Raw genomic sequence first — 130,693 nt, 5'->3', positions numbered from 1 at the left:
AGACCCCCCAATTTTCAATTAAAGGGCAATAACTCATAACCGGAAGTGAATTTTAAAAATTTGAAAAAAACGTCCCGAGATATTAACATTGTCTACATACCCTGAAAGTTTCATAACAATCAGACAACAAATGTACGAGAAATGGCCTACACAAAATTTGCGGATAAAAAAAAAAAATAATAATAAGAAACAGTAGAATAACAGAAGGGTTTTCCGTTGAAAAACGGAAAACCCTAATAAGAAACAGTAGAATAACAGAAGGGTTTTCCGTTGAAAAACGGAAAACCCTAATAATAGGGAAAAAGAAACCGAAGAATAACAATAAGGTCTTCCGTTGGAAACGGAAGACCTTAACTAGATTCGATCTCGTTGCGAGCAACGAGTGGGTCTTCCGTCCGATTTTTGAATAAATAAGATTAAACTTATCAATTCAAAGATAAAATCGTAGATCTAAGCGAAAAAAAGAGAAAAAATTTTTGCGGCACTCAAGGCTTGAACCCGGGTCGCCTGGGCCATGTCCACGACTATAACGACTGAGCTACTCGGACTCCGCTTCAGAACTTTGACGCTTAATTTCTCGAGAATGCCTTGATCGATTTTAAAACTAATTACATATTCTTAATCAGTGAAATGGTCACTATAAGGTGTAAAAATTTCAAAGAAAAATATTAAAAAATAAAAAAGTCGAAAAATTCAATTTTTCAAATTTCCTTCCGGTGACGACCGGAAGTGACGGCGGACATTCTCTTGACCGAGGTACATTAGAAAAACGGTAGATCTATCATCTCTGAAAATTTCAGCTCTATATCTTTGCTCGTTTTTGAGAAACCCGACAGACAAAATTGACTTTTTAAAATCGTAAACGGACGATAACTTCCGACCGGAAGTGTATTTTCAAAAAATAAAAATTATATATCAGGTTTAGATAAAAACACGTTTATATTGAAAATTTGAGCGAAATCGACCCTGCCATCTCCGAGAAATCGTCTGCACAAAATCGGTAAGAAAAAAAAAGAATAATAATAATAAGAACTAGATTCGATCTCGTTGCGAGCAACGAGTGGGTCTTCCGTCCAATTTTTGAATAGATAAGATTAAACTTATCAATTCAAAGATAAAATCGTAGATCTAAGCGAAAAAAAGAGAAAAAATTTTTGCGGCACTCGAGGCTTGAACCCGGGTCTCCTGGGCCATGTCCACGACCATAACGACTGAGCTACTCGGACTCCGCTTCAGAACTTTGACGCTTAATATCTCAAGAATGCCTTGATCGATTTTAAAACTTATTACATATTCTTAATCAGTAAAAGGGTCACTATAAGGTGTAAAAATTTCAAAGAAAAATATAAAAAAATAAAAAAGTCGAAAAATTCAATTTTTCAAATTTCCTTCCGGTGACGACCGGAAGTGACGGCGGACATTCTCTTGACCGAGGTACATTAGAAAAACGGTAGATCTATCATCTCTGAAAATTTCAGCCTTTTATCTTTACTCGTTTTTGAGAAACCCGACAGACAAAATTGACTTTTTAAAATCGTAAACGGACGATAACTTCTGACCGGAAGTTTTATTCCAAAAAAAAAAAAATTATGTATCAGCTTTAGATAAAAACACGTTTGTATTGAAAATTTGAGCGAAATCGACCAAGCCATCTCCGAGAAACCGTCTGCACAAAATCGGTAAGAAAAAAAAAGAATAATAATAACTAGATTCGATCTCGTTGCGAGCAACGAGTGGGTCTTCCGTCCAATTTTTGAATAGATAAGATTAAACTTATCAATTCAAAGATAAAATCGTAGATCTAAGCGAAAAAAAGAGAAAAAATTTTTGCGGCACTCGAGGCTTGAACCCGGGTCTCCTGGGCCATGTCCACGACCATAACGACTGAGCTACTCGGAATCCGCTTCAGAACTTTGACGCTTAATATCTCAAGAATGCCTTGATCGATTTTAAAACTTATTACATATTCTTAATCAGTAAAAGGGTCACTATAAGGTGTAAAAATTTCAAAGAAAAATATAAAAAAATAAAAAAGTCGAAAAATTCAATTTTTCAAATTTCCTTCCGGTGACGACCGGAAGTGACGGCGGACATTCTCTTGACCGAGGTACATTAGAAAAACGGTAGATCTATCATCTCTGAAAATTTCAGCCTTTTATCTTTACTCGTTTTTGAGAAACCCGACAGACAAAATTGACTTTTTAAAATCGTAAACGGACGATAACTTCTGACCGGAAGTTTTATTCCAAAAAAAAAAAATTATGTATCAGCTTTAGATAAAAACACGTTTGTATTGAAAATTTGAGCGAAATCGACCAAGCCATCTCCGAGAAACCGTCTGCACAAAATCGGTAAGAAAAAAAAAGAATAATAATAATAACAATAAGAAAAGTGAAAAAGAAACAATAGAATAATAGAAGGGTCTTCCGCTGAAGACGGAAGACCCTAATAACAACTAGATTCGATCTCGTTGCGAGCAACGAGTGGGTCTTCCGTCCAATTTTTGCATGGATAAGATTAAACTTATCAATTCAAAGATAAAATCGTAGATCTGAGCGAAAAAAAAAGAAAAAAATTTTGCGGCACTCGAGGCTTGAACCCGGGTCGCCTGGGCCATGTCCACGACTATAACGACTGAGCTACTCGGACTCCGCTTCAGAACTTTGACGCTTAATTTCTCGAGAATGCCTTGATCGATTTTAAAACTAATTACATATTCTTAATCAGTAAAAGGGTCACTATAAGGTGTAAAAATTTCAAAGAAAAATATTAAAAAATAAAAAAGTCGAAAAATTCAATTTTTCAAATTTCCTTCCGGTGACGACCGGAAGTGACGCCGGACATTCTCTTGACCGAGGTACATTAGAAAAACGGTATATCTATCATCTCTGAAAATTTCAGCTCTATATCTTTGCTCGTTTTTGAGAAACCCGACAGACAAAATTGACTTTTTAAAATCGTAAACGGACGATAACTTCCGACCGGAAGTGTATTTTCAAGAAATAAAAATTATGTATCAGGTTTAGATAAAATCACGTTTATATTGAAAATTTGAGCGAAATCGACCCAGCCATCTCCGAGAAATATTCGATCTCGTTGCGAGCAACGAGTGGGTCTTCCGTCCAATTTTTGAATAGATAAGGTTAAACTTATCAGTTCAAAGATAAAATCGTAGATCTAAGCGAAAAAAAGAGAAAAAAAATTTGCGGCACTCGAGGCTTGAACCCGGGTCGCCTGGGCCATGTCCACGACTATATCGACTGAGCTACTCGGACTCCGCTTCAGAACTTTGACGCTTAATTTCTCGAGAATGCCTTGATCTATTTTAAAACTAATTACATATTCTTGATCAGTAAAAGGGTCACTATAAGGTGTAAAAATTTCAAAGAAAAATATTAAAAAATAAAAAAGTCGAAAAATTCAATTTTTGAAATTTCCTTCCGGTGACGACCGGAAGTGACGGCGGACATTCTCTTGACCGAGGTACATTAGAAAAACGGTAGATCTATCATCTCTGAAAATTTCAGCCTTTTATCTTTACTCGTTTTTGAGAAACCCGACAGACAATATTGACTTTTTAAAATCGTAAACGGACGATTACTTCTGACCGGAAGTGTTTTTTCAAAAATGAAAAAAAATGTATCAGGTTTAGATGTAAACACGTCTATATTGCAAATTTGAGCGAATTCGACCCAGCCATCTCCGAGAAATCGTCTGCACAAAATCGGTAAGAAAAAAAAAGAATAATAATAATAACAACTAGAGCAAAGCTCGTTGCAAAGCAACGAGTGGGTCTTCCGGTAATGTCGGAAGTAAAGCAGGAAGTTCCTGTAAGAAGCAGAGCTCTTAAATCAACAACAAGAGTAACTAAAACAAAAAGATGAAAAAATCGAATTCTTCCTGGTACGACTTAACAAAATCCGAATGATTTTAAGTATGAATTAACAAAAACCTTTCTGATTTCAAGAACGACTTGACAAAAAAAAATCCGAATGTGTTCAAGCACGACTTAACAATTATTTTTGGTACATATTAATTTTACTTTGAACATTACGCTATTTCTTAAACCAAGGACGCGGAATCAAAATTTCCGGAAAAATCAATTTTTAAACCCCGATATCTCTGTAATGCTTTGTTTGATTTTCAAACGGATTTCAGATTTGAATTCACCATGGCAAGTTCTATAAGACTGTAGTATTGTTTTATTTTGTTCAAAAAAATGAAAATTTCCAAAAATTGGAACTGCTTCCGGTTTTGAGCAAAATTGATGAACAAAATTTTAAACCCCCCAGTACATTATAGAATTGATACATCTATCATCAGTAAAAAATTCAAAGCGATATCTTTAAAGTTAACGGAGATCTCTTCCGGACAAAATCACTTTTTTTAAATTAAAAAATGGCCGCCAAATTTGAACGGAAGTGACGTAAATGCTGAAACTTTAACATCTTTGAGGCACGGTAAGTTTACAAAAGCTCTGAAAATTTCATTGAAATCGGATGAAAACTTTTTGAGATATAAAGCCGAGAAGGAGTCAGAAAAAAAATAAAAAATAAAATAATAATAAAAAGAAACCGAAGAAAAACAAGAGGGTCTTCCGTTGGAAACGGAAGACCCTAATAAGAAAAGTGAAAAAGAAACAATAGAATAATAGAAGGGTCTTCCGCTGAAGACGGAAGACCCTAATAAGAAAAGTGAAAAAGAAACAATAGAATAATAGAAGGGTCTTCCGCTGAAGACGGAAGACCCTAATAAGAAAAGTGAAAAAGAAACAATAGAATAATAGAAGGGTCTTCCGCTGAAGACGGAAGACCCTAACTAGACACGATCTCGTTGCGAGCAACGAGGAGGTCTTCCGTCCGATTTTTTAGAGGGTGAAATGACGTCGTCGACTTTAATTTTCGACAACAAAACATGATATGGAAATAGGGGTGAAGTACTAATGCTTTAGTGTAATGCTTTTTATAAGTTCTCTTACGTTGCTTTTTTAAATAGCATTTCTTCTAATTGAAATAGAAAAGATTAAATTATTTTACCTCTGGCCCCTAATATCCCTAGTTAAATAACGCATGAGAAAATCTTTATATTGTTGGGATATATAAACGTATTATACATAAAGTCTGTCCCAAGATATTTTTGCCACACATTTTCTCAAATTATTCGATATTTGTAAATATTTCTTGATTAAGACGAGGTTCATTCGATAGTAGGAAAAAATCCCAAGATTTCCCTTTTGTAACGCCCCCTTCTAGCTTGTCAGGTTTCAATACACGGCTAAAAAAAGAATGTCCACGGGGAATTTGCATTGCATCAGCCATTATAAAGCCCGGATGACATCGTTGAAAAATTGTGCTGGATATTCCGTGAGACTTCCGAATTGAGAAAAGATGTAAACATTCCTCATTATTAATCTCCGTAGGATATCTGTTTTCGATCCTGTGAATGTTTACGAAGGTCTGAATGAAGTTTGACCCCCTAAAAACGTTAGTACCTAATTACGTAACACATGATAAAATCAATAGATTTCTTGGATACATAACAGTTGAGATCGACACAAAATTAAAAATTTTGATTAATTCATGTGATTTTGAATGACCATAGCTGTGAATGGAATTGTAGATCATTTTGGAGAATAAGCGGGTATTGAACATAATTAATGCACATGATCATGCATATGACAAATAAAGTGTCTTACACATGTAAATCTTCATGTTAAAGCTGCTTGGTCCAATTTTCAATAAAATAATTGTACGCTTTAAAACGATGGTTATGCTAAGTATGTGTGCAACAATAAACGTTGCAGTAGTTTTCCCGTTAAAACTCGTTGAATCCGGATGTTGTGTATTACGGCATGCTGCCCAATCTGGCGACATTATTCATCTCCTTGACATTTTCTAATCATTTTTGTTTTAATAAATTGTGCAATCCGGATCCTGTCTATTCTGTAAACCGGCGAAATGAAAAAACATACTGCTTATAATTAGTGAGAGTTATCTCCCGTAGTCCGTCTACTTATCGATCGGTCGGCCTTCTGCGAGATATTTCAAATGCTCAATTATCGACCAATTTTTCTGTCGTTGCTATTGATTTAAATAACTGTAAATATAGATCAAAACTAGCAACTAATTTCAGTTAATACCGTAAAGTCTTGTTATGAATTGCAAAAATTAGATAATTAGATTATAGTTCACCCCATTTTCTCAGGCCGTGATTCAGGATACTGTGAGAGAAAGACTGCCGATATTGTTTGTTATTCCCGTTGTATGGCTACACATACAGAGTTGCATATTATTCTGTCAAAATGCTCAATTTTTTAAAATAAATTTCTCATTATATTAATATTTATCCATTGTTTCCCCGCATCATAACAGTTCTCGCCATCAGGTGTTTCAGCCACCTGTTGACTTGTTAATGTTTTGTTTAACAATTTACGGTTAAGCATGCACTTTTCAGGTAGATTGGATGTTTGAAAAATTATCAATAACACTGATTTGATTCAAAAAGTATTTCAATCGTATGTATTCCGTTATGGATTTATTGTTTCAAAAAAAAAAATTTTCAATGAAAATTGGTACCGTATAAATAAGATCGATGAAATCTAAAATATTTCAGAACAATTTAAATTTTTACAAGAATACACGATCAGGACTTACTTCGTTAAATACTTAAATTAATTTGCAACAATGTCTTCTAAACGGGATGTTGCCTAATCCGGTCATTTTTTTCCAGAACTACCCTCCGCCGGATTAGACAATTTTTGGTGTATATCCACAAAATAATCGACATAAAAGGGTTTTGCGTTATTTCGCCTCGTGTGTAAACTGGCCCCTTACGTCGAAGCTAGCATGATTGTATTACGACTTTGCCATCTGTCTTTTTTTTATATACATTTTGTAATCTATTATAACATATGGAATATCCAGCATGACTATTTAAACAAAAATAAAGCAGTGTACATTTGTTCATTGATACTTTTTATGTTTACGTTGTTTATAATCATTGCAAAACATGCAGGATGAATAAACCCAATCATTCGAAGGATGAAACCCAACGGTTTTCTTTTTTAAAGATTCCAATGATGTATTTTGGGTTTTTGGGTGTCCAAAATTTATTTTTATTTACTTTGAATATTTCTAACGTTGAAGGGAGAGCAATTCCGTGTAAATAATTCTATAACTTTGTAAGATCATTCATTTGGTTTGCAAGGAAAATTATTTGATAATGTAATGGCCGACAAATTGGAACATGCAGCTTAAAGAAATTTCTCAACTGATTATACCTCGAAACGTTATTTCAAATCAGGCACCAAACAATAAAGAGAAATGGAAATATTCGGCGGATATAAATGTTAAAGTATTCTAATGATGTAAATTTGTTTTTTTGGCAAACATAAATTAATCATTTTTTATCTCCTACAAGATATAATCGCACCTGTGTTTTGTATCCATCTCTTTTTAACTCTTTTTAGCCAAACCTGTCAAAATTCGTGGTCGTTTCACCCTCATGTTGTAAACCCCGCTGAAATGTTCACAATCGATTCGCTGTTGAACGAAAGACTCGACTAGAAAAACTTGCTGCATGGGCCGTCTAACATTACTAATTTTAATGATGAATTCAGAAACTTATAGATTTTAAAAAGTGTCTTTTTTTGTTAAGTTACAGGAACATTGTCATTCATGCACATAAAATTTGTACAAAATAAGTTATATGTTATTCAACCGGTGTTTGAAATTTACGACCGTTCTTGAAATATTTGGGAAAGAAATTTTAGGGGTCATCCTTTCATCTTTTTATCGGGCCCGTGTAACAAAATTTGAGCCATTTCCGAATAAATGTTGCACAAAAATCGTTAATAAAAGAAAGCAGGTACCGGGATTTTTTTAACAGGGGAGCAGGGAGTGCTTTAAAATTCATATTTACTTGTAAAATTATCAATCATAGGCATTAGATAACTGCTACTGCCTGATTGGCGAATTTGATTTGCCTCTTGACTCCATGACATCTACAATTTCGCTTAGTTAAACGTAAACATTTTTAAAAACATATAAGCATGTACTCCAATCAGGTGTTGTACTTTACAGAATGTTAAAAAATTACGCGATTGCCGAGCGCTTCTTTTTTGGGAAAAATAGTCCTAATCAGACAGCAAATACATTATAAAGCATAACGACGTTTATATATATATATATATATATATATATATATATATATATATATATATATATATATATATATATATATATATATATATATAATTTATGTATCAACTATTTAAGTGTGCTTCAATATGCTCATTTTAAAGCCAATTCTATAGTAGTATTTTTAACCATGTGTTCTCTACTCGATTTTCAACTGTCCGAATACAATCAAAATATTTACAATGAATGCACATGTACATAAACTTTTTAAAACTCACATATTCTTTCAGAATCACAAACAAAAATAAAATTTGATTAATAAATTAATAAAATCAGCAATTAGTATGCTTTTTAATGAATCTGACAACCATTGAGAAGAGGTTATACCAATATTGTTACCCTTATTATTTTACGGCCTGAATGTAAATAATACTTCAACTTCTTAAAAATGGTTAGTTTTATCGTGCCCGCACCTACCGCAAGCATGTAACATTGTACTTCATAAGCTGCCTTATCTCGAACGCTTTTTAAAATATTTCAACTTTTACTTACTACATCCTGCTGAACTCTCTCTCTCTCTCTCTCATAAATCATAAAAAAATTCTAATACTTTGTTAGACAAATGAAGAATTACATTATCATGGATTACAGATACGTATGTGAATATCGCCTATATTTTGTTGAAATTGGAAGTGTAATGCATTTAATTCTCAGCAGCAAAATGTCACAAATAGACACAGGTGAATTTATTTACATTTCAAATCGTACGACTTTAAAACGTATTATATTCATTGATGGCAGTTTTTTCCTTTATTTTACGAACTATGATTTAAATCAACGGTTTGATGCATCGTTAACCGGTATCATTGGAAATGAAAATAACAACGAATCAATGAGCATTGAAATGTGTGATAACGTATAAACACCAGATGCATGTGTCCTACAGCGAATCGGCTGTCCACTAGCGCGGCTTCTCCTCGGCCCGTGTTATGAAAATGAACACTGACTCAACGTGTTGGGTTTGAAATGTTTGCAGTTTGATAACTAAATATTTTCCAACAATAAAACTATTTCATGACATAGACAAGATCACAAAGAACGCCCTTTTTTCAATGACAGTCATACAATCTATTTTTTTTATTTGATTACGAGAGCAAAACAGAAATACTTCGTAGGTAATGGTATAGTCTTTTCCCATATACTCTTTAATATATCGTTTAAATCTGAATTCTTTGTGTTTGCAGCAAAATAAATAAACCCGTGTGTGCATTACAGCAAGGCGCATATCTTGTGTATTGGATAACGGCTGGTAGACCGCTCGCTAGTCCAGCCGCGACCTATTTCCTCGGCCGCCGGCAAGGATCGGATACGTATAATTCTTTACATACATGAAGCTCGGAATACAGCTAGCTAGATTTTAAATGCGATTCAAATACATTGCATAGAAGTAATTCTCTTACCCATAATGTGTTTCCCTAGAAAAGAATTAAACTGTTTCAACACTTTCCGAATGCAAGCTGGTACACTAGCAGTCTGTGGTACTAGGTAAAGGTATAATCTTCTTTTTATTTACTATTAAAATCACTAAAATCGGAAGTTTACTGTTTGCAGCAACATATAAAAACCCATGTGTGCATTACAGCAAGACGCAAATCTTGTGTATTTGATAACGGCAGACCCGCTCGCTAGTCCAGTCGTGACCTATTTCCTCGGCTGCGGGCAAGGGTGGATACGTACCTGTTCACATACACAGCTCGGAATACAGCTAGATTTTAAATGCGACTCAAATGCATTGCATAGAAACAGTTCTTTTATCCATAATGTGTTTCACTAGAAAATAACTAAAATGTTTCCGTATGTAAACTGGTACCCTTTATGTCAGTTATACGCACAAATACCCCGTTTATTTCCCAAATAAAACACAAATACATGGTAACAAGTCTGGCTTTTTTCACTCATATTACGCAATACCCGAACAAAATATTATTGTTACGACATTAATAAGATCATAATGAACAACTTTTGCAGCAACAGCCATATCGAAATCTTAACCAATTTTGAGTTATAAAGTGAAAACTTTGAAGGGTTCTAGGCCCTTAATTTAAGGGGCCAGCCCCTTTTTTGAAGTGTCAAACAAATGATCTTGTAAATATAATTTCTTTTTCTTCTATATGTCTTAACAAAATATTTTTGAGAAAAAAGATAATCTAAGAAAACCAGGCAAAATCACAACACTTTTTTAATCTCATTTTTCGAGCCCTACCGAGCTTTAGCGCCTTTGGTGCCTGAAAGTGATTAATGCCTTATTACATATCTACAATCTTTTGTCTATCATTCCTGAAATTTTGAACTAAATATCTTTAATAGTTTTTGATAACTCTCTTGGACAAGCCGTTCCTCTGAAAATCAAGAAAACGTCGATATTTCAAAAACGGAAATGACGTCATCAACCAAAAAAATTTCCGATCAAGTTTAAACTAATATCAATAAGATCTGAAAATTTTATCAAAATCAAACAAACAGTTTCCGAGTAATCACTGACACAAAATCGGTAAGAAAAAAAAAGGAGAAGAATGAGAAAAAAAAACCGAAGAAAAACAATAAGGTCTTCCGTTGGAAACGGAAGACCTTAATAAGAATAAGAAAAGTGAAAAAGAAACAATAGAATAATAGAAGGGTCTTCCGCTGAAGACGGAAGACCCTAAAAATAATAATGAAGAATTTCCAACAGAATCAGTACAAGGTCTTCCGTTGGAAACGGAAGACCTTAATTATCAGTACCGATCAAAATGGCTTTGTTCCAGGAAGATATATAGGTGAAAATACTCGTCTTCTTTATGATTTAATGCAATATACTGAGAATAATGACATTCCTGGATTACTGTTAATGATTGATTTTGAAAAGGCATTTGACTCTGTCTCATGGAAATTTATTGATAAAACGCTTCAATTCTTTAACTTTGGTCCATCGCTCAGAAAATGGATATCAGTTTTTCAACAAAACACCTCCTCCTCTGTATCACAAGCAGGTCACTTATCCAACTTTTTTTAAATTAGAGCGTGGTTGTCGTCAGGGTAATCCAATTTCATCATATATCTTTTTACTATGTGCTGAAGTACTAGCTATTAAATTAAAAAATAATAAAGGTATAAATGGTATTAACATAGATAATTCAGAATTTTTGTTATCACAATATGCAGACGATACCCTTATTATATTAGATGGCAGTGAAAGGTCTCTCAGAGAAGCAATTAGAGAGTTAAATAACTTTTATCAAATTTCTGGTCTCAAAATAAATATATCAAAAACTCAACTTGTCTGGATTGGTAGTAAAAAATACTCCTCTAATATGATATGTGAGGAAATGAACTTTCAATGGACAAGCACCTTTAAACTTTTAGGTATATATTTTGATGTGGACTTAACAAATATACCAAAACTTAATTATGACAAGAAATTAGTAAAAATCAAGCATATCATCAATCAATGGAGTAAACGACGACTTACTCCACTTGGCAGAATAACTCTTATAAAATCATTGCTTATTGCACAATTAAATCACCTCTTCATTTCTCTACCCTCCCCATCAAATACTTTCATGAAAAATCTGAATGAAACTCTTTTTAATTTTTTATGGCATTCCAAAGTAGATAAACTTAAAAGAAAGCAAGTAGTGCAAGACTATATAAATGGAGGTTTAAAAATGCTTGATATTAACAATTACAATCTGGGATTAAAATCATCATGGATAAAAAGAATTCTTTATTCCCAAGAAACAAAATGGAAAGTGCTGCTTAGCAAAACTGTATCTATAGAAAAAATATTAAAAACTGGATCAGACTATATTAATGTTGTTAAAAAGGAAATAAAAAATCCTTTCTGGAAAGATACATTTACTGTCTTTCAAATAATTCAAGAAAAATTAGAAGTTCAATCATGGGATGAATTTATTACTCAGCCTATTTGGAACAACCCGAAAATCAAAATTGAAAATAAAACAGTTTTCTATACAAACTGGTTTGATAAGAACATAGTATACATAGCAGATATGCTTGATGAAAATGGAAATTTTTATTCTTTACAAGATTTACAAAAAAAAATTAAGATAAAAACAAATTTTCTGAATTATGCATCACTTAGAAATTCAATTAAAGCAAGTCTCTCAAGCTCAAAAATTCAAATTGGAACAAATAGCCCTAGACCGTTTCTTCCTCATAATATTAAAACATTTTGTAACAACAAAAAAGGAACAAAACATATCTACAATATTCTTACTACAGAAAAAATTACTCCTCTTGGAAAAGTAAAATGGGGAAATTTTTTTGAAATTTTAGACCTTCAGTGGGAAAATATCTTCACATTTCCTTTTTTATACACCAAGAATTCTAAATTGCAATGGTTGCAATTTAGAATAAATCAGTATATTTTGACAACAAACTCATTTTTATTTAAAATAGGTAAAACCGACACAAAATTGTGTTCTTTATGTCAAAGTAATGAAGAAACTATCGTGCATCTGTTTTGGGACTGTTTACATGTCCTAAATCTTTTAAGCCACTTTATATCAATATGTGACGGAAAAGGTTTACATATTACATTAGAAAAAAAATCATTTATATTAGGAACCCCTAATTCAATTTATTTGGGTATAATTTTTCTTATAATCAAATCTTATATATATACAGGAAAAGATGTCTACAGGAAAACTTATCAATCCATGAACTTCTGATTGATCTCAAAACCCATATAACTACACTTAAATACACTGCAACAAAACAAGGCAAATACAATAATTTCTTAAACCAATGGACTGACTGGCTTTTTCTCATGTACATGTAGATCCTGACCATTGACATATTTACATAAGGCACGATTTATATATACCTTGTCTGAATACAACAACTCGGTAGTAAACATTTTGATTACAACTAATTATTAATAAAATATTTCTGACATGATACATGTTTCCTCATAATTCCCCCACTCTCTCCCCCACTCTCCATTTCCTACTGTCCCTCATTTTCTCTCATTAAATTTGATGAAATTGATCTTGTCAACAGACTTTAAAATTGTGCTAAGTATACTTACATGTATATATATATTGTATGATATATTGTATGTGCAAATGAAATTAACATCAATAAAAAAAAAAAAAAAAAAAAAAAAAAAAAAGAAAGACCAATTTTTAAAATGGCCTATGCAAGAAGAAATGGAGAACTTCTATTTGCGTGGTGGGTTCCCGGGTGTCTTTGGGTGTATCGATGGTACACATGTGAGAATACAAGCACCATCAGACAACGAACCAACTTACGTGAACAGGAAAGGATGGCACTCCATAAATGTGCAAGCAATCTGCTCTCATGACGGTGTGTTAATTTGAGTGTACACTGCATGTAATTTATATTCATTTTGTCATAAATAAATTCTTATTTAACGACAATTAAAAACAATAGGGTTTATCATCTCTGGATAAACCAGGTTATTTTAAGCATAGGTGTTATGTTAATGCTTCAAGATCCATAACTCTTGTTAACTGTCATTGTTGCAAGATACATAACTCTTGTTTAATACAACTATATAACTGGGCATGCGCGGTTGTTACTTCCTTTTCCTGCTCAATCCAAAGTTGATAGGTGGCACAAATTCATCTTAGAAAAAATATCCAGTGCATCCAAAGTTGAAGAGGTGTTGAGAGCTAGCAAAGTTAGGACGTCGAAGTCCAAGAGCCCTTATGCCAGACCTCCCACGAGGGGAGCGGTTGTAGCCTCCCGGGCGTCTACACGGATGCCAAATGTGACTTCGTCCTCCAGCGGTCCTTCCACAGTTGCAGTTACCGAGTCTACAGGTAGAATATATGATAGGAGCCAAAGTTTGCCAGTCCCTGTAGTACAACCAACTGTACAACCTGTTCTAGACCGGGCAAGGGCCCCATCGGATCAGACGGTCGAGCCTTCAGTAGCAGGATCTAGCACCAATACAGGTACAGATTGTTTGTTCGACATTGAAAACCCCACACCTTTCCATAGTGTAGAATCGTCACTTGGGGCTCGTGTACCCATAGCATTGAAAGAAAAGATATGGAATAACGATTATATTGCACTTAACAAGTTGTTAATGAAAGAACCTGCATCAGATATTCAGCATCATATTGTATATCATGATGGGGCGATTCAGGTCAAACCAAAATACAAAGATGAAACAATAGTGTCCATTTCACAATGGACAGATGCTTTTCTAATTTTTGCTTCGATTTATTGTGCCAAGCATTCTTCGCAAGCTGTTCATTTATTTCGATACATGGCTACAATTAGGAAAGGCGCAGAGCGTTCACCAAATTCTTGTAACTGGAGGGAATACGATGTTCAATTTAGGTTGAAAAAATCAATTGATTCCAGTTTCTGCTGGGGTTCAGTTGATGCAGAATTATGGCTGTTTTACATGCAGCCGGTAGTCCAAAATAACATTCCAACCCCTACAAAGCAGTTTAAATGCTATTCTTACAATTTTCAGGGAGTATGTGAAAAACAAAACTGTAGGTTCTTGCATATTTGTGTCAAGTGTAATGGTTCACATCCTTCTTTGAATTGTAGATATTCCCAGAATAACAGTACGGGTAAACAATACCCCCCAGTTAAGCCCGCATCACAGCAATTCCGCCCTAGATTCCCACAGAGATCATTCCGCCCAATTACACAATAAATTATGGCAATTGGGATCTACTCCAATAAAAGTTAATAATCTTCACAAGTTAGTTAGAAGTTATCCAGGCAGAAAAGTTGCACACTTGTTAGCACAGGGTTTTGAGGGAGGATTTTTATTAAACTATCATGGCCCTAGAATTAAGGTTGAGTTTAGGAATATGAAGTCTGCGATTCAACACTCTAATGAATTGGCAGAAAAGATTAAGAAGGAAATAGATCTTGGTAGAGTTTTAGGTCCTTTTTCAGCCCCACCAATATCAAATTTAAGATGTAACCCAGTTGGTTTATTACCAAAAAAGCAAGGTGGATGGCGTATGATTACAAACTTGTCCCATCCATTTGGAGAGAGTATTAATGATTACATTGATCAGCAATTTTGTTCCGTCAACTACTCTTCATTTGATGATGCAATTAACATAATTCAAACAAAGGGACAAGGGGCCCTCATGGCAAAAATGGATATTTCTAGTGCTTTTAGGCTTTTACCAATAAGTCCAAGAGAATTTTGTCTGCTTGGTTTCAAGTTTGATAAATCATATTACATAGACAAGTGTTTACCATTGGGATGTTCTGTGTCTTGTTCATTGTTTGAAAATTTTTCCTCTTTTTTACATTGGGAATTGGAGAAGAGGTCACAAAAGGATGGGATCGTACATTACTTAGATGATTTTTTATTTGTGGGATCAGCTGACTCTAGTGATTGCACAGGTTTGATGCATCAATTTCTAGAACTGTGTGAATATTTGGGAGTTCCAATTGCACCAGAAAAAACTCAAGGTCCATCTAACTGCTTAGAATTTTTAGGACTGGGAATTGATTCTGTGCAAGGTACAATTTTTGTTCCAAAAGAAAAAGTGGATGAGTTGTTGGGCAAGATTAAGTATGTCCTTGGCAGTAAAAAAGTAACAAAGAAAGAATTGGAATCATTAGTGGGTTCATTGGCATTTGTAGTAAAAGCGTTGCCTGCGGGTAGAGCATTTTGTAGGAGAATTTATGGGGCACTGCAAGGTATTGCTAGACCTTTCCATTTTATTAGGGTATCAAATGAAATAAAGTTAGATCTTCAAATGTGGGTTGTATTTCTAGAAAATTTTAATGGATTTACAAAATTTTCAACTGTAGACTGGTCTATGGATGATACATTTGAATTTTATACAGACAGTTCAGGAGCTTATGGGTGTGGTGTTGTATTTGGTGATGAATGGAGTTGGTTAGCTTGGCCAGTAGATTGGTCACAGGACATAAAGAAAGATATTACTTTTCTGGAACTTGTCCCAATAGTGTTAGGAATTTTTATCTGGGCAGACAAACTAGCTTGTAATAAATTACTATTGCATGTTGATAATTTAGCACTTGTTCATATAATTAACAACAAAACATCACAAAATAAGAGAGTCATGATTTTGTTGAGAGCCTTAGTTCTGAAAACTTTGCAGAAAAGCATACAAATTAAATCTCAGCATATTCCAGGTGTTAAGAACAATAAAGCAGATGCTATTTCTCGTTTTCAGTTTTGGAAGTTTCATCAGCTGGCTCCTGGGGCGCAGCCTTATCCTTGTCCAGTTCCTACACAATTTTTGCAAATTATTCATCAATTGTAGAGGATCTAGTAGAAGCTAGTATTTCTGAGAATACAAACAAAGTTTATAAGCAAGGCATTCAAGCATTTTTCAAATATAGGGTAGATAAGTCTCTACAACAATTGTGGCCACCTCCTATCGACCATGTTATCAATTTTATTGCATACATGTATGAACGTAATTGTGCATTTTCAACTGTTAAGTGTTATCTGTCAGGTTTGAGTTTTTTTCATAAATGTTCATGGTTGGACAAATCCAGTGGAATCGTTTTTGATTAAGAAATTGCTCAGTGGATACAAAAGGTCTACATTAACTAGCGATATTAGAAGGCCTATAACATTACAAATGCTCCTCAGTATCATAGATACTTTGCCTCAAGTAACATATTCAACATACGAGGCAATGCTATTTCAATGTGCATATTTGTTGGCATTTTTTGCTTTGCTTAGAGTTAGTGAGGTGGTGTCCCTTCAGTCAGATTGTGTACAGCTATTGCAGGACCAGGTTATTATCCTTATCAAAAGCTCCAAGACTGATCAATTGTATCAAGGCTCGTCAGTGAAAGTTCTAAAGCATGCCCAGTCACAAATTTTGTTTTTATTATTGCAGAAATTTCTTGTTGTGAGGCATACTGTAAGATCAAATAAATTTTTCGTGCATTACAACTCCAAACCTTTAACTCAATATCAGTTTTCAAGCATGCTAAACAGGTGTTTATCATTTTTGAACATGCCTACATCTAGTGGTGTTTATAAATCCCATTCCTTCAGAATTGGCGGGGCCACCCATTTATATTTAAGTGGCATGACTGAATCTGAAATTAAAATCATGGGTAGATGGAATTCCTCAGCTTACAAATCATACATCAGACCAATTCTTTAAGTGTAAATTATAATATGTACTGATTACAAATTATTTCAGATGGCATATGGGTTGTCGGATCATCTATAATTCATTGGGCCCAGAAATATGCACAACAAAATATTGATGACAACTTGGGACTAACATCACAAAGAATAATTCGGCAGGGAATTAGGGGCATGGTTTGGTCTCGGTTGTACCAGACTATCAAAGAAATGCTAAGGCAATGTAATAGACATCCAACACTTTTAGTTATACATTGTGGTGGCAACGATATTGGCAACCCTCGTAATACACTAAAGGGCTTACAAAAGTACATGAAGTTGACCGTGTCTAAAATAACAAGGCTATTGCCAAAGACAATAATTGTGTGGTCACATATCTTGCCACGTAGAAATTGGTCATTATGCCTTTCGAACAAAGATGGGGAAAATTGGAGAACTAGATTAAATTCAGCTCTTGCTACATTTGTTGTTAAGAAGGTATGTGGGGCCTCCATAAAATATCCTGATATTTTAAGTACACAGGGTACCATATTTCGAAAAGATGGCATACATTTGTCTGACTTGGGAAATGAACTATTTGTAACTTCTTTGAAAAATGCATTGTTGCAATTCATGTCATCCACTGACAGATTTTATCCACTTATTAAACAGTAAGCTTTGTCATGGCCAGCTGATAATTTGAAGTTGTGAGTTGAGTATTGATGCAATTAATTTTTGTTAACTGTGGTTGTATGTAAAACTGATTATCATTGCAACTTAAGGTCAGACGACACGTTCCTCGAGAATCTTTTTTGTATCTCCTCGTCATAAAGAGTTCCAACAAAAATTTTTAATTTTATAATTGCTTTTAAAATGATCAAAATTTACTTGTATTTGGTTATATGCCTACATGGTCGAGTGGATAGAACCGTGGCCGCTCACTTCCAGTAGCGTATAGGTTCTAGAGGTCGTGAGTTCAAAACCCCGCCCCGGCGGAAATATAGTTCTATTTTAGAGAATTTAGCTTTGCTGTAGATGTATTTATTTTCATATCAGCAATTCAAGTGTATCTTCAAGAAGATTATATAGGAAATTGCATATTCTCGTATTTTGCAGAAATGCCTGGTAAGGTACCCTAATTTTTTGCAAGAAAGCTTGTCAAAGTATTTGTAAACCATTAACAAATTCCTGGAAAAAGTTATCTAAAATTGAGGAACGTGTCGTCTGACCTTAAGTCATTCTGTACTTGTATTGTTTGCAAAATTGACCGCCTAGATTTGTTGGCGGATGTACCACTGTTCGTGGTTCATTTGGCAGAATTTTGCAAAGAATGCCACCTCCATGGGGCACTGTTATTTCCAGGTCCCTTGGGTCAAGGTGGTATTTCTTGTGCTTGGACTCGTTTTTCGTGTATGCTGCCATATCGATTTGATGATCGGCGCATAATTTGTATTTTGATGATTGTGAAAAAATGGCCATGACAAGCACTTCCAACAATAAGTTATAGTTATTGTTTAAGATTCCAAGGTCATGCAAGGTTAGAAAAAGGTCATTTGAATAATGCTGTCAGAATTGGCTACTGTTTACTATGTTAATAAATAATTTTATTAGTGTCTTAAAATAACAAGATGTATGTAGAATAGTAATTTACTTTAAAATTTTAAATTTTGATTATAGTCTAGTATATATTTCCACTAATTACTGAAGCTTAATTCTGAACTGTTTTTATAAGGAAACAATATTATATGGAAAAAGTCAGTATATTATAATATGACATTGTAAGATAATATGTTTTACGGTGCTACCGTTCTGGCGAGCGCAGCAAGAATTACACATACCTTGCATCATTGTCAACTTGTTGTTTTGTTTAGGTATTAACGAACGTCAAACAATTTTTGAGAGAGTATTGCTCTACAATTAGTATGCCAAAGGTACTAATTATAATGGTTATGATACATACAGCGGATAAAACTGGGTATTGTATTACTTAGTGGCTTTAGAATGATATCCGCGACGATATGGACTTTCTAAATCATTTACCAAAAACCGTGGAAAACAACACCACTTTAGTAAGCTTTGATGTCACTAGTCTCTATACGAACATTCCGCACAACTTAGGGCTAGAAGCAATTTCTTTCTGGATGGACAAGCAAGGTCACCAACTTGACCAAAGATTTTCAAAAGAGTTTATATTGGAAGGATTACAACTCATTCTTGAAAACAATCATTTCTTTTTTGACGATAAATACTATTTACAAATCAAAGGAACGGCAATGGGCACTAAAGTTGCACCAACATATGCAACTTTGGTATTAGGCTTTCTTGAGGAAAAAAGTGTATGCTGAAACCCATGAAATATTTGGAGATGAATTTGCAAATTACATAAAAAATCAATGGAAGCGTTACCTGGACGACTGGTTTTTTTTTGGATCAGATCACCCGTCGATTTATTAAAATTTCACAAGTTACTCAATGATCTGCATGAAAACATTCAATTCACAATCGAAACCAATGAGAAAGCGCTCCCCTTTTTGGACGTATTAATAATTAAGGAAAATACAAATATTTCTACCGATTTATTTTACAAGAAAACAAACAGTCACCAGTACCTTCTTTTTAATTCATGTCATCCTGCTCATACGAAACGCAACATTCCATTTAATATGGCCAGAAGGATTTGCACAATAGTTTCAGATGAAGAAAGAAGAAACAAAAGATTGGAGGAACTCAAAACATTTCTTTGTAGACAAAAATACCCCAACGGTCTTGTGGCTGAAGCCATACGAAATGCAAAACAAGTACCAATTTCAGAACTACGAAAATTCAACAGGGACAAAACACCCGGAAATAGTTCCACAGAGATCCCGTTTGTTGTAACCTACAATCCTAGAAATCATAATATTTTCAATACCACTAGGTATTGTTTACCGGTTTTACATCAGTCCAAAATTTTAAAGGATATCATAAAGAAAAAAAAATCTTATCTACAGCAGAAGACAGCCCCCTTACCTTAAAAAACTTCTTACCTGAGCCAAATTTACTTCAACAAAAGAAATTTTTCGGGTTTCTAAATGCGAGGATTCTCGATGTGGGACTTGCGCCTATATTCAGACAGGACAAACAATTTCATTCAAAAACGGTACAATTTTCAAAGTCAACTCCAATATGAACTGCAAATCCAAAAACATCATTTATTGCATGACCTGCGATAGATGCGGAGAAAATTACATTGGCCAAACAGGGACCAAATTAGCCGACCGTGTGAGGGTACATAAGCAGCAGATAGGGGATCCTTCTGTTCGTAACACTCCGTGTAGTGAACATTTTGAAGTGTGCGGGAGAGGCCGGTTTAAAATTTTTCCATTTTACAAAGTACGCGAGGAAAGTGATCAGCTGCGACTTGCAAAAGAACAATATTTCATAAATAAATTTAAACCTAAACATAATAGATAATTGCATTATTTATTCTGCATTGACTTTATTCAGCTTTCATTTTAATAACCTCTTATTTTAAAACAATATCATCTGTACATATTTTTATTACGTTTACATGTGTTTGTAAAAAATATTTGCCGCCATCTCCAAATATTGTTTACACTGTTCGTGACGTTGTCTTCTTTAATACGTCATAATAACGACGTCAACGTTTGTTATTTCTGTTACAAATTGAAATCCACTGAAGAGCCGATCAGGCGAAAGCGCTCTGGATTAAATTTGAGAGAAATGGATTATTGTGTTATCGTATACTGAAAACCTTTTTCTATATCGTTACCTATACCAAGGACTTATTCGTTTATATATATATGCTGCAGCACCCACCCAACGACTCAGCAATTTATTGGATATCATTTTGAAACCACTATGTCAAAATGTAAAAAGTTTCATCCGGGATGACTTAGATTTTTTACGACATCTACCGGAACAAGTGGATCCTGATGCTGAACTAGTAAGCTTGGATGTAGTCAACTTGTACACTAATATAAGCAGTACACCAGGACTTACAGCTTTGAATTTCTGGATTGACAATTGCAGAACGGAAATTGATAACAGATATACAAAGGAGTTTTTATTGGAGGCTACAGACTTGGTTTTAAAGAATAATGTATTTACGTTTAATGGCAAATACTTTCATCGAATCAAAGGTACAGCCATGGGAACTAAAATGGCCCCTACATACGCTACATTATGCTTAGGATTTTTAGAAGAAAGTCTGTAGAAAAAGACAAATGAGGAATTCGGTGAGGAATTCAGCCAGACTCTGAAAAAGAACTGGAAAAGATATCTATAGATGATTGTTTCATCATATGGAATAAAGGAGACTCGGAATTACAAAGGTTGAAAAATATTCTTAATGATCTAGATCCAGATATCAAATTCACATTAGAAAAAAGTCCCACAAAATTCCGTTTTTAGATGTTCTAGTCCAGAAGGAGAACGATAAAATTTCTACCGATATCTTCTACAAGAGTACAGATACTCATCAATATTTGCATTTTGGATCGTCCCATCCACGACATATAAAGAGGGCCATCCCTTACAACCTTGCCAGGAGAATATGTACTATAGTCAGTGATGAGGAAACAAGAAATCAGCGTCTCAACGAATTAAAACAATTTTTAACTGACCAGCATTTAACCCTATCAACCTTATCAATGACGGAATAATGAAGGCCAAAGGAATAGATAGACAGGATCTTATTAATCCAATTTTACAGAACAACAAGGAAACTAAAATATTACCGCTTGTTACTACCCATAACCCTAGAAACCCGAATATAGCTCCAGTGGTCAATCATCTCAACGGAGTTCTCAAAACTGATGAAGATATGGCTCGCGTTTTATCCAAATTCAAGTTTATTAACAGTAAAAGGCAACCAAAGAACCTTAAGAGGATACTCTGTCCATCTACAATTAATACGTCAATAAAAACGGTATCTAATTGTAGAGACATACGATGCGGCACGTGTCCGTTTTTAAAACAAGGCAGCTCGATTGACTTCAGAGGAAAACAATTCCGCATAAATTCGGACATGTCATGTCAATCCAAAAATTTAATATATACCATTTTGTGTGATGGTTGCAACAAATTTTATATTGGCGAAACAGGGACTACATTAAGAACAAGAATCCGGGTGCAGAAACAGCAAATTAAAGAGCCAGAGTACCGGAAAATAAAACTCAGCGAGCACATCGATGTGTGCAGAGGCAGGCAATTTAAAGTGTTTCCTTTTTATAAACTTTTTTACAGAGATTGCAACGGAAAAAAGAAAAAGAAAAACATTTTCTTCAAACTTTAAATCCTTGCCTCAACAGACTGCTATAATTTAACTTTTTTATGTATTGTGTATATATTTTATTGAATTACGCTATAGATTACGCGGCAATATCCCTCTACAACGTTAACTTTAACTTTAACTATGACGTCATTGTATTGTAGACGTCACCAAGTAACGTAATTGTTATTTTAAAAACGTCTGAAGATTGAATGAAAGCGCTAACGTTTTACTCTGTGTTGTCTTTCATTTTTCAAATTTTCTTTTCATATATATATATATATATATATATATATATATATATATATATATATATATATATATATAAAGCATTAAAAATGGCTAACGACACGAACAATAGAAATTGTCAAATTTTCGGGACAACCAGTCCCTTCTTCAGGACCAAAAAATAAATTACATGAGTACAAAACAAAGAAAACAAAATCTAAAGCTACTACTAAACTACTTAAGAAACTATAAAAAGAACAGCTACATTATAAACATTTGTTCACATTCTTAAAGAAGGTGTTGCTACTGTCGCCGATCGCTCTAAAGTAATCAATCGACTGCCAAATTCACGCCTGATTAAGTTAATTAGCTAATTAAAATTGGCGTCCGAGTTATCTAATGAAAATTTGAACCCCCGTAGTTAACTCGTACGGCACTTATGATATAGACTCGAATTTTGATTAAAAAGAGATAAAATTCAATGAAAATAAATAAATAAAATTAAAAAAAATGATTTACAAATAAAAGGTAGTAAATAAACCAAAAAATGAATGGAAGAGGCGCAGTTGACAGATTTCATGAAATTAGTATGTGGGTGCCAGGTGATGTATGGCTATGAGACGTTCATTTTAGTGAAGTCCATTTGTTTGTTCATGCCATCAGGTCTGAATGATTTGAGTCTGTGCATCGAGAACTTTTCCTTGCTCTTCCTCTCCGCGTCTGTCCAATGAGGATTATGGTCAATAACCAATACTGTCATGTCTTCCCATTTGTGGCCACTTGTATTAAAATGTTCTCCGACGGGCTCCTTGACTTTTTTGGTCTTTATGGTAGAGCGGTGGTTGTTGATCCTTCTGCGGAGGTCACCTGTTTCACCGACGTATTGCTTAGAGCAGACTTTGCAACTGATGAGATAGATGCAGTTGTCTGTGCGACAAGAAGTGTTGCCAAATATCTTGTAGGTGCGACCTGTGATGGGGCTTTTAAAAATGTCCGCGTTGGTGCTGTGTTTGCACAACAGGCATCTGGTATCGGAACATGTTTTAAAACCACCATTTGGCAACGGGTTGTCTAATCTTGCCCTCACTACCATGTCCTTTAAGTTCCTCGGGCGTTTAAATGCAGCCATTGGTGGATCCTTGAAAAGATCAGCCATTCTTTCGTTAGTGTAAAGAATGGGCAGATTATTTTTAAGGATGGTGTTGAGGTTCTTAAGGGCGGGGTGATATGTAGTGACAAGTGGAACCCTGCTTTTGTCTGTTTTCTCTTTGTATTGTAAAAGGGTTTTCCTGTCTTTTGTAGTAAGGCCTAAAAAAATGGTTTGTTTCCGCTTTCCCGACCGACCCTAACGTAAACCCCCCGACCCAAAAAGTTTTTTGGACTTTTTTTTCGTAAATTTCCGTTTTTATCCGTTTTCTGTTAAAATTTCGTTTTTATCCGATTTAAAAATTGTGTCCTCTCTAAATTTAAGTCGTAGAAACGCTTAAGGAATTTATTTAGATGTCATCAGTGTTGTGTAGATGTTTGTTATTTACAAATATGGCAGCACATGTCGTGCCGGTCGAGCTGGAGAAATGCTCACACCAGCCGGGGAAAAAGTTCATACGATCTTTTTCCTCCGGACTGTCGTTACATTTACTTTAAAGATGCCTAGTGTTGTTGATTCTATTCAGTGCTTTATATATATATATATATATATATATATATATATATATATATATATATATATATATAAAACAGAATGCGACAGTCCAAATTAAAAAAAAATGTTTACTGTTAGCGCTTTCAGCCATGTCGGCTCTTCAGACAGTTATACAAAATTAAAAACGTTATTTGTAACGTTGTCAATGACGTTTACTGTTAGCGCTTTCAGCCATGTCGGCTCTTCAGACATATACAAAATTAAAAACGTTGTTTGTAACGTTGTCAATGACGTTTTTAATTTTGTATAACTGTCTGAAGAGCCGACATGGCTGAAAGCGCTAACAGTAAACAATTTTTTTAATTTGGACTGTCGCATTCTGTTTTATTTATTTGAGTATTTTTTGCTGTACCAAGGCTTTATTTATCCACACACACACACACACACACACACACACACACACACACACACACACACACACATATATATATATATATATATATATATATATATATATATATATATATATATATATATATATATATATATATATATATATATATATAATCATACGTGTGGTGTATATTACCCGTGTGATAAACTTTTGCTTTATCACACGGGTGATGCTATATCAAATACTTCCAGTCGGAACTACTTTTGACACAGCCCCTCGCTTCAACGCTTCAGTGACCTATTTTCGAAGATTTGTTAGTACTTTCAACTTAACTCTATCAACTACAAAAAGTGATATAAAATGGATTTTGTCAAAGACTTCATTTATTTACAAATATGAAGGAAAACACGTAACTGCGTAGCAATCTGGCAAGTAAATATCAAAATCGTTCAAAAAGCCAGAAAAACGTCAGATATTTCGGACCCCCCCCCCCAAACTCTTTTTACAAAGTTATACATAACTGTAGCCAAAAGACCTTTTTTTCTTGTTTGTCAAGATTTTTGATAAGTTTAGCCCCATTCAAACTTTCAATTTGCTTTGTGTAGTTTATAAAATTGCAAATAACGTTAACTATCAACGAGTTCATCCTGACGACGCGATGAAAACAGAGCGTACTGGTTGTGCTTATATACAAGAACTTACCGAAATAATGTTTCATAAGACTTTTATTCCACCACTAGTAAGCATCCTTATTCACTATTTTCAATCCCTAATCATTAGGCTGGTGTTTGTGTTATAAAACATCAACAACTGTTCCTTGTTCGAGTCAATTCAAACTAACGTGCATTCGCAACTTGTGTATGTCAACACACTTGATAAAATCTTCTGATCAGTATTTCCATTTAATCAAATGAATAAGCTCTAAGAAAAATTATTCAGAGCTAAAATATCATTTCAAGGTTTATTTCAGTGATGCTTTACATTAAAACAGTTAGATTTATCTCAGAAATGACGTACTAAATTGTATTGCGCAAGGTCACAATAACCGGGTAACACAGCGTTGCATCATCGTTTTTAATCTTTGAAAAAAATCAATTCGGGTCATATAAGGGACTGTCTTCAAAGGTTCATAATATAAATCAAATTGTATGAGATAAATAGAACATCTATAATTGTGTGATTTTATATATATAATGAACGTACATATACAACGTCATACAAGGAAATTTTGTTGACGCAGCATGGTCTACATAAAAAATGCAATTGCATTCATATACATGTATGTATTCATATCGATAAAAATTGTACTATCTAATGAAATTTGTCACTGCGTAATGTTCTAACACAATAATTTCAAGGCCATTTAAATTCACACACATTGCTTTATCATGTTTACATGTTTAATACGTGACTTATACTTTATCTGTTAGCTGACGTTTTAACATGGCGGAAGAAAAACCACTGTTGAAAAGGTAGGATGCTATTTTATCAAAAATGATTATGATTATCATGATTTCCATTTCGTTACAATCAACAAATATCAACCCTTAATTGCACCGAATATCCAAAAGTAATTTAATTTGTACTACAGCGTAGTGAATAAACTGTCATTAATATCGTTGGCAACCTTGTTTATGGTCCAAACTCCAAACATATAAATCTAGGTGTTATCTTCTTTCAAATTAAAGTTTTTTCATTGCATAACATTGAATACCCTATAACATGTAAATTGTTTTCAATCCTCGTGTGTAATTTACACTATAAAATGTATGCAAGTCAATGAATGGACTAAGCTTTTTTATTATTAAGGTCTTCCGTTTCCAACGGAAGACCTTATTGTTATTGCTTTGTTTCTTTTTCCCTTTTATTTTTTTATTTCTTACGCTTTTTTGTACAGGCGATTTCTTGAAAACGACTCGACTGATTTACATGAAAATTTCAGATCTTGTAGATATTGATTTAATATATAATTTTTTTTATTTTAATGACGTCATTTCCGTTCGGGAAATATTGACGTTTTAGCGATTTTTAGAGGGTCAGTTTGTCCTGCTATCTCCTCCTAAACGAAAAAAGATATTGAATTTAAATTTTCAGGGATTGTAGAAAAAAGATTGTAGATGTGTTTAAAGGCCTTTATGGTTGTCTGGCTTTAAAGGCGTTGAAGCTCGCGTGGACCCGAAAATCGAGTTTGAAAAAACGACGTGATTTTGAATGGTTTTCGGTCTCTATCTTCTTTCCTGAAAATATATAGAGGAAAAAAATTTGTACTTACAAGAGCTTTCGTTATATATCAAGGAAAAGGGGCTGGCCCCTCAAATTAGGGGCCATAAGGGCTGTGAAGTCTTTCTTCCATAGCACTTTACTGAGAAATTTTTTGCAATATATCTAAGAAGCAAAAATGTTGATCTTTAACTTTTAAAACTATACATTATAAAAATTTTATCATGCGTTACGTAATAAGGGGTTTTAAGGGGCCAGAAGTCTAAAACTTTGATCAATTATATCTCAAAAAGGATAAATATTTTGAAAAGCAATATAGAATAAAAGATGCTTAGAATGACGTTTTAAACAATATTCAATCATAAAAGTTTCGTTATCTGGCCCCAATGAGGAGATAAGGGGTCAGCCCCTAAAACGTCCTATCCCAGATAGCTCAAAAACGGCAACGAATTTCTAAACACTTTTTGAACAAAATATGTTTAATATCAAAAGACCTTTCATATGATGCCAAGAAAAAGGGGCTGGCCCTTCAGTTCAGGAGCCAAAAGGGCTGTAAAGTCTTTCTTCCATAGCACTTTACTGAGAAATATATTGTAATATATTTCTATATGTAATATAAATTTCCAAACAATTGTCCAAATAAAATGTCTTTAAAATCAAATAACTTTTCATTTAAAAGGTTTCCAAGAAAAAGGTACTGGCCCCTATTACTGGATCTTTCAATTTTAACCTTTTATTTCAACCCAGTACCATTCTTGATTTTTGTACCAATGGCCAGACCAATTCGTTCATTTTTAGACGAGTTATGAGTTTTGGGGCATTTGAGTTTCGATTGTCGTGCTTGACATGTACTGTAGAAAAAAATTCTAACTCCCGAGCCCTTCACTCAATCCTAATGAAATTCTGTGTAAATGTACCTCGGAACCCATTCTTATTGTCTGCCAAATATGCAGCGGATTGAACAATTAAAAAGAAATTCCTGAGACCAAGCTGCGGGTATTGCCAGTACGGGGACTTAAAATTTACACAGTTCTAAGGATGTAAGCAGCCGCGTAATATTTCTGTTGCATGTATATTTCTTGTTTCCTGTTTAGTCTGTATCTACGATAGCGTGTGAACTACTTATGGATGTTAGAATTGTGGAAATTACTGTCATCAAATTTTTACCGAATAAATTTACGTGTTACTGATTTCGTTATTTCTACATTTATAATGATTTCATCAATCCTGTTGAAATTAAACAGTCAAACACAATAATAAACGACACGAAAAAAAATCACAACACTGAAATACATGTGCAAAATGCATCAGTCATTGTTTTAGGACTTTACTACCCCTAAATGTCGTTAACCGAATCCGAGATCCACACCTCAAAATTCTACTTTCGATTTATTTACGACGAAAATCAAGATCGGGTCTTTTCACCCCCCTCCAGACACAAACACGCATCAATGTTTCAAATGACCTCGCACTGTTACCAAACCTGTGTAGTCAGACATCTCACACGTTGTTGTTCATCTCATACAAAAATTTAGCTCCTGTCCCGAGCGGAAATGCCCCAAATTCAAAACTAGATGCTGTCATTAGACAGTAATACAATCATTTAGGGTTTTTCGGGCCACTTTTTACATTTCTACTGCAATTAAATAAACAAACGAATATTATTAATGAACCTGGGCATTATTAAGAAGTTTATTGTTTGATTGAAAAGACTTACGAACCAAATTGCGATTATCATTGATAAAACGACCGCAGTGGGAGCTTTATTTAGACCTTCAATTCAAGGAACTGCGGGTCACTTCCGGTTATTTCGGGTCACTTTATAAACGTGTGCAAAACAAAACAAAAATTACATTTAATGTTGTTTTATGACCAAAATTAGTTAGTTTTGCTAATATCCAATTGTTATTTCAACAGAAATGATTTTTTGTGGGGGAAATCGCTCACGGTGAAAGCTGATATCAACACACTATATTGACCGTGTGTAATGTGGGGCGGATCTAGCTTGAAGACCATGGAATTATGTCCTTTGGATTGTTAATTCAGAGGCAAACATTTATCTCATTATTTATTTCAATAAAATGACTTTTTAACAAAGAAAAAAAATAACAATGGAAACACCTGGTTTTAAATAACGGAAAAATGACTAGGAATGTAAACATGGTAAAAGGCTATAAAAAAATTATACAGTAACAAAAAAAAGTAAATTCGTCCTGCTAGGACTCATATAAAATATAAACATATAAAAAGTATATAGATTTACAAAATAAACATAATAGTAATAATATAGCACATTGGTATTACATTGTAAAACACCCCTCACTTTCAGTGGAAATGTGCATATCTCTCTCTCTCATAAGTCTGGCAAATTCATGCTCTCTCTCTCTCTCTCTCTCTCTCTCTCTCTCTCTCTCACATTTTATGACACAGAGACATTAATGACAGACTTTTCAGGCATATTTTCAATATGCTGCTCTATAACAGTCAATGCTGCATGGAAGTTTTTGGGACACACTTTGTATTGGCAGGGTATAACAACACCTCCTCCTTTTTCCAGCATATGGGGCCAGGGTGGAAAACTGGTCAATGGTTCACCAGTAACGATTGCAGTTACTACACCTCCAGCATCCATCACATACCTAAAGGCACTCGCCAAACCTCTCGGAACATGACCACATGGAAGACCTGCTATGTCGCGTAATTTCAGGCCTCTCTTCCCATCACTCACTGAATTCTCCAGGTTCTCTGGAACATTTTCTGGCACCCAGACTACACATGCATCTGTATCATGAATATTTGAATATTCTCTGTCAACCTGAAGTTCCAAATCACTTGTCACAAGTGGCTTTACTTTATACTCATGATAGCCCTTAATTACACAGTTTTTGATATAAATTATCTCCTTGTTTGGTTCCTGTAAAAGAAAAAAATACAGTCATACAGATTTATAAGAAAAAGAATATTCTTAATGCATCTAATAACCCCCCAACCATCTTTTAGATTATATTCTGATTTTGATTTTACATTGTATCATATTTTATATAAAACATACTTTGCATTATAAATAATGTCATGCACTAAGCAGAGAATATTCAAATATACAATTTTATGTGTGGCTTGGAAAAAAATCCAGATTATAAACTTTAAAAAAAATAGATATTCACTAATATTGTTATACAAGAGGAGGTTGGCAACAAGCAGGTAAATATCATATGATATCTATGAAATAGATGTACAGTTGTGGCATATGAACTCAACAGATTCGTCAACAGCTGCATCTTTGTCCCATGGATGCGCAGCTGGAATACACAAGATATGTTCCCATTTGCGGCACAAATCACACTGTATCCAATCTCCTGGTTCTGACTCATCTGCATGACACACAAAACAACGTTCAGTTTCTGAAATCTCCTTTGCTCTGGTATCAGTATGTGAGGTGGACGGACCTTGATTATCAGAACGAGTCGCTTCTAATGTCATCTGTGTTGTAACAACCTTCTTTCTCTGCTTTCCTTTGCCTGTCTTCTGGCCTTTGCTCCTTACATTTTCCTTGGATTTCAGATATCTTTCCCTGGCTTTCCTCTCTTTACTTGCGAAACTCTTAGCTTTTTCGAGTGATTTCAGTCCCATCATTCTTATGCCATTTTCAGAAGTAAGGTTGTCTGGTAGCTCATCTGCAAGTCTTTTCCTTTTAGCCGTCTTTGTTCTTATGGTAGGTAATTTAACTGCAGACACAATTAGTGGTGAAACTTGTTCATGAATGGAGGATGGCAAATTTCCTGATGCTTCATAATCAACAGCTGAAGCAGCTTGTGCAAGGATATCTAAACCTGAATGCTCTTCAGTAGACCCGCAGGAAAATGTGGTTGCTCTTGAAGATGTTGGTGTACAGGCGGTAGAGGTATCCACTGATAATGTGGCCTCTTCATATGTCAAGGAAGGTTTTAATCTCAAGTCGGAGATAGCAGACCTGTCTACAGGGAAGACACCTGATGTAGCAAAGCTCTTTTGGACGGTTACTGGCTTGTAAAAATCCATGAAAGCAACCTGTAAGTGTCTGGCAAAATTTTGCTTCCTCACCATGTCTTCTGGGTGGTGCCTGGTGTGATCTCTCAGGTGCTTGTACCAACTTTTTTTCATGGGACCATATACTCCAACATCAAGTGGTTGCATGAGGTGGGTAGCATTTCTAACCAATCGATATATTTCAATTCCTAATTCTTTGGCTGCAGAAAAGGATTCCATGTCAACATGGCTTCCAACACTGTCTATCAGCAACACTATTGGTCTCTCTTTAACAGCATGTGCATGCAAATGATGAATAAATTTCCTGAAAGTCTCCGCATCCATCCATCCTTTATCTGTGAACTCTGCTCGAGCATTCCTGTGCGAACCTGCTAACAAGTCATATGAAGTTGGTTTTGGTCTTGCAAAAACAAAGAAAGGAGGAAGGATACTGCCCTCTGCATTTGCACAGTACATAACAGTGACTCGTTCCTTACTTCTTCCACCACTTACGTGTGGGACTGGTTCCTTTTGGACTTTTTTGGCAGGACCTATGACCTCACCAGATTTTGAACCCATCGTGAAACCAGTTTCATCTGCATTATATACTCTTTCAGGTTTGTCCATCAAATGGTTGTCTGACATAAACATTCTGTAATTATGGAACCAACCATCCACTTCTTCTGTAGTCACCTTAGCTCTAGAAATTTCAAGAGGCGTTTCTTTTCGCTTTTGAACAATGTGTTTGTTGCGTTTCATAAATGCATAATACCAGTCCCAACTTGGACGACCATCTTTGAAGGTCTTTCTCCTCTTGTCATTTTTCATTATGTTCTCAACAAAATCTAGGAACTCGGTTGGTCGTAAACCCATCCCACGCTGTGCCATTTCAGACAAATACTTTGCCATTGTTTCTTCTTCAGACTTGTTGAAGATGGTCTCTGGGCCTCTTTTTTTCTCTACATCTACAACCCACTTGTTCTACGTTGCAATGATGAGTATGAAATATTATGTTCCCGTGCAGCTTTTCTAATAGATAATTGCTTATTGAATACCTGATACAATGCTTTCCTGGCAACCTTGTGGGGAGACTTGTACTTTCTTGATATTTGTTTTGCCAATTTCTGAGCAGGACTTTTAGATGGTGTCCAAATTTCCTTCCTCTTTCTAGTTCTCCCCATTCTTCTGAAAATAAGCAATGTGTATGTAGGGGCTTAGTATGTTTATTCACCACTTGTCTACATGTACATTGTCATTGAAAAAAAAATTGCAGGTCGCAGCAACTTATTTAATACACACATACAAAAAAATGGATTTTTCTTAATAAAATGATTACTTTTATAATGTTTAATTTAGTATAACAAATTTTCTACATACGAATAAGCTATAATCATGATGATATTGAAAAAGCACAATGTAAACATCGACATGTGACATACGAAAACGCGAGGCTCTAAAAACGCACATGACCCGAAATAACCTAAACCGAAGGGGGCTAGGAATACACCACTACCTCAATAGATTTTATTGCAACCAAAATTTGTTTAGTTGCATTAGAAAGCGTATAAAATTTCCTTTCCAGCAGTATATAACACGTAATGTTTTATCAAACGTAAACTTCACATGATCGAAGAAAAAAAAGATGTCTCCGTTTTTGACATGCAAAATTCTCTGGTCGGGACACATAAGCCAATTAATCAACGTATTAATTAAGACATCTATTTTCAGTATTTTCCTTTGTAACTGTGTGAATGCATATAACATACCTTGATGGACGTGACTGCAATATATTTCGTTTTTCTGTAACGTTTAACGGGAACTGTGTATGGAAAACCCCGATGACTCCCGAAAATCGGGGTGACCCGAAATACCCTAAATGACTGTACCCGCACCATGTGTTTGCCCCTAAATAACACCGTTTTTTACCAGTTTAATTAAAAATGAAGGCTATATGCAAGCTCTGGTAATACAATTAAAATTTATAATTTTCATAACTGAAGGATGAGATCCCTTCCCATATGATAATACACATCGTGGCATGAGCAGCACTTTATGTGCAATTTGGGGGTAGAACTGTTTGCAGTGTATTTTCAGTTAATCAATAATCTTAACATTTTATGTCATAGAAAGTATAATGGTCTATATAAATATTACAAACAAAATTAAAAATTAAATTATGCCCCCTCCCCGTGGCGGTTGCCGGTTTTAGATTTGCTTCTGTGTGCCTACATGAGTTTGCACAGATTTAGAGAAGGGGTGGGAGTGAGGGGTCCAGACCCCCCCCCCCCCCCCTCCATCACATGAAAATTCATTTATATCAATTGTAAAATTACCAAAATACACCTTGGACCCCAATGCTCTTACAGACATGTAAACGCTCTACCCATTGCGCTTCAATGTTAGGTAACATTATTTGGGGGGTAAATATTTAATCAATATTTAATATACTTTATTGTTTATCTCAATAGAAAGTATTCATGTACATCACAATATGCAGGTGTTTTGCACCACCTTAAAGCTGTTATTTACCTAATAAAATAGTGCAAGTGGATTTGAAGAATAGGTCATAAAAATACATGCATGTTACAAATGAATGATCTTTGTCTGAAGTTACGTACACAACACAGGTCTGCATGTCTCATTAGCGGGTACTAGTTTTACCCAGCTCTTCGATTAGATGGGTTCACGTGTATACATACATGGGTGTTGCTAAAACGCGGAACGGAAAACGGAACGGAAAGCGGAACGGAAGGGAAAACGGAAAATCTTATCTACTGTTATTTACCTCATAGATTTGTTAATCATGCTAAAACGATATACTTTATGTACCTTTTCAATTTTTTTTGAAAGATTAGCAATATCAGATTATTTATTCAAGAATATTTATTCCTCAAAATTAACAGTACATGCATTGACCACTATATTCTGTCCCAAAATATCCTCGATTCACTTTTTACTGTATATATATATATATATATATATATATATATATATATATATATATATATATATATATATATATATATATATATATACCTCAGGGTTCACGCGATTCTCTTTTAGAAGCATTAAACATTCTCATTATTCTTTCTTTAAAACGCCCTCTCTAGCTTATCAGCTGGTATAACTACACGGCTAAAAATAAAGAAGTCTACGGGGTTTTGCATTTCAACAGACCCGGATGATAGTGTTGAAAAATTGAAATAGTGTTGACTTCCAAATGGAGAAAAGATGTCAACATTTTCGATTATAAATCGTCCAAATGTGCTGCAGGAATATTTTGGGATCGACAGACTATCGTCTAGAGCTCTCTATTCGGGTCATATGTATATAGCTGCTGGAATAAACAACTGCTTAGTAATGCAAATTTAAACAAAATTGCATTGCTAAAAATACTAGTTTCACAAATTACTAGTTTCACAAATTACCGGGTATTTTAATGTTACCTGTATATTAATTTTTAATGTCGTCAGTCCTACGGTTTTTTTTTTCTTCCAACTCAATGATACTGTATCGTCTGTATGATAAAAGATCGTCTAGAACACCGAAAATTCAATTTTGATGTAAGTATATACATGTACATCATATTTGAAATATAAAAATACTCAAAACACGTATAAAACGCTTTCACTAACTGCGTTCGTTACGCTGATATGCCAGCAATACCATATAAGAAAAATAAGTAAAAAGTTATAGCTAATTTGCTCGTTTAATCATGTTAATGTTTCACAATTCGTATATATACATTTGATTTTTCCGTTTCGTACCCAACTAAAGCCGAATTAATACAATGCTATAATTGATAGACATTCATATGAATATTAATAAGATAACAACATGTTGATAATCATTCATTAGATATAAATAAAAGATACAAAGTAAATCGTTTATGGTCAGTCTATACCCTTTTTAAGCGATAAACGTGATGATATTTTCCATTCCGTTCCGCTTTCCGTTCCGTTTTCCGTGCCGCGTTCAGTGGCGTAGCTACCTTTTAATTTGCTGTATTCAAGAAAAGGTAGGGGGCCTGGATTTAATGTTATTTGAATGACAAAACAGCCTTAAAAATATGACATTTTTTAAGTATTATGATTCCAATAAATATATGAACAAAAGTTGCTGAATTCCGAGACAAACATTATTTACCTGGTACTCTTCGAATATTTTCTTTAAAATTTCAAGACCCCCGATGCTCTTGGATTTTAGCTTTTAGCTTTTAGATTTACAGGCTTTTGATGATGAGATATTGTCTCAAAATGTTACAATTTTACATACTGTAAGTGTAAGGGAAATGTTGAATTTAAAAAGAATGTGTAATTATATATGAAACACTGATAACCCAGCGGAAACCAACTGCATATGACTAAAGATAATAGGCGTTTTAAAACAGGTCTATTATTCAAACCGTAACATACTTACCTAAATGACAAACTTTTGATCAAGTTTATCACAATGTATTGTGACTTTGTCAAAATTTTAATCACCCGACCGCCGACTTTAAATTACATGTAAGTATAGACTGACAGAATACAATTACGGACAAACACTCAAAACTTGATGTGTTTTCAGATTTTAGTATGGATATTTAAACTTGAAAGGAGTTAAAAGTTGTTCATCTCATTTTAATAAGTTTATTGTAGATTATTCTTTAAGCCAATAACATGAATGTCAAAGGTATAGCTCGTCCATATTAATTTATGATTCAAACGAACTTCCAATTAATTTTAATGTAAAGTATGGAATGACGGTATTTTCCGGAATCGTAGTAATTGCATGGTTTACGATGAGAACTGAATACTAAATATGCAGATTATAATTCAATACGATTTAATTGTTTACGTGCAAACAATAGGAAACTCAAATCATAAGACCTATGCTTTGCAAAATTTTGTGTATTCATTTGCGTTTTTGCGTAAAGGGCGCTACGCCACTGGCGTTTTAGCAACACCCATACATACGTGTCTGTGTTTTCCGTATGCAGAAAAGGATTAATATATTAGTTAAGATCAGCTAAAGGAATTCATTATTGTGTTTTAATTGGATAATCATTATGATGCTGACCAATATAGGTAAGCATAATACATGTAGTAGCAGTAGCACAGTATAATGAGATATCAGCATACATAGGTTCTACTTTCACTTTCTAAATGTGATCTCCCTTTGACAGCATACTGTATCATCATCTTTTAATATTTAAATAAGCTTATCATTGTTACCTATCCTATCGCATTTGTAAAGTTTCTGTCATTTTAGTTGCAAAAGTTATTTTTTTTCATTTGTCAGACTGCATGCACTATTGAGTTGACCCCATATTGACCCTGAATAAACAATTTCTTATTAAATTTGTGTATTACATGTAAGTAGGTGTAGACACTTATCATTTTTATATGAGTTATAATAGGAAGGAAGGAGTATTTCTTTCTTAATGTATTATAATGCATCAAATACAATGTAGGTCATGACCTTATGGGACTGTTCTAGCTGACCCAACGAAACAGGATGTCATTATGATGCATCAAATGGTGTAAAGTACATTAATGACCCCCAGGTGTTGTCTTTAACCCCCCCCCCCTCCTCCCCCCCCCCCCCCGCCTTTATGAAATAGGAAATGATATGATACACTTTATATTTTGTTAACTTCTGAGATCCTCATCCCTAAACCATATAAGGCCAAAATAAAAAGATTGTATGTTTGCCCAAACGCGACCGACCCAAAAAAAACCCGCCGACTCAAATTCTTTTTTTGCCGTTTTTTGGAAGAATTTTTTTTTCGGATATTTTTCGTGTCCGCTCCGTTATCGTATGAAACTATATGTTGTCATCTTTGCGTTTGAAAGTGACAAAGTGTTAAAGATTAAAAGAAAGCGTGTAGGAGACGCAGTAAATCGATATTCGATGTTCTCGGTTTTTTTGGTAACGGGACGTTTCGCTCCTATAGACGTTTCGCGCTGAGACGTTTCGCTCCTAAAGACCTTTCGCGCTGAGATGTTTCGCACCTATATTATTTATTATATATTATTATTATATATATTGCGATGTTTTAAAAATAATAATAATTAGATAAATATTTATAAATAGATATATATGCCTGTCATTAATATTGACTTTATTGAAAACATATGATCATGTTTATTGTGACACATTCACTGATAACTTTAATATTGTATAAAACGATTATCCACGTGAAGATTTATAATTATGTTTATTTAGCAATCGTTATTAAGTTCTGAATCGGTCTCCTTATAAAGGTGTGAAAAATAAATTGGAGGCGCTCCATGACAAGCTAAAGAGGAGAAATTAATTATGAGACGGGTGTTAATTATGAGAACTATCGGTTACATATACATATGCGACATGATGAAATACATCGTAATTCATCATATAAAAATTTATAACGATATATACAATATACAACTTGAAAACAATGAAAATTAAAAAAATAAATTGTTAATTTTGCTTATTTTTAGTGTCGTTTTATCCAGGTTATATATATAAATCATCGGAAAACATTTTTTTTTCATTTATACACAGTGTTTTAATTTAAGTAAAGATAATGAGTAAATATTATTATGAAATACATTGCAATAATCATATATATTTTTAGAACGATATATATAATGCGATGTTTTAAAATAAATATTTATACAAAATATTAAAATTGACTGCATTAAAAATCCTTCTTTTTAAATTGTCTTTGAAAAAAACAGAATTTATATAATGCACCAAATCATTATCCGCGTGCATATATAATCATGTTTATAAAGCAATCATGATCAAATGTCTAATCAGCTTTCCCTTTTTTATAACTAATTTGGAGGCCTTCAATGTCCAGCTAGAAGTTAATGGTGTTAATTAGTTTACTGCATAATTAACACATAATTAATAGGCGCGAAACATCTCGGGGCGAAACGTCTCGGAACGAAAGGTCTTTCGGGGCGAACCGTCCCGCATTCGTTTTTATCTACTAATTTGAAGTAAACATGTGAAGATGGCAGACAGTTTTTTTACGCTGTCATCGTCTGTTATTCTTAAAGTAAACAAAAAAAAATAAAGCCCATTGTGTCAAATAGGCTTTATCGGTTCAACAGTAAAAAGACATGGAATGATGTGTTTGACAAGGTTGCCGATCCTGATGAGATCGGCATGCGGAAAACGGACGATGTCGTGGTAAATGTATCAGACAAAAGTGGACTTCAAAAGTTCAGTTTATTGTTGAATGATTTAATTCAGTATAAGAGACTAATACATGTATATATAGGTCTTAAATTCATGGCTTTTGATTGTCTCTACAAAGGTATGATGGTGAAAAAGATATACTCAGTTTTCAATTTCTTCATGCAAATTCTGAAAAAAAGAAGAATTTGCCTACCTACCTACCCACACCCAGTCATTAGGTTCGGGTTTGGGCAAACTGAAATATTATTAATTGTGGCCTAATTTATTTTTGCTCTTTGTGTCATTGTGCGTAAAATTGTATATAGATTATGCCCCCCTTGGAGACACCCTGACATTTTAGAACTAGAAATAATAATGTATTTTATCTTAATTCATATGTTATACAGTAGTGTTTGATCCATGTGGGTAATTCCTAGCCTAATGATGTCACTGCTTTGTTTAGGATCAGACATTACAATTGCCCCAAATAGACGAATACACATGGAAGTGATGCATATAACATTTTGTTTATAAATCTTAAAAATTGAATTAAGCAATTTCCAAAATGTAATATGAATCACGAGAGAAAAAGCAATCAAGAAATGATTTAAAATTTGCTACTGTACACATGTAAGAATGTATTAAGAAAACTGAATCTTTATAACCAGGTTAGATTGAGGGGGGGGGGGGTGGGTGTGAATGTGGAGTATAAACAGTATAAACAGTTATAATTTGAATCATTTATTGTTATTAATTTTAACTTGTCAATGAATACTACTAACGCACTGAATGTGTTTGAATGTTATTGTAAAGAGTGGAAATTAAATGTTAACATAGATAAAACAAAAGTATTAATTTTTTCCAAAGGACGAATGTGTAAAAGAGTTTTTTATTTTAACGATAGAGTTTTAGAAATTGTTAAAGAATTTAAGTACCTTGGCATTATATTCTCAAGAACTGGCTCTTTTTTAAAAGCCAAAAAACATTTATGTGACCAAGCCCAAAAGGCAATGTATGGTGTCATTAGAAAAATTAGACAATTTAATCTACCAGTTACATGTCAGTTAGAACTCTTTGATAAAATGGTTGTACCTGTATTGCTGTATGGTTGCGAAGTATGGGGTTTTGAAAAACTTGATAGTATTGAACGTGTTCATCTAAAGTTTTTAAAGCACATTTTATGTTTAAAAAGTAGTACTCCAAACTATATGGTTTACGGAGAAACAGGTCGTTTTCCTTTATCTGTAATTGTATTTACTAGAATGGTATCATACTGGTGTAAATTAATTTCTAGTACTAATACTAGCATTACAAATATATTATACCGGTACTTGTTGAATCAGACTGAAAATACAACCAGTACTAACCCTTGGATTGATTGTATTCGTCATGTTTTTAACTCATGTGGTTTATCAAATGTTTGGCATAGTCAGTTTTTAAATATTGTTAATCAAAAATGGGTTTCAACGGCAGTTAAACAGAGATTACAAGATCAATTTATTCAAAAGTGGCATGCTGATATAAATGATTCATCAAAAGGAGTAATATATAAAATTTTTAAAACAAATTTTGGATATGAAAAATATTTAGATATTTTACCCCTGAAATTCAGAAAAATTCTAGGTAAATTTCGTACTTCAAATCACCATCTACCAGTTGAACTGGGAAGATGGGAGGGTATCCCATTAAATGAAAGATTTTGTCCTCTCTGTAATACAAAACGTATAGCCGATGAATTTCATTATATTTTAGAATGTGATGCAATATCACAAGTCCGGAACAAGTTTATAGACAAAAAATTTTCAGCTAGACCTAATGTGTTAAAATTTTCGTATCTTATGACAACATGTAACCTGAAATTGCTGAGAAAATTGTGTATTTTCATAACAAAGATATACGAGGTAGTCTGTCCTCCATGAGTTTCACTTTGTTTAACTTTTCCTAACTCTATAACCTTTATATTAATATAATTGTTTACCTCTGATCAATTTATATGTATATTTTAATGTTATTTTTGTCCCCATGTACCATATGTTTGAAATGGTTTTGAGCGAATAAATGAACTGAACTGAACTACTTATTGATCCCATGGTAGAAATATGACCTCTGATCATATCTCAATAGATCATTTGTCAATTATGCAAGGTGAAATCTAATTTTTTTTAAGAATAACATTTTTTACCAGTTTATAAATTTTTTTAGACACCCAAATTATATTTTAATTTTAATAGATCATTCGACAAGGGGGGGGGGGGGGGGTCAGGAGTGATCAGGACGCTATAGTCTGTTTTCACATGTAAATGTATTTGTTATCAATTACCTGAGAATAGTTTGATGGAAAAAAATAAATGATTGCATTTTAAAAAGATAAACTACAATGCAGGAATAATCGGCAATATATGTATTTTTAATATTTATCGAAAATAAGTCTTCTTTAAATGTTTATTCAAAGAGCATTAATTTTGCCTATACATGTAATTACAATAAATAAATAAAAATAACCATAGAGTATTTGTAAAAAACAAAAATGAAAATCATCAATTTTCTGCAAGATAATTTCATATTTTTTTAAAAACTTTTATATGTATAAACTAATAGCGGTACATGCATTATCAAAACATTAAAATAAATGATTATAAAAGGTTTTAATTGGAGGTATAATTACATAAATGAGATTGATCAGCAGTTTTTAAGAATATGGACTAGATAGATAAGCATAATTATGGTCATTAGTTTACAAAATCAAAAGCCTGAAAATTATGAGATCTTAATTGTTTAATGGACTGTTACATGTAGTTGAAAGATATTAAGAAAATCAAATCAAATCAAAATGGCCAATCTTCAGGTGCAAGTCAACTTTTTAGAAAACGGCAGAGGAGGATTCTATCTTCTTCATGCTGGATTTAAGTATTCCGTGAGGACAAGACGCAACAACCGAACATATTGGAGATGTGTAGACCGACAATGCCCTGCTACTGTTGTTACTTTGGACAACATCCTTGTGTCTTTCGGACGGCCCCATAACCATGAAGGAGACTTCATTGTCTTAGCTGCAGACTCCTTCGTCAGTAAAGTGAAGAAGAGATGCAGAGATGAAGCAGCGCCCATACCCTCGCTGTACGATGAAGAACTTGGAGCCCTGCGGAATGCTGACTGTGATGACAGCGTGGAGGAAATGATCAGGCAGATTCCCACATTTCAATCTTGCAAGTCTATTCTGTACCGGAGCCGAGGGAAGATGATGCCAAAATTGCCAACAACACCAGAGGAAATCAACCTCCAAGACCACTGGACACAGACCCTTGCTCACGAGAGATTCGTGTTGTGTGACGACAGAGATGAAGCTGGAAACCGGATTCTTTGTTCGCCACTGATGCCAATCTTCAGAGACTGTGTGCATCCTCGACTGTGTATAGTGATGGGACCTTTTATTCCTGTACATCTCTATTCACCCAGCTTTACACTTTGCACGCAGATGTGGAAGGAACAGTTTTCCCTCTTGTGTTTGCCTTGCTCCCCAACAAAACTGAAGCAACTTACCGCCGTTTGTTTTCACTCTTGAGGACCGCAGTCAACGAACGACAGTCTGCGCTCACGCCTGAAACTTGGATGATTGACTTTGAGGTGGCAGCCAGAAATGCATTAGGAGGGATATTTCCAAATACGACAATTCGAGGATGTTTTTTCCACTACACACAGTGTTTCTGGAGGAAAGTTCAAAACTGCGGTTTGACCACAGAGTTTCGAGAAAATGAGGAGTTCCACCGAATAGTTTGGCGTCCTTCCTCTGGTTCCCGGTCACCGTGTGGAAGATGTATGGTTCCAGGCCTTGGAGGATAGTGATGACCAGACCGCTCCTGTGATGCGATTCAAGGACTATGTGACAGAAACCTGGGTTGAAGGACACCTTGAAATGTGGAACCACTTCGACCATGACGGCCCAAGAACAACAAATGCAGTTGAGGGATGGCACAACAAGTTCAACAGAATGTGTAGACGGGCCCACCCAAACATCTTTGTGTTTCTAGAATTACTTCAAAAGGAACAGGCTGCAAATGAGGCAAAGATCATCCAGATTACAGCAGGTGGAGTTGTCCGTCCCAAAAAAAGGAAGCATCGTCAGTTGGATTCCCGTCTTCAGAGTCTCAAGAACAGGCTTCGTCAATCTGAAATGGACTTAATGGCTTACGCGGATGCTGCATCTCATCTCGTTCACTTCGAGTGAAATGTGAAAATGATTGTGTAATGTTGTGAATATTTCTTTGTGGGAACAATATTTATTTTATATTGTCTATCCTAAGAATGTAATCATCATACTACAGTTGATCTTATTAAATGTGAAAAATGAAATGTTGTGAATATTTCTGTGCGGGAATAGTGTAGATGTTACGTTGTCTATTCTTGATGTATTTATTCATCATCATACAACTGATCTTGGTAAATGTGAATTCGAAGTATACAACATTAAAACATTTAAAGCAATTTACTCAAGCGTTATTATGTTTTGTTATTTTCATTTTGTGTTGATTGGAAATATTTGTAATATAACTATAGAAACTATATAAAATTGAAGGAAATAACATATTTAGCTTATTTAAAGGCAACTATAAATATAAATTCTAAGTAATAAATCTATAACTATAGAAACCAAATAAAATTGAAGGAAGTAAAGCCCCTTTCAAAATTGGCGCACGGGCAGAAGCGACTTAACATTCGTGCGACCGAAAAAAATTAGATATGAATCGTCAACTGTTGCCGAAATAATCGCATATGAAAAAAGTATTCGTACGAATTTCGCACGATCTAAGCGAGCGTTGTACAATGTAAGCGCATTGAATCTTGCGATATATCTTGCGTCTGTATGCGACTGTTGTACAATGAAAACAACTGTTGAAAAATAACACAATAGGAACGCGCGAGAGACTAGGTGATCGGACGATTGAACGTGCGCCAATGTGATTGGACGTGCGATTATGCGTTAAATGGTACGAATGATCGTGCGAGTCAGAGGGGGTATATACACCGCCCATATTCAGTAGACATAGCTGAAAGCGAGAAAAGATGCCGCCCAAGAAGATACAGATAAGCAGCAGCATCTATTATTATACCTCAATATGATTAATCTATTATATCTGATTGGTCTAGAAAGTCACGTGACAGGGCGATGTCATAGGAATGAAAAAGCCGATATGAGCATACGATGTAGACAAATATGGTTAAATCAAAACTATTTAATCATTATGATTCTCTTTATATCTCAGAACCAACTTAACTATCTATGATTTATGAAATAAAAGTGAGACAGTTAAATGGGAAATCAAACAATCACGACGTTAATGTTGCGACTGTTGAAAAGTCAAACATAATTAGAAATCAACGTATTTTGTGTAATCATATGTTGCTTGGTATAATAAAACGTTTATTGCATTAATGTTCAGGGAATATGAAGATTTATTTCCCAGAAAAACATCTTCATACATGTATTTCCCTCACGATCATGCAATAAATGTATATTGTAAATTTTGTTCTGAAACAGAGATACTTATACAGGGTATATACACTAGTAGCAAACCATGGCATATTGAGGCTAATAAGTCGTGCAATGATAGTAAAACGTTGCAAGAATACATGAGACACGTTGAGCAACAGTCTCACGGTCGCAAAACAGACGCATAAACACCAGCGATTTGTCTTACGATCTTTATAAATCGTGCATCACTCTTGCGAGTACACAAAACGTTCGTACTAATGTTCGTGCGTTGCACTGCGATAATTTGGATCGCGTTCAGTCGCGTCTGAATAGTGTGCATGTCCACTATTCAGAGGAGACTTGATGCGACCAGTAAAACGTATGCAACGAATGCGAGAGCTCGTGCAACGTAAGCGAGGGCTCGTGCAACGTATGCGAGAGCTCGTGCGAAGCTAAAAAATATCGATCTCAAAGTGGTGCAAAGTGGTCGTGCGCCAATTGTGAAAGGGGCTTAACAAATGACCCATATTTTTTTTCATATTTCAAGGCTTATTTAAAGTCAACTAATATAAATTTTGAGTCATAAATAAATTTAAATTTAAAATTACATTTTCCTCTTATTTATTTAAATCAAATAAAGTACTGTGTCAAAGCTTAATTCATATCTGTTCTCCCGTATTCGAAAACAGACTATAGCTTACCTGTAATTAAATTCTTTTGTTCTCTACCTGCACCCCATTCCCACTTAGCCAACACAGATCTACCTGTATTTTTTCAAAATGTTGGGTAAGTGGGAAGACATTATGGCATGTAAGTCATGACCCTAAGGGGTCATCCTGACCCTGTTAGAATCAGAAATTGTCAATTAATATCTTTAAATTATTGATTTTTGATGATCCTATCTCTATTTAAACTTTATTATTAAGTCTCCCGAATGAAATTTGAAGACTTATTGTTTTTGTACGGTTCTTAATACATGTATTATTATTCTTCATCTTCTTTTTCTTCTTTCCTGCTCTGAACTTGTTTCTCAGAGATGGCTGAACAGAATTGAACAAACCTCTAGGATATGATAGGCCTGCATAACTTGTTGTGCACCCTGGTTTGATTTTTCTCATTTTGGGTTAGACAACCACTTTTCGGGGGAGGGGGGTAGGGGGTGTCAAAAGGGTGTGGGGTCTAACATTGAACCTTGTAGGAAGAATCGTAGACTCTATTATAAATGGTAACTTGAAAACGGACAAAGATAATAATATAGGGTTTTCATAATCATATATTGGCTGTTACTTGCAATATATAGGGTTTATTAGATCTGACCCCTGGGGTCATCCCCACCCCCCAGGAATTTGAAATTACCATATATCTCAGAAACTGTTATAATCATGACCCCTAAACCATATATATTCATGTTTCTGATGTCAAGGGGCATCAAATGTTATGTAGGTCATGGGCCCTGTGTGTGGTCCTGACCCCCCTCAAACAGCAAGTCCCTTAATATCTTCAAAACAGTTGAGATCCCCACATTTAAACCATATATATTCTTGTGTCAAGGGGCATCAAACGGTATGTAGGTCATGGGCCCCGGGGGTGGTCATGACCCCCCTTGAACAGGAAGTGCACGAATATCTCGAAAACGGTTGAGATCCCCACCCCTTAACCATATATATTCTTGATCCTTAAAGGGCATCAAAAGATATGTACCGGTAGGTAGTGGGACTCAGGGTTAAATTTAATTTTTCAAAAACGTAATGCACATCTATGGAACAGTTCCTACCATATCCCAAGATATGATGTGTCTATCCATTAAATCGTAAAAGGAGTTCTAGGATCTTTGTTTTTTTGAAGTGATAAACGTCAATTTTCTGCTACTTTTTGACTCCCTGGATGAAATTTAAATTTTTAAAACCTTACTGCACATCTATAGAACAGTCCCTATCATATTCCAGGATATGATTGTCTATCCATAAAATCATAAGAAGAGCTCTTGGATCAATGTTTTTTTTAGTGATAAACATCAATTTTCTGCTACTATTTGACTCCCTGGATGAAATTGAAATTTTTAAAACCTTATTGCACATCTATAGGACAGCCACAATTATATCCCAAGAGATGACGTAGCTACTCCAAAGGTTGTAAGAGGAGTTCTGGGAACCATATATTTTTTGCCAAAAAACGTCATTTTTTGTTGCCCACTGATCCCCTCAATAAAAAAAAAATTCTGGAACCTGATCACGCCTCAATATGACACCCCCAATCATATTCTAAAAGATCATTTGGCTACTGCCAAAAAAAATGACGTTTTTGAAACCAGTTTTTTTTGTAAAAAAAACCGTCATTTTTCAGCCATTAAATGACCCCCAGGACAAAATTGAAATTTCCGAAACCTTATTGCGCATCTATAGGATACCCTAAAACATATTCCAAAAGATGATTTGTCTACTGTTGAAAATGTAGGAGGAGTTCGAGGAAGAAGGTTTTTGTGAAAAAACGTCATTTTTTACCAATTATTTGACCCCCCAGGACTAACAGAGAATTTTTGAAACCTTTTTACAAAACAACACGATACCCCAAATCAAACTCCAGGAGTTCAGTTTGCTGGTTTATAAGATGTAAGAGCAGTTTGAGAAAGTAAAACGTGACAGACGGACGGACGGACGGAACAGGGTAACAACAATATACCCGAACTTTCTTTAGAAAGTGCGGGTATAAAGAAATTCGGGAATTAAGTTTAGACGTGAACCTTTTCTGAAATACTGTTATGACACCTGCAAAGGCTGTGTGTTCTAATCTCGTCGGAGCCAACTTCTTTTTTTTTTCTAGCAAAAATTATCAACATAAAGGGGTTGTTGGACTGTAGTACAAGTTGAATATACTCTTCCATTAAGATTTAGACAAATACAGTCTTTAATTATTAGGGTCTTCCGTCTTCAGCGGAAAACCCTTCTATTATTCTATTGTTTCATATTCACTTTTCTTATTGTTAAGGTCTTCCGTTTCCAACGGAAGACCTTATTGTTATTCTTCAGTTTCTCCCCCTATTATAAAGGTCTTCTGTTGATGTACTTAACAACACGCAACCTTCAAGTTGTGGTTCAGCGGCCCAAATAAGGAGAAAAGGGCCCGGCCCGTAAAATGTTTTTCTCAGATATCTCAAAAACGGTAACGACTTTCTGAACAAGTGTTGAGCAAAATGTCTTTAAAATTAAATAACCTTTCATTTGATACCAAAAAAGGGGGCTGGCCCGATATATTTGAAACCTAGAGGGCTCTAAAATCTTATATCTATAGCTCATCGCCGAGGGATATTTTGAAATGGATTATAGAAGCAAATATGATTATATTGCAGTTATGAAGTCCAACAGCAGAACGATTTTCTCATGTGTTACGTAATTAGGGGATTTTTTTGGGTGCAAAATTCAAAACTTTGATTACCTATACCCCCAAAAGGAATAATATTTTTAAATGCAGTATAGAAAAAAAGATGCTCAAAATGATATATTTAACATAATCCAACCTTCAAAATTCGGTTCAGTAGCCTTAAACGGACCGTCCCCTAAAACGTTTTTTCTCAGATATCTAAAAAACAGTAAGGGATTTCCTAACAACTGTTGAGCAAAATGTCATTAAAATTAAATGATCTTTCATTTGATACCACGAAAAAAGGCTTGCTTCATATATTAAGGACCTAGAGGGCTGTAAAATCTTTTATCTTTAGCTCTTTACCGAGGGATATTTTGTAATAAATTATAGAAGCAAATATGTTTATCTTTCAGTTATAAAGACCGACAGCATAGCGATTGTTTCATGTGTTACGTAATTAGTGGTTTTAAGGGAGTCAAAATCCAAAACTTTGATCACCTTTATCTCCAAAAGTAAAAATATTTTTAAATGCAGTATGGAAGAAAAGATGCTCGAAAAAAACCCTAAAATTATGCAACCTTCAAAATTTGGTTTAGTGGCCTTAATAAGAAGATAAGGCCAAGGTGCAAAGTTGGGAAGAAGCGATAGTAGTATCGCTCCTTCGCCTTCACACTTTATGCATCACATCTTCGCGCTTCGTCGTCGCACCTTCGCACATTTGCTTCTTCGCCTTCGCACTATTCTACGTAGAAAAATGACCCCCGGTCATTATTCTACGGGGGTCATTTTTCTTCATTACACCGGTCCCTTATATACTCTACATAAAATGTAATGTCCGCCATAATGTATATATATGCACTTCCAGACTCCTGTCACTTACCAGCCGTCTGATTACCGTGGACCAAACACAATAACATTCTAATTTCATTATGCGACACTCCTTGCTCATGCATGGATCTAGAGGGGGAGAGGGGGTCCGCCCAACCGGAAAATTAAATATTAATAATTTTACGCAGTAGAAGAGAGGGAGTCCGGACCCTATCCCCCTGGATAATTTAATTTTATTAATTTTTTTTTTTTAAAAATCCAAAAATATGCCTTGGAACCCTTTAAACGATGGAGAGCTCCGCAATTATAAAACATGGGTAATCACAGATTACAAAGCTCACCGAGACGAGGCATCACCTTTGTGAGGCATCACCTTTATGAGACCACCTTTATCATATTATTTGAAAAACATCCTTTATGACTTGAATATTCATGGATTCTGTTTTGACACAAAATCGTATATCATCTGTTAAAAAATTGTATGATAATTATATGTCCATATGTTAATCAATACAATAATATACAATTAAAAGTGCATCTAATCATACTTACAATATATATCATATAAAACCATAAAATACCGTAAAAAATTGTGAGATATGATATTGTAACGTATGAAATGACATTGTATTGTGTTATACATTATAATTGTATTTGATCAAATAATAGAATATCATAAAACATTATACAATATAGTATTATATGAAACAAAATAATATTGCAATAATACATCATAACATTGAAACATATGATATTATATTGTATAATTAAGCATTGAATCATTATTTTTTGAAAGATGTGGTCTCACAACTGCAACGGTGTGTGCATACATACATAGCGCGTTATGAAAATTTGTTTGCACTCATCGTTGCAGTTATAACACCTCATGTTTCAAAAAATAATGAATCAATGCTTATATTTACGTTTTTTAAACATGTATTTCCTTCCCAAAAATATGATTTGTTTTTAAAAAGCTCTATCTTATTCAACGAGGTATGCGAAACTAACGGAATGGCCACTGGAACAGCCGAAATATGCTGACAAAAATAGTGCAAAGCGTTTTAAATTCTAATAACACAATTTTATTTTTCTTTCTGTAATTTAATGAATTTGCTCTTGGTAAACTAAGAAATCAATCAATTGAATACATTTAACTGTCAACATATATTTACATCAATGAAATATTTATCAGCGTAAATATAATAACAGGTCGTTATCCGGTTTGAAGTCGCGAGAAGAGTCAGTTCCTGTTCTTCGAAAATACTGAAGAAATACTTAATGTATTCATACGCACCAGATTTGGTGATTGGGTCTTCTGTGTTGTGCTTAAATATCACTCAAATCAACCAATGCAATTTAATAGAGGGAAAGAAAGTGAATGTAAATATTATAGTATGATATTGTATTGTATGATACTGTATCATATATGATACATAATATGATATTGTATTATATAATACATATAATTTGATATCATATTAAATGATACAATATCATGGGATAAAGTAAAATATTATATAATACAATCATATTATACACATTGTATCATATGATACAATAATATATATTAAAGTATCATAAAATACAATTTCATGTGAGATGATAATATATCATATAAACCAATATCATATTATACAATATCGTATGATACGATATTTTATAATATTGTATCATAAAAATCAATACTTTACATAATAATATCACGATACAATATCATATCATTTAATATAAAAAAAATTGATACAATATTTTATCGTAATCATATAACGTTTTACAATATAACATATGGTATTATATTGTATCCTATTAAACAAGGGTGTTTCAAATCATACAATACTATATCATAGGAATAATGTCACATCATTTAACAACAACCACATCTATCTTTCAAGCAGGTTTTAGTGAGGTATGAGATTTCTCTAGCATCCTTGATAATGGAGATCAGGCTCTGCATCTAAAGCAACCTCTACGTTTCATTTATAATATAGTTAAATAAACTATGCAAGCTATCATCTATAAAACATGTGACCTGTTCCAAAAAAACTAAACCTCATCAAGAAACCTATGGCTCTGATTCAAGATTCAAGTCTGTCAGGTGCATCAGTATCATAAGACGCACCATCCATACAAGTTTAATGAAGTTAGGACCAGTAGTAACTAAGATATAACAATTAGAGGGCACCTGCAACAAAAACTTTAACAAGCTCCAAAAACCTAAACCGCCTCCAGCATCTGAAAGTTAGGAACCAGATTCAGTAGGTCCAGATGCATCATTCATGTAATTTTGGTAAAGAGAGGACAAGTAATATCTTAGATACAGAAGCTTCAACTAAAACTTTAACCAGCTCCGCGCCGACGCCGGGGGTATAGCATATGCTCCCATTGACTTCATCTCGGTGAGCTAAAAAGACGAAAGCGCGAAGTTTCGAAGGCGAGAGTGCGAAGTTGCAAAGGCGAAGAAGCAATAGTAGTATCACTTATTCGCCTTCGCAACTTAGCACTTTCGTCTTCGCATCTTCGCGCTTCGCCGTCGCATCTTCTATATTTTTCATATTGTTCATGAATTATACTTGCATTGAGGATTTCCACAATACAAACTGCTGGGTATACAAGCACCCGATATTCCAAAAGAAAATTCTAGGCGATTCATAAGAATAGTGTGGTCTATCACATTAAATGCTGCAGATAAGTCCAGCATCAACAGAACAACACACATTCCTTTGTTTAGAGCAGATGTTATGTTATGATGGACTCTCCAGAGTGCTGTCTCCGTAGAATGATAAGCACGGTATGCTGACTGTTGTCTATCATGCAGATTGTTTGATTGTAAATGATCTTCTAGCCTAGAATTGATAACCTTTTCAAGGACTTTAGAAATAAATGAAAGGTTGGAGACAGGACGGTAGTTCTTTTTTCGTGTTCACGAAGGCGAAATTTTTAAGTGTAAGTGACGGTAATTGGTAGATCCCTGAGATATCTGTATTGAGGTATTGATAGACAATTACATAGATTCATATTTGATGTTGAAATACTGAATGCCTTGATTTCAAACAAAATATTACTGCTTTTATATTGGAATGACGAGAAATTTACGCGGTATCAATTCGTTGTGTTACCTGCTGCCAAATGTGTTGCTAACGCTGAGGGTAATAGAACGGAATATAAACTGCGTCTAAACCAATCAAATTTTAATATTTAACATGAAATTATAATAATATTAGTTGTTTTAAATAAAAAATGAACATGGAAATTTTGATTAACTATACGTTTAACTTTGTACTTTATTAATTTAACTGGATGAATGGAAACCCTTTTTTTTTAATTATTCACCTCTGCCTTCAGAAGTGTTGTTTGTAGCATCAATAGATTCTCAAATTCTAAGTTTTATATAAATCTATAGGAATTTTATTTGGTTTTCATAGTTATATACTTATTCAGAATACTACAACTTCATACATGCAATTATGTAATTTTATCAAAAATTCATGAGGCCACTGGTCAATCTGTAATTGTCCATGTATCCCTGTCTTTAGTAATGTGATATTGCTGCGCGTCAAATCAAATAGCATTGGAATTTCCGTGGCTTTATTTAGATCGATGACAAACATACAATCATCTAGCAATTATTCATATGGCATGTACTTGAATTTTTCTTCACAATTTAAATAACCTCAGAGAAAACTTTTAATATACATGCATTAGCAAGTCACACGGTTTATGTGTCTATTCCTCCTTAACATTTTTTGTGTCAAGGTCACGTAGTTTATATGTTTATTCCTCCTTAACATTTTGTACACTTATCCTTTATAATGAACTTTATGGTCCATTACAGTGACCTAGACCACCATAAGTCATTCACTTAATGCTTTTATTATAAAACATAATAAATGTTTCAAACTTCCGGGTTTTGAAATTTCATTAATTAAGTTTTATAGTTCAGGAAGAAAGCCCAGTATAAACAGATTCGTGATCACCACATGTCATTCTACATTTTGTAGTTATTTTTTTAGCAACTACCACGTTTTTTTTATTTCACAGAATTCAACAACCATGATTCTTTGCATGCGTATGTTTTAAATTTTTAATTATGCTATAAATCGACTTGATACATCTGCCGTCTCTCTCTCTATTTCTCTCTCTCTCTCTCTCTCTCTCTCTCGTGTTTCATTTCAACAATTTAATGCTTTCTTTGGTGGTTCATTCGGGATATGAAGGTAGCGACATTGCAGAAAAAATACATAACCTATGTTAGTGAGTTATGTAATTTTTATCTACAATGATCGCCACCTTCATAACCCGCATGAATCAATAATGAAAGCATTTTATTGTTTATATCAATATCTTTCTTTAAACTTATTGACAAATCGATTATGAAAAGTAAGTAAAATTCACTAAATTACTGTTAATGTACATAAGTACGTTAGCTAAAAGAAACAGCCAAATTATCCCCTGTGAGACTTTGAGTCTGACAATATTATGATTATTTCGTGCAGTCCGTGATTTTTCTTAGTTCGCTGTAGGTCTCCACCATTAGATTAACAGGGCGTGTCAATTTTAGTCCTGTCAGTTTCTTGTCAGTTTCAGCTGACTGTAGATTTTGACCAATCGAAAAACGAGCCGTGTAGATTACAGTATGGCTTTTTCTATAGTTTCCGTAAGAAATGATGGGAATAATACTTGGTAGATGTAAATATAAACTGATTTGTTATTCAAATGTCATTATTTCTTTACGTGTATAAAATGCAATTATATTTTATTCTGTATTTACAGAAACAAGGAAGGGATATTAAAAGAACAAATTTTGGAACTTAAGTGTCATTGCTGTTATAAAAAATTGGTTAACCCTGTGTATCTCCCATGTGGTCATACAATTGATAAACGATGTGTACACAAACAAAAACCGTTTGGAAGATGTCCAATCTGTAAACAGTATTTCAATGGAGAAGCACAATCATTTCCTGAAAATTCATTTCTACAAAGATTAGCGGATGTCGCTCGATGTCGCAAATTCACTGCTAAGCTGCTATCCAATCCTCCTTGTAATTTTGATGAGCACAGAGTTGCTGTTGAAGCATCAGCTATATGTGCTATGTGTAAATTGCAACTTTGTGAAAGATGCAAATCGTTACATGATAAAGTTTCAGGGGCTAAAAAGCATAAACTGTATTTGTCAAATAATGGAGGACAAGAAAAAATTATTATTGATATGGAAAACATTTGTAAATATCATGATGGCAAGAGAATCATATGTTGGTGTTCCGAATGCAAACTTCCAGCGTGTACTGACTGTTGCCCATGTGACCATCGTCTTGTTGACGTTTCAAAAGCTGCAAAGGTTGAAGAAGACAAAATCAGAGGATTGCAAAGAGAGATCGAAAATAGTCTGCCAGATATAGAATTACAACTAAAGATTATAAATGAAAGTGAGAAGAAAATAAATTCTCAGAATGATGACGACCATTTTTCAAGTTTTGCATCTGCAGCACTAAGATTCAACGTCATGAAAGGCTCGGTCGAGGATGTTTATCTCCAATGTATGTACCTTCGTGATGAAATAAAGAAAATACTTGCATTTGGGGGAGATATTGAACTGCTCACGGCTATAAAATTTTTCGTTATTCAACATGAAAACCTTCGAAAAGCGCTGAAAAGTATTGAACCAAGACCACAATCCTCAATTTCCAGCGATCGATCTTCCAGCTCATATCCTCATTCATCGGTTTTGGATGAAAGACAGAGTGTAGCCTCAGACAATTCAATAGATACAGCAGTTGCGCTAGATTATCAAAATGAAATGTTCGATGTTGGATCACAAAAAAAAAGAGAGAGGCTGTAGTGATACCACAAAATGAGGAAAACATATACATGAACGAGGTAGGTGTATTTGTTGGAATATATTAAAAAACAATTTGAGATTAAGATTTAAGTCAAAAACCAATCATTCATGGAATACTAATCAAAAGTAGATAAAACAATTGAAATTCGAAATGGGCAGTTCAAAAAGCTGTACATATACTCCTAAAGTTTTAGGATTTGAAACAATGTTTTCATTAACTACAAAATATTGCAGCTACCGTATGATGAAATAGAAGTACAACTGAGAAAACCACTTAATGACACCTCTATGGAAATAACCGAGAAGTTCCGTGAGTTTGATACGGAAATCCGAATAACAGGTAAAAAGGAAAGTTAATCATGTAAACTAATTCATCATCTTCATTAATACAAATGATGCCTTACCTTAACTGGAATATTTCAGGAATGACTTTGTTGGATGATACAATAATGATAACAAGCCGAAGTGCGGGGTTGTGTGCAGGGTATGAGCTTTCTGGACAACGGAAATGGACAATAACTGATAAATTGAACGGTCCTTTCGATTTGGATTCATATCGATCTGACAATGGGGAACAATTATTATTCATCACAGACCCTGGCAAAACAGGTGAGTTAAAACGTTATCATAAAAAGCTGTTTATCATTTAATCTTAAACAGCTTGCTACTCTTTATGTCATTTGGAGGCTATTTTGGTTAAAAAACCAAATTTATTTCAATTTTCAAATAGATTTAGGTTTGTTTGTTTGGGGTTTTTTTAAAGACATAAAATAGTTTAATTTAAAGAAATTGATTATTTTTAATCAAATTGCAAGATAAAGTGCCGGTGTTACCATGAACAAAGTTGCCAGACATTTCCTTTTTTTATTTTTTTACATATGTTTTTTTTAAAGCTGTATCGTTCAGACCTTTCAAAGTATTGAAATTAAAAGACAATTTAATAATTTTTATACGTTTATGCTAATAATGAACTAACTTACGTGTGGCTATTGTTTTTTTTTTATTTTGGGGTAGATGATTCCAAAAGCACAGTGATGGTTTACTTGCGGAAGAAGACCGACAGATACACACATTTAACCCGGTTTACGAATGAGTGTGTACAACCCCGAGGTGTGTGTGTGTATGCTGGAAAAGTGTACGTATGTGAGCCCCAAAGTCATAGAATGACAGAGTATCAGATATGTAAAGACTTCAAAGGGAAAATAGTCAAAATATACAAAGAACAAAATGTTCTCAAAGAACCTATGTATGTATCAGCTCAAATTCTAAGCGGCAAGATATTTTTGATAATCTCAGACAAAGAGATGGGTTTGAAGCGACTGGAAAAGGGGGAAAGTGGTTCAGACAGTCCTGGTTGGGCAGTCAGCAACGAAAAATCTTTTACACCATCAAAATGTGCCATTACCAAACAGGAAGGGAGTCGTGAGGTATTTGTTGGTAACAGCGCTGGCAGAAAGATCCACCTTGTCAATTTTAAGCCCAGACAAATAAGCCACAGAGAATACAGTATGGAGGATGTCAGCAAACCTGTGGCTATATCTGTTGATAAGCAAGGACGGATTGTAGTGGCTTGTATGGACGGGACTGTCTTGTTATATGAAGTTAAAGAAGCTGTAGAGATGAAAAGACTTTCAAATTCTATAAAGGAAAAAAGTAATTATGATGTGTAACAAACAAAACACTCACTCTACTTGCTTTTTTAAACATGTACATTAAAAGCTCTTCATGTCAAGACGATGTACACACATTTACCTTATGTTCACCTCACCCAACTAAATTGGCAAAACGTTTATACTCATATCATTTATCTGCAAGTTTAAATATTGGTTCCAAGATTATGATTGATCCACTATTCTATAACAACAACAACAACAAAACTCATGAAAATGTTTACCTTGGTAAATAGTATACTAGTAATTCGAAAATAATGACAAAAAATAATGTGAAATTTTCAACATTATATTTAACCAATATGTACGTGATATCTAGCAACGGGCAATGTGTCGGTCGCAACAAGAGGTCAAGGTTGCTACATCGTTCTTAACCTCACAAAATCTAAGTGAAAGTACATTTTCTTTCATTTCTGGCAATGTTTTTATACCTTCCAGACTCAACTGCTAATTAATGAGATTCTAATCTATACTTTGTAATGCATCTTCTAAATTTCTTAGGTATAGGTTTGAGTAAATAAGACTGCATGCAAAAATTATCTATCAAATGTGAAAAAATATAACATTTTGGAGAGTTATTGATAACTGCATCCAATTCCTGACAATGAACATATATTATTCTTTTCTTTATAATTTGAAAATGTTTTTGGAACACAAGGTATTCTTGGTGTTCTCATAATTCACCAAGACCAATACTATACAATTCTGATCTAATAAATGCTGCCCAATTGGAGCATGACCTTTTGGCTTTACAGTCTATGGTAAGATTTACATAACAGGATTTTGATAAACAGTTTGTGGTTCCAAGTAGTTTAAACCAGTACTTAATCGTTCTAATAATTCTCACACACCTTAATGGGAGACATCCCAATTCAATGTAAACCATAGCATTATTACAATTTGATTTCACTCCTAATAAACGCTTACAAAACTTCATAAAAACTTTGTCAATATCGTTTGTCTTGTGTGATCCCCAGACTTCACAACCATAACATAAAATGTTTTTTACGTATGTTTCGAACAATGCCAACATTGTTTCGTTATTCAAATACAAATATTTTGTTCTAGAAAGCATGGTATAAAGACACTTTTGTCCTTGTTCAGCCAACTTTTTTTCAGTTTCTAAGAATTTACAATTATACTTAAATATGACACCAAGGTAAGCAAAGCTATCGACAATATCTAGTTACTGTCCGTTGTATGTCCATTGTTCATTTGTGTTCATTTGTGTGTAGTTTTCCCCCCTTTCTGAAAACAACAATTTTAGTTTTTGCCACATCTACAGTAAGATGCCACTTAGTAGGTATTCATATAAAATATCTAACATGTTTTGTAAACCATCTACAGATTCTGAGAAAATAACCATGTCATCTGCATATAGTAGTACAAACAGGTTTAAATCTTGAATTTCCTCTTGGGATAGTGTCACTACAGAAAAATTCATTTTCAAAATCATTGACATAAAGAGAAAACAAAATAGGTGAAAGAACTTCCGGACCGCCTTGCATCAAACCTACATTTTTTCAAAGTCTTCTGTAATAAAACCATTAACAAGTACTGATGCTCTGACATTAGCATACATAGATTTAATTACTGACAGCAGTTTACCACGTAATCCAAGTTTTGAAAGTTTGTACCACAAATAATACCTATCTACCGAGTCAAACGCTTTCTGATGATAATAAAACAACTATATAACCTTTTTCTTTGGCTTAGGGTAGAATTAATAATTGAGTTTAGACTAAAAATAGCACCTGCTGTCCCTGACATGGGTTTAAAGCCAAGTTGAGCATCAGATATAACATTATTTTCACAAAACCATTTTAATAATCTAGAGTTCAGAATAGACGAGAAAAATTTTCCAAGGTTGCTGATCAGGTTGATACCACGATAATTGTTCGGATCGGAGATGTCGCCCTTTTCATGGATCAGTACGATGAAAGCTCTGGACCACAGAGATGGGGAAGAAAACCATTGTTAAAAATGTTGTTGAATAAAAGATGTAGAGATGGCAACAGCAGATCTATGTAATATTTAAAAGTTTCAGTTAACATCAAGTCAGGGCCACAAGACTTTTCGTTTTTCGTGTTTTGACTGCACTTCGAATTTCCTCGAATACGATTTCATTGCCCAGCTCTTCAAATATTGATTCTTCATCCAGTTCCGGGTACGGGTCTGGTAAAGTGGTTCCCTCTAGGGTATTGAAGTACTCAAGAAAGTTGTTAGCCGTCACAGCGGGTCTCAATGATTTGTGTTTGGGAAACGTTTTGTAAAACAGTTTTGGGTTTGATTTTCTTAGAGCACAAAGCATGTCTCCCTCCTGTTGTAAATATTGACGTTTTGCGCGGGTCTCGTACTTTTTGTAGATATGTTTAACAGCATGGAGGTTAAACCTATTATAATCAGATTTGTTCTTATTGAATTGAGCGCAAATATAATCTTGGTATTTTCGTATACATGTGTTTGTGAACTAGAGTTTCTCTTCTGTATAGATCCTATGGATATCTGATGCTGGAGTGTTACGTCTACGCGGGGGCGGTCTGGTTGGATGTCAGACTTTAAATTCTTGATGTGGAGTCAAAACTTTCTGTAAATCATTAGTAAAGAGTTTAACACATAAGTCAAGATTTTCTGCCGTGTCGTAGGGACAGGAGAAGATGTGGCTGGTAATTTTGCTCAAGTGCTAAACGACCCTCATGAATCTTTTCAATGTTCCACTTAGGGGGTGGTGCGCATAAACTTCCACTTGAGGCATCTTGTCCGAGTTTTTCGCACTGCTGTCCAGGTAAACGTATTTGAAGGTGTAATGGAGCATGGTCTGAGAATTGGTTGAAATTACAAACAATAAATTTTTGGACAAACTTAAACATACCACTTCTAGTTAATAGATAGTCAATACATGTCATTCCTCTTCTATTATGAAACGTAAAACTGTCCGAGTAACCATCTGGATGTCGACCATTGACTATGCGTACTCCATTTGATTTGCACAGGTTGATACGCTTGTAGCCTAAATCATTCACCTCGGTGTCAGGGTTGATTCTGGGTGGGAGAAGTTCGTTTTGATCACTGCTGTAGTCAAGTAAGTTACTAAGTTTTTCATTCAGAGAGTTATGCAAGGTATCATCACTAATGAAATCATTTTTATCCCCGGTGCTGGCATTAGAATCCCCGATGAGGAAAATCCTTCCTAAATCACTGTACTTAGATATCTGTTGTTCGATGTCACTAAATAAATCACAGTCATATAAGTGATAATAAGATGAGCAAGATGGAGGTATATAGAAACGGCATATGTAAGTATCTTCATTGTTTACAGATGAAATTTTCAACCAGAGAACAGTATCTTCACAAACTCTACAGATACTAACAAAATGACATATTTCTTCTCTAATTAACACTGCAATGCCTCCACCTTGAGTGCATCTAGCTTTCTTCCTTGGTAGAAGTCTCACTACATACCCGCTGACCGATAGTTCTGCCTCATTTTGGAGCCAACACTCAGTTAACAATATGATGCCATAGGTTAATAGAAAGGATTTTTCTTGAATTTTTCTTAAAAAGACACCATTAATATTCCAAAATATAATTTTGAGTGTGTTTCCACTAATGTTATTCTCCTCGCGTTCCTATGTGTCAGGGCATGTAGGGGTGGATTGTACAATATTCCATCTATAATTAATTTGTCCTTGACTAGCTTTGCTCGCTTCCCATCTTTTCTTTCTGCTTCTATTATTGGGATAAGTTTCTTTCTTTTTTCCAACACGTCTCTGGGATATTGTTCACCAATACCAAACGGGGTGTTTTGAGCGTATATGCTTTTCGGCGAATGGATTCCCTTGTCTGATAGTTAATAAATTTGACAACAATGGGCCGAACTTTACTTGACCCTTGGTCCCGTTTACCAAGTCTATGTGCTCTGTCAATTTTTTCATCAACATTGCAAATACCAAGCTCATTTTCACAGAACTGTACTATCTTGGAAACGCAATCTTCATTTGTGGTATCACTTGGTTCCTTCAGTCCAAAGAATAACAAGTTGTCCCTCATGTTCCTGAGTTTTAAATCAGACATCTGTTCAACAAGATCTTTATTCATCTTATTCAATCGCTCAACTTCGCTGTTTATCTTTGGAGGATTCACAACAGATGCTGTCTGTTGATCTTCCTTAACAGTTTCAATGGGTTTGACTCGCTTCTCCAGGTCTGCTAAAATTGTGTGCAGATATTTAACGCTTTGTTCTTAATTGTCTATCTTATCAAGTTTCTCGTCTATAATGATGAGGCGATTTGTTATGACAGATAACCACGGTGCAGGGATCTGCATGCCACTGTGTGCCGGTAAAGGTGTTCTGCTGCTGGCCACTGGGTTAAAGTTAATAAATGGAGGTGCCTTCATCCATATTGGGTGTTGTTGAGCTTTGATATTGTGCATTTGAGTTGATTGAAAAGCCTGAGGTGTGAGGTGCGTTGGAGTGGATGGCCATGTTTGAAAGTGTTAGTCTAGTTCATGTAATTTTGGCGATTGGCTTGAGCGCAGCGGAGGAAATTCGGCCTGAGAATCTGTATGGATATGCTTACTTTCAGAAACTGACGGACACATAGCCACCGATGATGTTGAGGAAGTTGGAGTACTTGTTGGGATTGAAGTGGACATGGAACTTGCAGCAACGGGGCTATTTATAGTTTTCTCATCTTTCTTATCTGACTTGACGTCAACATTTAATAAAAAGTAATTTGTGAAATAAAGGCATTGTGTATAATCGTTTTCAAAAATCAATAGGATGGTGAACACAACTATGTCCATACAATTTTCATTTCCTGCAAAAATTCGATCTTTTCAGTTTTAAATATTCTTTTCGCCGTTCTTCTCACGCTTGCTTAATACGAGGGTAAATTACAATGCGGCTTTCCGGCGACGTCAATGTTTTTAGTAAATTTTAAAGAGGACTATCTGTCTTTAATTACTGATATCTGTTTAACAACACTGTATATCCCGTCGTTATTTGGTACATAAAATATTATGACAATTCTTTATTCGAGGTATCAATATCATTTGGATTTTAGCCCAATTTCTAGAGATATTACGTTCAACATAATATGGTTTATTGTTGACATAACACAAAAATTGACCGTGCGACTTGACCTCATTTTAGCAGGAATTCTTCGAAATAAAGGTATATATTAACTTACTTTTGGGATTTCAAATTCTTTGAAACTATTGCTAAATTTAATAAAAATATGACGTTAAGTAACACGGCCTCGGTAAAAGTCTTCGTATTTCTTTTATTGACCCTCGTACAAACGGGAGGACAGCAGAAACTTTACATGAAAAATGTCTTTGTTTAAATGAACTGTGTATTATGATCACATCTTTCCACCATACAATTTGATTGTCTTTTTCTTTTTGTTTTCCTCTGTTCACAACAAACGTAATCAGTCTTGATAAAGCCTTTTATTAGCAAAGAAGATATTTCCTTTCGAAATATCACAAACACAACTACGAAATAACAATTAGTCAACATGAATGTTTCATTCAAAACTTTAAAGCTACATGCCGATCATAAACTGTATAAAGGTGTCAATTATATAAAAGATATCAATAAGCTTCAAATCAAATGAAAATAAATCATATCAAAATGCAATAATGATGATGATGATGATAATGACAGTAATGTGCGGTTATGTCGGTTAAGTAAAGTACGATGTATTTGATCACATGACAACACAACACTTCCGCTTCTCTTAAGTGTCTGTGTTTCCTATGTCCATGGAATCCACAACACTGGGCAGATTAAATCCACCTGTATCATCATTTTATCCCCTCTTTGATTTGACATATAATATCAATCCATATAACATATATAAACAAAAGGAATTCACTAATTTCAGAGAGATTCATAACGTAGTTGAACGCCTGATTGCACAATTATGTATTGAACAGTCTACGATTTTGTATATTGCCGTATAATTTTATGAGTTTTGGTTATAATATATCATAACCCCGACGACCTAAGTCTGACCCCACAAGGGACATAATTCAAATTACATTTAGCAGAGTATAAAATCAACATGTACATGGATTTTACTATGTTTTCATCACGAAGCCGAAAACTGGTACAGTAAATCGTAAAAACGCAGGAAATTCGGGGCGGGCTAAAAAGCACAAAACAAGATGCTTTGGGTTCAAAATAGTGATATAATTTAACAGATAGATAAACAAGGACTTCACCATTTAAAGTGTGTTAAGTTTTATCCAAAACTATCAAGAAATAAGGAAATACAAAAAGAAAACGTTAAATTTTAGCCGATAACTGGTACAGTGCCAGTGTAGTTATTGTTTGATGAGGCATAATTATTGCTTGATGAGACGTATTCCTTGATGAGACTTATAGCTGGATGAGACTTATTGCTTTATGAGACATATTGATTGAGGAGACTTATTGTTGGATGAGACTTATATATTGATGAGACTTATTGTTTGATGAGACTTATTGCATGATTAGACATATAGGACTATCATTTCCAGGTCTCAAATGTGGTCTGTACGGGTACCATCAGGTGGTTCCGAGGGGTTTATATCTCCCTTGATTTAAATCACACGATCTTTACTGCCTCCGAAGTTTTCCATGCACCTACAAACTATTGATGCATTAATAACTTTGGTATTAATTAAAGTATGTCGACGATAATTACGTAAAATATATTTTCTGATCGAGTACTCTCAGTACTTTGACATTTTTTTCTTACTGGCCGTTAGCTTTTACTTGCTTAAAAAAGCTGTAAATTTAGTGAAAGCATCCTAGAAAATTTCAAATCAAAATTCTGAGGAGTAGGGTGCGGCCACATCGGGGATCCACTTTAACAAAGGAAAATATTTTATTTACAAAAACATAAACGTTTTAATATATGGTTTTACTTATATGCAAGCATTTTGATATATTGCTGATTCTTTTAAATTGCTAAGACTTTGGTCCCTGGACGATTTTTTGGCCTCACAAGGGGTTCAGAGTGTGATGTAGGTTTATATTCCATATATAAACAATTGTGCAAAATCTTTATAGAACTGCAAAGCTCAACATGAGATATCACTTTAAAATCATCCAGTTAAAAAAGGACTTTAATAAAATCATAAGAATATTCAGGGGGAAAATGGATTTTTATTTCTACAGGATCTACATGTATTATACTGCATTGTCCAGATAGTTTGCATTATGACTGCATTACGATGATTTTACCATACCTATTGTTCCTCAGTTGAGCGATGTGGCCCATGGGCCTCTTGTTGAAACGATCTGTGTACTATGGTCGTATCTTTCCATCTTATGATTTGATTGTTTTGGGTTTTCTCTTTACTTTTCTTTCCGGGTTTTTGTTTTGTTTTGTTTTTTTAGAATCACAACAAACGTAATCAGTCTTGATAAAGCCTTTTATTAGCAAAGAAGATATTTCCTTTCGAAATATCACAAACACAACTACGAAATAACAATAAGTCAACATGAATGTTTCATTCAAAACTTTAAAGCTACATGTACATGCAGATCATAAACTGTATAATGTAATGATCATCTAAAAACACAACAACAAGCTTCAAATCATATCTATATAATGAAAACAAATTAAATTGGAATGCAAAGATGATGATGTGGATGATGATGACGGTGATAATAATGTTGTTGACGGTAATGGCGGTTATGTCGGTTAAGTAAAGTACGATGTATTTGATCACATAACAACACAACACTTCCGCTTCTCTTCAGTTTCTGTGATTCCTATGTCCATGGAATCCACAACACTGGGCAGATTAAATCCACCTGTATCATCTTTTAGTCCCTTCTGTGAAATCGTCGAGTAAATTTCTGGAAGTAAAATGACATTTATCAGAGCAGATTCAAATAACACAATATACTTCGGCTCACCAACGCTTGTCACATTCTATGTTGCAAACGCTATTATATAATAAGCAATTCATAGAGCTTCAACAATAAAATGTCTCCCTTTATTTTATTATATTTACATTTTCAAGTGCCTTTGCCTGTGATAACACTACGTATCGATTTTGTACTATAAAACCCATAATACAAATGACGCCAAATTGAGGCGCCAGCGGGGTTTGCTTATTTACATTTTTATATTTAATCGTACGATGGCTTAAAATTATATAAATATAAGTAATAAGGAATCATTCTTTGAATATGATGAGGTGATAATTTCGGTCGGGGCGTGATCAAATCTATCATAAAGCCCTTCGGGCTTTATTGGATTTGATCACGCCCCGACCGAAATTATCACCTCATAATACTCAAAGAATGATTCCTTATTCCTTATTTAATCTGATCAATGATAAACAGTATATAGTAGTATAACTGTATGATCATAAGTCACTCTCTACCTTAATATCATTATATCACCAAAAAGTATATAAAAATATGGTTTTATTGGAAAAATAAATTGCCTGTAATGTAAATTGATTGCAAAGTATTTTTTAAAAACGCATATCAATGACAAACAACGTTTTTTAAACTTGGAACGATATTAAGGAGATGTGTCTTTTATTTTACGATGACGTTTCTAGCTTATTTTAAATACATGTAATCAAACACTGACCTTTTAGAATACTCTGAAATGCCAGGTCAACGTGGGTACAGTCCAGTGCCGATGTCTCGATATACGACATGTTGTTTTTCTCTACAAAATTTATAAAACGTTAAAATAACAAGAACAAAGATATATATCTGACTAATAAAGAATGTTACAATTCTACACATATAAATTCAATCTCAACACTCATAAACAATGATATACATGTACCCAAAGTATACCTGCGTAACTCCGGGCTTCCTGTGATGACACGGCTCGCAGGTGACGTAGATCGGTTTTATTTCCGACTAACATCAAAATGACGTCATCGTCCGTAAAGTTGCGGGCCTCTTTCAACCATTTATCTAGGTTGTCGAAAGTTAGTCGTTTTGCAATATCATAGACGAAGACCACACCCACAGCTTTTCTGTAATATCTGTAGGAGTCATAGATGCATACTAGGTTAATTTATTGCACAAAATTATGGTCAAGATCTAGTAAATGACTACTGGGTGTCTTTTGTACCTAGAATCATTACGACGTCATAATTGATTCGAATAATCTTTATCCCGTATACTTTACAACTTTAAAAGAATTGAAAATAAAACAGTTTCTTGATATTCTATATCAAATCACGGGAAAAATAATTCCGATACCTATATTCAATTAGATACCGTCTTAAAGAGGAGGTCAAAAGCTTGTTTCAGGCCGTTTTGGAGAGACTGTAGGCATTCTTATTATATTTCGTTAGTCAAATATTTACTTATTTCCTTCATATTTCATGAAAAATGACAGTTTAAAACATGATTTTTCGTTTTGTTAACCCGCAATTAAAGCCCCAGTACACCATTTAAACAAAGCTGTTGTTATAAAGCATCATCGAAATAATTTCTATCTTGAATTATATAAACTTGTAGGCAATTTCATTATTAGATCTTGACCTTAATAACAATTTTAAACAAGCTCTATATGATAAAGATAATGTGTGTCCGGAGCAGTGGCTCCTTCATACAAGTACAATGTTTGGTTAGACGGATCGGTTGATTAGACTTGCACTTGTTTCATAAAACACTGTATGATCAGTAAGACTTACGCACTGTTGAGTGAGACTTTCGAATTGTTTGGCAAGAACTACGAATTGTTTGGCAAGACTTACGTATTGTTTGGCAAGACTTACGAATTGTTTTGCAAGACTAACGAATAGTTTGGCAAGACTTGCGAATTTTTTAAAGAGGCATGCATTGTTCGATGAGTGTTACAAATTATTGTTTCATGAGACTTATTGTTGGATGAAACTTTTTGCTGGATGAGACTTATTGCTGGATGAGATTTATTGCTGGATGAGACTTATTGCTGGATGAGACATAGTTGGATAAGACATTGTTTGATGAGACTTATTGCTGGATGAGACTTATTGCTGGATGAGACATAGTTGGATGAGACTTATTGCTGGATGAGACTAATTGCTGGATGAGACTTATTATTGATGAGACGTATTGCTGGATGAGACTTATTGCTGGATGAGACTTATTGTTGGATGAGACTTATTGCTGGATGAAACTTATTGTTGGATGAGTCTTATTGTTGGATGAGACTTATTGCTGGATGAGACATACAACACATGTAGTTGGATAAGACATTGTTTGATGAGACTAATTGCTGGATGAGACTTATTGTTTGATGAGACTTATTGCTGGATGAGACTTATTGTTGGATGAGTCTTATTGTTGGATGAGACTTATTGCTGGATGAGACATAGTTGGATAAGACATTGTTTGATGAGACTTATTGCTGGATGAGACTTATTGCCGGATGAGACATAGTTGGATGAGACTTATTGCTGGATGAGACTTATTGCTGGATGAGACTTATTGCTGGATGAGACATATTTGGATAAGACATTGTTTGATGAGACTTATTGCTGGATGAGACTTATAGTTGGATGAGACTTATTGTTGGATGAGACTTATTGCTGGATGAGACTTATTGTTTGATGAGACTTACTGTTTGATGAGTCTTAATTATTGGATGGGACTTACGCATTTGTGATAGCTCTGTACCGGTCTTGACCTGCTGTGTCCCAGATCTGGGCCTTCAATGTCTTTCCGTCTATATGAACGCTTCTGTAAATTAGGAGGAGATATAGTTAAGCAACCGTATGCTTAAAGTTGAATTTCGGACTTCTTTTTTCGCAAAGAACAAAGATTCCACTTAGAACATCTGAGAATCAGGGAAACAATGGCGTGAAATTTTACATGTATATAAATGTCATTGGGTTCTTTGTTTTCCGTGAGCATATTGTGTCACTTTATTTTAGTAAAACATAATCCGTATCTTAACCTTTTATGTTTACATTATCTGCGTCGCTTGACCTTAGCCAGAAAACAAACCAGCATCAGAAACGGCATATTCCGCAGCATTAGATCGATCCATTGTTAATTTTATATCTCAATAGTATTCAGATTTACCTGGTAGCAAATTCCACCCCAATTGTACTTCTGCTCTCCAAGCTAAACTCATTCCGGGTGAACCTGGACAGAAGATTGGTTTTTCCTACACCGCTGTCCCCAGTCAACACAACTGCATAATGATAAAAATTACAAAATTAATCAAACTTATTAACTAATCAATGCCTATTTAAGATAAAATTAATCGATTCGTTGTCATGCTCTTTCTGTAAAGCAGACGTTTAAACAATTGGTCATTATTTTTAATGTTAGTTTGTAAAATAATTATGGTGCAAATTTGAAGAATGTTTCTAATGAATCTGATATCTTTGTACTTTTAACAGAAAGATTAGTAACAAACTGAAAGTCTTGTTTTATGTACAAACTGCACAATATTGTAATGCTGGTTGCATGTAAAAACAAACATATTCTTGCAACCAAATATAATGATAATCTATATTTGAATTTCAATGTGAAACAGAAATTTAATAAAAAGAGACTTTTATTTGCAATAATGAAATTCTCTTTCGCGCATACTTAGCCAATCTTACATTTTATTAACACATGTCAACTTATTCAAAAAAGTAAAAAATTAAAGTAGAAAAAAAATGAAAACAAAAAGATGCACATCTTGAAAAGCAATAAAAGTATTTTAAAGAATTGTATTTTAAAAACAACATAAAATAAACAAATGGAATACAAATATCTTAGAATTTCAATTCATTTGAAGTTTTTTAGTTACACAATTGTTTGAAAACACTTCAAAATATAGCAATAAAAGATTTTATCGCGTTGTATTTACACTGGACACGCGAATAAAAAATATTTTTCATCTACAATTAAACCTACCTTTAGCTAGATAATCGTATTCGTCTTCCGAATAATTTGGAGGATTGGAGAGATTTTTACAGTGATCACAAGTTTTATGAGTGCACTTTGAAGTTTTCATCGCTTTATTGTTCACTCCAAATGTGATGCAATGTCTTTGTTTATATACCGGTGTAAATAACCGACGGACAGGTTGATCTAGCTCACAGAAGGAAATACCGCTGTATTGATAGTACAGGAACCGAATTAGTTGTTCTATGCGTGAAGAAACCTTATGTAGGTAAAACAGCATGAGTCAATGGTAGAACTATTTAAAACCATGATGGACAATATTACAGCCTGGCAGTGTTCACGTTTAAAACCCAATGTTTACAAACAATGACTCATCTAGTCAGGTCTATATTTATAAATTTTATAACCAAATAATAAGTCCCTGATATATTTATATCTATTCACTTTGTGTCTGGTAATGGGAATATTCTAAAATAAGGTAAATAAAAGGAAAAAATACTGGATTTCGTATAGATTATTTACTAATATTTGTAATACTAAATTCGCAAATTAACCATGCCTTTTTCTACATGAAAGGATCACGTGGAAAAATTCATCACCAAAACTTCCCGAAGGATTGTTTTATTGGTTTATTTTTTTTCCTTCTTTTTTTGTGCATTTATTCAAGTGATTAATGGTTAAAACAAATAAAGATCCTGTCTGTATTTTTTAATAAATGAGGTTTTTACTAACGGTGTTTATATATTCGACGTCTATTTAGTAATATAATTAAAGGAGAAACTTAAGGGAATGGTCCATGCTGAACCGTTAACAGCTACTTCAATGTAAAAACGAGTAAATGGCAGCGTTCAATGTCCACAATCATTAATAACACTACATGTATACCACGGTTAAATTACATTGTACCGGTAATATACGTTATAACAGGAAACACATTTCCCGCAAATTAAAGGATAAAAGTAGTATCAAAATATTTTAAACGTATTATATCATGTAGGAAAAAAAAATAAAATTTGATATTGCTTACTTCGTTGGCATACATGTGTGGTTTCTTTACTTTTTACGTAGCAAAATCAAACAATTAAAACATGTACAAGTGTGTTATCAAATAAATTGGATGTTAAACATTTTTCTTTAACGTATTTAATAAACAAAGAGAGAGCGTGTTCAAATTGTTTTAATTCAATAAGATATTTGTTATAAAATGGTTCATGTCAAGCGAGGATCGGATCTTTACACTATTAAAATTATCTTAAATATGCTGTAGACAGAATTCTGGATCCGCGCGTTCATATTGTATTATATAAATATATAATAGTTATTACAAAATGAAAAATATAATATATTTGACGCTCCTTTTAACAGAGAATGAAATTAGCACCCAAAAAAATGGAAAAAGGAATTTTTTTTTCAAAATCACAGTTGAAGACATACATCTAAATGTAAGGACATTCTATATATTTTTCCCCAAATAACACAATTCTTTGACATTGCTAAAAATTTAAAATAAACAAGTTTAAGTGTTAACGTGCACTTATATCACGTTAAAATTTATCGATCTAATGTCACATCACTGGATGTACGCACGTGTAAACTATATATTTTATCTTTAATTCCTTACCAGGGGAGTTGTATATGTATCCTTCTTCAGAATACATCAGAAGATATGAAAGGTTTTTACAGAGATACAAGTCTTATCAACACACACCGAAGTTTTCCTCGTTTAATTAATAATGCTCTGTACTGTACTTGTATATACCGGTTTAATTATTCATATTTGCTCATTGAAAAAATATCGATGCATTGATAGTTTAGGAAATCTTGAAGGATCGTGACCTAAAGAAGACTGGATGAAATAGTAAGAGTTCATCTTCGCAAGCCGAGGGTGTAGAGGAGCAGAGTTGATCGTGAACGCTTGGAAGATGGGAACTCTAATAAAACATGATAGTATGGCTGTGTTCAAGTGAATGTTTACAAACATTGACTCAGATCGTCAGGTCTATTTATAGATTTGTTAACCATATCATAAGTCACTGATGTATTCATACCTACCCATTTAGTGTTTGAGTAATGAGGATAAACAAAGGGGATAATACAGGAATTTTGTATGATAATAAAAACCACTTATCATATGACGCTAATATTTGTAAAATTCGCTAGGATTGTAAGAAGGGTCGTTTCCTGTGCGCATGGCCAACTTCGCGCGTTATCGTTTTTTCTTTTAACTTTAGCTTTCATGCCCTTCCTATTCGCTCAAAAATGATTTAAATGAGATAGACGAGATTTTTTTGTACAATGAGTTGTCATACATGTAAATTCAGCAAAATTGTTTAATATATAACATTTTATTTTTTACATCGTCTCATTTACTGACGAGACAAATGAGAAAACTGTTTCTTGTTAACGCAGATGTGTTTTTTTATTCTGTGGTCGAAATATAAATACAGAAAGTATGAATTATTACCTTATAAAATTTATTTTTGTGTGAAATTTTTTTTTTCGGAGCCTTAAATTTTTTTAAACATGCATTAATTTACAGAATTCTGCATTTAAGCATTTCTTGAGTACATGGCCCCATTGTCCAGGATTTTATTCCAAGCTGAATAATTAAAGCTTTGCCTTTCATTTGACATGTTTTAAAAAAATATTACTTTCCCCTTGAAGCAAGGGGCTATACATCTTCAATTACAAACCTCTCTGGTGTGACGGTTGTGATAAACCGGCAACACTATCAAGATGTGAATTCATTTAAAAGGTATCCAAAATTATTAATATTTAAGTACCTCAGAGAGAGCAGGGCCACAGTTTTCTACAGAAAGAAAAGTACATAATTTATCTTCTTAAAAAATGAAGGAAACAACATTAATTGCAAAATATTGCATTTTATTAATATTGTAGAAAAGTTATGATAACTTACTTTTATACAACCAATCAAATTAAAACAAAAGTAAACCAAAATCTGTTGATCAGATCATTAAGTAGGCAAGTTTATCTAAAAAAGTACAAACTGAACTTTCTTCCTTTTTTCTACTGAGATGTCACATATAAATACCCTTTATATCTTTCATATAGTTCATGCACACGGTGTTACCCTGTCCCTGTACAGTCCAGCAACAAACCCTGCACAGTCTGTTCACAACTCATTTTGTTCAATAAGTTGATTGCAGTACAGTTTTAAATCAGACCTGCAAGTTACGATTAAAAGATTCTTAACAAGATTGTAAACAACAACAAAATAAAATGTAGACATATTGTAAAATATAGTACAGTGAATCTGTATCTGTCTTTACAAACACAATCTTTGGGTTACTTCTCATAATAAACTATTGTACATGTACATTGTACATGTATGTAGAGACACAGAGACAGCAAATAAATACACCGATACATGGTGTACATCAAGTTCTATCCAAGTTATACCCAACTGCCTGACCGACACTGATATATGTTACTCCAGATTATTAGGACACATTTATACATGGTATCGAACACCTCAAAACACATTCATATTCAGGCTAATGATTTATGTACAAATGTGTTACATTTATTTACATTTTACAGGGTAGGTAAAAAATAATGTCTTTTTTAATTTAAAAAAAATACAAAACAAGTCAACAAAAAACCTGCAAGAATTACAATAAAAAATACTAAAACTAGATAAAAACTTATTTGATAAGTAGCAAGATGCATTTGGCTTGATCGATGGGCATTCTTTGAGAGATTCAGTACTGTGTGTGAGATTCTAGTAGTAGTCCGATATGTATGGCCGGAGGTCCTGATTGTCCCAGTACGGCCGACAGTAACTCTTGACTGGACTGTTTGTACTGTAGTTATTGGGAGAGCTACCATCCCTGCAACTAGAGAGAAATGTTCAGAATATTTAACAACTACATTTTACAAACATGAATACTATCAAAAGAATTAAAAGTTTTCATAAATTCAAAAACAGTAGATCTTATGATTTCTTCATATTTGAACCTCCAAACAAACAAAAAATTGGTATGAATTGATTCAATCATTAAGTAAAATTTAGACAAAGAAATTGATTTAACTTTATTTGAGAAAAAATTTTGAGCATAAGATGTGTATAGTACATATAAACTTCAAGTACAAATATCTACATCAAGTACAGATTTGTATAAAATCTACATCAGAACTAGCTGTTAATAATAATTCATATAAGCAGTATCATAATATATAAATATAAAAAATTGATTATAATAATGAATATTCATTACAAAACATCTAGTTAATCCATTCACAAATAACTTGTTAAAAGGGTATGTGCCTGGTCTAATTTCTGATTAATAAATGCTGTGACACGCAATAACAATGGTTTAGATGTCAGAACTTAAAGAGATTTCCAATTGTTAATTAATATCCCATCAATCTTTGACCCCTGGTCCCTTTAAGTCAGAACAATAATTAACAATGGGGTAAAACTCAAATCCTTTATATCTAATGGGCAGTCTGGGATTTTGACACATTACATTGACCTCCCAATGGAAAATTATCAAAATTTCATGTATTAAGCAGCACTTAATGGTATAGATATCCACAAACATTCCAACACTAAGGATATTGAAGTCAAACTCATATCCTTGGCATGCTTTTAGGAAGTTATGAATTTAAAAGGGAAAACGCATTCAAAATCTCATCGAAAAACTAATATGTATCCACATTACAATCTTAGATCACTACATGTTCTATATAATACAGTAGTATACTATAGGTTTCCCCTTAGGTCCCCCAATGAAAGGGTTTAAATTCATTGCTCATACTTTGGAAATCAAGCTGAAAAGATTATTGAAGACTCTTTAAAAGTGTGCAATATATCATTTTTCAAATTTCTAATTATTAATTGGAGAAACGGTGGTTAAGTAATAGTGTCAACTATAAAAATACATTCCAGAGAATTTAAATTTTTACCTCCCTTGATTAGCAAAATATAAGAAAATCAAATCAGCTAATGTACAGCTAGCTCAATGTAAAGGCTCACACTGCTTCATACTCATGTACAGAATAGTAGCATGACTGACAAGGTGAGATTAGATGAAATGAACCCAAACCAAGTCCGATAGATGCTGGATTAATTATACCACTTGCCTAGGGGTGCCTATTGAGTCTGTTACTCTACAAGTTAGCATCTGTAACAGCCAGGAAATACAAATATATCACATCAAGAAATGGTAGTTTTCCTCCAGATAATTTGAAAGTAATTCTTGACATATTTTGATATATAAATTGAATACAATTTATTACAGCAAATACATTTCTAATAGTTATTAGAAGGCAGAAATGCATGCTTTTCCAATGATAATTATTGATCAATTCTGCATCAGTCCTTCAAGGTTATACAATAATTAGGTAATATGATGCACAAACTTACCCAAATGAGTTAGTTGACTTGTTGAGCTGATACTGCTCGGGGTCAGGTACATAGTCCGAGTCCATGGCAGAATGGGAGGGTTCCGGGGGGCTACAGATGTCTATCTGAGAGTTGGAGTAGGTCTCATCATTCAGGTCCATGATCATGTCCCCCTGTTATAAATGTCCTAGATATTACATGGCAATCACCAAATGAGAGAGAAAAAGCAAGGGAGAGAGAATATTGTTACAATAAATAGGATTCAATCAAAAATGCACATAAAATATCAATCAATAATCTAACCGTTAGACAAAACTGTGTGTAGCAACCCAAGATATACTGCTATGAGTACAGTGGTAGCAACGTTATTGTTGACAAACAACACGCACGATTCTGATACACGAACGATCACGCACGGTACACGAACGATCACGCACGATACACGGACGATCACTAACTTACTGAATCTTCACGATACACGAACAAAAACGATTAAACACGCAACCGAACGACTCTACACCATTAAACACGCAAAATCAAAATTAATTTTTAAGATGAGAATTAAGGAAACGTATTACTTTAATTTGTATTGCTTTTTGTTTGTATGTTATTGAAAAGCGGCATGTACTTTAGTCATGCACTGTTTTGTATTTTACGGGTTAACCTTTATAAACATCCATACACATATATAAAGGATTCACACACAAATCATTTTGTTTTGTCTCCATAACGAATATTAACTTCTATCATAAATTAAAGAAAATTACGTGTAATAGAAATAAAGATAATGCATAAATTACACAAAATTATTAACATACGAGATGACTGTTTATGTAATTTAATTCTCTTACGTACTATTAATTATGCGGGATAAAGGTAAATTTGTTACCTTGTTCCATAGAATTTCGATTTTTCACATCCAATATTTTCAACATTTACAGTACATAATTGATTAATTTCTATTTATTCTAAATTTTAAAGCGTCTAAATAAATTTTATTTCAAACAAATGTGTATACAATCTATTACATAATAATGCGTATCGTATTCTCATTTGAAAGAAAAACGTTGGGAATAATTGTTTAGTTTAAAACGGGTAATTGGTAAGCCTGGCCGCTTTCATTTAACGTGTCACTTTTGCTAATATGATTGAAATCATTTGTCAAGACACAATTAATGCTTGATATAGGCTGATTATAAAATTAAGCAAAACTAACTCGATCGAACAAAGGATTGAATGAGCTATGGAAATACAAAAAATTAATGTATTTAACGACGAAAGAGAGAATGAATGTTAACAACTGTCAATGTTCTTATATAAAAAAAGTTTTATTAAATTCACATTGTTTTACAAAAACTACTTGTCTTTGTTTTAAGAATAAATCCTGGCATTCCGTAAAAAAAGTTACAAAACGAAAAAACTGCACGATCACGCACGAACACGCACGATAAAAACGCAAACCAATTTTCCTGATACACGCACGATCCCGCACGTTACACGAACGATCACCCACGTTACACGAACTATTTAACACGATTGGCTTGTCAACAATAACGTTGTTACCACTGTATGATACTTGTGGATGGCACATGTCTGGTTTATCTGAGGATAGGGCTGCTGATTGTGAATCATTACTTAAGAGGTGAGATAGGTCTGATTAACTTTAAAAGTGGGGCTGCTGGTTGTGAGATATGATGGTACAGGAGAGCTAGGTCTGATTTACCTGAGGAGATGGCTGCTTGTTATGAGATATGATGGAATAGGTGTACTTGGTCTGATTTACCTGAGGAGATGGCTGCTGGTTGTGTGATATGACTGTACAAGTGAGCTGGGTTTGCTGGACAAACACGTTAGTTAGCTGGCTGGTAATATACCTTGGCATAGCAGGCTGCACGGGAGGCTGAGGCTGACTGGTCTGAAACACAGCGTTACTCTCCAATCTTAACCAACAACTATTTTTCACAAAAGTAACAACACATCAAGAATCATTTTTTTTATATATAAGATATTCTTTATATTTGATATCTTAAATTAAGGAGTGTTTAGACCACATCAAAACTGCACCCTGAAGAATTAAAAAAAAGCTTGGTACTCTTATGCAGTAAGAGTGATCTGCCCTTCCATAGTCAATTGCTTCAATATGTTCAATGCAAGAGAAAATAAAAATGAAAAAATTGAAAACACTTTTTTTAAATATATCAAATATAAAACCATTCCATTGACTGAACAACATTTCTGTCCTTGTTCTTACCTGCTGATTATGAACATGAAGAGAGTTTCTGTTGGGAGTGTTAGAGTTGTTGTTGTCATTGAAGTTGTTGAGATCATAGGCTTGTTCATCATTGTGGTTGATTTCAAACATGTTGTTCATGTCATGGCTGATGTCAGTGGAAAGAGTGATACAGCGTCTCTTTATAGAAACAGCATCTCCCCCAGCCTGCTAATAATATAATCAAGTTAATGCAAAAGTGAAAACCCAAACAGTCAAAGTCAAGCACTACCAATGTTAGCGTAAGTTGATTCAATGTCCGTTGACTAGAAATACAAAAGATTCACATTTATGTCTTTCTTTCTGATGGACCAAAGAATTCAATATCAAACTTTTTAGATCAAAGCAAAATAAAGATATACAGTCCAATAATACATTAACTTTGTTAAATAAACAATCCTGGAATAGCGGTGCTGATCTAGATTCTACAGCTACAAGTGGTTTTAGAGTATGGAGTAAAGATGACAGCAGTATTTCAGGTGGTGCAATAAGTCTCAAGATATTAACCAGCACTACCTCTTCCTCCATTTCACTCTCAGTGCTCTGCGCAAACACTGATAGCTTCCTCTTGATGCCATGACACAAGGGTTGTCTGTGAGGGGACCAGGAAAAGTCTGAAGCTGGCATTCTCTCTACGAAAAAGAGTCAAAACAATGACATTTAAGTAAACTTTTAGTAAAAAGTAAAATGTATCATGTATTGGAAGATTAGATATAAAAGTCAGTGATGAATGATCAAGAATTTAGACCTAGTTTCTGCTCTGATTTGGTCAGCTGGAATTATCAAGCCAACAGCCTTGTGCATGTTGTGCCATTGGAAAATTCTCACTAATATTAAAGCTGCTTTTTATAAACATATATGAAGTCAAATTTTACAGCAGCTATAAAATATGATATAAATAACCAGACCATGCAGTTTAAACAAACAGTGCACCTAATCTCTGGGAGATTCAATAAGACACAATATTTTGTTCTGACATCTTAAATGTTGCAAAGAGACTTCAGTACAAATATTTGTTTTCAATGAATCTCTTAACCCGAGCAGCAGGCATTTCAAAACATTAGTTACTACACTTACCAATTATTTTGTTACTGAACATTTTACAATAGAATAGCAATTCTTTTCAAAAGTAATTGATCAGTAAACATTACCTGGCATTGATGCCAATTTTGAATTTTAGATCTAAGGTAATAACATGTACTGATCACATCTTAAGTAATGTGCAAAGAGGTCACTGCCTGTGTTCCCCTGCAGGCCAGTATCCAAGATAGAGTAAGCTAGCTCTGATTGTTGCCTACCGTAATCCGGTGAATATAATACGCAGTAGTGTACAATACGCACCCCCCACTTTGGGCCTGAAAATGGTGAAAAAAAGCTTGTTGGGATGTATAATACGCATCAAAAAAATTGACCAAACGGTAATCCTGAGTATCAACAAAGCAGTTTTACTTTGTATGCACGCTCAACTTCATCGCGGGAATATGCTACCGGAAATAAGAAAAACACAATATTTTCTTAGATACGGATTTATTGTAACTAATACATCGTGGTAATATCTTTATTTCGTAATCAATGTTTTAATAGACCTAGTATTAAATATTCTACCGTAAATAAAATCAACTACTTTTAACAAGCGTGATATAATTGTTTAGTCATTACAATCCCTGTGAAGTGAAAAACGGACGATGTACAGGTATGGAGATAACGGACCTACATGTAATTAAATTCTTAAATGACTCCGATCAAAGCGATCAATTAGAGGCCTGGAACATAATAAAATATATGCACAAATAGTTGTGTTGTGTTTAGTACACATAGCCTAAGGGGGTGTCTGAGATACCCAAGGTGTCAAGCGTTAGCGGTGGGGAACCACAACTGTTTCAATGGCTTCAATTAACGGAATAGGTTATAGAATCATTTATATTCATAATTATTTGCAATCAATTAATTAGCATTAAATGAAAATGGTTAAAAATGAGCCAAATGATGTGTAAGCTGTTTTCAAAGATCGGCGTCAAATAGCACGTGGCCATCAGTGTACATTTTCTTTAATTACATGCTATAACAATGATTTCCTAAAGGGGTCACATAGTAATATATATGTGATAATGAAGGAATATTACGATGTATAGCGGGGTATCAGTTCTGTCTGTGAACAGCATAGGTAATACGGCAGTATGATACCCCGTGCTTCAGCTAGGAAAAAATATGCCCAAATCCTATAGGGATGTATAATACGCACCCCTTTCTGAAGGTAAAAAATGCTGGGAAAAAAGTGCGTATTATATTCACCGGATTACGGTATATTCATAGGTGCAGACTTCGCTCACTGCACCTGCACTTATACAGGGACTCTTCAGGTACGTTGCACAGTCAGAGTCTGAGAGATGAGCGAATGTATAACTAGACAGGTCCAACGTTAACGCAAGCTCGAAGAACTGAACACTTGCGTCAACAATGCAAACCTAATGCAAGCTGAGAGTGCCGCACACTTGCGCAAAAGGCCAGAACATCAGTAGAGATTGACCACACAAACACTAATATTAATGCTCTGCCGCAACCACCACCAATATTTGATGAGACACTGAGCAGGGATGCCACTTTTAACATCACGTATGAAAATTTGCCGTTTATGGTTGCCATGTTAATGATAAAATCGAGACATTCCGAGTGCGATTTCCAACAAAATGGCAGGCAAATTCAAATGTGTATTTTAACAAAATGCCTTGGTACGACTCATTAAATGGATATTTTGTGGACGAAACTACATATGCATGTTCAAAAAGGTTTGTAATGTATAAAAATGTGTTTTCCCCCTGCAGATTATTTTTAACAAACTTAAAATCTACCCGAAGCTGATCAACTTAGCGGCTGCTACATTGCAAGTATATGGGACAAATTCTTACTGTGACCTGAGCGTATCCTGGTCACACTAAGATTATTCTCTCTACAAGTCTGTAGCTCTAGGTCTGAAAAAATTCGGATGGACGACCTGGGAGCTACAGTGCCTCCCACAGTAAAAAAAACCTTAAATTATCGACGCAGAAAAAATTGCACTAGTTTTGATTTGATTAATCTTATTTCCGGACAAATTCTGTGAAAAAATCAGCACCATTAAATTCCTCATGCAATCTACTACCATGCTAACAGGGAACTACTGACCTACAGCTCATTTTTAAAGGAGTATTGACATATAAATTCAGGCATCAAATGATAATCCTAAGAGCCGCATTTTGAGAATGTCTTCTTTAAATTATCTTGTTAATCAAATTTACCTTGAAAAATCGGGATGTCAACAAGAATCCAGTGTGCAAATTTCCAATCTACCGGCTGCTTACAAATCTAAGATGGAAAACTAAACACACAGTCCAATTGTCTTCTATGCCAGAAAACATAAATGTGAAGTAATTTGTAAATTCTACCATTTGGATGTATAGACTAACTGGCAAAGGATAACAAAATCGTTACATTCATTACGGTTACCTTGTAGCTTTGTTCAATTTTTCCGCTGGCCCAGAAGTTCAAAGCAAGTGGTTTAAAAAAAAAGTAAGATCGGACATAATTGGAATTCTTGTTATGGTTGAGTTTTATTCGTCTGCATATTTTGTTTTTGTATTGTTTTACAATATCAGATTAAATGTATATAATCAAAAATCAACATTTTTTCATAATTGTAGTCATGTTATGCTTATATCTCCGCACGTAAAAAGTTTCATTTTTCAAAATTTTGATATTGATTCAAATTTATCCGAATAAAAACGTTTTGTACCATTTTTCAATTTTTTTTATATAACAATTAAATTTATAATAAAATAACTATAACACGTTTTTTTATTCAATTTTGTCGCATGTCAATCAAAATTTTTATTTTTCCTTCTTAATTTGTACAAATTCTCATTGCGCATGATTTTGTTTACATCATGGCGGCAAAAGGAAAAATGATTCTTGTAGGAACACGATTTTTTTGTGTTATAATTTTCGTAACGGCATTTACAACTGTAAAAGCATCTACTACTGTTGAGTCAACAACATCAACAGCAAATTTAACAACAGCAGCCGAAACAACAACCACAGAAGCGACAACTACAACTGAACCCACAACAACACAAGCCCCGACAGAGCCTCCAACCACAACGCCGCCTATACTGACGTTTGACCCGTCCTCAGTCGCAGCTAACATAGGTAGACGTCAACTGATTTCATGCTATTTCATCCACGCCCCTTGTGGTTTAATGCGTTTTAACAAATGATTATGATGTTTAGTTGTCAAAACTATGTTAATGCCCCTCTGACTATCACAGATCCTCACAAGACGCTACCATATGTGTAAATGCAGTTATGGTCTGTCCTGACTTTCCAAGTTACATATTTCTTTCATGTAACAATTAAAAATACACCTACCGGCTACCCCTTCTCTTTTTTTTCAGAAATTTCTCTGAAACTTAAAACAAGAAAGGGCATGCAACTCGAATGCATCAGCCGAACCTGTTCATCAACAAAATAATGTTTATATAATAGCGAGCGCAGCTCGCCGCCGCGAAGCGAGCTCTACCGGCAAGGCGTGTGTGAATAGAAAATTCGGACTATTTGCACATTCATTCAACGGATTTTTTTTGCATCAGTAAATCGGACCAGTAATGCCTTGTTTTAATCATCCCAGTAGTTCCCTGTATTTTTGGTTTCCCGTTTCACACTCTCACGAGAACAAGATAAAAGACTATGTACATGCATTGTAAATAACACAACGCCAATTTCAATTACTTTTAAGACTAACGGAGTTATCGTCCTTTCGAGTGACGTCACAATGAATTTCTTGCACATTGATCCGACAGAATTTTTCGGAGTCAGTAAATTTCGACCCACAATGCCATTCCTCAATGTCAGCCGATCTCACTAGACTGGATACCATCTCGCGAGAATCAAAGTAAAACTTTTGAGAAACAGATGAATTGTGTAATTTCCAAAACAGCTTTTTAAATAAACAATCAATATTTTTCGCGTAGTGTTTTCTAGTGTGTTTTCAAAGAGACAGACTACACTTGACCGACGTGAACTTTGACGTCACAATAAGGGGAAACAACTCTAAGTTGTTATTGTAAATCTGCTGAAATATAAATACCAAAATCTTCTCAAAATCTTGCAGAGCTAACGAATCGAGACATTTCTTCAGAGATAGGAAACAGCTGTAACTTGCTCTCATTTGGATGAATTCTCACATTTATTTTATTCACTGTATTTACGGTAATTTCCAGGAACGTTTTTTTTAAATGGGGCGTGGCAACATCATTCAAAAAATCTTCACAAGCAAAAAGAAAAAGAAAATTCTCAAAATCAGGAAAATTCTAATCAGGGTGAGGAATGGGGAGTGCGTGGTATGGCTTTAGTTCTTTAGCTGCTCAAAAGTGTCTTTATTTTCACTACTATTTATGGTATTACATGCTACCGGGGGATCCATTTTCCTTATGTGATCAACAAATTTTTTTATACGTAAATTTGATTTCTTTTTAAACGGGGGAGGGGGGATCCTGTGATAAGTCAATTTTTAATTGTTTAAGAAAAATGTCTGCTGCAAGAAAAGAGGAAATATTATGTTAAAACATTATGTTAAAATCTTTATTATTCAACAACATTTTATCTGAGATAAATTCTATACTGGCTAGCGACCAGTATATAAACAATCTGATCAAAATCAGATTTTTGATCCGCTCCGACAAATTCTGATGTCGCTACACTTTGTTCAGCAACTATCAGAATTTCGGGGCGTTATTAACATCTGATTTTAATCAGATTGGTATATAAATAAATAAACAATCTTATGAATTATGAATAATAAAAATTTACTGGAAAATTGGTATATTTATTTTATTTGGCATTCTTCATTTACGTGTACTTTACGTCACTACTTTTATTTTTATTGATTGATCATAATTCATTTTTGATCACCTGCCGCGCTCGCCCCAACGGTCGCAACGTATAACATATTAGTGTATATCAGTATATTACGTTACAGAATGACGCTTTCAGTGCTGCTGTTCAAAAAGGAAATGTTAAGTATTAAAAAATCACCAGAAGAAAATCATAAAATGCCCCTAAACATATAAGTTTCAAGTTTATTACTGTATCTTTTTACAAATTTATAGTTTTAAGATAAAAAAAAAAAAAATCTTTAAAGACTTATTAAATACAGAGCAAAGATCAAGCACAGGAGTTAGCATTTTTTACTTCTGGGCCAGCTGATGCACTTGAGCAACATTTACAGAGATATTAGTGATTTATTTGATATATTTCCAAATCAGTGTCTTTCAAAAATAAAAACACATTCTATGATTTAATTGTCATGCATTCAACAATCAAAGGAAGTTAAAGCAAAGTAGACAGATGTCAATAAAAGAGTTGCATGCCTTCTCTCTTTTGATATTTAAGTAAAAAAAAAAGCAATGTGATTTTTAAAAATTGCTCAGAAAGTCGAAAAAGTTTAATTTTTCATGAAAATAATATGCAAGTCTGAATTATTTCATCCTAGGAAGAAAGTGAGACTTGGCCCCAGCTTTTTAAAAATTAAAAACAAATTTGAATCGGGGAGGGGGGGGGTGTTCCATGCTTAATTTAACTGCCTATGAGAAAGTAACGAAAACAGATTCCTCAAGTATGTTTATAATGATAAAATCTGACATCTTTTTCTCCATTGAGAATCTCGGATTAGTTGCAGAAAATATTGACAGAATAAATTAATTTTGATAAGCCCAAAAAGGTGCTCAACTATTTGTTTGCAATAGATTTACAGTTTTTTGTATTGAGGGAACTGTAGTGTAGCTCAGCGATCTGTGAAACCAAATTTCCCGTAGAGCTAGGTTTTTTTTCAAATACTCTCAGATCAGATCATGCATCATCTTGACTTTCACATATTTTTGATGTTATCATCTGGGTACTTTAATGTACATGAAGTTTGCATTTAAAATGTCTTTAGACTTTTTATTGTCAGCTAGTGCTGCTTTCTTCAACCTGATAAGCTAGAAGGGGCTTTTCAAAGAAGAAGTAATTTAATTTTTTTATTGTAGAGTTTAAATATTGTTTTTTACCAGAGATTTTTATGATTATCAAATTATTTTAAAAAAGTGTGCTGCATAAATATCGAAAAACAAAGTATAGATATGATAGACTATCATAGTAGACTAAGTGTAGAAAATATACCTAATCTCAGCTGTGCATATAAATGAATATATACAAACTAACTTCAACGTATCAATCATGGTAAAAGTATTGATAGTTTGATACATAAACAGTAAAACACGATCATAACAAACATGCTTGTAATGAATTGATGTTTGCAGCGCAGTGATTTTCCTTGCCTGTGACTTAATTACAAATATATAAGTAATTATGCTCATAGCGAAGCGAAATTGCCCTTCCATGGTACTTCGTTATATGCGTGTTTTACTGTACACTTAAAGTGAATCCACTGGACAGTTTGTAGGCTTTCATAGTATGAAATTATTCACTAAAATGCATTTTGAAATGAATTTTCCCATGGTATTGATCAATACATGAAGAATAAAAAGTTTTTCTATCTTAAACTTGATGGTATTACATTTTCATTTTAGATTTAGGTCGATGTTGGTGTGATGTCACTGGAAATGCATGTGACATTAATTGTTGTTGTGACACTGACTGTGACCAGGCAGACATTACTTCCTTCGACAGGTGTAAAGAGTCACCTATCAGGTATGTCCACTTGATGTGTCTTCTCCTTCAAAATAACTTTAGACCTTATACTATGGTTGAAATATAAGAATGTTCAAATAAACCAGAGATACATGACCTGTTAATGTTTTGTGTCTACAGTGTGGACTCCCAGTATTGTGTACAGGAGGAGGTGATTCTGACAGATAATTCAGTCTACACGTCACAAAAAACACAAGATGGATTGTTTTGTATTTACAGAGATAACAGTAAGTACTCTTACAGTGCCTTCTTTTCAAATGGAATGCAATCAAATTTGAACTTAAGAGTGTTGAAGGTGTTTTCGAGGCCTTCTTGTAAAATTTATACATAATTTCTTTCCTTATGACTAAATTTGATCAGTAAATGCTAATTGCATAAACCCTACATCTACAAAAATTAAATCACACAGTGGATTTATGTTTTTGTATTGCAGACCAAGCCAGAAACTACTATTCCATCCCTGATATGATCAACTCATTGGACACATTCAATTTTTACAGAGACAGATATGCATCCTTTACTTATTCCCCGACAGTATCAGCTGACACAACATACGCACAATTTTATAAGGTAGATGTTAGTCAAATTTTTGTTTTTTGTGTATTCTTCTTATAATGATCTTTTATAATTATCTGGAGCCATAGTCAGGGGACCAGCAATAGTTCTTTTCTATCTAAATAAAAAAAATATATGTATGTTATTAATGTATGAAATTTATTCTTCATGCTCCCACTGAATGTGTATTTATTTAACAATAAAGTAAGATATGCTGTATGTAAACTGTGATTGGATGTTGAAACCAGCATCCCTGAGTATTCTGACTAATATGATTTGCTTCCACTGGCCAATACCTGAATGAAGTAAAGTCATTTTAGAATTTTTCTTTTCTGTTTTTAACGAGGCCGAGTATAGAATGAATACGCAAGCTTTCGCGCAGCGTTTCATTTGTATTGTGACGTCATCTTTTTTGCGTTGTTGTCGCCATGGCGTGATAGTTTCAACTGCAGATATTTAGAGAAAATTTGTTGAAAATAGCTTGTTTGATGCGTAAAATTGATTTTATATTGTGGAATAAACATAAATTTCTTGAAGTATAAGCTATATTTGGGCTCGGGTCGAAAACGTGAAGAGGGTTCAGCAAGCCTAGCCCTCTAACGTTTTCTTAACCCGCCTAAATATAGCTTAATTCATTTATTTCAAGACAGTAACCATGTATTTTATATTAATGACCCTTAATATGTGATGTTATATATTTATTTATTACTTAAATATGTCTGAATGTTTTAATAAGACTATAAAGATCACCATTTCCGATTTTGTCAAGTAAAAAATAGCCATTATCTGACAAACTGGGAAGTTGGGTATACAAAAAAACAACTTTGATAAGATCCCTGGAACAAACCAGGAGGTAAAAGGTTTTTTTATTTGACCATTTGATGCCTTTTAGCAATAACTTTGATATGTTGAACAGAAAAAGAAATCTCTTGGGCAGAAGTTTAAAAAAAAATGTAAAAAATGTGCAAAATTGATACATTTCAAGCAAAATCCCATAAGGTCCTATGTTAAAAATTAACCAACTTTGAGATGACCCCTTTAACAAACGGTGTGGTAAATGTCTTATTTTTTCATCTTAAAATAATCATTATATCAGTAGAAATTCATGTAAAAAATACATTCAAAAATCTAGGGCAGAAAAAATTAGACCCGGCCTCGTTAATTCAATCATTATGACTCACCTGCTCTGTTTCGCTCACTGTTACTGGAATGGGGTGAGAAGACCGTTTTTCTTTCAACAACATGTATGCAGTATTCTATTGCTATCCTTGTACTACCGCCTGTATGTATTTAGGTTGGTGATCCTGTGTTTGTGGTGTATGAGGACTTAACCTCTGGGTACCTGACCATCCCACAGGGAGAACCCAACTGTCAGAGCAACAACCCAGTCTGTAAGTCAATAAGTGTTAGGTACAATCTAATTCAGTTATCTTTATAGCATGAAAAAAGGAATAGTATTGATGTAAAAATGTCAATCTCTTCTGTTCCAGGCTTTATCTTCATGGGTGTATTATTATTGCAGTTGAAGTTTTAATATCCTATATATTCTGATTGCTATATTTATATCCAGTATCATACAAGTTACATGTATTTACAAAAGCATACTTTAGCATACAAATTATTTTCATTTAATGTCTTTAAATTTTTGTCTTTCAAGATATTTTGGTAAAGTCCAATAGACATGCAATGTTTGATATTTTTCAGCATACTTGGTGGACCAAAGTTTTAAGTGTACGCGACAGATGAGGACGCTGGATGCAAACAGCTGTGAGAATACTCCATACCTGAACGCATCCAGTTACCTGACAAGTGTTCGAATAGTGAAGGTATATAAAACATCTCACTTCACAGTCTTTTTGTTCGTAAAGCTTCAGATATAGGTTATCTTTTGTTTCTTTGAAAATACCCTAAATGATCATAGACTCCTGTTAAATTGATTGCTAGATCCATTTTTGACGTCTGTAATAGATGTACCTCATTTTCACTGTTTGTCATTTAGATTTATCTGTTAAAATCTCAGGGGATACCTATATTTAGGTATCAATAATAATATTTTGATGCTCAGTGATAATTGCATATTTTATTTTATTTTGAAGACACCATATCTTTTTACTTGGATAATTAATGGAACAGAGGTAACGACACCGATACCAACGACAACAACAACGACGACAACAACAACTCCAGCACCAACCACAGTTGCCGTAACAACATCCAATGGTATCCAACTTTTATTGCACTATATTTTAGAATGTTTAGATATTTCTCCTAGTAGACTTTGTAATTTCTGATTAATGTACAGGACTGTAGTGGTAGTCTTGTGATTTCTATGTAACTTTAAGTTTGAATATTTTGTTTAAAAAAAATATTTTACTTTCTACAGTAAATCTGATAAATTATGAGGGATTTAGTTTCTGGTAGCTGTTTTTATTTGAAATAGAAAATGTTGAACAAGGTGTATGCATGTTGTGTTATTAACTCAATATATCAGCTATTTCAGTTATGTTGAAATAAACAAATAATTTAAAGCTGTGGCTGAAAAAACTACATAACAAATATATTTATATGCTTGAATTTATTAACATGATTTTTTTATTTATATGCATCTCATTGGCTAGCCATTGTCAATGACTTGACCCTTTTTATTTAAACAATAATGCACTTATTTATGTGTCATCTGTTTTGGGAATTGCAAGAAAAAAAACTAACTGGCTGAGTATTATAATTTTTTTCTGCAACACCCTCAACCCTTATCTGCCTTTCAAGTTTATACATACTGTATAGTTTCATTCAGTGATATGTTCATTATACTGCACGATTTGTAAAAGATGATCTCACTAGGTGCTGTACATTCAGTTGGTACATTTGTTTTGGTTTGTTGTGATTTCAATTATTTTTTTTTCACTCTTATTATCATCTGTTTTTCTTCGATTGCCCTGGTTTTCAGACACTAATTCAACAGCTGAAACAACAACTACAACAACGACAACAACTACGACACCAACGACGACAACTACAGTTCCAATTACCACCACCGTTGTGGTGACAACAGGTATTCCCTCCCCTCTCAGGGATCTGCTAAACACTTGACAGTACCTCAAAAAGTCTAGTCTTAAACAATATAACCATCTTCTTTTCTTTTTATAAATGACATTGTGCTGGTAATGTTCAAACAGCTCATCTTTTATGCAATAAGAACAAGAGAGATGCGGAGAGCATAGAGAATTAAACATACATGCATTTATAAAGCAAGGATTGGTGCAAAACATAATATTAGGAAAAGCATTATTGAAAAAGTTATTCATACCTTTTATGTTCATTTTAGTCATAGAAGATTAACAAGGGCAGCCAAAAATCTGGTTTACAATATTAAATGTTTATTTGACATAGGATATAATGACATATATCATCATTATTGGTGAAAAATGAATGCCTGACAAATCTTACACTACCCTTGGATGTCATTTTTATACGCAATTTATATTGTAAGATTTGTAGAGCTTCATGTAAACTTATATACTGTGGTTTCATCAATATTTGTTGAATACCTATTTTCGTGGATTTTGTTGTTAAGTTGATCCATGAAATTAAATGTTCATTAAAACGCAATTTCTACATTTCATACTGAAAGGGTCATTGGCAACGAATTTACGTATCCTTGAAACTGTGATTTTCACTTTATCCACGAAAATTGATACCCTTGAATATTAATGAAACCACAGTAGAATTATTGGTGGATATGACTGGTTGACATCACATTGTTAACTTAATGAATCTTGAAACAGGTCCTGCTGTTGATAACGTAACACTTGTGGATAATGTTACCATGGTGACAGATGAAAGAGGTTCATATTGATAGAGTGTTCATTTAAGTTTGAAATGGAACAAGCTTTTGTCAATATTTGTGCTGTACATGGAAGACCTATGCATTATTTAAGCTTTAAACATTGTGTATATACATTTAATCAGAAATAGCAAGCAAGAACTGAAATACACAACTTCTCCATTGCACAAACATTTATACATAGCACCAGGGGATGGGTAGCAAGGCTTTCAGAAATCTGTCTTTTTTGTCACCCTAGCCTACATTTGCAGGTTCCTGTGTACATACCAGTGTCTTCATCTGGATCCATTCCATGCTTATTTCTCTGTGTTCACTTTCATTCTCTCAGTTAATTTTTGCCGACAGCTTTTTAGAAATATGTTTTTCTAGATCAGCAATTTGTGTCTGTAATCACCATTCTCCTCACTACATAAACCACTGTGTATTTCATATATTTCATATATTAATGTTAACTTTGATGGCTGTTTTTATCAAATGTGGTAATATATGATTTTATTGCTACTAGTATTTGAAAATTAGTCAGTCTTTCATAAAATCAATAATGGAATGCAATTGCATGAAACCATATAAATTTTTAACCCTAAGATTGCTTAAACAATGCATATATGCATGATCTATTAAAGTATATACTGCATACAAAACCAATAACTTTATAATCTGCATCATAACTATAAACATCCTAGCCTGATTGACTTACTTTGATCAGCGTACTGACTGACTTGTATGATTGACAGAGCAGCGCTCCCTGTACAATAACTCCTACACAATGGAGTTTGAGATGGAGCGAGTGGAGTGTGTGGATGGAAACGGACTGGTGGTGGACTGTTCCTTCAACGCCCCGTCATTCAACGCCTCCCACTGTAATAACGCGGTTCTAGGAGTGAGTGTGCCACACTTGTTTAAAAACAGAGCAAAACAGCTTTAAATAATGAATTCATGTTTACAACCAGGTCAATTTTCTTCCCAAAAGTCTTGAAATGTACAAGTAATTAAATATAAACTTCTCATATTAGGTATAGCAAATAATATATCTAATATATTGAATATTGGTTATCCCTTGCAATTCTCAGTAAATATATTTTCACATTTTTACCCTGTAAATTAAGAAAGAATGAAAACCTGAATTGATTGAACTGTATTTAAAAAGCACTTCTATGCATTTTGACTTCGCTGAATGCACACTTTTTGAAATTTTGTGGAAATTTAGATATATGCTCTTATTAAGTTGAATGGGATTTATTTCAGGTGGAATATCACATTACGCATGACGGATCAAATGGGATCACAAGGGCTGGTGTGAGACTGTTGTTAGGGTCCATACAGGCATCCGATCTACCCCTCACCCAGACCTATGGCTCAAGTTTCACCTCAGTAAGAATGCTGTATTGTTATATTGAGAAAAGAAAGCATTAAACAGTTTTGTAGAAAATCTTGGTTAGACTATGACTTTTATTGTGATAAATGGCTGAACATTGTTAACTCAGTTCATTACCTCAGTTCTGATAGTCTTTTAAAGTATGCTAAGGACCTAGTCATAAAAATAGTCTAGATTTTAACTTTATAATTACATAGCTACATTTAAGCATTGGCTAAACAATGGTACAACCAGATAATCAGTCAGCTCAATGTCTTCTTTTAGGTCAATGAGGTGAATAAGACAATCACCGAGAGGAGTGGTAACCCTGGTTACATCGTCGGGAAACCTGTCCGTGCAGGAGTGTTAGTCCAGAACTCTACGCTGGCATTGTAAGTAAAAATAAAAGATGATGTGTTGGTTCCATTTGATTGTAATTTTCTACTTAGAATATACACAACTCCAATTCTTATTTTATTTTAATTAATATAGTTCATAAATCAGAGTATTATTTGAGTTTGGGATTATCTTGATTCTTGGAATTTTGGGCTTTTAAGAAAATTGCCCTTAGTTAGACTATTCATAAGGAAAATTCATGTTAGTTGACTAAGTTATTAAAAATTAACACATCAAACAATAAAAATTCATGTTACTTGTCTAGTAAGTTAGTCTAAGGGCAATTTTCTTAAAAGCCCTTAATTCCAAGAATAAAAAAAATTCCAAATTCAAGTAATACTCTGTTATATAGTTTACGTCTGTCATAAAGTTTCAATGTCTGTGAAGTGACGTGCCTCAAACAGTTTTAAACCAATCAACATGTTCAGTTAGGAATCTTCAGAACTAAATAAGTAAATAAATGTTTTTGTATCTGACAGAGGGGACCGCTATGCTATCGTGGAGGACATGTATAATCTGACCATCATCAGGGGGTCCGCCACAGGAACCTGTCTCACTGACTCGGCCAACAGGGAGCAGATTAACTTTGGTATCAACATGGTGTCTGGCTGTCTGATCAGGTAGTGTGGTTCAGCTCCTTGCTTTCACAATACAGAAAAAAATCATTACAGTACAACTTGAAATTTATACTGTATACCATCAAAATAAATTAAGCACAAAACATGAAAAAATAACATGTATTATGACTATCAATGGATTGATACACACATGATATGCTTAAATGGGACAGTTTTGGACTTGATTTTGGAAATTTCACCATTTTAAATCTTTCTTGGTTGTAAATCTTCCAGATTTAACTTGTTCAATGTGTCAGCTGACCAGTACTGTAGTGCCATGCAGGACACAGTCATTGATGCTATGGAAGGGGTGGTTGACACACTGACCCGTGATGACCCCACCATACAGAGACGGGTCGCCACCTACGGAAACTCTAACCCACTGGTACCAGGAGATTGGGTCCAGATTCTCAGAAACGCACCCACTCCAACAACTGTAAGTGCAGACAGAAATTCACACAGAAAAGTATTTGGACTGAAGTAGTGCAGTTCTTATCACTTACTCTTAATATTTGTCTTCCATTGTTATTTTGGTAAACTTGACAAAACTAAAACAAATTTTGAATGTTCATTTGCTTCAGGCACAGGACACAACTGTTACACAAGAAGGCCCAAAGTGCACCATTTCTATGGGAATGCACACAGAAATACTGTATGCCAACACTGGGGCACTAGCCAACCCCCAGCCCAAGATAATTGGGGTCTCATTTAAATACGAGCCCAAACAAGATATCATCTACACGGTATGAAGCTATCTGAGTTATTTGTTTATCTAGTAGTATTTATACAGTGTATATACTCTAAAACCTTGAAAATAAGCCACTGGTAGGAAAGTAGGGGCTTATTTTCAAATCGCTGCTTATTATCCAACCAAAAAATACTGGTAGGCATATTCACAGAATTATCAAAACAATAAATTGTGATGGATTGATTGTGAACTACCTGTTTTTAAGATAATAAGATATGCAGATACACATTTGTTAGAGTTAAATGAAAAGTGTTCAAGTTTCTTTAATTCTTGGTGCCCATTTTTAACAGTGAGCTTTTAGCAATGGCAACTACTAGATGCACTCCTACTCCAAGTTAAAGTTTTAACAGAGAATTTAAACTTAAGGTTGTAGAGCATTATAAAGAACTGTCATTTGGCAATGTAAAAAAACATTTATCAAATCTAAAAAGTATTATGGAATTGACATAAGCAATGTGTGCCGTTTCCTAAATAGCATTGTCATGAGTGGATTATCTTTACAGCAGTCTTATTTTCGAGTAACTTTCAATGCCAGAAATAGGTGACTTATTTTCAAAACTGATTAAATTTCAAGTTTTAGGGTATCTGAATTTATATAGAAGAAATGCCTTTGTTTAATGATTTTTTAACACAAATCAGCCTATATTCGAGAAAATGAATACTTATAGAGGAATTAATCTGACGTTAGAGGAATCTGTATGATTTAATTTCAAAGTATATAAAGAATAGACTCAGTAATGATACATTATGTTAATCTATATATCACATCTTAAACTTAGACCTAAAGGGATATCAGGTAAATTGTTTTTCAAAAAATTTCTCAATTGCATTTGAAAATATATTGATGACTAATGAAACCATTCATTTTGTGGAAAAAGGGAGAGAAACCTTACTATACTTTGTGTACGTTGAATAAAGTTTTAAAGCAGAACAATTTTTCACCTGAAAGCCAATTGTATGCACATTTTATGCATATACAAAATGTTTGAAATCATGAAGTACTGTTGTCATAATAGCTATGATCTTGAGCAATTGTCGTAGTCCAAAATGACAACTACAGGAAATGTCCCTTTAACCACAAGTATATGTCAAAATAAATGTTTGCCACAACACATTGATTACAATGATTTGCAGTTTTCATAAACTGTCAGAAATGTCTAAATACCACAGTAAGCACGTGTTTTTTTTTATTTAGTAAACAAATAGAATAAGTTAAACAAGAGAGTATTAACAAAGGATCCCGTTACATTTTAGTGTGCAGGAACGCGCTGTACGGCCGGAAACACTGACGTTGATCAGTCGTATGAAGTCCGACACTCTGTGACCTTTATTGACGCCTCCCAACCTGCCACAGGATATGTAGGGGAGCCACCGGTCTTCCTGGCCAAAGTGCCATATGATTTTTTTTATCCCTTTATCAGCAGCTCTACACGAACAGGACTCTCAAGTTATCTGTACCTGGTTATATTCATCTTCTTGTGTAGCAACGTTTTATCATAGTGGTTGTGATTTATAAACATTTATATACAGTGTATATGCATTCAATGTCGGGATCTACTTGCAGTGTGTGAAAATTAAACATTGATAAATGATACATCTTTTTGTGAAAAATTTCCCAAATTCACTAACACATGTATGAAGCATACCAGTTGTTTTAGTAATAATTGTTTAAATTACAAAGAAGTCCCTCTGTACATTCTACAGTATCTGTATAATTTATACTTGTGCAAAAAAAGGGAAAAAATAGTTTATTTACCAGAATTTATTTCGTTTCGGATGAATTTGCAGATTTGACTCATTGAAATAAATATGAAACAGATTGTTTAGCCCTAATATAGACCATTTGGTCAGTAGTAAATGGGCATGTACACCAACATGTTCATCCATCTCTATATTCACTGACCCATAGAAATGGTTTCCATAGAAATGGTCTGTACCTGTATTTAATTTATTTACACATGGGGTGGAAAATACTGGTTGTATTTTTGTGATACTGATTTATAATTGCAGAATTTTTAATATTTTTACAAGAAACATAGGATATTATGATAATTATTTATAGCCTTGAGTAATCATGTGTGCAAGTTAAGCAGATGGAGGTGAAGTGTGAAAGACATTGGAAGTTAGTGCTAGATTTTGATATTGAAATGAATGTAGATTAAGAGGGTTTAATTGCTTCAGACTACTTCTATTTGTTTCCTGAAATGTTCATATCAAAAATACTTTTACTGTTCAAATTAGTTTCAAAAATACTAGTACAGACAGAATGCTTCCAGAATGTGGATGTTTTACGTTGCAACTTCTGTAGTTTTTGGATAAATTAGTGTGATGATTTGGCCATGTACATATATCTCCAGTTTGAATAATCAAAAACCTTTGAAAATCAGTTTAAATGATATTAAATATAATCTCATTTTATGAATGGAAACAATCTCAGAATGAATGATGTATGCTTTTCAATTTATGTAAGAAACTGTGACTGTCTTCTTCCGTCCATATAAGTAACTGTGTTTAATGTTTTCCTTTTATTCTGTCCAAGAACTACATGTTAGTGTTGAAAGTTGTGTTGCATATAGTTATATATATACTATGCAGAACACTCTTTTGTTATGTGTGCAAGCAAGTTATATATATATTTTTTTTTGTAGTTATAAATGGTATGTGAATGGCAAAACGTGAAAGTTAATTAGTATATCATTATGCTGATTTTTTAAAAAAAAATATTTCAAACTAGAAATAAAAGAACAGGAAAATTTTGTAGGTTTTGTTTTTTTTCTTTTTGATCTTAAGACTCAGCACTTACAATGTGCTTTAATATGTGCTTTAATAAGTTCTTTAAAGGCTTATGGTAACGATTTGAGCTGAACAGAAAATTTTCTTAATATCCCCATACCCAGTTGAATTCTATCAATGTTTCTGGGTTAAATATCAATACTCTTTCATAATATGCTTAAAGAAATATTCAGTTTAAACGAAATGACATTTTCACAACGACTTGCTCTATTATCTTTAATTCACAAAAAGGAGAACGGTCACAGCTTACAAACTATAGACCAATTAGTCTCACTAATACTGATTACAAAATAATTAAGGTCTTCCGTTTCCAACGGAAGACCTTCTTGTTATTCTTCGGTTTCTTTTTCCCTATTATTAGGGTCTTCCGTCTTCAGCGGAAGACCCTTCTATTATTCTATTGTTTCTTTTTCACTTTTCTTATTCTTATTATTAGGGTCTTCCGTCTTCAGCGGAAGACCCTTCTATTATTCTTCGGTTTCTTTTTCAATTCTATTATTATTATTATTCTTTTTTTCCTTACACATTTTGTGCAGGCGATTTCTCGGAAATGGCTGATTCGATTTCCTTCAAATTTTCACTGATGATGCCTCGCCATCTGAAGTTTGTACCCCCGTGACATTTTTTCAAAATTCACTTCCGGTCGGAAGTTATCGCCGTTTTACAATTTTTTAAAGTCAATTTTGTCTCTCAGGTTTCTCAAAAACAAGTAAAGATATAGGGCTGAAACTTTCAGAGATGGTAGATCTATCATTTTTCTGGTGCACCTCGGTCAAGAGAATGTCAGCTGTCACTTCCGGTCGTCACCGGAAGGAAATTTGAAAAATTGAATTTTTCGACTTTTTTATTTTTGAATATTTTTCTTTGAAATTTTTACACCTTATAGTGACCCTTTTACTGATTAAGAATATGTAATTAGTTTTAAAATCGATCAAGGCATTCTCGAGAATTTAAGCGTCAAAGTTCTGAAGCGAGAGTCCGAGTAGCTCAGTCAATAGAGTCGTGGACATAGCCAAGGCGACCCGGGTTCAAGCCTCGAGTGCCGCAAATTTTTTTTTTACTTTTTTTCGCTTAGATCTACGGTTTTATCTTTGAATTGATAAATATGATCTAATCTATTGAAAAATCGTACGGAAGACCCACTCGTTGCTCGCAACGAGATCGAATCTAGTTAGGGTCTTCCGTTTCCAACGGAAGACCCTCTTGTTATTCTATTGTTTCTTTTTATTATTATTATTATTATTCTTTTTCTTTTCTTCTGACTCCTTTTTTGCCTCATAACTCAAAAGGTTTTAAACCGATTTTAATGAAATTTTCAGAGATTTTTGCAAGTTAGCGTCCTTCAAAAATGTAAAAGTTTTAAAGAGAACGTCACTTCCGTTTTGACGTGACGTCATTTTTAAAAATTTCAAAAAGTCATTTTGTCCCGGACTTTTCTCAAAAACGCTTTAAGATAGAGACTTGAAATTTTGAATGGTTATGATTTGATCGATTTACCTCTGTAATAAGGCTCGAAAAGAAAATCGGTCACTTCCGGTCGAAACCGGAAGTGAAACAAATTTTTCGAAAAAATGAATTTTCAGATCAAATCAAAAATGAATATGTGTTTTGTAGAGCTTACTTAGCTGAATCTAACACTGAAAGCCGTTTTAAAATCGGACGATGCATTACAGTGATATTGGGGTTTAAAAATTGATTTTTCCGGAAATTTTGATTCCGCGTCCTTGGTTTAAAAAATAGCGTAATGTTAAAAGTAAAATTAACTCGTACTATAAATAATTGTTAAGTCGTACTGTAACACATTCGGATTTTTTTTGGTTAAGTCGTTCTTAAAATCGGAAAGGTTTTTGTTAAGTCCTACTTAAAATCATTCGTATTTTGTTAAGTCGTACCAGGGATATTCGATTTTTTTCATCTTTTTATTTTAGTTACTTTTGTTATTGGTTTAAGAGCTGTGCTTCTTACAGGAACTTCCAGCTTTACTTCCGACATTAACGGAAGACCCACTCGTTGCTTTGCAACGAGCTTTGCTCTAGTTAGGGTCTTCCGTTTCCAACGGAAGACCCTCTTGTTATTCTTCGGTTTCTTTTTATTATTATTATTATTCTTTTTCTTTTCTTCTGACTCCTTTTTTGCCTCATAACTCAAAAGGTTTTTAACCGATTTTGATGAAATTTTCGGAGATTTTTGCAAATTGGCGTCCCTCAAAAATGTAAAAATTTGAAAGAGAACGTCACCTCTGTTTTGACGTGACGTCATTTTTAAAAATTTCAAAAAGTCATTTTGTCCCGGACTTTTCTCAAAAACGCTTTAAGATAGAGGCTTGAAATTTTGAATGGATATGATCTGATCGATTTACCTCTGTAATAAGGCTGGAAATGAAAATCTATCACTTCCGGTCGAAACCGGAAGGAAAACAAATTTTTCGAAAAAATGAAATTTCTGATTTAATCAAAAATGTATATGTGTTTTGAAGAACTTATTAAGCTGTATCTAACACTGAAAGCCGTTTTAAAATCGGACGATGCATTACAGAGATATCGGGGTTTAAAAATTGATTTTTCCGGAAATTTTGATTCCGCTTATTTGGTTAAAAAAGTAGTATCAAGTTCTTGGTTAAATTAACTTGTACCTAAAAATTAATAGTTAAGTCGCACTGTAACACATTCGGATTTTTTTGATAAGTCGTTCTTGAAATTGGAAAGGTTTTATTAAGTCGTACTTAAAATCATTCGGATTTTGTTAAGTCGTACCAGGAATGATTCGATTTTTTCATCTTTTTATTTTAGTTTCTCTTGTTATTGGTTTAAGAGCTCTGCTTCTTACAGGAACTTCCAGCTTTACTTCCGACATGAACGGAAGACCCACTCGTTGCTTTGCAACGAGCTTTGCTCTAGTTATTATTATTATTCTTTTTTTGTCTTACAAATTTTGTGCAGGCGATTTCTCAGAGATGGGACGATCGATTTCCGTCAAATTTTCAGGACTAAAGCCTCGTTATCTGAAATTTATACCGCTGAAACAAATTTTCAAAATTCACTTCCGGTCGGAAGTTATCGTCCGTTTACGATTTTAAAAAGTCAATTTTGTCTCTCAGGTTTTTCAAAAACGAGTAAAGATAGAAAGCTGAGAATTTCAGAGATGATAGATCTATCGATTTCCTGGTGCACCTCGGTATAGAGAATGTCCGCCGTCACTTCCGGTCGTCGCCGGAAGAAATTTTGAAAAATTGAATTTTTCGACTTTTTTATTTTTTAATATTTTTTTTTGAAATTTTTACTCCTTATAGTGACCCTTTTACTGATTAAGAATATGTAATTAGTTTTGAAATCGATCAAGGCATTCTCGAGAAATTAAGCGTCAAAGTTCTGAAGCGGAGTCCGAGTAGCTCAGTCGTTATAGTCGTGGACATGGCCCAGGCGACCCGGGTTCAAGCCTCGAGTGCCGCAAAATTTTTTCTCTTTTTTTCGCTTAGATCTACGATTTTATCTTTGAATTGATAAGTTTAATCTTATTTATTCAAAAATCGGACGGAAGACCCACTCGTTGCTCGCAACGAGATCGAATCTAGTTATTATTATTATTCTTTTTTTTTCTTACCGATTTTGTGCAGACGATTTCTTGGAGATGGCTCGGTCGATTTCGCTCAAATTTTCAATATAAACGTGTTTTTATCCAAAGCTGATATATAATTTTTTTTTTTTTTGAAAAACACTTCCGGTCAGAAGTTATCGTCCGTTTACGATTTTAAAAAGTCAATTTTGTCTGTCGGGTTTCTCCAAAACGAGTAAAGATAGAGGGCTGAAAATTTCAGAGATGATATATCTACCGTTTTTCTAATGTACCTGGGTCAAGAGAATGTCCGCCGTCACTTCCGGTCGTCACCGGAAGGAAATTTCAAAAATTGAATTTTTCGACTTTTTTATTTTTTAATATTTTTTTTGGAAATTTTTACACCTTATAGAGACCCTTTTACTGATTAAGAATATGTAATTAGTTTTAAAATCGATCAAGGCATTCTCGAGAAATTAAGCGTCAAAGTTCTGAAGCGGAGTCCGAGTAGCTCAGTCGATATAGTCGTGGACATGGCCCAGGCGACCCGGGTTCAAGCCTCGAGTGCCGCAAAATTTTTTTCTCTTTTTTTCACTTAGATCTACGATTTTATCTTTGAATTGATAAGTTTAATCTTATCTATTCAAAAATTGGACGGAAGACCCACTCGTTGCTCGCAACGAGATCGAATCTAGTTATTATTATTTTTTTTCTTCCTTTTTTTGTGCACGCGATTTCTCAGAAACGGCTCGGCCGATCTCAATCAAATTTTGGGATGTGATAGACAGTGGTCTGAACTTGATTGGAAATTTTTTGTATTGATGACGTCACATCCGTTTTTGAGATATTGAGATTTTTCTAATTTTTATAAGGGTATTTTGTCTTCTGTTGTTCTCCTAAACTATAAGAGATATTAGGCTCAAATTTGTACGGCAGGTAAAGGAAAGATTGAAGTTTTGCATGATTGTTGTTTTGTATGTTTAGCACTACTGGCGCCAAAGCTCGCTATGGCTCGAAAATTGACATTAAAAAAGCGTCGTGAATTTTTGTGCTTTTCTCTCTTTATCTCTTTTCTGGAAAATATTTTGTTAAAACATGTAATGTAAAAAAAGTTTATATTTACAAGACCTTACTGCTGATATCAAGAAAAAGGGGCTGGCCCCTCAAAGAAGGGACATAGAGGGCTCTAAAGTCTTTTACCCATAACTCTTTACTGAGGGATATTTTGTAATAAATTATAGAAGCAAATATGTTTATCTGACAGTTATGAAGCCAAGCAGTATAACGATTTTCTCATATGTTACGTAATTAGGGATTTTTAGGGGTCAGAAGTCCAAAACTTTGACCACCTATATCTCAAAACGGAAAAATATTTTGAAATGCAGTATAAAAGAAAAGATGCTCAAAATGATGTCCTTAACACCATGCAACCTAAAAAATTTCGTTCAGCGGCCCCAATAAGGAGATAAGGGACCGGCCCCTAAAACATTCTTTTTCAGATATCTCAAGAATGGTAACGAATTTCTGAACACTTGTTGAACAAAATGTCTTTATAATTAAATGACCTTTCATTTGATACCAAGAAAAAGGGGCTGGCCCCTAATATTAGGGACCTAGAGGGCTCTAAAGTCTTTTTACTATAGTTCTTTACTGAGGGATATTTTGTAATAAATTATAGAAGCAAATATGTTTATCTGACAGTTATGAAGCCAAGCAGTATAACGATTTTCTCATATGTTACGTAATTAGGGATTTTTAGGGGTCAGAAGTCCAAAACTTTGACCACCTATATCTCAAAACGGAAAAATATTTTGAAATGCAGTATAAAAGAAAAGATGCTCAAAATGATATCCTTAACAACATGCAGCCTAAAAAATTTGGTTCAGCGGCCTTAATAAGGAGATAAGGGACCGGCCCCTAAAATATTCTTTCTCAGATATCTCAAGAATGGTAACGGATTTCTAAACACTTGTTGAACAAAAATGTCTTTATAATCTAATGACCTTTCATTTGATACCATGAAAAAGGGGCTGGCCCCTAATATTAGGGACCTAGAGGGCTCTAAAGTCTTTTTCCTATAGTTCTTTACTGAGGGGTATTTCGTAATAGATTATAGAAGCAAATATGTTTATCTAACAGTTGTGTAGCCTAACATTATAATGATTTTTCTCATGTGTTACGTAATTAAGGATTTTTAGGGGTCAAAAGTCCAAAAATGTGATAACCTATATCTCAAAAAGAAAAAATATTTTGAAATGCAGTATAAAAGAAAATATGCTCAAAATAATGTACCTAATAACATGCAACCTTACAATTTTTGTTCAGCGGCCCCAATAAGGAGATAAGGTCCGGCCCCTAAAATATTCTTTCTGAGATATCTCAAGAACGGTGACGAATTTCTAAACACTTGTTGAACAAAACTCTTACACCTGAAACAAAATAGTATCAGGCACTTAAAATGAAGATCCTCTTTTCCTGTTTAAAATCATGTATAGCTGTTAAATAGCAAAATCAAGATCAAACATAAATCTCAATTTCTAAAATCAGACGGAAGACCTCCTCGTTGCTCGCAACGAGATCGTGTCTAGTTGCCTTTATATTTGCTCGCCGTCTGCAAAAAGTTATTGATTACTATATAGGAAATGAACAAACAGCATATATAAAAGGAAGATATATTGGAAGCAACGCAAGGCTTATACTTGATATTTTCGAATATTGTGAAAATAATAATCAAAACGGTATATTACTATTCCTAGACTTTGAAAAAGCTTTCGACTCAGTTGAATGGAATTTTCTTTTTAAAACTTTGAGAAAATTTAATTTTGGACCAGATTTTATAAAATGGATAAAAATCCTTTATAAAAACCCCGTTTTCCGTTTAAAAAATAATGGATGGATTACAAAAACATCCTCAATGAATAGAGGTATAAGACAAGGGTGTCCGATTTCTGCTATATTATATTTATTTGTTGCGGAAATTTTATCAAGTAAAATTAAAGAAAATAATTTAATACATGGATTTACCTCGAAAAATTTACAAGATGAAATAAAAAATGTACAGCACGCGGACGATATTTTTCATTTTCCTAAAAGTAGGTCAATGACCTACTTTTTGAGTTAATGGCCATTGTATATTTTTGGAAAATTAAAGGAAAATCACTTAAAATTTTACACTATGATTGAGATTTTCTTAATTGTGAAAATAATAATAATTGCTCAACACTTTTGAAAATGAAATATAATTTATGAATGGCAGTGACACTAAATACATACAAAGCATTAAGTTTTCCTTCACAATTTTTTTAAATATTTCAGTCCGAATTTCCTCTATCACTTTTCAAATTCCTACCCATTTTTGATCCAATTTTACAAAAAATTGAATGATGATAATAAAAAAACATTTAGAGTATTAAACTACTTATATTGATCTAATTCTGTTGGCATATAATTTATATGAGGTCAATGATCAAAATTTTGAGATATGGTGTCTTTTCTCGTTTTTAAGCATATTTCAATATTTTTTAAATTCATGCCATACGGTTATTATAATGAATAAATGAGGTAAAACTACCAGAAAATATGCGAAATTATATAGACTAAAATATAAAATCTTAACTTTTAATATTAGAGTACTTCCAAAAATGTTTTAGCAGAAAACAAAATCTGCAAAATTTAGTCCGAATTTCCTCTGTTTGGCTAAAAGTCTATTTTTGTTTTGGCATAATTCCTTAATATAGTAGAAATATTGAAAGTTATGTCAATAATAATTCATTTCACAGATACTTTTTGTGTTTAGAACAAATTTTACTCATCACATGGAACTTTATAACAATCCGAATTCGAGAACTCAAAACCTGATATTGAAAATGAATGAGTTGTTTGAATCATGGAAAAAGAGAAAATTAACATTATTCGGCAAAGATGCTGTAGTTAATTCTCTTGCCTTACCTAAACCTATATATGTTTCAAGTATTTTAGAACTTCCCGAAAGAAATTATGTGAATGATATAAATAGATTGATATACAATTTCATATGGAATAAAACAGACAGAATCAAACGAAATACGATGATAGGTGATATTATGGATGGGGGTATAGGCATTACCGACATAGACTCTAAATTAAAGGCTATAAAGGCAACGTGGATTGCCCGCCTACTTACAACAAATCATGTTGTAAAAAAATATATAGATAGTCTCTGTAAAGCGCTGAATATCAATATAAACTATTTAATGAACACAACAGAAATATCGACTGAAAATTATGGTATACTAAAAAACTTTCCAGAATTTTATAAGCAAGTTTTTACCTGTTTTAATCTATGTAAAGACTTTAAGCAAAATTATGACAGATCAATAAATACCGAATCGTTTTTATTACAACCAATTTGGTCGAATACTTCATTTACTTTTAAAGGTAAAACGATATGTTTTGATGAATGGATTAAAAGCGGAATACTGTATGTTAAAGACATCTTTAAAGAAAACGGTAAATTAAAAAGTACAAGAGATATATTTGATAGGTTAAACAAATAAAGCAATTGGATCTGCGAGTATAAAATAATACAAAAAGTGTTTAAGAAATTTGAATTCATGTATGATTTTTCTAAAATCCCCTATATCAAAATGCAACAGAATGACGAAGAATACAAAACTAAGTGTTTTTATTCGAAGCTTGTAAAGCTCAAATTTCAAAGTCCAATTTCACAAGGAAAGCTTGGTAGGGATTTCCAAATCCCAGATAAGGAAGTTTGGAAATCAATATATTCCAACAAAATTAAAAATGTCAAAGATAAAAGTATTGTAAAACATGTTTGGCATATGGCAAGCCAATGCTTAAATTTTACTATTGTTTGGAAAAATATCATTGTTGGTTTTTTCGTTGATGATAACGAAACAACAAAGCTTTATAATATCTTCCTCTCATTTATTGCATTCAGAATTTACAAATATAAAATGTTCTGTAGAGTTGAAAACTTAGAAGAAACAAGTCAATCGTTAAGAATGTATATTAAAGAGAATACTTTATCATATTGTTCAGTTTTATCTTTTTTACATCAAATGAAAGACTTTTTCAAAATTTTGCATTTTTACTATGAATATGCATTTATCTTTTAGATATGTAGTTATGCTTATATTTATTATGTATGTATATTTATGTTTATATATGCCCACCCTCCGAGGGAGACAGTCCCTCTGTTGTATACAAGGGTTTCTAACATAGACACAGACTTTGACTGGTGATAGTGAAACCCTTTGTTATGTGTGGGCCAAAATAATCACATATAAATCATCAATGCAAGGTTTTTTTTCACTTTTTTCTGTTTAACACATACGTGTATAAATTACGTATGGTGTACATGTAGTATCTTTATTTTAAAAAAAACTTGATATATATCGTATACGTTTTTTTTCAACATATGTTGATTCTTTTCCTTTTTTCTGATTAACTCTTATACATATACAGTGTACATTTTTAGTTTATAAAAACCTGTTATATATTCTTAATCTGTTTTCACCATATGCTATTTTCTGATATGATATTATATACTTGTTTATAAGGTATCAATAAATGTTAAAAAAACTAGACACGATCTCGTTGCGAGCAACGAGGAGGTCTTCCGTCCGATTTTTAGAATATGGAATGACCTTGCTCTTGACCTTCATCAACGAAATTTATCCAGAAAAGGAGGCGGGATCTATGAGTAATGGGTGAAATACTATCTATCCCTTTGGTGTCCCTTATTTGAGGGATCAGCTCCTTTTCATTCAGTTTAGTCAAAAGGTATTTTTGTGTACCACTAATAAATATTTAGAAATTGGTTACCTTTTTTGAGATGTCTGGGAAAAATCGTTTTGATATCCGGTCCTAAAACTCCTTTTAGGGTCCAGATAAAAACAATATATTGTTGTACATTGTTAAGCTCAATATTTTGAGCATCTTTTGTTCAATATTGCTTATCCAAATGTTTCCTCATTTTGAGATATTGAGCATCAAAGTTTTGGACTTCTGGCCCCTTAAAATCCCTAATTACGTAACATAGGAGTAAATGATTGCCATGATTAGGTTAATAACCTTAGAATGAACATAATTGCTTATATAACGTATCACAAAATATTTAGCAGTAAAAAGTTATCATTAAAAGATTTTAGAGCCCCCTCAGCCCCTTATTTGAAGGGCCAGCCCCTTTTTCATGATTTCAAATGAAAGCTCTTGTCAATTCAAACATATTTTGTTCAAAAAGTGTTTACAAATTTTGTACCGTTCTCGAGATATCTGGAGAGGGTCGTTTTAGGGGCCGACCCTGGAACTCCTTTTAGGGACCGCATAACAAGGAAATTATGGTTTCAGATTGTTAAACTCAATATTTTGAGCATCTTTTGTTCAATATTGCTTATCCAAATGCTTCTTCATTTTGAGATATTGAGCATCAAAGTTTTGGACTTCTGGCCCCTTAAAATCCCTAATTACGTAACATAGGAGTAAATGATTGCCATGATTAGGTTAATAACCTTAGAATGAACATAATTGCTTATATAACGTATCACAAAATATTTAACAGTAAAAAGTTATCATTAAAAGATTTTAGAGCCCCCTCAGCCCCTTATTTGAAGGGCCAGCCCCTTTTTCATGATTTCAAATGAAAGCTCTTGTCAATTCAAACACATTTTGTTCAAAAAGTGTTTACAAATTTTGTACCGTTCTCGAGATATCTGGAGAGGGTCGTTTTAGGGACCGACCCTGTAACTCCTTTTAGGGACCGCATAACAAGGAAATTATGGTTTCAGATTGTTAAACTCAATATTTTGAGCATCTTTTGTTCAATATTGCTTATCCAAATGCTTCTTCATTTTGAGATATTGAGCATCAAAGTTTTGGACTTCTGGCCCCTTAAAATCCCTAATTACGTAACATAGGAGTAAATGATTGCCATGATTAGGTTAATAACCTTAGAATGAACATAATTGCTTATATAACGTATCACAAAATATTTAACAGTAAAAAGTTATCATTAAAAGATTTTAGAGCCCCCTCAGCCCCTTATTTGAAGGGCCAGCCCCTTTTTCATGATTTCAAATGAAAGCTCTTGTCAATTCAAACACATTTTGTTCAAAAAGTGTTTACAAATTTTGTACCGTTCTCGAGATATCTGGAGAGGGTCGTTTTAGGGACCGACCCTGTAACTCCTTTTAGGGACCGCATAACAAGGAAATTATGGTTTCAGATTGTTAAACTCAATATTTTGAGCATCTTTTGTTCAATATTGCTTATCCAAATGCTTCTTCATTTTGAGATATTGAGCATCAAAGTTTTGGACTTCTGGCCCCTTAAAATCCCTAATTACGTAACATAGGAGTAAATGATTGCCATGATTAGGTTAATAACCTTAGAATGAACATAATTGCTTATATAACGTATCACAAAATATTTAACAGTAAAAAGTTATCATTAAAAGATTTTAGAGCCCCCTCAGCCCCTTATTTGAAGGGCCAGCCCCTTTTTCATGATTTCAAATGAAAGCTCTTGTCAATTCAAACACATTTTGTTCAAAAAGTGTTTACAAATTTTGTACCGTTCTCGAGATATCTGGAGAGGGTCGTTTTAGGGACCGACCCTGTAACTCCTTTTAGGGACCGCATAACAAGGTAATTACGCAACATAGGAGTAAATAATTGCCATGATTAGGTTAATAACCTTAGAATGAACATAATTGCTTCTATAACGCATCACAAAATATTTCACGATAAAAAGTTATCATTAAAAAACTTTAGAGCCCCCTCAGCCCCTTATTTGAAGGGCCAGCCCCTTTTTCATGATCTCAAATGAAAGCTCTTGATTTAATTAAGTTTTTTTGTTATACATATTTTAACAAAATGCTTTCAAGAAAAGAGATATTCAAAGAAAACCAAGAAAAATCACGACGCCTTTTTTATCTTAATTTTCAAGCTCGGGCGAGCTTCGGCGCTCTTTGAGATAAAGATGATTAATGACCATTAGACACTATTTCAGTCTTTCGTCTATCAGCCCTGAAAAGTTCAACATCATATCTTAAATGGTAAAAGAGGAGTTCTCGTGACAAAATATCCCTATAAAAACTGATAAATCCATGATATCTCAAGACAGGAAGTGACGTCATCAACAAAAAAAATTTCCAACAAGGTTCACATCAATACCTATCAGAACTGAAAATGTGACGTAAATTGGTTGAGCCGTTTCCGAGAAATCGCGTGCATAAAATCGGTAAGAAAAAAAAATAAATAATAACTAGAGCAAAGCTCGTTGCAAAGCAACGAGTGGGTCTTCCGGTGGTGTCGAGAGTAAAGATAGGAGTTCCTGTAAGAAGCAGAGTTTGAAAACCAACTGCAAAGAAAATAAAAAAAAAAAAATTTAAAAAATCGAATAATTCTTAGTACGACTTAACATTTCATTGATTTCAAAAACGAATTAACAAAAATCTTCACAATTTCTAGAACGAGTTAATAAAACAAGTCCCGAATGTCTTTAAGTACGAATTAACAATTTCCGAATTATTTTAGGTACGAGATAATTTAACTTTTAACATAACACTATGTTCTTAACCAAGAAAGTGGAATCAAAATTTCCGGAAAACTCAAGTAGCCCTTCTGGCCCCAAATTGGAGGGGTCTGCCCCTTTTTCTTGATATCAAATAAAAGGTCTCGCTAATATAAACATTTTGTTCTACAAATGTTCACGAATGGTTAACCGTTATCGAGATATCTAAACAACTGTATTTTAGGGGCCGACCCTTTAACTCTTTACCAGGGCCACTAACAACAAAATTTATGATATTTATGGTATTATATTGTTCGGAACATTATTTTGAACAACTTTTGTTCTACATTGCTTTTAAAAATATTTCTCCTTTTTCATATATTAATGATCAAAGTTTTCAATTCTGGCCCCTTGAAACCCCTAGTTACGTAATATATGACTTAGGTATGATCTGTATAGATAAACAGCTGTACAATGAACATTTTTGCTTCTATAATTAATAACAAATTATTATTCAGTAAAGAGTTATTGTAAGAAGACTTTACAGCCCTCTTGGCCCCTAATTTAAGGGGCCAGCCCTTTTTTCTTGATATCAAATGAAAGGTCTTGCAAATAAAAACATATTTTGTTCAACAAGTGTTAACGAAATGTTAACCGTTCTTATGATATCTTTACAAATATGTTTTAGGGGCCGGCCCTTAAACTCCTAAATGGGGTCATGAACAAAAAAATAAAGGTGGCATATTGTACAGAACATTATTTTAAGCAACATTTGTTCTATTATGCTTTTCAAAATATTTCTCCTTTTTTATATATTAATGAAAGAAATTTTGAATTTCTGGCCCCTTGAAACCCCTAATTACGTAACATATGACTTAAGTATAGTACTGTATAGATAAACAGCCCAATAATGAACATTTTTGCTTCTATAATTTATAACAAATTATAATTCGGTAAATAGTTATTGTAAGAAGACTTTACAGCCCTTTTGGCCCCTAATTTGAGGGGCCAGCCCCTTTTTCTTGATATCAAACGAAAGCCCGTGTAATTTGAAACAACTTTTGTATTACATGTTTTAACAAAATATTTATACATCAAAAGATATCACAGAAAATGTGCAAAAATTTCATAAAAAAATTTGGTGCCAATTTTCAGGTTCAGGCGAGCTTTGAGGCCTTTACAAATTTTAATCATTGGAAGCATGGGGGTACATCTACATACATTCATCTACAATCCCTGAAAATTTCAAGCTTCTATCTTGATTAGTTTCGGAGGAGATGCGTGGACAAAATGACCCTTAAAAATTTACAAAATCGTCAATATCTGAAACCGGAAGTGACGTCATCATTTTAAAATTTTATAATATGTAGCGCCGATCATGCTTTATTTGTCCTGAAAATTTTGTGCGAATCAGTTGGATAGTTTTTGAGAAACAGCGCTCCAAAAAAGTCAGAAAAAGAAAAAAAAAGAATAATAAAGAAAAAGAAACCGAAGAATAACAAGAGGGTCTTCCGTTGGAAACGGAAGACCCTAACTAGACATGATCTCGTTGCGAGCAACGAGGAGGTCTTCCGTCCGATTTTTAGAAGGTAAAATGACGTCATCGACTTTAATTTTCGACAACAAAACATGATATGGAAATAGGAGTGAAGTACTAATGCTTTCCTGTAATTATTTTTTATAAGTTCTATTACGTTGCCTTTTTATATGCTTCCATTTCTTCCAATTGAAATAGAAAAGATTAAACTTTTTTACCTCTGGCCCCTAATATCCCTATTTAGGTAATGCATGAGAAAATCATTACATTGTAAGGATATATAAACGTATTATACTTAAAGTCTGTCCCAAGATATTTTTGCCTCACATTTTCTTAAATTATTCGATATTTGTAAATATCTCTTGATTCAGACGATGTTCATTCGATAGTATGAAAAAAATCCAAAGATTTCTTTTTTGTAACGCCCCCTCTAGCTTGTCAGGTTTCAATACACGGCTAAAAAATGTCTACGGGCATTTTGCATTTTGCATCAGCCATTATAATGCCCGGATGATAACGTTGAAAAATTGTGCTAGATATTCCGGGAGACTTCCGAATTGAGAAAAGATGTAAACATTCCCCATTATAAATCTCTGTAGGAAATCTGTTTTCGATCCTATGAATGTTTACGAAGGAAAAATGGTAATTTGTGAATGAAGTTTGACCCCTAAAAACGTTATTACCTAATTACGTAACACAGGATAAAATCAATACATTTCTTGGATACATAACAGTTGAGATCTACACAAAATTTAAAATTTTGTTTAATTCGTGTGATTTTGAATGACAGCAGTTGTGAATGGAATTGGAGATCATGACATGATCATGCACATGACAAATAAAGTGTCTTACACATGTAAATCTTAATGTTAAAGTTGCTTGGTCCGAGTTTTAATAAAATAATTTAAACGATGGTTGTGCTAAGTATGTGTGCAATAATATACGTTGCAGTAGTTTTCCCGGTCAGTTAAGCCATATTTCAATGAAAAAATTATGTACATGTTGGAACTCGTTGAATCCGGATGTTGTGTATTACGGCTTGCTGCCCAATCCTGCGACATTATTCAGCCCCTTGACATTTTCCCATCATTATTGTTTTAAAAAATGTGTGCAATCCGGATCCTGTCTATTCTGTAAACCGGCGCAATGAAAAAGCCTACTGCTTATTATTAGTGAGAGTTATCTCCCGTAGTCCGTCCACTTATCGATCGATCGACCTTCTGCGAGATTTTAATGCTCTATTATCGACGAATTTTTCTGTCGTTGCTATTGAGTTAAACAACTGTAAATATAGATCCAAAGTAGCATCTTATTTCAGTTAAGGGTGTATTCTTGTCATCAATTTTTACCCCAAGTGGGTCTCCATATATGAACATGTAAAATTCAAACTGTTACAATTTTCAACAGAACTTCTAAAATAAATAAAATGAGTCAAATTTTACACAATAAACCCTTATTAAATGCATAAGTGACAAAGGAAAAGGTAAAATGATGTCATTTACGACATACCATAGTCGGCGCGAACAACAATATGGAGAGGGAAATCCGAAAGGAGAAAGGGTCGCTTCGTTTCAAAGCGATGTGAACAGCAGTACGAGTCCTCCGAAAATGACAACTGAGAGATGAGGGAAGATGGGGAAAAAATTTGAACAAAGTAATCGCCAACACAATTATTTTAGAACTGCAACTAACCAGCGAAATGAGTCAGAGGAAATTCCAGTAGAGAAAATCGAGATAGTTTACAGCAAAAATGTAAGTCGTCAGTGCTTTTAGACTTGGTATAGTTAAAATGGCAACGTTTATGTTACACTATGCCCATCATATAATTTTTTTTCTAACTCAAGTATCGCATATATGTGATCTTATAGATCAAACCATCACCATTACAACAAGCAGGCGATACATGTGTATATGGCGGCCCATGCGGTTACCGAAATGACAATTTTATGAGAAACACGAAATTTGAATGTTTATATAGTAACTATTTTCATTTTATTTTAATTGTCGGCAAGTCTACAATAGAAATAAACCTTGCTTATAAACAGGAGATCATAGCTGGAAAGTTATATTCTTCAGTTTTATCATTTTAATAGTGTCAAGTCAAATGCAGTTAAAAAAATATGAAAGGGGACAGCTTATCTACAAATCAGTATTGATTTATTGAGGTGTTTTTTTTTAAAGATGATCCTCTAGATATATTCTAGCCAGTCAATAGTTTAAAATTAATCACTGGTCAATATTTTATTTCTAAGAATCTTACATTTAAATTATGATTGACTATTTTCATGTAGAGCTACATTTGTTTTTATATTTATAGTAAGGAGATACAACAGAGTCTAAGAAATTAAAGCATTGTATGTATGCACTATACTTTTCGCAGCACTAATACAATATAAGTCACCATAAATATTAAATGTGACAAATGAATGATTAATTGTTACACAATGGCATGGACATTTAACCTTTAAAATGTAATTTTTTCTGCATATCTAGTCTAAAGCGAAAAACTAGCAAGTTAACCATAATTTTGCTTATTATGTATTAATTTTTGTTTAACAGGTGGTAATTGCCACATTATCCAGATAGCTGCAGCATGATGAGAAGATCCCTGGTACTGTTTTGTCCAAACAAAATTTCCAATTTCTTCCTCTGCATCTGAAGTGACAGTCATAACTGTGAAAGGTGGTCAATGTTCCACAGAGGCAAACCTGTTCAATCCAGCAAATTTCCTCTGCGTTTGAGTTCTTCGTTGACTTCATTGACAAGGAGAATCACGAAATGTATGGATAGAAAAATAGCTGCCAGTGAACTATGCAGTTCTGAAGCTAGCATTTAGTAGAGGAAGAGGGCACACAACAAGTTTTGTCAAAAGAGTGTCGAAGTGGACCAAGAGTAACAAAGTCATCAAAGATGACATTCGCTTGCTGAACATTTTGAATATACTTTTATAAGTGATAGTTAAAGCTCATTATATCAGAAGTACATTCGCTTGCTGAACATTTTGGATATACTTTTATAAGTGATAGTTAAAGCTCATTATATCAGAAGTGATAGTTAAAGTTCATTATATCAGAAGTGTATATACTGCCTTTGATTTTCATTATTCCTGAACTAGTTATTAGGTCCAGTACATGTATGTACTGTATGATGTAGCATAACACAACACCCCCCCCCCCCCCCCCCCCCTCCAAAAAAATAATCCTGATAAAGAAAAATTGATAAATTCTACTGATAGTATTACTATATTTTGAATCACTCATCGCTATGAAGTGTTCAATTTATGTCTATATTCTAGCTACCTGAATAGAATGATTTTGTCATTCAGGGAATTTTCATAAAACAAATGTTTTTCAACTGATCAGATGAAGTAATGTGCAACTTCTTATATCAATAGACAAGACAGTATTTTATTGCAACCATATATTGATGTGTGTTCATTTACAATATAACCTAACAGTTTATTAGAATATATCATACGTATCATACATGTAATTGTATGTATATGAACTATCAATGTATACTCTGACCTAGAGCACATATATACTGGTTAAAACTTATTGATCAGACATCAATCCATTTTGAAGTTGCAGTTTTTTCATTCCATGTCATTGCTTGCATTCATTGAGAAAATACTGTCAATCAAAATCTATGCATCTAGCTGCTTTTTTTTTGTCAAATAAAAATATCAAATGAATTTTTAAATTCATAATTATTACATTATTTTAAAAACTTTGATGAATTCAAACATATAATTAGCAAGAAAAACCTACTCTCATTCCATGTTATTCACACCAAGGTCAAGGTCACACCCAGAAGATGGTTTATAAGCACTATTTTTATGATTATTTTAAAGTTTATTTTGTTGTATGTCTTCCTTATATTCTTGAAATACTTTTCTTTACATAAATACAATTTTTATTGAAAATAAATACACCAATTTTAAAATTTTGGTGAATAAAAGTTTACGTTTTGCTGCAAATATGACTTATTTCGTTACCATAAAATGCTTCAATGGAAATAGGGGGTGGGGATGTAACCAACAATATTTTTTTCTTATATGCACACTAACCCCCACTTTTTATGCCTTCAGTTGGAACCATAATATGTAAAGAAAGTATACAAATACTTTCATAAAAAGTTAAATTCTAGAAACCTGTCTAACTTAAGTTTATTTACCATATTTGCAACGAAAAACATGCTCCAATTTTACTTGGGGAACACACAGTTTTGGGCATAACTTATCAAAAAAGTTATTTCATAGTTTTAGATTTGTCTAAAAATAAACTCCGAGATGTTTTTAAGTAAACAAAACTGAAAATGTCTGAAATCTGCTTTTATTTTCTAAATTAGAGGGAATTTCTGGTCAAATTGCACTTTCTATGAGAATTTCAATGCACTATTTTTGGCCCATGTTCTGGGGGTCGGATCTCTCTTAAATGAAAACGAACATACACTTTTCTTGTTTTCAATTTATTCCTTAGGAATAGTACTTTTAAAAAATCATAAGCATCTAAAAAGTTTAATGTAGGTTTTTTTTCGTGAATGAGCAGAATACACCCTTAATACCGTAAAGTCTTGATATGAATTGCAAAAATTTGATAATTAGATTATAGTTCACCCATTTTTTTTAGGCCGTGATTCAGGATACTGTGAGAGTAAGACTGTCGATATCGCTTGTTATCCCTGTTGTATGGCTAAACGCACAGAGTTGCATATTATTCTGTCATAATGCTTAATTTTCTTTAAAATAAAATTCTCATTTATATTAATATTTATCCATTGTTTCCCTGCATCAAAACAGTTCTCGCCATCAGGTATTTCAGCCACCTGTTGACTTTTTAATGTTTTGTTTAACAATTTACGGTTTAGCATGCACTTTTCAGGTAAATCGGATGTTTGAAAAATTATCAATAACGATGTTTTGATTCAATAAGTATTTCCATCGTATGTATTCCGTTATGGATTTATTGTCTCAAAAAAAAAAATTAAATGAAAATTGGTACCGTAAATAAGATCGATGAAACCTAATATATTTCAGAATAGAAAATTTTGCAAGAATACACGATCAGGACCTACTGCATTAAATACTAAAATTGATTTGCAACAATGTCCCCTAAACTGGATTAGACAAGTTTTGCTGTATATTCACAAAATAATCAACATAAAAGAGTTTGGCGTTATTCAACTGGCCCCTTACGTCGAAGCTAGTATGATTGTATAACGACTTAATTTGACATCTGTCTTTTTTATATGATCTATTATAACACATAAAATATACGGCATGACTTTTTAAACAAAATTAAAGCAGTGTGCATTTGTTCATTAATAGTTTTGATGTCTACCTTGTTAATAATCATTGCAAAACATGCAGGATGAATAAACCCAATCATTCGGAGGATAAAACCCAACGGTTTCCTATTTTAAACATTCCAATGATGTATTTTGTTTTTTTTTGGGGGGGGGGGGGGGTTGTATGCCCAAAATTTATTTTTATTTACTTTGAATATTTCTAACGTTGAAAAGAGAGCAATTCCGTGTAAATACGTATTTATCTTTGTAAGATCATTCATTTGGTTTGCAAGGAGAATTATTTGATACTGTAATGGCTGACAAATCGGAACATGCAGCTTAAAGAAATTTCTCAACTTATTATACCTCGAAACGTTATTTCAAATCAGGCACCAAACAATGAAGGGAAATGGAAAAATTCGGCGGATCCAAAAGTTAAAATATTCTTATGATAAAAATTTGTATTCATGGCAAACATCAATTAATCATTTTTTATCTCCTACAAGATATAATCGCACCTGTGTTTTGTGTCCATCTCTTTTAAATTCTTTGTAGCCAAATCTGTCAAAATTCATGGTCGTTTCACCCTGTAAACCCCGCTGAAAGTTTACAATCGATGCGCTGTTGAACGAAAGACTCGACTAGAAAAACTTGCTGCATGGGCCGTCTAACATTATTTATTTTAATGATGAATTCAGAAACTATTAGATTTCAAAAAGTGTCATTTTTTGTTAAGTTACCGGAACATTGTAATTAATGCACATAAAATTTGTACAAAATAAGTTATATTTTATTTAACCAGTGTTTGTAATATGAGACCGTTCTTGAAATATCTGGGAAAGAAATTTTAGGGGTCATCCTTTCATCTTCTTATCGGGTCCGTGTAACAAAATTTGAGCCATTTCCGAATAAATGTGTGCACAAAAATCGTTAATAAAAGAACTCAGGTGACGGGAGCTTTTAACAGGGGAGCAGGGAATGCTTTAGAATTCATATTTACATGTATTAATTAACCTTGTAAAATTATCAATCATAGGCATTAGATAACTGCTATTGCCTAATTGGTGAATTTGATTTGCCTATTGACTCCATGACATCTACAATTTCGCTTAGTTAAACGTACACATTTTAAAAAAAAAGTATATAAGCATTCAGGTGTTGTACTTTACAGTACGTTTTTTACGCGATCGCAGAGCGCTTCTTTTTGGGGAAGAACAGTCCTAATCAGACAGCAAATACATAATACAGCATACAGACGTATTTATTAATATAATTATATATAATTTATGTATTAACTATTTAAGTGTGCCTGAATATGCAAATTTTAAAGCCAATTCGATTTGTATTAGAGAATTAATCTACTAAGTACATGTAGTATTTTTAACCATGTGTTCGCTACTCGATCTTCACAGCTGTCCGAATACAATCAAAACTTTTACAGTGAATGTACATGTACATAAAATTTTTAAAACTCACATATTCTTTCAGAATCAAAAAAAAATTAATTAGTAAATGAATAAATTCAGCAATGAGTATGCTTTTTAATGAGTCTGACTACAATTGAGAAGAGGTTATACGGGTCATTATCAAAATATGCAGCCTTTTGCGTCAGTGTCAATTTAAAGGGGGAAAAATAATGTTCTGGGGAATATATACAGTACCATTGGATTTTAGAAACTTAAACCCATATTGTTGAACAAATAAATCGACAATTTTACTGCTTAAAGTATAAAAAAAATATTATTTGTTATGAGATTTCAGTGAATTTATGTTGTCATTAAATTTTTCCAACGTCTTTAACCTACAATATCTTCAATAATATTGATGTTTTATTCCAAAAATCGCCGTTAATTTTCAAAACAACATTCATATTTTAATTTCTGCTATGCTCCTTATCAAGTTCTCTTTTAAAAACAATGAATTTGATGAGATATATGCTTGTACAAAAAGTTTTTGTCATTGGTGTTACAAGGCAAATTATATAAAAATATCTTAAAATACATCAAGTAAATAATATTGTACTACAGTTGGAATCCCCCAGATCATAGTGACATCATTCCCTGCTACTAAAAAGATAAATGTATCAGTGATGACATCATTGTAATAAAAAATATGGCAGAAAATGTTAGTATGCTCCGAAAAATACAATGTAAACTGTGTCAGTGGGATAACGTGCTATTTAAGGTTTTCTATTATGAAAGAACAAAAAAGTTTTTCACATAAATGATGAATGTTTATCACATTATAACATAGGCTATGTAGCTTAGTGTAGTATCTGTTCTCTTGGGTCATACTGCTACATTTACTATGGATACATAAGTGGTATAACGGTCAGTGGTGTAACCAAAAATTGTTGTTACACCACTGGAAAAAACTGTTACACCACATGACATTATTTAATTATTTTACTTTTTCTTCCATTTCATTTATATTTTGAGCATTTTGAACAATTGTTATTTATCAATTTTACAAGTTAGACACTGTCACAATAAAGAAAGCTTGACTATTTAATTGCAATTGTGTTTTCTTAATCTGGAAAATGAGACCTGTTACACCATTGACATTATTTGAAACACCATTGACATTTTGTATGCTCTAATTATGTTTTACCCATTTAAATACTTGATTAAAAGATAAAAGTAAAAACAAATTTATTCTAATAAAGAAATGAAATTATCCACATCATATTTTTATTAAAAAATCAAATTTTTTAATGACTTATAGTGTACAATAATATATGTTATTCCACTGACATTTCACATTCCCTATTATGTTATACTAAAATCTTTCAAATACTTAAAGGTAACAAATGCTAGCTGAGCTTCAAAAAACATATATAGACAAAGAGGAAGTGTATAAGCATTGTATGCATAGATTTTGGAGAAAATTGGAGAAATTTCAATTTTATTATCCAAAGTGTATGATTGATATGAGCTGGTATAGTATTGAAGATGTTGTTTGTGAGATTGATGAGCCGAAGAAAGTTCGAACTCGGTACAAGGCATCTTCGCTAGCCAAGGGTTTTCGGTCCACTTTGCTCCCCGTAAACCCTTGGCGGATTTCATTATGAAAACTCTGTGATGTGGTGGCGCTATCTAGCGAGCAACTTGAGTTGCGCCCCTTGCATATTTACATTTTAATCGAATTAAACAACGGGTTATATACACACTACAGTATTAATACAACTTAAAAACATGCTGACTACCGAATGTCGGAACATAATTAACGATGCTATTAAACATGTTAAATATGAATTAAGTAATAACGAAGGGAAAGCACAGATTGTTTTATTCATCGTGTTTTGTAAGGACCAGAGTGAGAAAGTCGCCGATTTACATGTATATGAAAGTTTTCATGCCATAAAAACAGGTATCGCTGTCGTGAATATTGCGGACCAAAGAAATTAAATAAAACAAAGATCATTGAATCTTTAAAAGCAATAACCATAAGCAGGGACGTATATATACTAAAGGGATAGGCAACTTCTACATTTGCCATGTTTACATCCCATGCTGATCACGCGAGCCTTGACAAGTTTGTAGAGCTACATGTTCAATCCCAGTAAAATAGATATATGTAGGTTTTAAAGCGATCTGGTTAGACCATCATTGGAGAAGCACTGTACTCGATTGTTTTCTTTTAAAGTTTATATTTACATGCACTGTGATTGGATCAGCTACTCGCAGCTGCAGCCAATCATAAAGCGGAGCCTGTCACCGAGTTTTCATAATGAAATCCGCCAAGGGTTTATGGGGAGCAAAGCGGACCGAAAACCCTTGGCTAGCGAAGATGGGTACAAGGTGGATAAAAGTGTGTGGATGCCAATAGTAAAAAATATAACATCAAAGAATGAGTGAATTCATGTAAAAAAACATATACATGCCATTTTTGTGTCAGTGGTGTAACACTGATTATAAGTGGTGTAACAGTGTGTCTATCTTCAGATTATGAAAGAAGAGGCACGAAAACTTTTATTTAAGATCAAATTTTTCATGTTTTAAATGCAATCAAAAATAGAAATTAGTTTATTTTACAAAATTTAACACACTTATCTCTTATTTATTATCGCTAGGTCAGTGGTGTAACTTTTAGTCAGTGGTAAAACATAATAATCAGTGGTGTAACGTGTACATTTTTATCCAAATAAAATTAACTGACGATGATTCATGTATATTTGAAAACACCAGTGCATTTACAATAATGTCTTTTTTATGCTCCATTAAATGAAAAATCCAGTTGTGTTCTTTTTAATGCTCAAATTAAAAATTTGTTGAGTAACATCAAGACTTTGTCCCAAATGTTATGTTGGTCACTATGTAAATGTGTCAAATATTTTCTGTTATCTAATTCTAATAACTTTAAATGAAGTTTGTTGATATAAACTTTATGTCCATCATTTTAAAAGAATTATTTTATTTTATTTCAGAATTTTTTCCTATACTATATGCCTGTTACACCACTGACAAAATTTTCACAGTTCATTTAATTTTAGTCTAATTATCCACCAAATGGTAGATTCCAATGTTTGCAAATTTTTAGATGTTATACTTTATTGTTTGTTAAAGGTGTTTTTTGCAATCAAAGTAATTTTTTCACCAATAATTTTCTCATGTTTTACATATTTTAAAAGTCTGCATATTTTGATAATGACCCATACCAATATTGTGACCCTTATTATTCTACGACCTGAATAAATAAAACTTCAACTTGTTTAAAAATGGTTAGTTTTATTGTGCCCGTACCTACCGCAAGCATGTAACTTTGTACTTCTTAAGCTGCCTTATCTCAAACGCTTTTTAAATATATTTCAACTTTTACTTACTACATCCTGCTTAACTAACTCTCTCTCTCTCTCTCTCTCTCTCTCTCTCTCATAACACATTAACAATTCTAATATTTTGTTAGCCAAATGAAGTATCACATTATCATAGATTACAGATATTTATGTGAATATCGCCTATATTTTGTTGAAATTGGTGGTGTAATGCATTTAATTCTCAGCAGCAAAATGTCACAAACGCACACAAGTGAATTTATCTACATTTAAAATCGTACGACTGTAAAACGTATTATATTCATTGGTGGCAGCTTTTTCCTTTATTATACGAACTATGATTTAAATCAATGGTTTGATGCATCGTTAACCAATAAAATTGGAAATGAAAATAACAACGAATCAATGAGCATTGAAATGTGTGATAACGTATAAACACGAGAAGCATGTGTCCTACAGCGAATCGGCTGCCCACTAACGCGGCATCTCCTCGGCCCGTGTTATGAAATTGTACACTCAACGTGGTGGGTTTAAAATGTTTGCAGTTTGATAACTAAATTTTATTTTCCAACAAAAAAACTATTTCATGACATAGACAAGATCACAAAGAACGCATTTTTTCAATGACAGTCATACTATTTTTTTTTTGGGGGGGGGGGGGATTACGAGAGCAAAACAGCAATACTTCGTAGGTAATGGTATAATCCTTTTTCATTTACTCTTTTATATCGTTAAAATCTGATGTCTTTGTGTTTGCAGCTACATAAATAAACCCGTGTATGCATTACAGCAAGGAGCATATCTTGTGTATTGGATAACGGTAGACCGCTCGCTAGTCCAGCCGCGACCCATTTCCTCGGCCGCTGGCAAGGATCGGATACGTATAATTGTTTACATACAGGAAGCTCGGAATACAGCTAGCTAGATTTTAAATGCGACTCAAATACATTGCATAGAAGCAATTTTTTTTACCCATAATGTGTTTCCCTAGAAAAGAATTAAACTGTTTAAACACTTTCCGAGCGCAAGCTAGTACACTTGTCTATGGTAGTAGGTAAAGGTATAATCTTTTTTATTTACTATTAAAATCCTTAAAATAGGAATATTTGAGTTTGCAGCTACATAAATAAAACCCATGTGTGCATTACAGACAGACGCAAATCTTGTGTATTAGATAACGGCAAACCGCTCGCTAGTCCAGCCGCGACCTATTTCCTCGGCCGCGGGCAAGGGATCGGATACGTAATTGTTCACATACACAGCTCGGAATTCAGCTAGATTTTAAATGCGACTCAAATGCATTGCATAGAAGCAGTTCTTTTATCCATAATGTGTTTCACTATAAAATAACTTAAATGTTTATACACTTTCCGTATGTAAACTGGTATCCTTTATGCAAGTTATACGCACAAATACCCCGTTTATTTGCCAAATAAAACACAAATACATGGTAACAAGTTTAGCTTTTTGCACTCACATTACGCAATACACGAACAAAATATTATTGTTACGACATTAATAAGATCATAATGAACATATTTTGCAACGATAGCCATATTGAAATCTTAACCGCTTATGAGTTATAGAGCTAATACTTTCAAGAACTCTAGGTCCCTAATTTGAGGGGCCAGCCCCTTTGTCTTGATGTCAAATGAAAGATCATTAAAATATAATTTTTTTTTGTTCTACATGTCTTAACAAAATATTTCCGGACAAAAAGATAGATTAAGAAAACCATGCAAAATCACAACGCTTTTTTATCTCATTTTTGGAGCCCCACCGAGCTTCGGCGCTTTTTGCGCTGAAAAATTACAAATGCCCTATTGCAAATCTACATTCTTTGGACTATCATTCCTGAAATTTTGAACTCAATATCTTTTTTAGTTTATGAGATCCTTCGTGGACAAGCCGACCCTATATAAATCGTTGAATTGTTAATATCTAAAAACCGGAAGTGACGTCACCATTAAAAAAATTTCCAATAAGGTTCAGAGTAATATCTATCAGATCTGAAAGTTTCATGTTAATCGACCAGGTAGTTTCTGAGAAATCACCTGCACAAAATATGTAAGAAAAAAAAAGAATAGGGAACTAGAGCAAAGCTCGTTGCAAAGCAACGAGTGGGTCTTCCGTTAATGTCGGAAGTAAAGCTGGAAGTTCCTGTAAGAAGCAAAGCTCTTAAACCAATAACAAGAGTACCTTAAATAAAAAGATGAAAAAATCGAATTATTCCTGGTACGACTTAACAAAATCCGAATGAATTTACGTACGACTTAACAAAAACCTTTCCGATTTCAAGAACGACTTAACAAAAAAAAATCCGAATGTGTTACAGTACGACTTAACAATTAATTTTTAGGTACAAGCTAATTTAACCAAGAACTTGATACTAATTTCTTAACCAAAAACGCGGAATCAAAATTTCCGGAAAAATCATTTTTTGAACTCGTATATCTCTGTAATGCATCGTCTGATTTTAAAACGGCTTTCAGTGTTAGATTCAGCTAAATAAGCTCTATAAAACACATATTCATTTTTGATTTGATCAGAAAATTCATTTTTTCGAAAAATTTGTTTCACTTCCGGTTTCGACCGGAAGTAACCGATTTTCATTTCGAGCCTTATTACAAAAGTAAATCGACCAAATCATAAGCATTGAAAATTTCAAGCCTCTATCTTAAAGCGTTTTTGAGAAACGCCGCGGACAAAATGACTTTTTTAAAATTTTAAAAATGACGTAACGTTAAAACGGAAGTGACATTTTCAAAGAAACTTCATAAACTTTGAGGTATTATAATTGCACATAATCTCTGAAAGTTTCATTAAAATCGGTTGTAAACTTTTTGAGTTATAAAGATGAAAAGGAGTCAGAAAAAAAAATAAAAAGAATAATAACTAGAGCAAAGCTCGTTGCAAAGCAACGAGTGGGTCTTCCGTTAATGTCGGAAGTAAAGCTGGAAGTTCCTGTAAGATGCACATCTCTTAAACCAATAACAAGAGTAACTAAAATAAAAAGATGAAAAAAATCGAATTATTCCTGGTACGACTTAACAAAATACGAATGATTTTAAGTACGACTTAACAAAAACCTTTCTGATTTCAAGAACGACTTAACAAAAAAATCCGAATGTGTCCAAGTACGACTTAGCAATTATTTTTGGTACGAGTTAATATTACTTTGAACATTACGCTATTTTTTAAACCAAGGACGCGGAATCAAAATTTCCGGAAAAATCAATTTTTAAACCCCGATATCTCTGTAATGCATCGTCCGATTTTAAAACGGCTTTCAGTGTTAGATTCAGCTTAATAAGCTCTACAAAACACATATACATTTTTGATTAAATCAGAAAATTCATTTTTTCGAAAAATTTGTTTTACTTCCGGTTTCGACCGGAAGTGATAGATTTTCATTTCCAGCCTTATTACAAAGGTAAATCGATCAAATCATAATCATTCAAAATTTCAAGCCTCTATCTTAAAGCGTTTTTGAAAAAAGTCCGGGACAAAATGACTTTTTGAAATTTTTAAAAATGACGTCACGTCAAAACAGAGGTGACGTTCTCTTTAAAACTTTTACATTTTTGAGGGACGCCAACTTTCAAAAATCTCTGAAAATTTCATCAAAATCGGTTAAAAACCTTTTGAGTTATGAGGCAAAAAAGGAGTCAGAAGAAAAGAAAAAGAATAATAACTAGAGCAAAGCTCGTTGCAAAGCAACGAGTGTGTCTTCCGTTAATGTCAGAAGTAAAGCTGGAAGTTCCTGTAAGAAGCAGAGCTCTTAAACCAATAACAAGAGTAATTAAAATAAAAAGATGAAAAAAATCGAATTATTCCTGCTACGCTATTTTTTAAACCAAGGACGCGGAATCAAAATTTCCGGAAAAATCAATTTTTAAACCTCGATATCTCTGTAATGCATCATCCGATTCAAAAACGGATTTCCATTTTGAACTCAGCATGAAAGTTTCTGTAAGATACGTACGTAAAATTTTTAAAATTGAAAAACATGAAAATTCAAAAAAATTGGTTTTGCTTCCGGTTTCGACCGGAAGTGTCCAAATTGAGTTTCCAGCCTTATGTCATAAGTAAAACGATAGTTCTACCTTCTCTGTAAATCTCATAGCTTTATCTTAAATCAAAAATGAGAAAAGCTCCGGACAAAATCACTTTTTAAAACGTGAAAAACGTCAATATCTGACGAAATTGATGACGTCATCAATTAATTTTTTCACAGCATAGAGATCTTTTAGATACACATTAAATCTGTAAATTTCAAAACAATCGATGCAAGCGTTTTTGAAATATTTGAGTTGGAAAAAAAATAAAAAGAACTAGAGCAAAGCTCGTTGCAAAGCAACGAGTGGGTCTTCCGTTAATGTCGGAAGTAAAGCTGGAAGTTCCTGTAAGAAGCAGAGCTCTTAAACCAATAACAAGAGTAACTAAAATGAAAAGATAAAAAAATCGAATTATTCCTGGTACGAGTTAACAAAATACGAATGATTTTAAGTACGACTTAACAAACACCTTTCCGATTTCAAGAACAACTTAACAAAAAAAATCCGAATTGTTCAAGTACGACTTAACAATAATTTTTGGTACGAGTTAATATTACTTTGAACATTACGCTATTTTTTAAACCAAGGACGCGGAATCAAAATTTCCGGAAAAATCAATTTTTAAACCCCGATATCTCTGTAATGCATCGTCCGATTTTAAAACGGCTTTCAGTGTTTGATTCAGCTCTACAAAACACATATTCATTTTTCATTTGATCAGAAAATTCATTTTTTCGAAAAATTTGTTTCACTTCCGGTTTCGACCGGAAGTGACAGATTTTCATTTCCAGCCTTATTACAGAGGTAAATCGACCAAATCATCACCATTGAAATTTTCAAGCCTCTTTCTTAAAGCGTTTTTGAGAAAAGTCCGGGACAAAATGACTTTTTGAAATTTTTAAAAATGACGTCACGTCAAAACGGAGGTGACGTTCTTTATAAAACTTTAACATTTTTGAGGGACGCCAACTTTCAAAAATCTCTGAAAATTTCATCAAAATCGGTTAAAAACTTTTTGAGTTATGAAGCAAAAAAGGAGTCAGAAGAAAAGAAAAAGAATAATAACTAGAGCAAAGCTCGTTGCAAAGCAACGAGTGGGTCTTCCGTTAATGTCGGAAGTAAAGCTGGAAGTTCCTGTAAGAAGCAGAGCTCTTAAAACAACAACAAGAGTAACTAAAATAAAAAGATGAACAAAATCGAATTATTTCAGGTACGACTTAACAAAATACGAATGATTTTAAGTACGACTTAACAAAAACCTTTTCGATTTCAAGAACGACTTAACAATAAAAATCCGAATTTGTTCAAGTACGACTTAACAATTATTTTTGGTACGAGTTAATTTTACTTTGAACATTACGCTATTTTTTAAACCAAGGACGCGGAATCAAAATTTCCGGAAAAGTCAATTTTTAAACCCCGATATCTCTGTAATACATCGTTTGATTTCAAATCGGTTTTCTGTGTTAGATTCAGCTTCGTAAGCTCTACAAAACACATATTCATTTTTGATTTGATCAGAAAATTCATTTTTTCGAAAAATTTGTTTCACTTCCGGTTTCGACCGGAAGTGACATATTTTCATTTCGAGCCTTATTACAGAGGTAAATCGACCAAATCATAAGCATTGAAAATTTCTAGCCTCTATCTCAAAGCATTTTTGAGAAACGCCGCGGACAAAATGACTTTTTAAAAATTTTAAAAATGACGTAACGTAAAAACGGAAGTGACGTTAACAATGAATCTTCACAAACTTCAAGGTATATTAATTGCACATAATCTCTGAAAGTTTCATCAAAATCGGTTGTAAACTTTTTGAGTTATAAAGCCGAAAAGGAGTCAGAAAAAAAAATAAAAAGAATAATAATAACTAGAGCAAAGCTCGTTGCAAAGCAACGAGTGGGTCTTCCGTTAATGTCGGAAGTAAAACTCGAAGTTCCTGTAAGAAGCAAAGCTCTTTAACCAATAACAAGAGTACCTTAAATAAAAAGATGAAAAAATCGAATTATTCCTGGTACGACTTAACAAAATCCGAATGAATTTACGTACGACTTAACAAAAACCTTTCCGATTTCAAGAACGACTTAACAAAAAAAAATTCGAATGTGTTACAGTACGACTTAACAATTAATTTTTAGGTACAAGCTAATTTAACCAAGAACTTGATACTAATTTCTTAACCAAAAACGCGGAATCAAAATTTCCGGAAAAATCATTTTTTGAACTCGTATATCTCTGTAATGCATCGTCTGATTTTGAAACGGCTTTCGGTGTTAGATTCAGCTAAATAAGCTCTATAAAACACATATTCATTTTTGATTTGATCAGAAAATTCATTTTTTCGAAAAATTTGATTCCCTTCCGGTTTCGACCGGAAGTGACAGATTTTCATTTCCAGCCTTATTACAGAGGTAAATCGATTAAATCATAACCATTGAAAATTTCAAGCCTCTATCTTAAAGCAATTTTGAGAAACGCCCTGGACAAAATGACTTTTTGAAAATTTTAAAAATGACGTAACGTAAAAACAGAAGTGACGTTTTCAAAGAAACTTCCCAAACTTTGAGGTATTATAGTTGCACACAACCTCTGAAAATTTCATCAAAATCGGTTGTAAACTTTTTGAGTTATAAAGCCGAAAAGGAGTCAGAAAAAAAAATAAAAAGAATAATAATAATAATAGAAAGAAACCGAAGAATAACAAGAGGGTCTTCCGTTGAAAACGGAAGACCCTAATGATAGAAAGAAACCGAAGAATAACAAGAGGGTCTTCCGTTGGAAACGGAAGACCCTAATAATAATAAAAAGAAACGATAGAATAACAAGAGGGTCTTCCGTTGGAAACGGAAGACCCTAATAATAACTAGAGCAAAGCTCGTTGCAAAGCAACGAGTGGGTCTTCCGTTAATATCGGAAGTAAAGCTCGAAGTTCCGGTAAGAAGCAGAGCTATTAAACCAATAACAAGTGTTACTAAAATAAAAAAATGAAAAAAATCGAATTATTCCTGGTACGACTTAACAAAATACAAATGATTTAAAGTACGAATTAACAAAAAACTTTTTGATTTCAGGAATGACTTAACAAAAAAAATCCGAATGTGTTCGAGTACGACTTATTTATTTTTGGTACGAGTTAATTTTACTATAAACATTACGCTATTTTTTAAACCAAGGACGCGGAAACAATATTTCCGGAAAAATCAATTTTTAAACCCCGATATCTCTGTAACGCATCGTCCGATTTTTAAACGGATTTCAGTTTCGTATTCAGCATGAAAATTACTGTAAGATACGTTCGTATATTTTTTAAAATCGAAAAACATGAAAATTGACAAAAATTGGTTTTGCTTCCGGTTTCGACCGAAAGTGTCCGAATTGAGTTTCCAGCCTTATGTCATAAGTAAACAGGTAGTTCTACCTTCTGGTAAAATCTCACAGCTTTATCTTAAATCAAAAAGGAGAAAAGCTCCGGACAAAATCACTTTTTAAAATGTGAAAAACGTCAATATCTGACGAATTTGATGACGTCATCAAAAAAAATTTTCATATCATAGAGATCTTCCAAACACACATACAACCTGAAAATTTCAAAGCAATCGATGCAAGGGTTTTTGAAATATTCGAGTTGGAAAAAAAATAAAAAGAACTAGAGCAAAGCTCGTTGCAAAGCAACGAGTGGGTCTTCCGTTAATGTCGGAAGTAAAGCTGGAAGTTCATGTAAGAAGCAGAGCTCTTAAACCAATAACAGGAGTAACTAAAATAAAAAGATGAAAAAAATCGAATTATTCCTGGTACGACTTAACAAAATCCGAATGAGTTTAAGTACGACTTAACAAAAACCCTACTTATTTCAAGTACGAGTAAACAATTATTTTTGGTACAAGTTAATTTTACTTTGAACATTACGCTATTTTTTAAACCAAGGACGCGGAATCAAAATTTCTGGAAATATCAATTTTTAAACCCGATATCTCTAATGCATCGTCCGATTTTAAAACGGCTTTCAGTGTTAGATTAAGCTGAATAAGCTCTACAAAACAGATATTCATTTTTGACTTGATCAAAAAATTCAATTTTTCGAAAAATTTGATTCACTTCTGGTTTTGACCGGAAGTGACAGATTTTCATTTCGAGCCTTATAACAGAGGTAAAACGGCTAAATCATAACCATTGAAAATTTCAAGCCTCTATCTTAAAGCGTTTTTAGAAACGCCCTGGACAAAATGACTTTTTAAAATTTTTTGTTTAAATGACGTAACGTAAAAACGGAAAGGGCGTTTTCAAAGAAACTTTAGGATCTTAGAGGCATAATAGTTGCACATAATCTCTCAAAGTTTCATCTCAATCGGTTATAAACTTTTTGAGTTATAAAGCCGAAAAGGAGTCAGATACAAAAGATGTCACCTTTGACCTTCCAAACTGTGCTTGTTGCACCATCAAATGTCAGAAACTTAGAAATGTAAAGTTTATTATATTTCTGTGAATATTTCCTATGTAAAATTACAATGAATAAACATGCTATTCCATCTAACTGTGATATAGTTTCTATGCTATTCACCAGCAGCATACGATTTCCCTTTTTTAAACTCGGAACACCTCTGGTATAATCCGATCACAGCATTAAATTCAAAGTCCGATAATTCTAATTTGTTTATCATCAAGAAATTCTGCATCGCCAACAAATAAAGTTTTTTTCAGGATAATAATTAAGATACCTATAGCTATTTACTGACAGAAAGACAGACTGAGACTGTTGTGTTGTGTGAGGATGACAGACAGTTTATTGTCCCCCTCAACAGCAACTATTTCACTTGGCTTCGCCCATGAAATAGTGGCTGTCTTGGAGGACAATAAACTTGCTATTATCCTCATACCAAGTGAATAGGTATATAATGTCCCATCCACATAAATTTCGAGTTATATAACCTCCCATTTGTAACCTGCAATTGACAAACAGTGTAAAGTCTACACAACAGTCTTAGCCGCAAGTTTCACTATTCAATTCTCATGTACGTATTAAACATTAGGGGTTTTCATATTGCATACCAATTCCAACAAGGGAGATCCCTCTAATGATGATCTTTAAAATTCATTTTATGAATCTTAGCAACACTCATAAGCCTTCAAGTGCAGCATCTCTTAAGGTGGCTCAAAACACCTTGAAATATTTTCTCAAATCAGCAGAAAATTACTTGATTATGATAGATATCATAATTGATAAGAAGTGTTTAAGTCAAATAGGCAAAAAATGTGCAAATTTGGATGAACAATTACATTTTCAAAAATTTAATTCAATAAACAGTAACAAAAGCTCCAGGCGGACTAAAACTCAAACGCTTTAGAAACCCAATACTTTAACCATTAAGCTATGACGGTATACAACCCAATCGAACGATATTATGAGTTCAACAAAATATTTAAATCGCCATCTTGTGAAGAAGTGTCTTAAAAAGTATAATTCTAGGTGTAGTGATGTACCTTAATTTTACAAAAATATTAACGGATACTTTATCCGAATCGTCCCTTGCTACCTTTAACTTAGTACATTTTATGAACAGATGTCTTTGTCTTAGAATAAGAAAGCTAATGCAATTCTGAGAAAAAAGTATACCACATATTGACAATCCCATTGAGGTTTAATAAACATATGGCCATTTAAGTGAACCCACCATTTCCAATTTCTTTTACTCAACACAGATTTACAGGGTTCTCCATAGTAAAACATCTTTACCTGACCTTTTAGAGGTCAATTGTTGTTCAACCACCTTTAATAAGAATCCTTATTCAATACAACATACATCTACATGATATTATCTTGATAAAAGCATCACATAACTTAGAAATGCCCTTACATGTATACCCACCCCCTATCTTTTGATTTTCATAAAAAAGTCATGGTTTGAAATCTTTTACCTAATTTTCTGAAACTTGTGGCAATTTCTATGAGTCATTTCTCACACATATTTGAAAACAATCATCAATGATACTAGAATTTGATCTTTTTATGTTTCTTGAATGATTTGTAGCATTTTAATAATTAAATAGACAAGTATTCCTGCATGTGATTTCTTTTTTCCATGAAAAAAAGTAAGCTAACAATCATATTTATTAAATATCTAATCTATTCTGGTTTATTGTCTCTTTTTAACCATGCTAAAACAGTAAGATCAACAAGTTCAACATCTGCCTTAAATAAAATTAAATTCAAACACACCCGGGTAGCTGGAGGAGGAGAAATCCATTAAAAATGTTCAAATTTGACATGTTTTTTTCTACTTTTTTATGCATATATACCTTAAGCGGGTGAAAATAGATTGTTTCTTGCTCATTTCAAAAGTAATTATCATTGCTGGTGTTATTCAAAAGTCAAATGTACATTTACATATCCTACATGTAATCTTATGGAGAAAATTGGAAAGAGTTGGGTGATTTTTCAACTATGTAAACACATCTAAATATCTTTATAAAATAAAAAATGAAGGAAACATAATTGCATACTTTTATTGAAAAACAAATTTTCACAACAATTATGAATTTCTTTAAATATATAGCCTTAATTTTGTTTTTCATAATTTCTTATCAAACATGAACAAACCACAATAGGACATGATGCTTTCTTAAAGTTCCATTATTGTTCATGCATTATCCGATTTAATTTGAATTACCGGTAGATAGTCTGTAGAACACAAGGAATATGCATGTGGGTAGAGGTGACAGGTTAACCTCAAGAGCTGAAACCACAAGAATCAACAGGTAAAAGCCATGTGGTAACAAGAGTCTGCTTTAAGCTGAAATTAAAAAAAATAAATTACGGTAGCTGTGTTAACATACATGTACTTGTAATAGCTGTGTTTACATTAACATATACATAATATTTTTGGAAAAAATACACTGACCATACAGTGTTATAAGTATGACATATCCAAATATATGACATTAACATTTAGCCAGTACAAAAACAAAAATGTGCATATCAAGTCATAATATCATAACATTAAAATAATTTCTTGGGTATAGACATATCAGATTGAGCGAGAGCAGGAGTGAGCGAGAGAGTTTGTTTTACTTGAAGTGCGACAGCAATATTTCAATTCATAAACTACAAACTTTAGGAATATTACCAATCCAAACAGTGTCAAAGTATAAGCTTCTGCTACGTGTATACCATGTTTTGTCAATTCTACTGTGGTTTATTGCGAATAAATTTAGCGAGGGTTTTTTTCTTACAAATTACATGTTTTAAAAACAATACTATGTATAATGCGCATAAAAATGAGGGATTAATAATACATCCTCATTTTAAAATTCAATGCACTTTGGATTTCTTTTACAAGATCGAGATATTTTTGTCACAAAATTAAGCCCTCTGACAGTTTCATGAGTCTTTGCCAAGATTAAAAGAGAGAGAGAGAGAGAGAGAGAGAGAGATCTGAGGCACATGCAGTAAAATTATTTACATACTATGTAGATGTGATATGCATGTAAAGCTTACCTAAAATGAATCAATATGTATAAAAGATAATCTAATCTCTCAAATTACAATGATTCTGTGAAATACTTATATCTTGAGAAGACTGTTTAATAGATATCATGGAACATTGACCTAAATTCTGAGCTTGATATAATATGAAATTTGAGACTTTTCATCTCGCACTCTGTTTTACATGCCTGTTACACAAGCAATAACCATATAGAGAGCGAGACAAAAGGTCTAATTTTAATTAGATTGAATATTTACTTTGTCAAATATATTTATTTAATTAAACACAAGCCTGAGTTTTTTAATTTATAAATTCAGTGAAGGCGATATTGTAAAGATCTGCTATATTTAAATATTTGGGTAAAGTTATCATCATGCATACATGCACTCTAATTACAACATTCTATTCTTGTGTACCTTAGGACTCCCACCGCTTTTAATTTTAAATTCTTCATGCAATTTACTACTGATATCCTTTCTTCACTTGCCTCGGATAGTCTTTTAAACACCATCACCAGTCCCGTAAATTCATGTGGTCCACTTTGTTTACATGTAAAAATGGCGACTCTCGATCTCGATGTAAATTCAACATACTTGATTTCCCGAGGTCGGTAGCGTGTTTCGGAGAAAGTCTGAGGCAAATAAAGAGGCGATATCAGTAGTAAATTGCATGAAGAATTTAATGGTACTAATTGTTTTCACAGAATTTGCGTATAAATAAGGTAAATCAGTCCAAAACTAGCGCACGTTTTTCTGCGCAATAAATATACATGTACAATTTTTTCAATGGGTGGCCCTGTAGCTCTCCGGTCTGTCATTATTTTTTCCCGGAGAGCTACAGTTCTGCAGCTACCGTGAAAATACACTGGACAGATAATATTCCGAGATTCCGCTGACTCTAACGCCCGCTTTTATATTGTGACGTACTTCAAAAGCGGAGGTTAGAGTCAGAGGAATCTCGGATTAGATTGAAAAGACTAAGTGCAAATACTCTGAAAAGAAAAAGTAAATACGACATATCCTGTATTGAAACATACCTTTATAATCTGTCATACGTTAGTTGAGCTGAAATTTCCACTATCGACGTCTTGCAGGCCTTGCTTTTTTTTAAAATGTAGACACACCGCTATCAGCTGTTTGTTCGCAGTCAAAACATGGCGAGTTGAAATGGGGAATCGTACGATGATTATTTCGATTAAAACTAATAAGACTAATAAAAACTAACAACGTAATTATCGATCGAAATAACTAAATTGTATCGATAAACACTTTAATTAACTATTAAAAAACAGAGTCCGGTTTTATGACCTGCACGAATTGTTTTCAGCAGGAGTTACTTTCAGTGTGAATGTTACACTATTTTTTAAACCAAGAACACGGAATCAAAATTTCCGGAAAAATCAATATTTAAACCCCGATATCTCTGCAATGCATCATCCGATTTGAAAAAGAATTTCAGTTTTGTATTAAGCTTTGCAAACTCTACAATATGCATATAATTTTGTGTTTTATATATAGTTTAATTATCAGTACGAATTGTTTTCAGTAGAAATTACTTTCAGTGTGAAATATGCACTATTTTTAAAACCAAAAACACGGAATCAAAATTTCCGGAAAGATCAATTTTTAAACCCCGATATCTCTGAAATGCATCATCCGATTTGAAAACGAATTTTAGTTTTGCATTTAGCTTTGCAAACTCTACAACATGCATATAATTTTATTATTCGCTCAAAAAAATGAAAATTCCGAAAAATTAGAATCACTTCCGGTTTCGACCGGAAGTTACAAAATATTTTTTTTTGTAAATTTGCCATAAGTAAATCCGCAGATTTACAATTACAGAGAATTTCAAGTCTTTATAAACAACCGTTTACGAGAAAAGTCCTGGACAAAATCACTTTTTGAAATTTTTAAAAATGACGTAACTAGAAAACGGAAGTGACTTAATGACTGAAAGTTTAAAATCTTCAAGGGACAACTATTTAACATAATCTCTGAAAATTTCTTGCAAATCGGTTGAATAGTTTTTGAGATATAAAGCAAAAAAGAAGTCAGAAGGAAAAACAAGAAGAATAATAATAATAAAAAAAAACAATAGAATAACAAGAGGGTCTTCCGTTGAAAACGGAAGACCCTAATAATAATAATAAGAATAAGAAAAAAAAGAAACCGTAGAAAAACAAAAGGGTCTTCCGTTGGAAACGGAAGACCCTAATAAAAAGAAACCGAAGAATAACAAGAGGGTCTTCCGTTGGAAACGGAAGACCCTAATAATAGAAAGAAACCGAAGAATAACAAGAGGGTCTTCCGTTGAAAACGGAAGACCCTAAAAAGAAACCGAACGAAAACAATAAGGTCTTCCGTTGGAAACGGAAGACCTTAATAATAGTAATAATATTCCCATTCTAGCAAGATACAATACTGAGACTATTACATTTATTTAATCAAGGGTCGTGCAATGTTTTTATTGAATATGTGGCATATTGATTTTAAAAACCTTTTAACTTCAAATGAATATTCAAATTAATTATAACAGTAGTTATCAGGTCTTAACGTTATTCACATTTCATTGTTTTAAATGCCCAGATATATTTTCTACACAGCAATTT

General features: G+C 33.5%; 4 protein-coding genes, 1 long non-coding RNA gene and 1 pseudogene across 10 annotated transcripts; 3 read left to right on the top strand and 3 right to left on the bottom strand.

The window, feature by feature from the left end:
• Positions 1-29,844: 29,844 nt before the first annotated feature.
• LOC128164861 (uncharacterized) lies at positions 29,845-32,903 on the bottom strand (annotated as a pseudogene).
• Positions 32,904-53,518: 20,615 nt separating this feature from the next.
• Positions 53,519-56,299, top strand: LOC128191341 (uncharacterized). Its single transcript, XM_052863416.1, has 4 exons — positions 53,519-53,713; positions 53,910-54,015; positions 54,099-54,284; positions 54,690-56,299. Exons 1-4 carry the CDS (start codon positions 53,705-53,707, stop codon positions 55,343-55,345), a joined length of 957 nt encoding a protein of 318 aa, XP_052719376.1. The 5' UTR covers positions 53,519-53,704; the 3' UTR covers positions 55,346-56,299.
• Positions 56,300-62,759: 6,460 nt separating this feature from the next.
• Positions 62,760-67,506, bottom strand: LOC128171688 (ras-related protein Rab-11A-like). Its single transcript, XM_052837489.1, has 6 exons — positions 67,221-67,506; positions 66,393-66,504; positions 65,964-66,047; positions 64,167-64,360; positions 63,952-64,032; positions 62,760-63,203 (listed from the first exon to the last, which is right to left on the bottom strand). Exons 1-6 carry the CDS (start codon positions 67,489-67,491, stop codon positions 63,070-63,072), a joined length of 876 nt encoding a protein of 291 aa, XP_052693449.1. The 5' UTR covers positions 67,492-67,506; the 3' UTR covers positions 62,760-63,069.
• Positions 67,507-70,073: 2,567 nt separating this feature from the next.
• LOC128181376 (transcription factor mef2A-like) lies at positions 70,074-78,372 on the bottom strand. 4 transcript variants are annotated; one of them, XM_052849780.1, is made up of 8 exons: positions 78,333-78,371; positions 78,124-78,233; positions 75,365-75,480; positions 74,831-75,019; positions 74,363-74,494; positions 72,601-72,752; positions 72,318-72,358; positions 70,972-71,068 (listed from the first exon to the last, which is right to left on the bottom strand). In XM_052849780.1, the coding sequence occupies exons 3-7, from the start codon at positions 75,473-75,475 to the stop codon at positions 72,352-72,354; spliced, it is 591 nt and encodes a 196-aa protein (XP_052705740.1). In that variant the 5' UTR covers positions 75,476-75,480; positions 78,124-78,233; positions 78,333-78,371; the 3' UTR covers positions 70,972-71,068; positions 72,318-72,351. The 4 variants fall into 4 exon arrangements, with proteins under 4 accessions (XP_052705733.1, XP_052705715.1, XP_052705725.1 ...); XM_052849773.1 differs by lacking the exon at positions 72,318-72,358 and having other exon boundaries at positions 70,074-71,068; positions 74,831-75,016; positions 78,333-78,372; XM_052849755.1 differs by lacking the exon at positions 72,318-72,358 and having other exon boundaries at positions 70,074-71,068; positions 78,333-78,370.
• Positions 78,373-78,741: 369 nt separating this feature from the next.
• Positions 78,742-92,840, top strand: LOC128181357 (tectonic-1-like). Of its 3 annotated transcripts, XM_052849729.1 has the most exons (16): positions 78,742-79,030; positions 82,450-82,570; positions 82,691-82,797; positions 83,004-83,140; positions 84,420-84,516; positions 84,830-84,951; positions 85,222-85,345; positions 86,073-86,177; positions 86,911-86,970; positions 87,704-87,849; positions 88,215-88,340; positions 88,609-88,715; positions 89,199-89,339; positions 89,571-89,772; positions 89,918-90,079; positions 91,339-92,840. In XM_052849729.1, the coding sequence occupies exons 1-16, from the start codon at positions 78,769-78,771 to the stop codon at positions 91,582-91,584; spliced, it is 2,265 nt and encodes a 754-aa protein (XP_052705689.1). In that variant the 5' UTR covers positions 78,742-78,768; the 3' UTR covers positions 91,585-92,840. The 3 variants fall into 3 exon arrangements, with proteins under 3 accessions (XP_052705689.1, XP_052705697.1, XP_052705703.1); XM_052849737.1 differs by lacking the exon at positions 86,911-86,970; XM_052849743.1 differs by lacking the exons at positions 86,073-86,177; positions 86,911-86,970.
• A 15,061-nt stretch (positions 92,841-107,901) lies between these two features.
• On the top strand, positions 107,902-109,661 carry LOC128190851 (uncharacterized). Its single transcript, XR_008244393.1, has 2 exons — positions 107,902-108,232; positions 109,040-109,661. It is a non-coding gene; the product is annotated as an uncharacterized LOC128190851 (long non-coding RNA).
• Positions 109,662-130,693: the final 21,032 nt, after the last annotated feature.

Source organism: Crassostrea angulata, chromosome 1 (assembly GCF_025612915.1).
Source record: "Crassostrea angulata isolate pt1a10 chromosome 1, ASM2561291v2, whole genome shotgun sequence".
Lineage (NCBI taxonomy): Eukaryota > Metazoa > Mollusca > Bivalvia > Ostreida > Ostreidae > Magallana > Magallana angulata.
Note: the sequence above shows the minus strand (reverse complement) of the source record. Positions and strands in the feature narration are given on the sequence as shown.

Coding starts and splice junctions, on each gene's coding strand:
- LOC128171688 (XM_052837489.1), bottom strand. CDS start 67,491: ATGCTGTTTTACCTACATAAGGTTTCTTCACGCATAGAACAACTAATT. Junction 66,048..66,392: donor GGGGTGGAATTTGCTACCAG/GTAAATCTGAAT, acceptor CCTAATTTACAG/AAGCGTTCATATAGACGGAA. Junction 64,033..64,166: donor GGAAGCCCGGAGTTACGCAG/GTATACTTTGGG, acceptor TAAATTTTGTAG/AGAAAAACAACATGTCGTAT.
- LOC128181376 (XM_052849755.1), bottom strand. CDS start 75,475: ATGCCAGCTTCAGACTTTTCCTGGTCCCCTCACAGACAACCCTTGTGT. Junction 74,495..74,830: donor TTCATGTTCATAATCAGCAG/GTAAGAACAAGG, acceptor GCTGTGTTTCAG/ACCAGTCAGCCTCAGCCTCC. Junction 71,069..72,600: donor AAGTCAACTAACTCATTTGG/GTAAGTTTGTGC, acceptor ATTTCTCTCTAG/TTGCAGGGATGGTAGCTCTC.
- LOC128191341 (XM_052863416.1), top strand. Junction 54,016..54,098: donor TACGGAAATCCGAATAACAG/GTAAAAAGGAAA, acceptor GGAATATTTCAG/GAATGACTTTGTTGGATGAT. Junction 54,285..54,689: donor CACAGACCCTGGCAAAACAG/GTGAGTTAAAAC, acceptor ATTTTGGGGTAG/ATGATTCCAAAAGCACAGTG.
- LOC128181357 (XM_052849729.1), top strand. CDS start 78,769: ATGGCGGCAAAAGGAAAAATGATTCTTGTAGGAACACGATTTTTTTGT. Junction 82,571..82,690: donor TGTAAAGAGTCACCTATCAG/GTATGTCCACTT, acceptor TTGTGTCTACAG/TGTGGACTCCCAGTATTGTG. Junction 84,952..85,221: donor CAAGTGTTCGAATAGTGAAG/GTATATAAAACA, acceptor TTTATTTTGAAG/ACACCATATCTTTTTACTTG.